This window comes from Cetorhinus maximus, chromosome 10 (assembly GCF_964194155.1).
Source record: "Cetorhinus maximus chromosome 10, sCetMax3.hap1.1, whole genome shotgun sequence".
In the NCBI taxonomy this organism is placed as follows: Eukaryota; Metazoa; Chordata; class Chondrichthyes; order Lamniformes; family Cetorhinidae; genus Cetorhinus; species Cetorhinus maximus.
The window spans coordinates 127,206,264-127,335,630 of record NC_135888.1 but is presented as its reverse complement, the minus strand read 5'-3'; the positions used below and the strand labels follow the sequence as shown (position 1 = coordinate 127,335,630).

The window sequence follows — 129,367 nt, the reverse complement described above, 5'->3', positions numbered from 1 at the left end:
TATTCACATAACAATTAGTTCCGAGCCCTTTAAGAATACTAGGCCGAATCTCCCCATGAAGTGGCAAGCAACGGTCGAATTACTACTCCCCTCCTATTTGTCTACCTTAGACTGGAGCTTCACATTTCTTGCCCAGATTTTCGACCCGAGCCTCCTGAAAGATGTGGAGCGTAGTTGTTCCTGGAATCCTTCAGTGTATTGTAGTGGCGTTGGAGGAAGCAAAGACACGGCCCCTTTTTATGGCACTAGCTGCTGCACTCCACCAAGTTTAAATGTTCCAGCCACTTTGACAAGCTATGGAGAGAAGGTAAGTGTGTAAGTTAAGTGGTTGAGGGGATAGGATGGGTCGGGGGCTAGGGTTAGTCAGGGGGTGGGGGCAATCAGGGGGCATGAGGGGCAGTCAGGGGGTTTAGGGGTAGTCAAGGAGTGGGGGTTTAGTTGGGGTGTTGGGGGTTCATTGGAGGGTGGGGGGCAGTTGGAGGGGGTGGGAGGTAGCTGTGTGGTCAAGGGGGGTTGGGGGGTAGCCAAGGGATGGGGATTGTCGTGTGGTGGGGGTTGGGGGGGGGGTGGGGGGCGTTGTCCAGGGGATTGGGAGGTTGTGGGGAAAGGAGTAGTTGGGGTGTGGGGGGTAGTCCAGGGTCCGGGGACCGGGTGGAGAGGTGATAGTCAGGGGTGGGGGATAGTCAGGGGATGGGGTTATATTTAGGGGGGTCCAGTGGGGGGTGTCGGGAGGGTCAGTGGTATAGTTACCCAAGAGTTAGAGCTCGTTTTAATCCTTCTAACTTTTCCTAGGTAACTATCCTGCGAAGTAAGTCGGAACCACCCGAAGCCTCCAATTTAAATCAAAGTTTCAGAGAGTTCCAGGCACAGGGCAATGGCCCGATTGAAGTTGGAACTTTCTGGGCTTTTCCCGTGCAGTCCTTGCATGGGGATGTCCAAGGGGCCCTCCAGCCTGGCTTGCAGGGTGCAGCACTCTGGGGAACGGAATATCTGGGCCAATGTAACAATATAACAGAGGGAATCACAAAAGCTCCATTGAGCTACATCATTCATGTTACTCGTGTCTAATAGTTGAAAGGGATGCTCACAATAAAGTAAACATCTTATTCTCTGCATGTTACATGTAATCACACTCTTTGGGATACTTCATAGATAATGTGAAAAGGCCCCATAAATTGAAATGGTGTTTAAAATGTTATTTATTTATAAGCATTCGCCTAATCATTTCACATCTGAAATGAATCAGCTTTAATCCCAGGTGCGATGGAAGATCAAAACCAGGGGGCTGAAGGATTGGTTCCGTCACTAAATAAGCATTGGTTACATTTGAATATTGCTCTTCCCACCCAGTCAACCACTTGGAGTTAGCATCTGTGTCCCTTGGAGGAATTGTCCAATTGGAATCATCCTTGAGCTGAAATGTGGTTATTGGAGTGGTCAGCTCTGATGAAAGGCCTTTGAGCTGAAATACCAACCCTGTTTCTCTCTCCCTTTCACATTGTCTCATAGGCTGAGTGTTTCCAGCATTTGCTGTTAAAAATAAGGAGAAGAACTGACTGTAGACAAGTGGGTTTCAGACGTCTGATGAAATCAATGCCGCCAGACCACCAAAACCACCGACGAGACAGAAAATGATGACCTCCAAAAGGAGAAGTTCCTGTGGCTTATGAGAATATTTATTTTAATATGGTGTGCAGCATTGATGGTCAGAAAGACTGGGGTGTGCTCTTGCAAGGAACATAGAAAGTTACCATCTGGGTGCAGCAAGCAATTAAGAAGGTAAATGGCACATCGGCCTTTAATGCAATGGGATTGGAGTACAGGAATAAAGAAGTCTTGCGGCAATTGTATAATGTTTTGGTGAGATCGTGCCTACTGTGTGCAGTTTTGGTCTCCATACTTAAGGAAGGACAAACTTGCATTTGAGGCAGTACAGTGAAGGTTCACTGGATTAGTCTCTGGGATGAGAGGGTTGTCCTATGATGAGAGGCTGAGTAAATTGGCCCCATATACTCTGGAGTTTAGAAGAATTAAAGGAAATCTCATTGAAACACATGGGATTCTGAAGGGGCTTGACAGGGTGGTCATTGAGGGGAGGTTGCTTCTACTGCCTGGCAGATCTAGAACAGGGTGACACAGTCTCAGGATAAGGGGACGGTTATTTAGGACTGAGATGAGGAGAAATTTCTTCATTCAAAGATTGTGAATCTTTGGGATTTTCGACCCCAGGCTTGTGGATGTTCCATTGTTGATTTATTTCAGGCTGGGGTAGACAGGGTTTTGGTCCCTCAGGGAATCGATGGATATGGGGAGGGGCAGAAAACTAGAGATGAAGCCCAAATTCAGCCATGGTCATGTTGAATGGCGGAGCAGGCTCAATGGGCCATATAAGGCAGCACGGCAGTCAGAAAGTAGGAAAATTATAGGCCAGTTAGCCTAACATCTGTCACAGGGAAATTGCTTGAATCCGTTATTATGGAGGTAATAGCTAATAGAAAGACATTTAGAAAATCACAATACAATCAGGCAGAGTCAACATGGTTTTGTGAAGGGTAAAGGGTGACTGATTTATTAAGAATTCTTTGAAATTGTAACATGCAGAGTGGATAATGGGGAACCTGTAGATATAATATATTGAGATTTCCCAAAGACATTTGTTGAGGTGCCACATAAAGGGGTTTTGAACCTGATAAGAGCTTATGGTTTTGGGGTAACATAGTAATATAAGATAGAGGATTTGTTAGCTAATAGGAAGCTGAGAGTCAGGATAAATGGATTGTTTTTGGGTTGACAAACTATATTTATTAGAGTGCCGCAGGGATCATTGCTGAGGCCTCAACTATCTACAATTTATATTAAAGATGCACTGCAGAAACTCACCCAAGGCTCCTTAGGCAGCACCTTCCAAACCCACAACCACTACCATCTAGAAGGACAAGGGCAGCAGATACATGGGAACACCACCACCTGAAAGTTCCCCTCCAAACCACTCACCATCCTGACTTGGAATTATATCGCCGTTCCTTCACTGTTGCTGGGTCAAAATCTTGAGTCAAAATGGTAGATGATATCTGATTCCCGATTCCATCAAACTACAAGCAGATTGAGGAAGCTGCCTTTAGCTGGAAGTGCTGAACAACTTTCTGAACATCAACTCTGTTAATCAATGCTGATGCATTTTAACAAGTTTCTCAAGCAGCAGATAAAGACATGGGCAAAGATTTTACCCCCACTGCGGGGGTGGGAGGTGCAAGAGCAGGCGCGCCTCTGATCGGCGCCCCCAATTGGGGGCGCGCCACCATTTTAAGTGGGCAGGCCAATTAAGGCCCTCCCAGTGTGACGTCCGCCAGGAAGCGCTGTGCACTCCCTGTGCGGGCCGGGGGGGATTCCCTCAGGCGAGAGTGCGCTCTCTCGCGCATGCGCATGAAAGAGCGCACGGATCTCCCTGAGGCTAAGTGCTGCCTCAGGGAGATCGGTCCAGACTTCAAACTTTTAATAAAAGCCATCCTAACAGTTCCTTTCCATGTCACCTCATGTGACAATGTGACATGAGTTGGGACATGACCATAACTTATTTTAAAACTCAATTTGCAGATTTTAAATCGCTCATGAAACTTCATCCCGCCCGTGGATGAGGTTTCACACTTTTTCCGATGCCCGCCAGGGCTCCCGGCCTGCCCGCCAGCCCTTAAGGTTGGACGGGCAGGTCCACTAATTACCTAAAATGGTTATTAATGGCCTCAACAGACCGTTGACAGGTTGGCGGGCGCACAGCTGACTCAGCTGCACCCTCGCCAACCTGAAAATGGAAATGAGGCGGGGTGACATCGGGAGTTCCACCGGACCTCATCCCGCGTCATTTTACCCGTCGGCGAGCCCCCCACCGCCCCCCCCGCCCCCGGGCCCCGCACCCCCCCACCCCCCCCCCCCCCCCCCACCCCCGCTCGCCAACCGGAAGATCCTCCCCATGATCTATTGGAGAATACTCTACAACAGTGCAAGATGTGTGACTGGGGAACTCATGTACAGAGAGTAAAGATATGGCATTTTGTTATTTCAGGCGACGCACTCTAAAGAAAGTGTCATATTCTTAAACTTAAATTTCAGGATGAATTCTAATTATGGGAGCTGCGTTTTCAAACCAGGTGCTACTACTTATTTATCTGTTGCTTTTATATTAATAATTATATCATTGAACTAGACTTGACATTGGTTAACGTGTAGCTGTACCCCTTAAAAACTAGTTAAAACCCTAGTGACTGAAAATCTTATTCTGATAACCATATCCTTCTCCTCATTTATCGCAGCATGTTCATCTTACCCTTCCTGGGGAAAATCCACGGGAAAATGTTTCTTTAACTTATAACTCGCATTCATGTCGCTTTTTTTAACCCTTCACATTTCAGATTTCTCTGATTGCTCTTGTGTTTTATTGGGTTATTCACTGAGCCAAGAAATGACTTGGACATTGTTTTGAAGCCTTAAGCCCCTTTAACATGGGGCCCAGGTCAGTGGGTCAGATCTGTTGTCTTTTGGTTTGTTGCTATTGATGTTGTCGATAATTACTGGTCACTGGAGCAGCCCACGTGCGGAGTGCGCCCTCCACTGGTAAACATTACTCACTGCACTGTTCACGTTAGCTGTATAAGAAACAATCAATATATTTTACGTAATTATTGGGCAGAATATTGAGCTCAGCAGGTGGACGCGTGCCTGACCTGGCCGAGTGTAAAATGACGTGCGATGGTGTCGGGCGAGCGTCCTGACGTCAACCCGTAACCCCACGATATTTTGGCTGCAGGGTGCACACCGGAGTCTGCAGCACACCCGCCGACAATTAAAAGGCCTAATAAGACCATTAAAAAGCGAATTAAATCCAAATTTATGCTACCCGTCCGACCTGGTGGTTGGCGGGCAGGCAAAAACGCCCAGTGGCCTTTGCACTTTTTAGGAAACCCCATCGACAGGCAGGATGAGGTTTCCTAAAGCATTTAAAAATAAAATTAAAATTTCACACTTTGGAATTAAAAACATGTCCCGACTCGAATGTTTTATGACGTTTTTAGTTTGTTCATGACGTTTCTTTAGACAGCCTCAGGGAGATCGAGGCGCTCTTTCGTGCGCATGCGCGATGTTCGAGCTTGACCCGCTTGCCCTCCTCCTCCTCCCCCCACCCGCACAGGCAGTGCTGAGCATTCCCCCTGGGCGGGCCTTAACTGGCCCACCCCGTAAAATCACGGTGCGGTACCGATCGTGGGTGGCAGTCGGCTTCCCGACTGCCCCCGCCCGCCCACCCCCTCCGAGCACCCCCGCCAAGGGCAAAATCCTGCCCATTAAGTATAATAACAATCCTGTTAAGTAACTGCAGTAAAAGTTCTGAAGTAGCTGTGGAGAACAGACTGGAGGAAATGATAGCAGCTGCCTTATACAAGGGTTCACTGACAAAAACCTTATATTTAGCCAATATTCAACTTGGTGGGTTACAGTTCAAAGAGAAAAAGACTTGCATTTGTATAGCCCCTTTCACAACGTCAGGACATCTCGAAGGCTTTTACCACCAAGGAAGGATTTTGGATATGTAGTCACTGTTGCAATGTCGGAAGTGTGGCAGGCAATTTGCACACAGCAAGTTCCCACCAACAGCAATTTCCATCTGCTTATCCTCAACCATTAATATGTTCAGCATCAATGGCTGCCTGGAGATTTTAAGGGTTTTTCAGTAAACTCTTACTGTATTCTCTTTTAGCATTTTTAATTTCCTCCTAACATTGCTGATTACTCTCTACTAGCTCTGTTTGAGATTGTGGGAGTACTACATGTTTGGGGGAGTTGGTTAAAGTTGGTAACGCCTGCAGGGAGTGCAGCTACTCCTGCAGAAGGCCATTTTTCAAGGCTCTTCCTGATCATTAACTCTTCTTGCACCAGTTCCAGCCCTTGCTGCAGCCAGAATGCATCTCATCGTCAAGACGTGCAAGCTGACTTTAAGAGGCGCAGTTTGGCTTTAGTGCAGGGTCGCTTTAAGTGGTTCACCCTGCTGAAGCATGCAGGCGCTATCATTTAAATTGGCACAAAGTGTGCCTGATGCCTACTTTGCTTTGATAGGATATTGGTTAAACATGCATCATGATACCTGGGCCCATTCTCCTGGGCTTTCAAATTTTTAGCCCACAGCACTTCAACATTTCTGGTTGATTAAATGTTGTACAAACCTCTAGATATATGGGGATAAAAATGTGCCCAACATCGGCCTCATCTTGTTGGCCACCTTTGTGTGCGGCTGCATCAAGCTGTGCGTAGACCCTTGTTACACAAACACCAAGTGTCACTACGTGCTGAGGTTCTACCTGTCCCCGGTGTTGTAGGGGATGGGTCTGGCCACGCTGTCGCGGAATGCTCCAAGTAGTTGGATCATGCTGTACCACCTGTCCCTCGTGCAAGAATTTATGCACAGAAACACTTTTGAGCACAAGTCCATCAGGCAGCGGTCTGCCCACAACATCCTAGAGGCCCTGCGGGAAAAGGAGAGGGTGGATCCTGTGGGATGGTTCCCTGAGCAGACTGTCAAAGTCATTTGACAGAATGCCTCATCGCCAGAACTTTCCAACAAGCACCAAGACATGGTTGGCTGGTGGTGAGAAAGGCCCTCCCCGTCAGATCCTTCCTACATTCCAGAAGTCTCATTTCCTCCGCACGTTGACCTCGAGGTAGTTGTGGTGGGGACGAGACTGTTGTTCATCTCCTTGTGGATTGCAAAGAAGGTCTGGAGAGAGATGCAGTGGTTTCTGTCGAGGTTCATCCCGAGCAGTTCTGTGACACAGGACTCTGTGCTCTACGGGCTGTTCCCAGGGACACACACCGAGACAAACATCAACTGCAGCTGGAGTATCATCAGCTCAGTGAAAGATGCCTTTTGGTCTGCCTGAAACTTGTTGGTCTTCCAGCGCAAAGAGTTGGCCCCAACCAAGTGTTGCAGACTGGCACATTCCAAGGTCCAGGACTACGTGCTGAGGGACACACTAAAGCTTGGGGCAGCCGCTGCAAAGGCCCAATGGGGAAAGGTCGCTGTCTAAGACCTTTCAGCCACAGTGCACCGAGGGGCTGGGAATTGTATAGACCCCTCGGGCTGTACAGCTCACAATGAATGTATACAGTAATTATTCCATGTACCACCATTGTATTGAAGCATCTCAGAGTGCAACATGATCTATGTAGAAAACTTGAATATTATTGCACTTTCTGTGATGGCCATTTTGAAATGTTTTGCAATGTTCTTTTAGATGTTTTATGAATAAAGAATATTTTTGCCAACAAAAAAAAATCCTGGATGACTAAGTGTGCCTCTTAATATTTGTCTTGGCTGCTTTCTGCCCACTGTTGGTGACCTTGTAATACAGAGTTTGGTCCAAAACCAGCCAGATTATTGACAGAATCTGAGCTCTTACGTGGTATAAAAGTTAATAAACCTCTGGAAGTGTCTCGCAAAACCACCCTGTCCCCCCGACCAGCTCAGCAGCTGGAAGCAAGAAAAGCCTGTCTGCTGGGTATGAGACGAGCAGAGCAACTGGGCCTCCTCCATCAGGAAATCTGTTGGAAAGCACGTCAAGGTGCACTTTGTGCTTAATCCCTGCAGAGGGAGCCAGTCACTTAAAAATGCACCATTTGAACAGCTTCCCGATCAGCCTCGTCCTGTGATTCAGTCACCTGCAGACCAGGGAAAAGCTGAATCTAATGCTCTAATGAATCAACTTACAGACCGACAGGACAGAAAGCTGTTTGCTGCTTTCCTTGCACTGCCAGCCTCACCCTGAAGAAAAACCTCAACAGCCCGTTAGCGCTGTTCCAAATTCACTTTAACCACAAACTGTATTCACAGCTATTTTTGCACTCAAATGCATTCTGATTAAATGATGAGGAAACTCTAACCCCCAAGGTTTTTTTCACTTCTGCATATGACATTTATAATATGAAACCCAGTTACGGTGGACGCGTACGCGGAGGGAAACAACACCCTTTCAATCATTGCTTATCCACCCAAAGACAGGTTCATAATTCAAGTTATGCTGAAACCTCCCCAGTCCGGAACGCTTGGGACCAAGGCATTTCTGGATTTCCGAGTTTTCTGGATTATAGAATGGGGTTAGCTTGCCTTAACACAAGTGTGTAAACCGGGTGTAAATACGTGTCTGAGACAGTGACAAACCGTTATAAAGCACTAATAAAAATTGTTATATTTATCCAGATACTGTATCTGTCACATTTCCAAAGAAACGTACTGAAATGATGCCAATGATATCGAGGGAAACGGTGATTGAAGGTGACCCAGAATTAGCTGCACCAATAGGCCTAGGCTGGGGAAAGGAGCATAATTAAATATTCAATATAAAACCTGAGAACAATTTCCTTCGGCAGATAGGTTGGCAATGTACTTCTGGGTATAGGGTAGCAACTATAATTTTACCTGAAGGTGGTCAAGCCAGGAGGGGTGGTGCGTATCCCTGTAATACCGCCTTCGTGTTTGTGAGTCGAGCATTGAGCCATTATGTGTTCCATGGCCTGTTCCAGGTGACCACACTCACCGACAGGAGAGTTTTTAAGTTTCAATTTCTGCATCAGGTATCCACATCTGCCATGGTTCGTATGGATGAGGTTTAGGGACGCGCACGAGCTTCGTGGGAGGTCAAAACCAGGAACCTTCCGTGTCGGGTCTTTCACAAGGTGTATGTTCATGACTCCTTGTGACAGCCATTCATTTTCCCAAGCGTTTTCAGGGTCAAAATCACCTTGCCTGAGGTTGTGTGCATGGGTCGGTAAGGGCCTATGTGACTTCAAGCAGAGCTGAGGGACTTTGGTGAGGGACAATGTACTAAAGGTTTGAAAGGCTTTGATTTTTAATTTTAATTCCTTTGTAATTAGCCAACTTTTCTTCCTCTGTCATGTCTTGTCTCCCTCTCCTGCTGTCTTCCCACTGAAACAGCCAAAGGCTGTTACTCATATCTTCAGTAGAATCAGGACCTTCAGAATAAGTAATGACCACCACATTCGCTATTTCACCCTGTGCTGCAGCATCGCGGTCTCGCTCAGAAAAAATTCCAGGCAACTGTTTTTTCTGGGTTTTGGATTTCCGGCCTGGAGAGGTGACAGTTTATTGACGATTGATTAGTCTGTAGATGGGTTAAAATGTGTTTCGTTATGTGAAGAAGATATTCGCTACTTGTTGTTCATCTGTTTTTAACTCAAGGTTCATTGAAACGCTACATAAAGTTCACTTGCATCACAGAAGCTGAACTTGTTCTTGAAGTAACTACTCAGCAGCCCAACTGTCTAAACACGGGTCATTTGATGCCATCTTGTTGTCAAATGGCAATGATCACTGTTGATGTTAAACTCTGCCTCAAAGCTTTAGCAGCATCTCAACATGGCTTCGTTTTGACAGAGGCTACCAGAAAGTTAACTAAGGCGTCACTTTATAATATAACTTATGCCGCTAAAAACTAGAACTTCGGGGTCAGTGGTCACCATTTAAAATTAAGGGGTCGCCCACTGAAGGCAGAGATGAGGAGAATTGTTTTCTCTCAGAGGGCGGTGAGTCTTTGGAACTCTCTTCCTCAAAAGGCAGAGGAGGCAGAGCCTTTGAATATTTTTAAAGCAAAGATTCTTGATAAACAAGGGGGTGAAAGGTTATCGGGGGTAGACGGGAATGTGGAGCGGAGGTTCCAATCAGATCAGCCAGGGTCTTATTGAATGTCAGAGCAGGTTCAAGGGGCCTAGATGGCCTACTCCTGTTCCTAATTCGCATGTTCGTATGTAAAATAAATACATACCCCAGACTTTTATACTGCCAAAAGACTGTAAACGTGAGGGCCTCTTGAGCACCTGTGTTGACAGGAGACCTTGGCATATATTGCTGATGGGTACAGAGAGATGCTAAGGATCCCTTATGAAAGGTCAGCCAGGTCACCTCTTGGAGAGAACTTGGTTGTTCGATGGCCCCTTGATCTTGCCCTCATGTCTGCTGATCAGAGAGTCCTGGATCCCCCTGCCCACAAGTATTACTGTGATTTGGCCCCATAACATCATCTTCATTGGCTGGTGCCTGTTGAGACACCTCATGGTCAGCCTCCCCTCTCTGTGCTGGCTCAGTGTCTTCCATTAGCTCCTGCCCTACTCCTCTCTGGAGTGCCAGGTTGTGTAATGTGCAACAGACAACAATGATGCGAGGTATCCTTGAGAATGTGTACTCCAGAACGTCCCCCAGATCTTTGGAGGCATCTAAACCTTATCTTCAGTGGCCTGCCTGACGGTGCCCTTGTGTTCTTATGGCAGCCGTTGTATGTGCCCTTTGCCTGTGTGTTGGGCTTATGAACAGGACTCAGAAGCCATGTCTTCAGTTGCTATCCCTTGTCCCCACTGTCCAACCACAGAAGTATTCAGGTGGCCTGAAGAGCTGAGGCACTTGGGACTGTAGGAGTCGTGGCAGCTTCCTAGAAACCCCGTATACACCCGTATGGCCTGCTTAGGGTGGTCACAGACAACATGAACATTGAGGGAGTGGAACCCCTTCCTGTTCACGAAAGCTGCACTGAGGGAGCTTTGATGAGCCCAGTCAATGACCCCCTGCAACTGATGGGATCCAGCTATGTCCCTGAAGCTGACTGCCTTCTTGGCTTGACCAGTGATTGGCTGTGAACTTAACACATCGGTCAGTACATGGCATCCATGAGCTCCTTTATGCAGACATGGGCCACTGACTTTGAGATGCCACATAGATCTGTAGACAATCCCTGGAATGAACTATAGACAAAAAATGTTTCCATTAATGCTCTAGGCACTGGCTGTCCACCAGTTCCCATTCTCATCAGCTCCTGCTGCAGCAGACCATGCAGCTACATCACCACCTCCCTGGAGAGGCACAGTCTTCATAGACAATGGTGTTTGGACACCTTGACGAAACTGCGCCTCTGGTATACCCTTTGAGCTGGGTAGCGCCGTTTGCGATATTGAGGCCATATTCTTGCCTCCATGCACTGTCCTTGTTCACACCTGCTGCACAGGTGCTCCACGTGGCTGCATTCCCATCTCTGTGCCCCTCACCTCCTCACTGGAGGGGTCAAAGATTGGAAGTATTGACTCCAAAGTTAAATGAAGCCTCAACTACAATAGGCCCCTCAAGAACTTTGTCCTGCCTCCTGAGATTGCTGGGGACCTGGAAACTCCCTTCCCCGAACAGCACTGAAGTTTGGACTCACCTTCTGCAGTGCCACCAAACTTGATAGCTCTCGCCTCTTCAACACACAGGCTGCCTTTCTCAGCAATGTCATGAAAATATAATAATTTTCATAATATTATTATGGTTTATTGTAAAGGTAGGATAATAGTGGGGTTTGGATTAGTTGCTCTGTGTGGGTGTGTGTGTGTGTGTGGCAGGGGGGATTTAATTGAATTCGAGGCAGCTGATCTGGGGCTTTTGAGTTATCAAAAGGGAAGTTAGGTTTGGATCGCTAAATATGTAAAGATAGCTGAAGCTTTAGAATGTGAGCTGTGAGGAACATTTGCATGTTCAGATAAATTAGGTTAGTTTGAATTTTAAAGAGATGGTAAGGTGTTACACCTAGCCAGAAGAGGCTAAGCCAAACAGTGTGTTTATTTTTCCCAAAGGTTACTGGTAATATGAGCACTATGAAAGATTTATGTTATGAGGAAAGTAAAGTTGCAAAGACATATTGGAACAATGGGATTTACATTAAAAAAGGGAGAAATATGTATAAAGGAGCTGAGGTTATCTGTAAGGGTGAAGGCATTCTAAGATCTAACACAAGGGTGAAAAGCCTCCAGACCTGTGCATCAAGTTGTTGCTTACAGGAACTGAAGTTAAGAAAAATAACTTTGAATATCCCTGTCCAAGGTGTGTACTTTGCCTGGGTCTGTTGAAATCTATTTTGTTTTACTGCTGCCTTAGCAGGAGTGTAACTGGGAGTCAGATTAATTAGGGGAGTTAGGAGTTATTATCGTAGTAATTTGTAGACCTATGTATGTGCTTAAAATCTTTTCTTGTATTAATAAATGTTTAATGTAGCTCTGTAAAAAACCTCTAAATCTCAGTGGACTTATTACTGCTGAGTTTAAAGCATGTATCTCATAATAAAATACAAATTGCAAAACTGTTGTGGCAGCTGTTTCGAGTTCCCCTCTGGGATTTGAGCAGCGCAACATTTACCACCCGCTGCGCCATGTGGCAGAAAACTGCAATCAATATTTGCCGATTCCCTTCACCACTTAGCAGCCACCCAAGCCTTGCCTTCTTTGAGAAACCCATAGGGGAGAATGCTCCCCACGTCAGGTGGGCCGAGTGGGAGCGGGCAGGGGGTGGACCTGATTGCCGCCCGCGATCGGGTCCGCACCGCCATTTTTACGCGGGCGGGCCGATTAAAGCCAGCCCAGCGTATTCCGCGATTCCCGAGGATGGCGGGAGTGGGCGGGCGGTGGCGGGCATGCAAAGACCACCGGGTCCAGTGGCGACCCGGCGGCCTGCTTAAATGAAGGCCTGGCAGCCTCCTGAAGGCTGCTCACAATGGCCGGGGGAAGAGCACAGCAGAGGGCCACTGTGCATCACGCAAGTCCGGTGGGGTAGGCCAGCGGGGCAGGCTAGGCCGGAGGGTAGGCCAGGCCGGGGGGTAGGCCAGCGGGGCAGGCCAGGCCGGAGGGTGAGCCAGCGGGGCAGGCCAGGCCAGGGGGTAGGGCAGTGGGACAGGCCAGGCTGGAGGGTGGGCCAGGCCAGGCCGGAGGGTAGGCCAGCAGGGCAGGCCAGGCCGGGGGGTAGGGCAGTGGGACAGGCCAGGCTGGAGGGTGGGCCAGCAGGGCAGGCCAGGCCGGAGGGTGGGCCAGCAGGGTAGGCCAGGCCGGGGGGTAGGGCAGTGGGACAGGCCAGGCTGGAGGGTGGGCCAGCGGGCCAGGCCAGGCCGGAGGGTGGGCCAGCGGGACAGGCCGCAGTGTGGGCCAGGCCAGGCCGGAGGGTGGGCCAGGCCAGGCCGGAGGGTGGGCCAGCGGGGCAGTGTGGTGCCCCTCGTTTCCCGGATGAGTGCCTAGCTGCCCTCCTGGAGGAGGTGGCAGCGTGGCTGGAGGCCTCTATTCCGAGGGACAGGAGGCAGACCATGCGTGTGTGGGAGGAGGAGGTTGAGAGTGTTAGCTCCCATGCAGTGCACACGGGTCCAGTGCCATAAAAGATTCAATGACCTCTTGCGCTCAGGAGGGGTGAGTACAATGTTGGCTGAGGTCACTTAATGCAGCTTTCACCCTTCCCCACCCCCCCACCCCATCCCACCACCCTGTAACTCTGAGCACAGTAACGGTACTGAATCCCTCACGGCATGTTTCCCTGGCTGGGTGTGCCAGAAGATATTGCCCATGCCTAGTTCACACTGAGAGGGTTGAGCTAGAATGGGTTCTGCACCCGCAGCATGTGTGACACTGACACCCAGAGTGTAGAATGGGGGTGAAACTCAAGGGTCTGCACCCAGGCAGAGTGCTGGGACTGGGAAGCATGTCAAAGTCGGGGTGCTAACATGCTGGGAGGGGAGCTTCCAGTTGACGGGGCATCAATCCATCTTCTGGTCTTTGTGCTCCACGTGCTTGTGCCTCTTTGCTTAACAAATTTACACCTTGTGGTGCCATATGTGAAAGAGGCAGCATTTGGGCAATGGGCGGGGGGTTGGGGGGTGGTTAGCCCTGGCTTGTTTGGGTGAGTGTGCGGCAGCTGCAGGATGACAAAGAACTGGAGCCCTGCAATATCCCACTCTGGCTGGGTTGGCAGGGATGTGATGGGAATCCAGGTACAGGCTGGGCCAATCAATGCCCTTCTCTCCTTTTCAGGAGAAGACTGCGCACAATGCCTCTGAACGAATGTGGACTGGCGGATGCCAGGCCCAGTTGGCGATCCTGACACCTTTCGAGCAGCAGGCCATGGATCTGGAGAGGTGCCATGCCCCCAGGTCCACCGGTGGCGGTGAGGCTGGGGTGCCACAGGGAGGTATGCTTGGCGAGCAGTCAGGTCACCATGTGTGTCACAGGAGCCATGGCACTGCTGAATGCTCAGTGATTGAAGTTAGCAACATGGGTTTACCCTTGGTTATGGAAGGATGAGTGCATAATGATCTGGGGAAGTGGCCTGCAAGTTGACATTGTCTGCACTATAACTAATCAAATGTCCTTGTTCTTCCTTTCAGCATCACTGGAGCAGGGCCGGGAGGAGGAGACAGAGGGCCCACCTCACACCCCTGAGGGCCCAGAGGAAATCCAGTGACCAGCATCACACCATCTCTGCCAGGCAGGCACCAGTGCAGATACTAGCACCTCGGTGGGAATTAAATCTTCAGCTAGTGTCCCGGGGCATGGCGGTGAGGGCATTTCACACTCACTTGGGTGCAGACAGAGACAGAGAGTGCCCAGGGTGCTGGCAGTCGGAGGGCTGCTGGGGACCAGGCACATGCTCGGTCGGTAGCTGATGATGTGCCTCTGGAGTCATCCGTGAGGCAGCGAACGCTGGAAGTGTAGCAGGGTATGCGGGAGGATCTGGCGGAGATATATAAGGCTATGCGTGGCATGGTGCCTGTGCTGGAGGAGTCAATGTGGAGCATCACTGATGCAATGAGAGTCATGGCTGAGCGCCATGCTTCCTCCATGGAGAGAGTGGCGACTCTCGTGGAGAGGGTCCTCCAGGGGAACAATCAGGGCCTCCTGGGGTTGCGCTCGGACCTGCAAGCCCTCACAGCGGCATTGGCCACAGCTGGTCAGTGCCAGTGTGGGAGATGGTTTGGGCACCAAGTTTCTCAGCTCGGTGCCCATCCATCTACGGTGAGCAAGGAGGTCCAAGCAATTTCATGTTGGCACAGCAGCCTGCCGTCTCTGCGGGCTCCTCTCAGGGTGCTCCAGATGAAAGCAGCAGCTCCTCCGCCCTCCCCCACTCCCAGTGACCATGGCATCCGATGAGGCTGCTGCAACTGGGGAGAAGCCAGCTGTGGAATTGGCTGGTCCCTCCCAGGCGGGGCCAGCACAGGCTCCATGGGCCAGAGGACAGCCGCCAAGGTCATCAAGACCAACTGGACAGCACAGTGAGCAGGCTGTTTTAGATGCCAGTGCCAGTGAGGGGACAGCACCTAGATGTAGCACCTGTAAGCATAAATTTAAAGCACCTTGGGCACACCACGGGTTTCTCATTGGTGCTTTTATGTTGGCCCATAGTAGTTTCTGGAAGACTTGGTGTGATGTGCAACACCTTTTTGTTTTGGTTTATGAAGTTACATTTGATATCTCAATAAATTTTGACATGTTGCCATGCCTCAGAGTGATTCCTTACTTCTGCAGGTGGATGGGATCCCATGGTGTTATGAGTGAGTTGTTTGACATTGAGCTTTATTGACAAGGGCCTTAGTTGATGTTACTATCCAGGCAGATTTAGCACTCAGGTATCGAGTATGGACCCTGCAGCCCTGCTGTGTGTTGAAGGTCCATCTGTGGTGGGCTAGCAGAAGGTGCTTTGGATTAAAGTCTCCCGGGTGTCCCTACCTCCCTGGCGTATGCCCGGGTCAGCATCTACCCCCTCAGTGTTCTCCTGTGCATGCTCATCCTCGGACTCACTGCTGGACTCATCATGTGCATCTGGAGCAACTGCGTCTACACCTCCCTCGTCCACTGCATCCCCCCTTTTCAGTACCAGATTGTGGAGAGTGCAGCATGCAACCACCATCACCGACACACGATCTGGGGGGTACTGGAGTGCGTCCCCTGAGCGGTCCAGGCATCAGAAGCGCATCTTGAGAAGACTGATGGTTCTCTCCACCACAGCCCTTGTGGAGGCGTGGCTCCTATTGTACCGCTGCTCAGCTTCTGTTCTTGGATGGCGGAGAGGCACCATGAGCCACCTTCTGAGGGGATAGCCCTTGTCACCCAGCAGCCATCCATCCAGCCGGGCTAGAGCACTGAAGAGCCCCGGCACCTGGGAGTGTCTGAGGATGTAGGCGTCGTGGGAGCTGCCTGGGTACCTTGCACAGATTTGTAGAATCAGCATCCTGTGGTCACACATTATCTGCACGTTCATGGAGTGGAAGCCCTTCCTGTTGACGAAGGCTCCAAGCTCACTTGCTGGCGCCTTGATGGCCACATGTGTACAGTCTATTGTACCCTGGACACGGGGGAAGCCAGCAATGGCCGCGAAACCTCTGGCTCGCAGTGTCTGGCTTGCCTGGTCCCAATGGGAGTGGGCGAAAGTCAATGCAAGCCTGAACAGAGCATCTGTCAGCTGCTCAACACAAGTGTGGACAGCTGACTGGGAGATTCCGCAGAGATCGCCCACCGACCCCTGGAAAGAGCCAGAGGCATAGATGTTGAGGGCAGCTGTGACCTTTAGAGCCACTGGCTTGGGCTGTCCACCCACACAGTTTGCGCAGATCTCAGGCCCTATCTTCTTACAGATGAAGGTGACTGTCTCACTTGAGAGACGGGTCCCCCTTTGGCATTGTGCCTCAGTCATGTTGAGGTAGCTGCATCGCTGCCTGTATATCCTGGCAGCAGTGTAGTGGTGTCTTCTGCGGCCCCTTCCTCCTTGGACTACCTGTTGGCCCTGCGCCCCTTGTGCCTGCGCCTCTCCTCCCCTGGAGGCTGAATGTGCACTCCTGGCCTCCTCCCCCTTTTGGCCCTCCCTTCCTCCTCAGAGGAGCTGCCTCCAGTGGAGAGCACAACTCCCATCCCCAGGCTAAGGGGAGGCTTCCTGAAAGCTGCAGGCCCCAAAAATATTCTTTACTGTTGAATCCTGACCAAGGCTTTTACTCCTGTCCAAGCAGCTGGTATGAGATTTGAAGTATTCCTGCTCACACAGACAAGTATCAGTAACTTGCACAATTAAATATCTGACAGATAACATTTGTGACCCCACTCACCCCTCTTATCCCACCCACGGATGAGGTTTGTATAAATGTCCCCTACCCGCCTGCCCATTGTGCCCTTGCGACATCCTGAAGATCGCACAGGCCCCGAAAAATTACAGTCAATTGCTGCCTCAAGGGCCTTAAGTACATGAATAATTAATGGCGCACCCGCCCACCTAAATATCGCAAAGGCGCGTGGCGATGTCGAGACGCTTGCCCGGCGTCACCACGTGTCATTTTACACGTCGACGTGCAGAGCCCCTCCCCCACGCCAAGGGGAAAATTCTGGCCGTACACCCTTCAGAAAATTGCAAAAACTCACAAAACTCCCGACAACTGGATGTTTAACAGCCTTAGTTACCACCCCTTCCACTGACCCTTTGCCCTGCTCACAGCTTAAAAATTGGCTGACAGCGGGATGACATCAGGAACCATCCCGACACTATCCCATACTATTTTACTGTCTCCCTCATCTCCATTCCCACCCTCATTAATCCGATAATATTCAGCCTTTAGGTACTAGAGCATCATTTTTTTGCATCTAAAATGGAGGAATTTAGGGAATCACATTGGGAAAACATCTTTGGCAGTATGAGCTGACACATTGAGAGATTGGTAAAATGCCCCTTCAATTCTCCCTGCCAGTCTGTGGAGCTGATATCTGTGAGATTTTTATCTGATTCTTTCATGGGATGTGGGCATCACTGGTAAGGCCAGCGTTTGTTGCCCATTCCTAACTGCCTTGAACTGAGTGGCTTGCTAGGTCTTTTCAGAGGGCAGGTAAGAGACAACCACTTTGCTGTGGGGTCTGGGGTCACATGTAGATCAGACCAGGTAATGATGGCTAGATTTCCTTCCCTAAAGGACAAAAGTGAACCAAATGAGTTGTTACAACAATTGATGATAGTTTCATGGTCACCATTACTGAGACTAACTATTTTTTTAAAAAACATTCCAGGATTATTCATTGAATTCAAATTCCACCAGCTGCCATTTGGTGGGATTTGAACCTGCGCCCCCACAGCGCTAGCCTGGGCCTCTGGACTAGACCAATGACATTACCACTACACCACCATTGCCCCACAACAAACATAATGGGCCGGGACAACACTGGCCCACACTAAGATTGGAAATCCTGACCCTTGCACTTCGATCAGGGTCTGAGCTACCAGGAATCTCAGGTCCTGTATATTTTAAAGCCCAAGCAACATCAGGAAAGGTCTTTACAACCAGCAGGAACTTCACACCACATTCATGGAATTATAATTTATGCATGTCTCATTGTCCCATTTTTACCTACAGTGGGTCTGGAGAGAATTGAGACAATGAGATTTAGATAAATCATGGGGCACTGTGCCGTTACCTCATATTAGATTGGAGTTTGCAACAATGCAGCTCCACTTGGGGAATAGTTTAATCATGGAGTTATAATCAACTCCAGTATAACATGAAGGGATAAAACAGTGACCCCACTGCACGCCATGTAATGTGCATCAATTTTATCAATCTTTACCAACCATAGATGTGAACCAGACCCCAGCAGACAATATTCTCCGTATTTTAAGTATGCGTGCTGGTCAGTTTATGCCATTTGTTTCTTCTGTAAAGGACATGTAGCATTATCAAATACATACACATAATTTATAGCACAGAGCATGGAAGAATTTAGCTTTGAGTATTTATTGGGGAGAGGATGAAAAACATCAGCATAAGACGGAACTTACTCTGATAACCATAGATAACAGGAACGGTAGGTGTATCATTGAGCAAATTAATTAAATGACCCAACAGAAGGCAGAAAAACTCAATCTTAAGTGATGCATTGCATAGTTGAACGATCATTGCTGCTTATTTTTAACATAGCGTCTGCAGAATCTGTGAAAGTATTGTTCAAACATTATTAAGAGAATCATTTATATTGCAAATTATCATTCATGATTTATGATCATCTTTGAAAAGAGTGATGCAATAATTATGTTAAATCAGAACAGATACATGAGAGGAAAACTCTTCATCTGTTCTCAGATAAAAATATCAATTTCCAAAAATGTTAAATTCCATGTATTCAGCTCCAAGTTCTTCCTGTCTTTCCCATGAAGCTCATCTTTATTTTGCTTGTGCTACTTGCGCATAGATAACAGATGATTTTTTTTTCTTCAGGCTCTGCAAGAGAGAAATTAATCATTTGTAAAGGCATAAGAAACAGGAACAGGAGTAGGCCATTCGGCCCATCAAGCCTGCTGCACCACTGAGTAAAACCATGGCTGGTCTGATTGTAGCCTTAACTCCACTTTCCAGATGCATAACGCTTGACTCTCCTATAGATGAAAAATCTGTTTTTTGCAGCCTGTAATATATTCAATGACCCAACTTCCACAGCTCTCTAGAATATTCCAAAGATTAATGAGCTTCTGAGAGAAGAAATTCCTCCTCAAGTCCATCAAGAATGCGTAATTCTTTATTCTGAAACAATGCCACCTAGTTCTAGAATATCTCTCGAGGGGAAACATCCTCTTAGCAGCTATCCTGATAACCCCCATCAGATTCCTATGTTTCAACAAGATCACTTGTCATTCTTCTAAATTTCAATGAATATAGTCCCAACCTACTCAACCTTTCCTCATAAGACAATCCTTTCTTCTGAGGGATCAACCTAATGAAACTTCTCTGATCTGCCTCCAATCCAATATATTCCTCCTTGAAAACAAAGATCAAAATTGTACACAGTGCTCTAGGTGTGCTCTCATCAATGCCTTATACAGTTGTAGCAAGACTTCCTACTTTTATCCTCCATCACTCTTACACTAGTTACAGATTGCCAAGCTGAAAATGACCCATTTATCCCAGCTCTCTCTTCCCCATTGGTTAAGCAAATTCACTGTCCATGCTAACATATTACCCCCAAAACCATGAGTTCTATCTTGCATAGTGACCTTTTATAATAATGTGACTTATTTACATCAGACAATTTTACAAATTTGTTGCAGATATTAATGTTGTAGGGCGCATGATTTAATCAATAGGAATCAATGTACTTACAGCAGCTGAAGAACGTTTACCGTGTTGCATACGTCTGCCCCCTGTGTTATAATTGCAAACATCACAATTAAAGGATAATATTGATAGGTTGGGCTGACATAAAGCTTAAAAATATGAATGTCCCCAAATTATTGCATTTCACTTGTATAGTCAATAGATCAGCAAGACATTGATTGGCAGTGAACCCATTTGTCCTCTGTGTGACTCTGGTTGATATTAAGCACTGCATTTACAGTGAGCCACAGGGAACATCATAAATAAACTAAGCTCTTTCTGTGATTGTTAGGAGATTGAATCAACCTTGCTAGGTCACTCAGGTGCTTTTGGAAATGGGTGCTCTTCATATTAAATGGCAGGCAAATGAAGCTGGAGGAAGCAGGAGCTGCTCAGAGGGTTGTGCGACTTTGGAACTCTCTGCCTCAGAAGGTGGTGGAGGCGGGGTCACTGAATGTTATTAAGGCAGCTGTTGCTAATAATGTCAAAATTTACTTCAAAAATAGCTATAATAAAGTGCTTAATTGTCTATCGTGTCATTTTTTTTCCAGAAAAATTCCATAGGAAAGACATTACCAACTTACATTAATAAAATTTGCAATGTTGCCATAGTTGCCATGCTTCATTAACTATGTAGGAGAATGCATCGGTCATAGGGGCGTTATGGCACCGTACAAAATTTTATGGGCATCGATTTTGGGTCGGCGGGTGGGCGTGCGCCTCACCCGCTCAATTGTGAAATGGTGCGCGTTGGCGTCGGCCGAGCGTGCCGCTGTCAACGTGTGGGCACACCAGCGTCGGCAGCGCGCCCACCAACAATTAAAAGGCCTGTAAAGACCATTAAACAATCAATGAACTTAAATGTTTTTCTGCTCATCCAACATTACGGTTGGTGGGCAGGCGCAAAGGCCAAGCGCCCTTTGCATTTTTTTGGAAACCTCGTCTACAGCCGGGATCAGATTCCCAAAAGCAAATAAAAATAAACTAAAAGTTTTAAAATTTAATTAATAACCTGTCCCTGCTCGTGTGACAAAATCACATGGGGGGACAAGTTTTATTAGATTTTTCAAATCTTTAATTCTTTTTTTTAAAAAAAACTCTTCATCTCCCTGAGGCAGCTCTGTGCTTCTGGGAGATTTTCAAGCGCTCATGCGTGTACATGCGTGAAGTTCGTGCTCACCCCGCTCGCACTCCTCACCCCCTCCCCCCACACAGGCATCGCTGAGCGCTGCCGCTCACGTTTCAATTGGCCTTAATTGGCCCGCCAGCGCGAAATTGCAGTCCGGCCCCCATCGGGGGCGGCGGTGGGTTTCCCGACTGACCCCACCCGCCCCCCACCGAGCCCACCCACCAAGGGCAAAATTCTGCCCTATATGTCTGTTCTGAGGGTGTGGCTAGTCCGAAGTGCTTTTGCTCATCTCTAGTTACCCTAAGAGGGCAGTAGACATTCTTTTCGTAGCGACTGTACACTTCAGAGAGCAGTTAACCATAAAGTGTAGATTCAAGTCCCCATTTAAAACATAAGGTGGGTGAATCTCTATGAAGGATATTAATAAACTCAACTCCCTCGTTCTCAGCTGCAAATTATGAAGCTTATTGGATTCCGCTTCACAAGATACCATTAGATTTGGATTCTTAACTTTCAGTTTCAACTCCCTAAGAGCAGTGTGGGTGTACCTAGACCACATGGCTGGGTGTACCTAGACCACATGGCTGGGTGTACCTAGACCACATGACTGCAGCTGTTCAAGGCGGCGGCCCACCGCCACCTTCTCACAGGTAATTAGGGATGGGCAATAAATGCTGACCTAGCCAGCAATCCCAATATCCCGTGCATGAATAAATAAAATAAATGCCCAGTATCATAGTCAGTGTCATACTATGTCTGGCTGTTGAAGTAACTTATTATTTGTTGTTTATAGTTCTGCAGTCTCAATGCAAGGATGGATCTACAGCACAAAATTTTCTTTAATTCAATATTAATTGACAATTTCACTCAGGGAATACACACGATGTATGTGCGCAATGAATAGAAAAATGGCACACTGGGGCATCAGTGTGTGCATTTCTGAGGTTGGTGTTGGGCACTTTGTTGGGGAAGATTATGAGGAACTTTAAGGGAGGAGTAGCTGATGATAACAGGAGGTGCCTAAATGTAGTGAGCGTCATTACCCAACACCAACATTCCTAGTCTTGAAGAACACAAAAATGAAGAAAAACACAAAAAAATTGCACTACCTGGTGCTTTTTTCTGAAAAACGACCGATCCATAGTGAATAGCTTCTCCTTCTGTGTCTGCAGAGAATAATATAGAAATAGAGCATTTGCATCCTTATATAGATGAGCATTTCCCAAAACAAGAAGTTAATTGCTTTTAAAATTACTTTGAATGAACACAACATTCAAGGTTCCAAAAGCAGTAAATTGAGAAAATAATTAATTAATCGCTCGTGTTTTTGTAAAATTCTTTCATAGGATGTGGGCGTCACTGGCAAGGTCTGCATTTGTTGCCCATCCTTAATTGCCTTTGAGAGCAGTTAACAGTCAACCACATTGCCAACCACAATTAGATTGGTGGGCAGCTCACTGAGAGGAGACCTCCTCCCGAGTGAGGGGCCGAAGTCTCGCCTCCAGCCAATTAATGCTCCATGGAGTGTTAAATAGCAGAGGGGCAGCCAGCATTGTCAGGGATGCATTCCTCACCGACACTTCAGCACTTCAGTTGGCAGGGCAGGAAACCCTGCCACCCATTAAATCCTGCCCAATGTATGAACCTGGATATTTAGCGTTGGGAAGCTGTGCAAACCATGTGGAGTCTCAAAGCCAAGTGTGATCCTGATACCAGTACTTGTTGCTACTTCTTCGCTTTGTTTTATTATTTTTTATTATATTTTATTTATTTCTAAACTGACATTTCCATTGCAAACTTGTGACATACAGTAAGATTAAAATGGCTGAATAAATAGGTTTCTACATTGGGCTTGAAGCCTAATGATAAATCAGCATCAGAAATGTCTATTTGAACAAACGGGTTAACTGGTATTTATCTAGGATATTTAAGGTAACAAAACTTCCCAAGGTACCTCACAGTGGCATAATAAAACAAAATCTTACATTGCGTCACTGCCATGAAAATATAATAATTTTCATAATATTATTGTGATTTATTGTAAAGGTAGGTTAATAGTGGGGCTTAGATTAATATCTCTGTGTGAGCATGTGTGTGTGTGGTGAGGGGGATTTAATTGAATTGGAGGCAGTTGGTCTGGGGCTTTTGAGTTATCAAAAGGGAAGTTAGGTTTGAAATGCTAAATATGTAAACATGGCTGAAGTTTTAGACTGTGAGCTGTGAGGAACATTTGCATTTTTAGATAAACCAGAGTAGTTCGAATTTCAAAGAGATGATGAGGTGTTACACCTAGCCATAAGAAGTTAAGCCAAACAGTGTGTTTATTTGTCCCAAAGGTTACTGATAATATAAGCACTATGAAATACTTATATAATGAGAAAAGTAAAGTTGCAAAGACATATTGGGACAATGGGATTTACATTAAAAAGGGAGAAACATGTATAAAGGAGATGAGGTTATGTATAAGGGGAAGGAATTCTAAGATCTAATGAATGTGAAAAGCCTCTAGATCTGTGCATCAAGTTGCTGTCTACAGGAACCGAAGCTAAGAAAACGCATTGTGAATATCACTGCCCAAGGTATTGTCGGCTTTGCCTTGGTCTGTTGAAATTTATTTGTTTTGCCTTAATGGAGGTGTAATTGGGAGCTAGATTAATTAGGAGATTTAGGAGTTATCATAGTAGTAATTTGTGGGCCTATGAACATGCTTAAAATTTTATCTTCCATTAATAAATGTTTAATTTGGTTTTGTAAAAAACCTCTGAGACTCAGTGGACTTATTACTACTGAATCCAAGGCACACACGTCGTAATGAAATACAAATTGCAAAACAGTTGTGGCAGCTGTTCCAAGTTTCCCTCTGGGATTTGAGCAGCTCAGAATTTACCATCCGCTGTGCCATAACAGTCATATAAGTAGATATTAGGCAGATGAACAGAAGCTTAGTTAAAGAGGTAGGTTTTCAGGAGTGTCTCGAAGATTAAAAGCATGACAGAAAAGTGGAGAGCATTAGGGAGAGAATTCCAGAGCTTAGAGCGATGGCAGCTGAAGGCACTGGAGGACTGAGTAATATCAAGGATGCTCAAGAGGCCAGAGTTAGAGAGTGCAGATAGCTCAGAGGGTTATGGGGTTGCAGGAGATTACGGAGATAGGGAGAGATTTGAAAACAAAGGTGAAAGTTTTAAAGTAATTAACTAGGACCGAATGTGTGTCAGCAAGCAAGGGCTGCTGGGTGAACAGGACTCAGAGCGAGGTAGGCAGAGAGTTTTGGATGAGCTTAAGTTTACAAAGAGTAAAATGTGGGAGACTAGTCAGGGGTGCATTGAAATAGTCAAGCTTAGATATAACAAAGGTATGGATGATGGTTTCAGCAGCAAATGAACTGAGGCAAGGAGGGAGTCAGACAATATTACAGAGATGTTAATAGATGATCTTTGTGATTGTGCAGATACATGGTTGGAAGCTTATTTCAGGGTCAGATATGACACCAAGGCTGCGAACAGTCAGGTTCAGCTTTAGATAGTTACCAGGGAGAGGGGTTGTGTTGGTGGCTAGGAAGCAGAGTTTGTGGCGGTGACCAAAGACAATGTTTTTGGCCCTCCAAATATTTAATTGGAGGATTTATGCTCATCTAGTACTGGATGTCTGACAATATAAAGGGATAAAGGAGGAATCCAGAGAGATAGTGATGAGGTTGATCTGATTGTGATCTGCGTATATGTAGAAACTGATGTTGTGATATATGTTAAGTAAAGATTGTTAAAATATCCCAAACTTATATCTTTGCATACCTGAAGAGTTTCCTAGCCAGAGAATTAAATTAGAAGCAAAATATTAATTCAATGAAATCTGATAGTTTCAGTGATAATAATACCTACACAGAAAGAGCCAAAGAATATGATTCACCTACTTACTGCCTTTTCTTTCCTTTATATTTGCATATTCAACACAGCCACTTGCCTCTGGCACTAGGGTCTCGTTATCCATTGGAAATAAATATTTACCTCATTGATTTAATTTGATTTTCAAGATGCTATGTCAGGTATTTCCACAAAAACTGCTCCATTGCAAATGCAAGATATTGCAGTGGTTTGGATCACAAGTAGGTTTAACAACACTAGACTACCGGTGATCTGCACTGGATCCATCTCAACGTTGGATTATATCTCAGAAAAATGTATGAATGCTTTTTGGGAGGGGGATTTTAATGGCTAAAAATGCAGTTATTATAAAACCGTTCATTGAGATGCATGGCAAACTATAGGTGAGATTTAAACTTTAGTTCTGACATAGGCTGTTATTGTGTGATGTGCTTTCTTAAGATTTATAGTTTGAACGTACTCCTGAAATGAAGATTAGAATATGTTACATTGCCAGACATATGAAAAATCCAAATGATGGAATCAAATCACAATGTAAAATAATATTAAACTACATTGTAGCAGCTTCCAGATCAATTCCCAGTCTGGAGTTCCAACTGCTGTCAATGAACGAACCTCAACAGGTCTTTGGTTGAGTAACTGTGACTAGTCTCACCAGCAATTGTTTTATTCTTGGATTTTTTTTTGGATTCATTCACAGGATGGGCTTCGCTGGCTGGGCCAGCATTTATTGCCCACCCCTAGTTGCCCTTGAGAAGGTGGTGGTGAGCTGCCTTCTTGATTATTTGAAGAGAGAGGTGATGATGGCAGTTTTGAAGGAGAGAGGAAGTTAGTTGAAGAAAGTGAAACGTTAACAGGATCAGCTAACATGGGGCCGGGGGGAGGTTGGGTGGTCAGCAGTTTCATAGGACTCGGGAGTGGATCGAGGGAGCAGGAAGTGGGTCTCGTGGGTAAAGTGACCTCAGACAGAGCATGAGGGCAGATTGGAGAGAAATGAGAGAAAGATACAAGTTCAGGGCTAGAGCGGGGAAAGATTTAGCGGAGGTTTTGCCTGTTGGGCTAGGGGGAGTGAAGGTAGGTACACCCACAGTGCTGTTAGGGATGGAGTTCCAGGATTTTGATCCAGCAACAGTGAAGGAACGGCAATATATTTCCAAGTTAGGATGATGAGTGACTTAGAGGGGAACTTCCAGGTGGTGGTGTTCCCAACTATCTGCTGACCTTATCCTTCTAGTGGTTATGGGTTTGGAAGGTGCTGTCTAAGGAGTCTTGTTGAATTCCTGCAGTGCATCTTGTAGATGGTACACACTGCTGCTACTGTGCATCGGTGGTGGAGGGAGTGCATGTTTGTGGATGTGGTGCCTATCAAGTGTGAAAGGTTCTCAAAATTCCCACATTTTTCATATCATCAACAAGGATATGACTTTTGGACTTTTATGGCAGAGGACCCAACTGCTGAGTTAAGTGCAGAACCCTGCAGACAGGAGGCTAGGCCCATGAAGGCCTGGGACTGGACATGCCCGGGCTTGTTGAATGCAGTATGGATTGTTGCGTGAAGCCAGAGAACGAGAGGAGACAGAATACACATTCTTCCCTTTAAAACAATCAACCCAGAGGAAGACTTCATCTTACACAAAACTAAAGCCCATCAAAATCTTGCATAAATAGTCGTCACTAACTACTAAGGCAGGAAGGCAGCAATCAAAGCAATTATGCGAACCTATCAATACTCCACATATACAATGGCTTTCAGTTCAAGACTAGTTATGGGGACATGAAGACAACAATAAACATCATGCGAGCCCATTAAAAACAACGAGACAACAATCACCTGAAGAAGCCCAAATCAGACAAAGAACTAACCTTGATTTGGTTTCAGATAAGAAATTTGAAAAAAACAGTATAACTGGGCCACCAGTTATGAAGGAGGGTGAGCAGTTTTGGAATGGTTGAAGCAGAGTTTAAGCAGGGAGAGGTAGCTGAGACAAGTGGAGGAAGGAGATCTGGAGGTTTGCAGGCCCGATGGCAACATCACGGCAAGGGGCACAGGGTGGCAGGCTCAACCAAAGACAACAAGGCCACAACTGCAGCCCTCCACGAAGATCGGCCACCCACAACCGCACCCTCCACCCAACTGAAGAATCTTTGCAGATTCCACAAACCAGGACCACGTGGGGACGGCAGGGACACAAAGAGCGTAGCCCAAAACTGCAACCGGCTTACCTGGCTGGATTTCGAACTGTCAAGGAACCCTGGTTGATGAGCATGATCCCCGACCTCTCCTACTTCAATTTAGTTAGGTTTTGGGGGTGGAACAAGGGTAAGGGGATTAGTAGCGTGATTTTCCCTCGTTACGCCGTGTGTTCCCCATTCTTAACTAAGTGTACTTTGTAGGTCTGTATAATCTCAGTGTAATCCTAATGTTATAAGTTCATTTGTGACTTCAATAAACCCAGTTTTTTTTTTCTTGCACCAAAACCAGTTGTCTGCTGCACGTTGTCACAATCCCCAAATAAGTCCAAGGTCTAGAACCCAGGGAGTGGGAGCGATTCGGACCGCTCAGAAGTCAGAGGTGAAGCTGACACACGCCACCACCCCCTACACGTGAGCTGCTTTGTCCTGGACGGTGTCAAGCTTCTTGAGTGTTGTGGGAGCTTCATTCATCCAGGCAAGTGGTGAGTATTCCATCACACTCCTGACTTGTGCTTTGTAGATGGAGGACAGGTTTGGGAGTCAGGAGGTTAGTTACTCATCGCAGGATTCCTAGTCTCTGACCTGCTCTTGTAACCACAGGATTTAAATGGCAAGTCCAGTTCACTTCCTGGTCAATAATATCCCCCAAGATGTTGATAGTGGGGGATTCAGTGATGGTAATTCCATTGAATGTCAAGGGACAATGGTTAGATTTTCTCTTGTTGGAGATGGTCAATGTCTGGCACTTGTGCAGTGTGAATGTTACTTGCCGCTTGTCAGCCCAAGCCTGGATATTGTCCAGGTCTTGCTGCATTTGGACATGGACTGCTTCAATATCTGAGGAGTTGTGAATGGTGCTGAACATTGTGCAATCATCAGCGAACATCCCCACTTCTGACCTTATGTTGGGAGGAAGGTCATTGATGAATCAACTGAAGGTGGTTGGGCCTAGGACACTACCCTCAGGAACTCCTGCAGTGATGTCCTGGAGCTGAGATAATTGACTCCAACAACCACAGCCATCTTCCTTTGCGCTAAGTGTAACTCCAACCAGCGGAGAGTTTTCCCCCGATTCCCATTGACCCCAGTTTTGCTAGGGCTCCTTTTTGCCACACTTAGTCAAATGTGGCCTTGATGTCAAGGGCAGTCAATCTCACCTCACCTCAGGAGTTCAGCTCTTTTGTCCATGTCTGAACCAAGGTTGTAATGAGATCAGGAGCTGAGTTGCCCTGGCAGAACCCAAACTGAGTGTCAGTGAGCAGGTTACTACTTAGCAAGTGCTGCTTGACAACACTGTTGGTGACCCCTTCCATTACTTTATTGATGATCAAAAGTAGACTGATGGGGTAGTAATTGGACAGGTTGGATTTGTACTGGTTTTCATTTACAGGGCATACCTGGGCAATTTTCCATATGGCCGGGTAGATGCCAGTTTTGGCTAGGGGCGTGGCAAGTTCTGGAGTACATGTCTTCAGTACTATTGCCAGAATATTGTCAGGGCCCATAGCCTTTGCAGTATCCAGTGCCTCCAGCTGTTTCTTGATATATTTGGAGTGAATTGAATTGGCTGAAGACTGGCATCTGTGATGCTGGGGACCTCCAGAGGAGGCCAAGATGGATCATCCACTCAGCACTTCCCACTGAAGATTGTAGCAAATGCTTCAGCCTTATATTTTGCACTGATGTGCTGTGCTCCCCCATCATTTTACTCCTGGATGGTGTTAGGAAAAGTGTGATTCCTAATTACAATTGTTGAGTAGTCCATAATCCACAGCATTCTAGGGTCTAAGCTTACGAAAGTGTAGTAATTGTGGGTATAGCCTCTCTTACTATCTGCCAGGGTCACGTGATCATTCTTGGAGACTCCTACCAATGAGCCCGAAGCGCGGGTGATCTGGTGGGCGGAGCTTTCTGGTTGAGGACTTGGTGCAAGCGTGTAGCATCCGAAATGCTCTCTGTAATAAGGGGAACTGTTCCTGCTTGAAACCTGTCCGATACGTCAAGTCATTACATTTGGCAACGCGGGTAAAATAGCTCCGATGCTGCTCCTCGCCTGATTAATGTGACTACATCAAACCTTAAGAAAAAAGGAAATACTGCTCAGCAGTCATGCCACTCTTCAGCAGAATTGATCCTTATGAGGCAAACATGGAGGACTGGAGCCAATACGTGGAGCGCCTTGGTTTTAATTTTGTGGCAAACAAAATCACCACAGAGGAAAAGCAGAAATGCTTCTGAGTGTATGTGGTAACAAGACATACAATCCCACTCACAGCCTGACGCCTGAGCATGCCCAATTCAAAGTCCTTTGATGAATTGGTTGACTTTGTTAAAATGCATTTCCAGCTGAAGCCATCCATAATAATGCAGAGGTTTAAGGTTAATTCCTGAATTAGGGCCCCGGGCGAGTCCATCACAACCTACATAACGAAGTTGAAGTTGACTGAGCACTGCAACCTCGGAGACACGCTCAATGATATGCTGTGGGACTGATCAGTTTGTGGAGTTCACGACAATGCCATTCGACATTGATTTGAAGCGCGCCCTGGAAACAGCGCCAGCTATGGAGAGTCCTGCGAGAGACTCGCAGGATTTACTACACGTACAACATGGCCTTGTTCTTCATGTGGGGCGGGAACCTACCACCGGGTGTAGTGTGAAAACCAGAGACACAGCAGCGAAGCGGGAGACAAGGTCACGTGGGGGTGACCACGTACTGGACAGCTGCTCATTCAAGAGGGCAGAATGCCACTACTGCCATAAGAAAGGCCATGTAGTGAGGCAATGCAGGGCGAAGTCGAAACAGCCCATGAAGCAGCAAACCAATATGATTGAACTGAAAAATACAACGGAATCTGAAGCTGCCAATACCAACATCTAGTCCCTGTACAATGTCACAGTGGTAAAAACCGAACCTATTACTGTCACAGTTCAGGTTAACAGGAAGCCACTTGTATTGGAGGTAGACACGGGAGCCTCAACTACAGTGGTGGGAGAGCACACATTCAAATACCTCAATGAAGGTACCCAGCCACTGAGTCTAGAGCGGGCAACTGCCAAATTGAAGACATACACTGGAGAGCCTATAGAAGTGAAGGGCATCGCCACAGTACCAGAGTATTTTAGGCAACAAACAGCCCAGCTTCCAGTGATAATAGTGACAGGTGAGGGATCTAGACTCCTGGGCCTAGACTGGTTGCAGAACATCGAGCTTGGCTGGTCTGAAATATCTCATTTGGGAATGGGAAGAGTTCCTGAACTGCTAAGGAAATACGACAGTGTGTTTTGGGATGAGTTAGGAGAATTGAAGGACCTTCACATGCTGCAAGGGTCCCACAGGTCAGAGCTGGTTCCTCTGGAAAATCAGGAAGAGAAACAAAATGAATTCAGTGCCGCTCTGAACAAACTGAAGAAACAGTTGGCAGAGAAGACTTAACAATGTTCAATGTTCCAGGAGAAAGCCAAGAGATGCAAGAAAGAGATTGAAGAGCTGAAGAATCAGCTGAATGAAGCAAGAGAGGCATTAGAAGGAAAAGCCCTAGAACTTTCCGAGATGTGAGTGCATAATTAAACCATGGGTAGCCCAACTACCGAACTGAACCAAGTTAAGATTTCATCAGAGAGAAATTTGGCTGGCTGTGAAATCAAAATGAAGGACAAGACAAAACTCTGCAGCAAACAAAAAAACAAAAAATAGATCAGAAAGGCCAATTGGCTATGTCTCCGGAACCCTATCCACAGCCGAGAGGGGTTATCCCCAGCTAGAAAAGGAAGGCTTACCAGTGGTATTCGGACTGAAGAAATTCCACCAGTACCTACATGGATGACATTTCATCATAGTGTCGGACACAAATTGAATCACGATATTCATAGAAAAGTTCGAAGATTTATTGTAGGAGACGCAACTTTGGTGAGGAATTTTGAAAGTGGACTTATTGAGCTCCTGGTACAATTGTCTCCGAAGCTGGCCCTTTGTCCTTCCGGGAGGAACTGGAAAACCGAATTGTTCAAAAACATGTGGACCATCCTAGGAATAGAGAGGCATTCCAACAACCAGCTATTCCGCCAGCGATTTATGCTGAACCATCAATCTCTGAGGAGACAGATGGACCTAGAATAGACATGTCCGGTGTCTCCGTAGAGTTGCCAAACCCTGAACTGCCACTTTCTAGAGGTATATCTGGTCCTGCAGTTCCTGATCATGTTGATCCAATGGAAGAACCTGAAGTGGTAGAGCTACACTGCTCTAACCCAATAAGGAAAACACCTCAGAGATTTAATTTTTAACCACCTGAGTTGTACATATGTACATGTGTTAGGTATTTAATGTTTGCCTACAAATAGAAAGTGTAAAAAAACTAAAGGGGGAAGAAATGTACTAATTGTGGATACAGCCTCTTCTACTGTCCATCAGGTATCACGTTATCATTCTTGGAGACTCCAACCAATCAGCCCGAAGAACGGGTAATCCAGGGGGCAGAGCTTTCCATCAAGGACTTGGTACAAGCATGTAGCATCTGAAATGCTGTCTGTAATAAAGTTATCAGTTTCTGCTTGAAACCTGTCCAGTACGTCAAGTCATTACAGAAAGTATCTAAATAACAGGAATCTGCAATGTAGACTTGGCGGTAAAAATGGGAAGTGATTGCGAAGGATAAGAAAATGCACTTGCATCCTACAGGATATTAAATGTGACAGAACAAAGACAAAACATTTCTGTGTTTAAGTACCTCTTTAAATGTGAGTGGAAAATGCAAAGGGGATACATAATTGCCCAAAACAAGTGGAGCATAGTATTAGCGTTTATCTGGCATTTGCTGCATCTCATTAACATTTGAATAAATCTGAAACGCACCTTCTATATTTTCCCCTGGTTGTGGACGTTTCTTCTGCCTTTGATTTTCCAAACCTGTTCATACAAAGATCACCTATTAAAATGCATTCAGTTTTCCTTATAAATTTCATATATTCTAAAAAATAAACTCAATAAATTTGTGCAGATGGCTGCAGGCTTGGCATTGTACTGCAGTTCAAATTATTTACTGGTTGAAGATGGTCAGGTTCAAGCTGTACTCTCGGATGTGAGTACATTATCCAGGCTGATACCTCAGTGCTACACTGTGGGAGTACTGCATTGTCAGAGGAGAATGGGATATTAAAATGAGACTCTGCCTGCCTGTCAGTTGGATATCAGAAAATAGATAGGGCAGAATTTTACCGTCGGCGAGCAGGGGGCGGGTCCCGCTCGCCGACACGGAATGACATTGGGCAGAACCCCCGTCGTCACCCCGCCCCATTTAAATTTTCAGGAAGGCGGGGGCACAGCGAAATCAGCTGCGGGCCCGCCGACCTGTCAATGGCCAATTGAGGCCATTGACAGGATCATTAAAACAATTTAAGGACCTGCCCGTCCAACCTTAAGGTTGGTGGGTCGGCCAGGAGCCTCGGCGGGCAATAGGAAAAACATGAAACCTCATCCAGCAGCGGGATGAGGTTTCATGCAGGGTTTCAAAAATGTTAATAAAGTTATTATGTAAATTATGAACATGTCCCATCTCATGTGACATTGTCACATGAGGGGGACATGTTAGGGATTTTTTTTTTACTTTTAATATTTTTCAATGTGGAAGTGATCTCCCTGAGGCAGCACTAAGCCTCAGGGAGATGTGCGCTCTTTCGTGCGCATGCGTGAAAGAGCGTACTCTCGCTTTTGGGGAATCCCCCTCCGCCTACACAGGAAGCGCATAGCGCTTCCCGCCGGACATCACGCTGGGCGGGCCTTAATTGGCCCACCCACGTAAAATGGCGGTGGGGCCCACTTCTCCAGCGGGGATCGGCTCCCCGCCTGTCGGAAATTGGGTCGGGCCCGCCTGCCCGACAGACTGAAAATTCTGCCCATAGAGTTCTTCCAGCAATCCTGGTGAAAATTTCTCTCTGAACCAACAGCAGCAAAGAACTGACTCAGTGATCATTCATCTTATTTAACATTGTGGAATCTTCATTATTCAATGTGCTGTGTTTGCCTTGGTAAGGCAGGAAGTACATTTCAAAAATAATTCACTGGCTGTGAAGTGTTATCGGACATCTTGAGAACCTGTTGGAATCTTCCTGGACTACACTTGGACTAGTAATCCATTAAACACAAGTTCATATCCCACCATGGCAACTTGAGAATTTGAATTCAGGCGAAAAAGACATACTGGAAAATGAAAATATTGTATTAATAAAAGTGACCATGAAGTTATCGGATTGTCACAAAAACCCAACTAAGAAGGAATCTGCCATCTTTACTTGGTCTGCCTATGTAACTCTAGAACCCACAAACTTGATTGGCTCTTCACTGCCCTCTGCAGTGTTTTAACACACCACTTATTTGTATTGTGGGTAAGTAGGAATAAATGCCAGCGATGCCTATATCCTGAAATTATTATTTTTGAATATGATGCTATATAAATGCAAGCTCTCTCCTTCCTTTATTTCATATGAGATAAGTTGTCTTATCACCGTTCCCTAATTTTAGTAATTTATTTACATGGGCAGTAACAGATTGTTGCTACCACTGAGGAAATGGCCGGTGTACATATTTAGATTACTCATCTGTGGACATCAGCACAACTGAGGCAAATTGTGTCTGAACAGGTATGACCATGGATACATATCCAACAATCAGAGGCACGTCTCTCCCTGGGGAGGGCAAGAATTGGGAGTAAATCATTCTGGTAATATACCCCCAGCTTTCCTTTCACATGATCCAGCAATTATGGAGTTCTGGACTAATCAGAGAATCAATTTCTATTCATTAGTCTCCCACTGACCCAGACAGAAAGCAAAGAAAACCCCAGTGGATGAGAACTTTGGGAACAATAGGCCCAAGATAACCTTTCTTCCCAAGCATGTTACACTTATCATATGTCATGTCTCAAATTACCCTTACACTATATCCAAAAATTATATTTTCTGAAAAAAACCTACATAATTTGCATTTGAATGAATCAACACTGCATTTCCATCAGTAAGTCTCACTAGGGAGGATGATCCCCTAAGCAATGCACCCTCTTCTTTGAATGTAGTGACTCAAGCTGATTGGGGTTTCTGAGCTCAATCCTCTACTGAAAAAATGTGTTCTGTTGAAGGGTCATGAGGACTCGAAACGTCAACTCTTTTCTTCTCCGCCGATGCTGCCAGACCTGCTGAGTTTTTCCAGGTAATTCTGTTTTTGTATTGGATATACATCTGTTGGGGTAGGGGCTGGTTAGTTCAGTTGGCTAGATGGCTAGCATGTGTTTCAGAATAATGCCAACAACGTGGATTTGATTCCTGTTTTGGCAGAGGTAGACTAGCAACCTGTCTCCTCGCCCTGCCCCTGAGAGTGGAAGGCAATGGCAATACCACCACTGACAAAAACTAACAAGAAGAAATAGCTCAGGATAAAACATGAGCAGACAATGAGTCAAGGGCCTGCCTTCGGACAGAGCACACATGAATCAATGAATAAATACAATGGTGCAAAACTCGAGGACATAAGGAACATTATTCAAGTCGACAAGGTAAATTTCCCGGGTAAAATTCCTTACAGTCAAAAAATGAATGAAGTTTTGTGGAATATTATAATATACTGGCTTAGCCTTGTGCCCTTCAAATCATCTTCTCTTTTCATTCTCAGGATGCGAGCATCATAGGCAAGGCCAGCATTTATTGCTTAGCCCTAATTGCCCTTGAGATGGTGCTGGTGAGCCAGCTACAACTGAATGGCTTGCGATCGGATCCGCGGCGCCAGTTTACGCAAGCTCGCCAATTAAGGCCCACCGAGTGTGAATCACAGTTCCCGGGGACAGAGGGAGTGGGCGGGCGGCGGTGGGACTGCAATGACCCCCCAGGTCCAATGGCGACCCGGGGGCCTGTTTTAAAAAGTTGCTGCAACCTTTCAAAGGCTGTGAATCATGGCCAGTGGAAGGGCTCCCCAGAGCGCTGCTGGTGAGCAGGCCAGGCAGGGGAGTAGGGCAGGGGGGGGCACTGTGCCCCTCGTTTTTCCGATGATTGCCTTGCTGCCCTCCTCGAGGGGCTGGCAGCGCAGCGGGAGGACCTCATACCCCAGGACAGGAGGAGGAGGCCCCCCCCCCACATGACGAAACGTGCCTGGGTGGAGGTGGCGGAGGTGGTGAGCTCCCGCAACGCGGTGCGGCGCACCTGGATCCAGTGTCGCAAGCGCTTCAATGACCTGTTGTGCTCAGGAAGGATGAGTACCATGTTGGCATTGGTCACTTACCCCAGCAGATAGGCTTTCCCCCCTAGCGTAGCACCCCCCACCCCACAAGTCTGAGTGCAGTGACTGCATCGAATCATTGACGGCATGTGTCCTTCGCTGGGTGGGCCAGCAGATATTGCCCATGCCGAGGTCACCCTGAGAGGGTGGTGAAGAGATGGGTTCTGCATCTGCAGTTTGTGGTGCACTGAGACCCACATGACTGTTTTGGGGGCAACCTGGAGGAGCTGCACCTCGGCGCAGAGCTGGAACTCCAGGACATGCTAAAGTCAGGGTGATGACATACTGGGAGGGGAGCTTCAATATGGCATGGCACCGATCGATCTGCTGTCCTCTGCGCTCCACGTGCTTGCGTCTCCTTGCTATGGAAGGCTAGACCGTGTGGTGCCTGATATGATGTAGCCAGTATTTGGCCAAAGGGCTGGTAGTGGGTGGGGGGGTGGGGTGGGGGGGGGGCAGACATAGCATCTTTATGTGAGTGTTCGGCAGCAGCAGGGTGAGGAGACACTAGAGCCCTGCAATGTCCCACTCTGGTTGGGGTGGGCCGTCCACGAAGAGAGCCCAGGTACAATCTGCACTAATCAACGCACTTCCCTCCTTTTTAGGAGAAGAATGCACATAATGCCGCCGAGCGGGTGAGGAATGGCAGTGACCCGACACAGTTAGCGATTCTCAGCCGCTTCGAGCAGGAGGGCCTAGATCTGGAGAGGTGCCATGCAGCCTGGTCCACTGGTGTCGGTGAGGCTGGGGTGCCACGGGCAGGTATGTTTGCCCAGCAGTGAGGTCACTATTGTCCTCCCAGCAGCCATAGCAATGCTGAATGTTCAGTGATTGAAGTTTGCGACATGGCTTGCCCATTGCTTATGGAAGGATGAGCGCATAATGATCTGGGGGACAGGGATACACATTAACATTGTCTCCACGTTAACTGATCTAATGTCCTTGTTCTTCCTTTCAGCATTAGCGGAGCAGGACCGGGAGGAGGAGCAGCAGAGGCCCCCCTCTCACACCTGAGGGCCCTGAAGTCTCACCAGCGTCACACCATCTCTGCCAGATAGGCACCATCACAGATACTAGCACCTCGGCGGGAGTTACAACATCGGCTAGTGTCCCGGGGCACAGGGGTGAGGGCACTTCACAGTCGCTGGAGCTGCTGGCAGAGACAGAGAGTGCCCATGGCGCCATGGAGGACTGCAGGGGACCAGGCACTGCTCAGTTGGTGCCTGATGATGAGCCTCTGGAGTTGTCCGCAATGCAACAAGCGCAGGAAATATGACCGGGTGTGCGGGAGCATCTGGGAGTGATACATGAGGCTATGCTTGGCTTGCTGTCCATGGCAGAGGCGTCTACGCAGACTGTTGCCGAAATGATGAGCCACATGTCTGAGCACCGTGCGTCCTACATGGAGAGAGGGGTGAATTTCGTGGAGAGGTTCCTCCAGGAGACCCATCAGGGCTTCCTGGGGATGCGCTCGGACCAGCAAACCCTCACATCGGCATTGACCTCAGCTGGTCAGTGCCAGTGTGGGAGATGATGTGGGCACCAAATTTCCCAGCTCGGTGCCCATCCATCCACGGTGAGCAGGGAGGTCCAAAGCGACCTCACGTCAGCGCAGCAGCTGCCTGTCGTCTCTGCGGGCTCCTCTCAGGGCGCTCCGGATGAGGGCGGCAGCTCCTCCGCCCCCTCTGCCAGTGACCGTTACATCTGGTGAGGCTGCAACGACTGGGGAGATGCCAGCTGTGGAACTGGCAGCTCCCTCCCAGGCGGGGCCAGCACAGGCTCCACGGGCCAGAGGACAACCACCGAGGTCATCGAGGCCAACAGGACGGCAGAGTCAGCAGGCTGTCTCAGATTCCACTCCCAGTGATGGGGCAGCACCAAGACGTAGCACCTGGAAATGTAAACATAAGGCACCTTAGGTACACCACGGGTTTATCACTGGTGCTTTTGTGTTGGCCCGCAATGAGGTCCTTATGAGTTGGTGTCTTTTTAACATCTTTTTTATTTTGTTTCATTAAGTTTCTTTGGTTGCAATATTAAACTCAGACATGTCACCATGGCTGAGGGTGCCTCTTTTGTTCTGCAGGTGGATGGTTTCCAATAATGTCACATGTGCTTTGTGGGACATTCAGATTTATTAACAAGGACCTTAGTTAATGTTCCTAACCGGGCAGATTTTGCACCTAGGTCTCGAATATGGAGCCTACAGCCCAGGCTTGTCCTGGAGGTCCATATGTGGTGTGCCAACTGGATTAAAGCATCGCGGGTGGCGCTGCCTCCCTGGAATATACCCGGGTCAGTGTTCACCCTCTCAGCATTTCCCTGTGCATGCTTATCCTCGGAATCACTGCTGGACCCATCATGTGCATCCGCAGCCAATGCGTCGACATCTTCATCATCCACAACATCCCTTCTTTCCAGCGCAAGATTGTGGAGAGCGCAGCATGCAACCACTATCAGCGACACACGATCTGGGGGGTACTGGAGTGTGGCCCCTGAGCGGTCCAGGCATCAGAAGCGCATCTTGAGAAGACCGCTGGTTCCCTCCACCAAAGCCCTTGTGAAGCCGTGGCTCTTATTGTACCGCTGCTCAGCCTCTGATATTGGATGGCGGAGAGGCATCATGAGCCACCTTCTGAGGGGATAGCCCTTGTCACCCAGCAGCCATCCATCCAGCCGAGCCTGAGCACTGAAGAACCCCGGCACCTGGGAGTGTCTGAGGATGTAGGCGTCATGGGAGCTGCCTGGGTACCTTGCACAGACTTGTAGAATCAGCATCCTGTGGTCACACACTATCTGCACGTTCATGGAGTGGAAGCCCTTCCTGTTGACGAAGGCACAGGGCTCACCTGCTGGCGCCTTGATGGCCACATGTGTACAGTCTATTGTACCCTGGACATGGGGGAAGCCAGCAATGGCCGCGAAGCCTCTGGCTTGCTGTGCCTGACTTGCCTGGTCCCAATGGAAGTGGATGAAGGTCAATGCACGGCTGCACAGAGCATCTATAACCTGCTTGACACAAGTGTGGACAGCTGATTGGGAGACACCGCAAAGATCACCCACCGACTCCTGGAAGGAGCCAGAGGCATAGAAGTGGAGGGCAGCTGTGACCTTTAGAGCCACTGGCATAGGGTGTCCACCCACACAGTTGGCAGAGATCTCAGGCCCAATCATCTGACTGGTATAATTGACTGTCTCCCTTGAGAGACAGAGCCTCCTTCGGCACTTCACCTCAGACACATTGAGGTAGCTGCTTCGCCTCCTGCAGACCCTCGCAGCAGGATAGTGATGTCTTCTGCGGCCCCTTCCGCCTTGGACTTCCTGTTGGCCCTGCGCCCCTTGTGCCTGTGCCTGACCTCCCAAAAGTGGCTCCCCTGGAGGCTGAATGTGCACATCTGGCCCCATCCCGCTTCTAGCTCTCCCTTCCTCCTCAGAGGAGGTGCCTCCAGTGGAGAGTTCAGCTCCCATTCCCAGGCTAAGGGAGGGCTTGCTGAAACATGCAGGCCCAAAAAAGATTCCTCACTGCTGACCTGAAGGTTGTGAGTCCAAACAGCTGGGATGTGTTTTGAAGTATTGCAGATCACACAGGCAAGTATCAGTAACTTTGAAACATCGATATTTGACAGTGCACACTCGCGACCCCACTGAGCCTCCTTATCCCGCCCGGGGATGAGGTTTATACAAATGTGTCCGATCTGCCTGCCCGTTGCGCCCGTGCGCCGACCCGAAGATTGCATGAGCGCCGAAAAATTCTGGTCGATTGACGCCTCAAGGGCCTTAAGTGGCCCATTAATTAATGGCAGGCGTGCATCGGAGATCATTGCGCACCCGCCCAACGAAATATCACGTCGCGATGCTCACCTGACGTCACCGCACGTCATTTTACGCGCGAGCATGTGAAGCCTGCCCCTGCACGCCAATGGGAAAATTCTGCCTGTAGTTTCATCATCACTATTACTGAGACAGGCTTTCTGTTCCAGGTTCATTAAACAAGTGAATGCAAATTTCCCCAGATGCCATGGTGGGGTTTGAACTCCTGTCTCTCGATCTTTAATCCAGGCCTTTGGATTATTTGTCTAATAACATTATCTCTATGATACTATCCCACAATTTCCAAATACAACCATCTGCAAAAGGGTATGGAACGTAAAGATCATTCAACCCATTAAATCTGTTCCTCTTGTAGATGGCTCTATTATGAAACCTTACTTACTGAGTGCCCCAGATTATACTTTGCTTGTTAAAATGTAAATATTCTCATCCTTATTTTCAAATCCCTCCCTGGCCTCACTTGTCCTTCAGCAACACAACTCAACACACCTCCAATTCTGGCCTCTTGCACATCCTTGAATTTGACTGCTCCATCATTGACAACTGCCTAGACCTTATTCTCTAGAATCAACTCCACAAACCTTCTCACCTCACTCCCTCTTTCTCCTTCTTTTAAAAGCTCCTTAACACCTATCACTATGAGCAAGCTTTTGGTCACTTCTCTTAACATCTCCTTGGGCAGATTTAAAGGTGGGGACACTCGTTAAAAACCAGCACGTGACCTTCCTGCTGCCTACCCACCCGGCCTTGGCCTGTTTGAAACTCCATAGGGAGCACTGGAGGATTTGTTGGCCTGCCAGACCTTGGGCCTGTGGTCATTAAGTGTCCAACCAATGGCCACTTGAGGGCCTCAACCCACCCCCCGCCACTATTTTACCCACGGCAGGGTGAGGCCCATGCCAAACAGTAGCTCGGTGACTTTCGTTGCACAGGCTGGTGTCGGCAAGTGGGGAGCTCCTTTGCAGGTCCCCTGTGTCCATCGGAGACACGCCACTAATATCGCACTTCCCCCTTTACCCAACACTCCCCACCCTCCGGCCTTCTACCTCACCCCATTTGCTGAGGCCTGCCAGCCTGACCCACTGTGAAATCTCCTATCTCCTCCACTTTCTTTGGTGTTCGGCTCCAGCAATGATCTCCATTGGAATCTGCCTGTAGTCCCGGCAGTGGCCACCGCTCCCCACATCCCACCTCCCACCTCCCCCCCCCCCCCCACCCTGCCGGGCGCTGCTGGGAGCACAGAGCTATCCGATTGGCCAGCAGCTCTCTGAGGTGCGACTCCCTGTCTCTGAGGGACATGGACCCTGCCTCTGGCCTATTGGCTGTTAAATACCAGCGGAGCAGTCCTCCTTTCCGTGAACGGGGTCCCCACCGACCTTTTAGCAGGATGAGAGGGGTGGGGGTCCACGGCGCCCAGTAAAATCCAGCCCCTTACATGACACAGTGTCAAATTTTGTTTGTTTGCTGACACTCCTGCAAAGCACCTTGCAAGGATTTACATCAATAAAGGCGCTAGACGAATGCCAGCTGTTGCTGTTGATATGCATCTGTGCGCAGTTACACCCTCTAGTGTACAGCTCCTGTTATTCTACCAGCTCAGGAACTATTGTCTTTGTAGAATATTTGACACATAGAAAAACCTGTTTATCTAATCAGAATGGATACGTTCTTTCATTTTAAACAGGGATATAATAGTCAGTCCTAATTTTGGGAATCATGAGTTACATTCACATTTCCTTAAAAGTATGAAAGCTGAAATTGGTTGCAGCAATTTCCATATCTTACCTGGAAATTTGAACTTTCTTAGATACAGCACCACTGCCAGGATAATGATGAGGAGAAGAGCCAGACTCACAAAAATAACTACATTGGTATGTTTAAAAATGTAATCATCTGTCAGGAGAACAAGCACAGATTCACATTTAGTATATAGATTAACTTTTTTTTTAAAGCGATCTGCCTAAGGGCGGCCGTGTCACAGAATCACAGAATCACAGTGCAGAAGAGGCCCTTCGGCCCATCGAGTCTGCACCGAGTCCTCTGCTCATTTCTTTCAGTTAAAGAAACAATGGGATTCTGGGCTTTATCAACGTATAGGCAGAGAGTATAAAAGACCAGAAGCTAGGCTAAAATCATCTAAGTCACTGGTTGGGCCTCAGCTGGACTGTGACGTCCAGTTCTAGGCACCCCACTTTAAGAAGGATTAAAGGAATCTGGAGAGTGCACAGGAGGCTTGTCAGAATTATGCCAGGGAAGAGGGACTTTCATATGTGGAGAGACTAGAGAAACTAGGATTGCCCTCCCAGGGGCAGAGAAGGTTAAATGATTTGAGACAGTAATTAAGGAGAAGCTGTTTCCACTGGCCAGGGAACAGATATTTAAGATAATTGGCAAACAACCTAGACAAAAGATGAGAAGAATGTTTCTTAAACTGTAAGTTGTTACAATCTAGATGCATTGCCTGAAAGAGCAGTGAAAGCAGATTTGATAGTGACTTTCAAAAGCGAAATGGATAAATACTTGAAAAGTAGGGAGATGCAGGGCTGTGGGGAAAAAACAGGGAAGTGAGGCTAAGGATCATTCTCTGCCATTTCCACCAACTCCAGCATGATGCCACCAACAAACACATCTTCCCTTCACCCCCTCCCCCCCCCCCCCCCCCACCCCACCCACCCCGGCGGCATTCCGTAGGGATCATTCCCTCCATGACACCCTGGTCCACTCCTCCATCACCCCCTACTCCTCAACCCCCACCTATGGCACCTCCCCATGCATATGCAAAATATGCAACACCTGCCCTTTCACTTCCTCTCTCCTCACCGTCCAAGGGCCCAAACACTCCTTTCAAGTGAAGCAGCATTTCACCTGCATTTCCTCCAACTTCGTCTACTGCATTCGTTGCTCCCAATGCGGTCTCCTCTACATTGGAGAGACCAAACGCAAACTGGGCGATCGCTTTGCAGAACACCTTCGGTCTGTCCGCAAGAATGACCCAGACCTCCCTGTCGCTTGCCATTTTAACACTCCACCCTGCTCTCTTGCCCACATGTCTGTCGTTGGCTTGCTGCATTGTTTCAGTAAAGCTCAACGCAAACTAGAGGAACAGCACCTCATCTTCCGACTAGGCACTTTACAGCCTTCCGGACTGAATATTGAGTTCAACAACTTTAGATCTTGAACTCCCTCCTCCATCCCCACCCCCTTTCCGTTTCTTCCCCCTCCCTTTTGTTTTTTCCAATAATTTATATAGATTTTTATTTTCCCACTTATTTCCATTATTTTTAAATCTATACCTTTTATGCCCTTTTAGTCTTATTTCACCTCACCCCCACTAGAGCTATCTGTACCTTGCGTGTCCTGCTATCCATTCTTAATTAGCACATTCTTTTAGATAATATCACCACCTTCAACACCTCTTTGTTGTTTTGTCTGTGACATCTTTTGATTATCTGCTCCTATCACTGCTTGCGTGTCCCTACAACCACCCCCCCCCCCCACCCCCCCACCACTTCTCCGCCCACCCCTCCTTCTCTGCCGATGCTGCCAGACCTGCTGAGTTTTTCCAGGTATTTCTGTTTTTGTTTTGGATTTCCAGCATCCGCAGTTTTTTGCTTTTATACCCAAGTCTTTCTGCTCCTGCATCCCCTTCAAAATTCCACCCCTTATTTAATATTGTCTGTCCATGCTCTTCCTACCAAAATGTATCACCTCACACTTCTCCGCATTGAACTTCATCTGTCACCTATCTGCCCACTCCACCAACTTGTCTATGCCCTCTTGAAGTTCCACACTGTCCCCCTCGCAGTTCACAACACTCCTAAGCTTCGTATCATCCGCAAACTTTGAAATTGTCCCCTGCACACCAAGATCCAGATCGTTAATATATATCAGGAAAAGCAAGGGTCCCAATACCGACCCCTGGGGAACTCCACCACAAGTCTTCCTCCAGCCCGAAAAATATCCATTGACCATCACTCTCAACTTCCTATTTTTCAGCCAATATTGATCCTGTCCATTCAGGAACAATGGGAATGTTGTAGACCCTCATGACTCAATTGTAATTCTGGTATTTAAAGGGCCACTTGAATCATGCTAGTTGAAGGAGTTTGGAGTTGGGATGAAAAAAAGCAGGTTCCAGAATGGATCCCATACAGGCAAAGACTGAGCCTTTTTCAGTGACGGCTCTCTGGACATACTGCTGGGGCCTGTGAGGGTCAGAGAGACATACTGTTCCCAGCAGTAGGAGAAAGAAGAGAGCAGCTGCCAACACGATGATATGAATGGAAACATGGAGGAGATCAGCAACAGGGGTGTGGTGTCACGATGCTGGATTCAGCACAGAAATCAGTTTCATGATCAAAGCAGGTCAGGAAACGTGAGTACAGTGACATAATCACCTACATCCTGCTGTATGTTTAGTCCCACTACCTTATTTTGTCTTTTTCAAGCCTGGCATATCATTCCTCACATCCAATGTTGGTGCCCACATTCCTCTCTTTCCATACACTTCCTCAATATCCCAGCTGTCTATTGTGTTGGTTGCTTCTCTATTCTTCCCAACTCCAAATACCAAACTCCTTCAGCTTGCCTGTTTGGAGAGTCCCTTTGAACACTGGGCTTCAGATTGGGTCAAGCGAGATCCACGTCACACCCACTGCCACCAATTGGACAGGGAGCCCAGAATTAAAATGATAATGAGGTGGTCGAGTTAAAAAAAACACTGGCAGAATTTCACAGCTTCTCCATGCACTGTCGGACACCCACCACTCCCAATGCATTCTGTATTAAAGTGGGCCTGATATGTCACAATTCCCATCATAGCAACACTGGATAGAAGGCATTCAGACATGTTACACTGGGTAGGAGGGCATTTAAAACTAAAAAGACTCCTTACAGGAGCAGAAAGGACACCAAATGTTTTGTTTTCAAAAATTGACTCCATTTTAGCCTGCCTCAATTGCTTTGAGCTATATAGTTTGACTTTTGATATTTAACTGATTATATGTGAAAATCTATGATTGTACAGTGGAGCAGAATTTAATGATGGAAACGGGGGTCTCACCCGTTAGCTGGATAACCAACAGGAGCCCCCTGCCGTCCGATTTGGGGAAGGCCCACCAGAATTAAGTAGCCACCCGGCACTGAAAGCATCAGGCCTTCGCCGGGATTTAGGACGCCGGCGATGCCAACCCTGTCCTCCGAGGGCTGCTGGCCAATCAGAGGCCAGCAGGTCTTCACTGTCCATCAGCAACATCGGGAGTGCTGGCTGCTGCCGGGAATGCACCTACCAGAGACCTAAGATCGATGAAGGACCCAAGCCACAGGTGAGTGAGGCCAGGATGAAGAATAAGGGGAGGGGATCTTTGGCTAACCAGGAGGAAGAGGTTGGAAGAAAGGACAGGGATTGGCTCTCAGCACTACCACCCACTGTTGTAATATGGGTTCTTTAGATGTCTCAATGATGAAATCTTGAGACTTGCATGTTTAAATATGAACCCTTTATTGTTTACAGATCCCAGGTTACTGTAATGCATGGTATGCATCAGACACTGCGACACATCAGGGAGGGGAAGAGTTACCTGGATGCTGTGTTTTTGAAGACAGCCACACCCCTTAGATTAACTTCCTTAAATTCGGGCAGTGGTCAGGCACTGGAGGGTGTGACTATGAGTGAGGCAGGTAGAGAGATCCAGGAAGTAGCACTGCAGGAGCCTCAGCCCTTGCCCTTATCCAACAGGTTCGAGATTCTTGCTCCCTGTGTGGACGAGAGCGGGGACTGTAGGGAGGATGAGCAAACTGACCATAGAACCGTGGTACAGGGAGCCATTCAAGGGGGGGAGAAAAGAGAAATGTAGTTGTAATCGGGGATAGTATAGTTAAGGGAATAGATACTGTTCTCTGTAGCTAGGATCGAGAGTCCTACCTGGTGCCAGGGTTAAGGATATCTCATCTAGGCTGCAGAGGAACTTGGAGTGGGAGGGGAAAGATCCAGTTGTCATGGTCCACGTAGGTACCAACGATATAGGTAGAACAAGGAAAGAGGTTTTACTGAGGGAATACGAGCAGCTAGGGGCTAAATTAAAAAGCAGAACCAAAAAGGTAATAATTTCCAGATTACTACCTGAGCCAGTAGCTAATTGGCACAGGGTCAATAAGATTAAGGAGGTAAATGTGTGGCTCAGAGATTGGTGTGGGAGAAGTGGGTTTGAATTCATGGGACATAGACATCAGTGCTGGGGAAAGAGGGAGCTATTCCGTTCGGACGGACTCCACTTGAATCATGCTGGGACCAGTGTCCTGGAAAATCGCATAACTAGGGTTGTAGATAGGGCTTTAAACTAAATAGTTTGGGGGGGAGGGTTCAGTTGCATGGAAATATAAAAAAATCAAAGTTTAAAGAGAGGGTAAGAGTGCAGGTTAGTGACGAGGCTGATTGCTATCAAAAAGTGAAAGGAAGGGACAGAGTGCGTGAACTGCATATTGCACCAAAGAATCATATAAGAGTAGGGAAAATTGACAATAGGGCAAATTTAAAGGTTTTGTATCTGAATGCGCGTAGCATTCGGAATAAAACTAACACAAATGGAGATAAAGAGGTATGATTTGATGGCGATTACTGAGATGTGGTTGCAGGGAGAACAGGTTTGGGAGTTGAATATCCAAGGGTACTCAGTGTTTTGGAAGGATAGGCAGGAAGGAAAAGGAGGTGGTGTAGCTTTGTTAGTAAAGGAAGAGATCAGTGCTATAGTGAGGAATGATATAGGTACTGGAGAGCAAGATGTAGAGTCAGTCTGGGTAGAAATAAGAAATAGCAAGGGAAAGAAGTCCCTGGTGGGAGTAATCTATAGGTCCCCAAACAGTAGTTATGCAGTAGGGCATAGTATAAACCAGGAAATACTGGGATCAGGTAAGAAAGGCATGGCAATAATCATGGGTGATTTTAATATGCACATAGACTGGACTAATCAAATTGGCAAGGGTAGCCTCAAGGGAGAGTTCATAGAGTGTATTAGAGATTGTTTCTTGGAGCAATATGTTGTGGAACCAATCAGGGAGCAGGCTATTCTGGATTTGGTTTTGTGTATTGAGATGGGATTAATTAATGATCTGAAAATAAAGGATCCTCTAGGGAAGAGTGATCAAAGCATGCTAGAATTTCAAATTCAGTTTGAGAGCGAGAAACTTGAGTCCCACACTAGTGTTCTGGAGTTAAACAAAGGTAACTACAAAGGTATGTGCGCAGATTTGGCCCTAGTGCACTGGGCAGGAAGATTACAAGGTAGGACAGTTGATGAACACTGGAAGATATTTAAGGAGATATTCAATTCCTCCCAAGTAAAATATATTCCAAAGAGGAAGAAAGATGGTAAGAGGGGGAAAAAGCATCCATGGCTAAGCAAGGAAGTTAAAGATAACATAAAGGCAAAAACTAAGGCATACCAAACTGCAAAGGTCAATGGCAGGCTGGAAGATTGGGAAACTTTTAAAGATCAACAAAGGGTTACTAAAAAAATAATAAAAAGAGCAAAGGTAAATTATGAAAGAAAACTAGCGCAAAATGTAAAACTGATAGCAAAAGCTACATATATATAAAAGGAAAGAGAGTAGCTAAAGTGAGTTTAGAAGGATGAGAGGAGATCTATTTGAGGTATATAAGATGCTAAAGGGGATAGATAAAATAGACGTGGAGTGGATGTTTCTCCTTGTGGGGCAATCTAGAATGAGAGGCCATAGTTTTAGGCTAAGGGGTGGTAGATTTAAATCAGAGATAAGGAGGAATTACTTTTCTCAAAGGGTGGTGAATCTGTGGAATTTACTACCTCAGAGTGCAGTGGATGCCGGGACGCTGAATAAATTTAAGGAGGATATAGACAATTTTTAAATTAGTAACAGATTGAAAGGTTATGGGGAGAGGGCAGGAAATTGGAGTTGAGGCCGAAATGAGATCAGTCATGATCGTATTGAATGGCAGGGCAGGCTTGAGGGGTTGAATCGCCTACTCCTGATCCTAGTTCTTATGTTCTTATGTTCTTATTATGTTTCCTCTGGCTGGGGGTTCCAGAACAACGGGTCACAATCTCAGGATACGGGGTAGACCATTTAGGATTGAGATGAGGAGAAACTTCTTCACTCAGAAGGTGGTGAACCTGTGGAATTCTCAGAGGGTTGTGGAGGCCAAGTCACTGAATATAGTTAAGAAGAAAATAGTTAGATTTCTAAACTCTAAAGGCATCAAGGGGTATGGGGAGAGAGCAGAAGTACGGCGTTAAGATAGAGGATCAGCATGAGGCCGAATGACCTACACCTGCTTCTATTTTTCTATGTTTCTATGGTGCTGTTACATCCATGCAGGCTGCTTTCAGAGTGTTCTCTCTAGACTGTTCTCTCAGTCTATTACCATGTGACTCTATGCATCATACCGTGGGCGGTGTTATTCTCCAGTCCCACATTAACCCTTGCTCTGCTGAGCACCTTTACATTAGAATGGCATGCAGGCACATCATACAACACCACCCCAACCCCACCCCGTCCTGATTCCAGGCCTGTTGGTCAGGCATTGAGTGCCTTTGAATGAGGGACCACCCTCCCTGCTCCCGGGAAGCCCACAAGGTTTGCTTTTTGGACTCCCTGCCTAGTGACTCCCACCCGCTGCTGGTTGGGTGAGGTGCAGTGGTGAATGAAGTGGCGGGGTGAGATCCTTTAGTGGAGTCTTCCTGCCCCCATACCTAATCAGGCGGAGGTGAGAAGATAGTGGGGTTCCCATTCTTCACACCCCCACCCAATTAAATGCCCCTGCCACCTCCAAATTTGTCTCTCAGGAGGCATTAAATTCCACCCATGGAGTGCAATAGAATATGAAATGTAAGAGGTCACCATAATAGAAGAGCAGTGAGTGACAAGAACTTTCAATGGAGGTTATAGAAAGAGTAAAACCTGAGACACTTACCATTAACCTTCAGATAATATGGAATTAAAATCTTGGGAATGTTTTGATGAAACAAAACACATGTCCAGTTCCTTCTGTCTCGGTCGGCATTCTGAATAATCAGCTGTAACAAACCCTGTTCCTGTTTCTCTTCCTTCAATGTTTTCTCTACAACAGTTTTGCCATCACTATTGATCCAAACAAGTCTCATTGATTCAGTGACATCAGAGACAGAGCAGGTCAGGGTAACGGTGTCTCCCTCAGTCACTGCATCAGATGGTTCAGCTGTCACTGTGTAAACAAGAAAATCATTCAGATTTTAAACATTGGCTTGATCATTGAAAACAGCAGCAACGTTCTGTCTCCTACCTTTAACTGTGATTAGTTTAATGGTCACCGTTTTATATTTCCCCGAAATACATGTGTAAACTCCAGCATCATCAAACAGAATAGGGACAATCCTCACACTGAAATTCTTGCCGTTTAAATTTGTCTCTGTGAGGACCAGACGATTCCCAAAGTAGGTCCTGTTTACATCGATGGGCTGAGATTTGTAAGCAGAAGCTATTTCTTTCTCTTGATACTGAAAATAACGTGATGACCAGGTCCATTTAGTTTTAGTGGACTCAGAATGAGCTTCACAAATCAGGATGAGTTCACTGTGATCTGTGCTTGGCCGATAAAGTGTGTATTTCTTATTGTGTAAATCTGTAACAGAGAGACAGGAGGCAAGGTGTTGGATTTTTATAGCTGCTGAGATACGGATCTTCTGAATTTCCACAGGAACAAACATCACCCTCCTGGCGTAAGTCAGCTGGGAGTGCAACACTGGGACAGGGAAATTGGCCAGAAACTGGATACACTGGCTACTGACCCAGGCTGACTATTGTTTAAACACTGGGTTGTGGCACAAAGTCCATCTGCCCCAAACATGGACCTTACCAAAGTGATGTTTCCCTGTTGACTTCCGAGTATTACCATTTTTTTAAACAGTCTCAGCAACTGATCATCAATAAATACTTCAAGCCCAATGGGAGTAATTTTAACACCCAAAAATAGGTGGGTTTGTGTCGAGAGGATGATGGGCAGGTGACCAATCCGTGCTCTGAAAATGATTAGCAGTCTATGTGCTTTCCTTTCAACAGCCTTTCCATTTCTAACCTTTGCTAGCCAGGTTTCCCAGGCTTCGGGAATAGAGCATATAAAATAAAAGATGGGCTGGATCCATTAGACAATTGACTTTACAGAATTGATCGTGGGACAGGAGGAGCAGGAGTGTTTCTTGGTTGTCCAAAAAGCTACTCGGTAAACAACAACAACAACTTGCATTTATATAGCACTTTTAGCTAAATAAAAAATCACAAGGTGCTTTACAGGAGAAATTATCCAAATGGAAAAACAAATGTCTAGCCATCTGTGTCTGTTGATACAGTTCACAGATGGCCTCATTATGAATGCTAGGCTAATCTCCAAGACATAATCATAGATTAGCTGAGCAGGAGGCTGTTTAGATAGGTGGAAGGGAAGTATTTACTTTGATTGATTGACATCTTTTTGAGGTTATGATAGATTAATCTATCTTTGATCTGCTTTATCAATGTCTTTATGTTTATTCGAGCAAGATTAAAATGTGTGAAACGAGTTCAAACTTCTGTTATTAATAATATACTAGCTCTGTCTGATTGACACTTTTATAGGGTTGCAAAAACAGGGGTTTTTTCAAAGCATGTTTCTGAATGGGCGATTTTTAAAATTAACTTTTCAAAAATTGCCACTGATATGATATAGTTCATTGGTTCTTTACATAATGCAGACTGGGTGAGTAGGCATGAAGGTGACATGGGCATGGAAGGCATGAAAAGGACATGGAGGGTTTGAAAAGGCCATGGAGGACATGGAGGTGACATGGGGATATTTGGGGAGTGGGTGGGGAATGAGGGGATGTGAAGAGTCAGTGCTAGAGGGCCTGACAACCTTTAATACAACTGGGATAAAGTCCCAGGGTGCCGAGGCGGGCCTTCTAATTCTCCCACTTCCATGGCTGCAACATGGGGTCAGCGGGCCTGACTTGATCCTGCCCCCACCTCTCTGGAGTGAAAATTGTTCCCGCAGCGGCCATTTCTTGGAGATGGGCCTGCGGAGTCAGAAAATTTCAGGAAACAATCGGGCTTGAAACGGAAAGCTGCAAGGGTAAGCTTAAGCCAGACTCTGAAGTCTAGTATGTTGGAGGTTCAGTAGAAGTTAACTTGTTTCAAGTGGTTGACCCACATGTATGGGAAAGTGTAGGATGTTCATTATTTTGAACATACACATCCATACAGGTTATACTAATTGAACTAAGTGAACCTGATCACAACTGTTATTCGGTATATATACTCACTCTGAACTATAGCAGTTTAAGAATTCATTACTGGCCTTATTGTCTCACCAAGGATTCTTTGATTCTTTTTCAAAAAGACTGAAGAAGTACACAAATAATAGACACAAATACCCAGTACAGATCACAAGGGGGCCTTATCCTTACACCTCTAGGCTCTGTGATCATTTATTCAAATATTGGACAATATGTAAATACCCTTAAATGTACGACACTCAGGGCATATTTGTGAGTTACACTGAGAGAATGTCTCAGGAAAAACCCTAATCCTGTAAATTATTAGGATTTATTAGGATATTGGGGGTGTCTTTAGTTTGTTTTTATTTCTATTTTCGACTATTAACTGGAATGGCATTTGCTTTATTTAATTATGGATTTTATTATTTTTCATTCATGGGTGTGAATTGAAATGAATTCAGTGAACCCATCTGGTTGGCTACATCACTTCTCCAGGTCCTCGTTTTCTATTTACACCCATGTTCCAGAGCAAAAACAAGGAGCACATTCTGCAGTCGAAGACCACAGTGGTGTCTGTGATCACTGTACTTTGTGTGTAATAGTTTTATATCAGTAAGAATTTAATATCTACTGCAAGGTAGCTCTGGACTTACCCCAATCCACATCAACATTTGTGTTTCCAGTGAGAACAATGGAGTTATTTTCCTGCACTTCCCATGTATAGAGATTCTGATTTCCTGCTCCAACATGTCTGACTATCAGATAGACAGTGTTATTCAGATGGATCTCATCAGTGTTCTTCCTCCCGTTCTGCTGAGATGAACCTCTCTGTTTCCAGTGAAGACTGACTGTATCTGAGAGCCTGGAGACGGTACAACTGAGGGTGATGTCACTGCCCATGACAGGCCTCTGGGAATCGGTCTCAACTGTAAAAAAAGATAAAGTTCTCTATAAATGTAAAGGCCCCAATATTGGCTGGGGTGGATTTTCGAGCGGGGGGAGGAGCAATAGTTGGAAAAAACCCCACCTCCCCGGAGTGAAAACTATTCACGTGACGATCACCTCTTGGAGACATGCCTGCCGAGTCAGAAAATTTCAGGAACCAATCAGTCTTGAAACAGAAAGATGCAAGGGTAAGCTTAGGTCAACCTCTGAAGTTCAGTATGTTGGAGGGTCACTGGAAGATAACTTGTTTCAGTCAAGTAGTTGACTCAGATCTATGGGAAAGTGTAGGATGTTCATTATATTGAACTTGTACATACAGGTAGGTTATACTGACTCAACCAAGTTAATTAGTCTCTTTGAAGGCAGTTCAGACAGCCCTGGGTGATACAATAAGGCCAGTAATGAATTGTTGAACGGCGATAGTTCAAAGTGGGTGAACATACCGGACAACAGTTGTGATTGGGCTTTCCTGCATGCTGTGGAGTTTATTGAGAGTCTTTTTCTGTCAACAAGGTCCTAACCTCGAAGTCAGCCTGACTGACAGGTTTAGGTCCCAGTTAAGCAGGGAGTACTCCACAGCATGTTACAGTCACAGGTAGAGAGTCTGCAGCTGTTGGCAGGACCATGGGGGAGGTTGGTGATGTCCAAACACAGTGGGCAGAGGAGGTCTGATCCCAGTGGCGGGATCTGATTATGGTTCCATAGTGAGAGCTGTTCACTGATGGTGAGGATGAGGAGCATTGGGCGATCAACTGACAAGAAATGGACTGCCTAGAAGAACAAGGGCAGCAGAAGCATGGGAATGCCATCACCTGTAAGTTCCTCTCCAAGTCATACACCATCCGACTTGGAAAGATATCACTGTTCCTTCATTGTCACTGGGTCAGCAAGATGGTACTCCTTTGCTAACAGCACTGTGGGTATACCTACCCAACATGGGCTGCAGCGGTTCATGAAGGCAGCTCACCACCAGCTTCTCAAGGGTAATTAAGGATGTTTAATAAATGCTGACCGAGCCAGTGACACCCAAATCCCAGCAAGACATTTTTTAAAAAGGAAGCAAGAAGCAGGGCTGTAAAGGGATTGACCCTTTTCGAAAAGGGTAAATAGGGAGAAAAATAGTGAGGAACTGTTCCCACTCAAGGGAGCATCAAGAGCTAGAGGGCACAAATTCAACATATTTGGCAAAAGGAGTGAAAGTGAAGTGAGGAAATTTTTTTTCACCCGAAGGGTGTTTGGAGTCTGGAATGAACTTCCTGAGAGGGTGGTGGAGGCAGGCTTAATTGAGGCTTTCGAAAGTGAATTGGATTGCTATCTGGAAAGAAAGAATGTGCAAGGTTACGGGGATAAGGCAGGGCATTAAGTAGAATGTTCGTTCAGAGAGCCAGTGCAGACTCGATGGGCTCAATGGCCTTCTTCTGCACTGTAAAGATTCTGTGATTCTGTGAAAAGTTGTCCTCGCCTCCCTTGACCTGCCAGATTTCCCAACATTCTGTTTGAAACATTTGTGCAATTACTCACACAAATTCATATTATTAAACCCGCCCACTCTAGCCCTTGTGCATCTTACCTTTGATCCCAAATACTTCATACTGCTTGAGGATTTTCTTCCTGGGCTGTGTCTGGCTCCAGGTGAACATTCCCGCAAGTTCGAAGGGGAGGTTTCTGATTCTCAGATTAAGGGTGCCCCAGTCCTTATGGATCCTCTGAGAAACGTCTGGTATATTATTGTACTCATCGCTCCATTGTACAGCCCACCGCTGACCTTCTCTGTGAAAAGTTCCTAATTGTTTTGTAGTTTGTTGCCCTGAGTGTGGCCTCCATTCCCAGACAATGGAGCCATTTCCAGGATTGTCTGGTCCTTTCAAAACAAAGTTCCCCTCCTGATGGAGGAAATACATATCATTCCGGCTTCCTGCAAGGAAAGAAGAACAAATATTTTAAGGTAACAATTTCCTCAATTGTCGTGTAGAGAATTTGTTTTCAGTAAGCTTTTGAGGAAAAATCTGTTTTAAACATCCCTACCAACAAGATCTTTAATATTGATCAAACTACATTATATCAAAGATGAGAAGCAAGAATCCGGAGAAAAATTAACAGATTTTATCTTTTAACCAAAAACAGCTGGTAACCAAGAGCAAATCACAAGTGGCTACAGAATCACAGGGACTGACTGGTGCAGTCTTGAGATAAGAAACCAGTGATCAGCAGAAAGTGACATTCAGTAATCCCATTAAATTTTGAACCAACCGTGAACAACAAGGGGTTTAGGCTGGCCTGAAGGAACCAATCATCGAGATGTGCATGTAAAGATCACGGAGGAAGTGTGGGCACAATTAATCGAGAAACTTAATATTCTTCTGTACTTCAGTTGATTGGAACAGATGGACTCTAGTCTAATGTAAGGAAGACGGCTAAAGATTCAACGGACTGGGAGCGATCAGCAAATCTAGACAACCAGGGCACTTGAGGGCTTGAGGACTTCAGGGCAGATCTTTTGTGTTGTCTGATTTAACCCATGTATTGGTGGTTAAATAAAGATAACCTCTGGGCGCAATAGTGTATCTGTGTGTTTCTGTCAAGGTGGATTCAGGTTCACAAACCCAGCACAAAGACCCACGGCCGAATTGGGGAGAGGATAATTCTGACATTAGTTCTGATTCATTTCATTGCAATAACACAGCACTTACACAATCCAGTAAAAAGCCGTACAGATGAGGTCACTTTCCGATGAATATACTAATTTAATGGATATTGTTTCTCAAATATTCTTTTCGCCCCAGAGGCTTTGACACATATAAAGTTCTAAGGGGACTTGACAGAGGAGATGCTGAGAGGATGGGCTGAATTATACAAGGTGGCAGATTCCACGCATTCCCCCAGCTACAAAGTCAAGGAGGGGAACAGCAGCTGCCCCGCAGAAAGGGCCAATAATAGATTTGAGGAAGGGTTTCCGCCCTTCAAGAACAGGAAGTCCTGCCTCAGAGGGCTGCCTGCCAGTCAGGTACCAGCGGCTCTCCTGCACTTTGGGACAGAGGTGTACGGCGTGGGATCACTATTTGGGTCACTGTTTGGGGTGCCTCGCCGAGTGCCGAGCTGGCAGGCCCCGGTGAGGGGTCTGGGGAGTCTAGGGTTTGAGAGGCCATGGGAGGAGGGCAACCTGGCAAGGGAAACACCTTGGGGAGGCCTTCCAATAGGCCCAGGGTGGCCATAACGGAGGGACACACCTCATCTACTACCAGATAGAACAGGGAATCCCGCCAGACCGGTCACTTGGCGTAGGGCTCTCTTGGTGTTGCTTAAATACTGGCAAAGAAAGAATGAAACCTTCAACTGGGCAGTAATTGCCTTAATTTGCCCACCGGTGGGCAGGATGCCCAGTGGCACCCTCCTCGTTTGTATAATTGTGCTGGGGGCGGGGGTGCATGGGTAGGCAGTTGGCAGGTTATGCGCTTGATTTAACCAAACCCTCTTCTTTTCAAGTCCATCGGCGGAATAGCATATAATCCAGTCCAATGTTTCTCCTTGTGGAAGAATCTAGAACTAAGGGACATCATATCAAAATGAGGGGTCACCCATTTAAGATGGAGATGAGCAATTTCTTCTCTCAGAGGGTCTTTGATCGTTTGAATTCTCTTCCCGTGAGGGCAGTGGAGGCTGGGTCATTGAATATGTTCAAGGCTGAGTTAGACAGATTTTTGATCTACAGGGAGTCAAGGGTTATGGAGGGGTAGACAGGAAGTAGAGTTCAGATCAGCCATGATTGAAAAAGGAACAGGCTTGAAGGGCTGAATAGCCTACTCCTGCTTCTATTTTTTATGTTCTTATGCTTAACAAAAGCAAAAACTTATATTTATTTAGCACTTCTATTCGAGAAAATTTGGACATTTTGTCCAAAATCAATTCAGCCTTTCCTCCTCTGCTCCCTCCTCTCCACATCTTACCCATGGCTTTGTGATCTACGAATTGATGAATACGGTATTTGTTGATCTCCCAAGGGTTGCTGAGGTAAATGTGCTCAGAAACTTTGCCTTCATTTACAGTCTTGCCTTCCAATGTGGGCTATTAGACTTCACTGTAAACCTGACAGAGCATCAAGGTGGAAAAATGCACAGCTCCCTGGCAGTTGTTCATCCGCTTTCTCAACATACAGAAACATTGTAAAATCTAACATATTGCCAGCATTTGGACTGAATCTTTGGGCCCCACTTGGGATGGGGCTTGGTTTTGAGATGCATTTGCCGGCGCCAGCAATGTTCGTCAGGGTGTGGGGAGGGCGGGACTGTCATTCCATCCACCTTCTGATTACAGCCAATTAGAGTTATTAAAGAGTACATGAGGAGCTCGTACAAAGGCGAGGTTGCACGCGCCATCTGGGGCTGATCAGCTGAGGGAGGTGAGCACAGAGCGTGAAGCCAGACATGGCCATTCCAGCCTCATTAGACAGTCATTGGCGCAGATGGGGATTCGGCCTTTGGGAAAGCGGTGCCCTTGGCTCTGTGCAGTTGGTGGGGACATTGGGCATTCAACATTCAGGCAGTGAACATGGTCTTTATCTTCCAGGCATCGCTGGGCCAGAAGAGCAGGGAGCATGTCTGCCAACCACAATATGATGGCCATCTCTCTATAAGGAAAACTGCAGCTGACAACAGTGCACAATTCTCAGACTTTGGACCCAGTGGTGATGAGGAGTGGGAAAGGTAGAACATCTATTAGCGTTCTGTTCTCTTGACACAACTACCCCACCCCTGGCAAGGGTAAATCACTCTTCAGAACTTATTGTTAGATTAAAACCCCGACTAAGAGAAATTCTAAAATATCATAAGAGCTTAATCACCAAGCTAAGTAACAATTAAGTCTTAAAATAATTAGTCTTCCTCCCAGGATTTCTTAAACTAAACAAAATTATCTCAGGAAGAAACATACGCTGTATATCTGTAACAGACTTAAGTTCTGATAGAGGGATGCTTCAAGAAATTCGAGTCTTATAATTAAGTTTCTAGAATATGTTAAGGGTCCGTGAGGTTTAAAGAATAAGACTACAACCTGTTTAATGACTACCATGATTCTTTATTTATTTTAAGCATATATAGCTGGGATTACACTGAAATATTGTTTTGAATACTACAAATACAAGCTATACTAAATTATCTATGAATACTAATTTCAATTTGCAAATCCAGTTAAAAAATAAAAATGATTAAGATTTCCAAACGAGTAATAAAACAGCCTATACTTACAATCCAAAGTGTAAACATAACTTATTCCTGCTGCCTTTATCTCAGTTTTATGGGAGGTTGGGTTTGGGCCTCAAACCTGTAAGATCTGAGTCCCTTGCAGACTTCTTCCCATCTGTACCCTTTGTTTAATAATTTTGCTAATTATTAAAAAAACGTGTTGGTTTAAGAATAAGTTACCGTTGTTTATTTTATTTCTAAAGTTCCTCGTCTGAGTTTCTTGAGAATCAAGATGCTTTCATAACACAGCTGGACGTGTTATTAGATAAAGCAAGGCTCCCTGTCTGGAGAAGCCTAATTCAAGGCCCCAGTCTGTTTTTCTGTGTCTGTTTCTCACCAAGCCTTTTTGCTGAATTTTAGTCCAGGTAATTTTTCAACCATTTCATTGACTGAGCTAATTCCTTAACACCCTAAGCAGCAAGGATGTACGAGAGAGGAAGGAGAGTCAGGAAGGCAACAAAGGGAGCACAGGTGATTCCCTCAGGCAGAGGAGCCAAGGGTGCCGAGGATGATGAGATAGGCCCATAGGGATTTCCACCATCAACCTCCCATGTGACATCTTAGGCCTTGCTGGGCACCCCAGATGCTGAAGGAGGACACCAGGTGGGTACAGCTGGCATCCCCTTCATAGGCCCCTGTGCCACCAGAATCATTGACTGGTCCATGCACAACAGAACATGGAAACAGATTTGTACCTGAGAGGACCTCCCAACCAGTGTTCGTGGGCTGAAACAGCAACAAATTTGCAATCTCAGAATAATTGTTTTTGGTAGAGGAGTGGGGAAGAAGAATTTTCCTTCGACTTTTCTGTCCTAAAGTTAATCACTATGAATTCCTTTGAATGACCTTGACCTTTCCCGCCAAAAGAATGAAACCAGACGGACCACCTGGCATCAACCTAGGCATTAGAAACAACAATGACAAACTCAGCCCTGTTGACCCTACAAAGTCCTCCTTATGAACATCTGGAGGCTTGTGCCAAAATTGGGAGAATTGTCTCACAGACTAGTCAAGCAACAGCCTGACATAGTCATCCTCACGGAATCATACCTTACAGATAATGTCACAGACACCACCATCACCATCCCTGGGTATATCCTGTCCCACTGGCAGGACAGACCCAACAGAGGTGGCGGCACAGTAGCATACAGCCAGGAAGGAGTTGCCCTGGGAGTCCTCAACATCGACTCTGGACCACATGAAGTCTCATGGTACCAGGTGGAACATGGACAAGGAAACCTTCTGCTGATTACCACGTGCCACCCACCCTCAGCTGCTGAATCAATGCTCCTCCATGTTGAACACTACTTGGAGGAAGCATTGAAGGTGGCAAGGGCGCAGAATGTACTCTGGGTGGGGGACTTCAATGTCCATCACCAAGAGTGGCTCGGCAGCACCATTACTGACCAAGCTGGCAGTGTCTTAAAGGACATAGCTGCTGGACTGGGTCTGCAGCAGGTGGTGAGGGAACCGACAAGAGGGGAAAACATACTTGAACTCATCCTCACTGACCTGCCTGCTGCAGATGCATCTGTCCATGAGAGTATCGGTAGAAGTAACATCCACACAGTCCTTGTGGAGGCGAAATCCCACCTTCACATTGAGGATACCCTCCATTGTGTTGTTTGGCACTACGGTCTGGTGAAGCTACATCACAGGACCACCTGCGTGCCAAACAGCATAAGCAGCAAGTGATAGACAGAACTAGGCAATTCCACAACCAATGGATCAAATCTAAGCTCTGCAGACCTGCCACATCTAGTTGTGAATGGTGATGGGTGATTAAAAAACTCACTGGAGGAGAAGGCTCCACAAATATCCCCATCCTCAATGATGCTACAATCTTCAGCCAGAAGTGCCGAGTGGATGACCCACCTTGGCCTCCTCCGCAGGTTCCCAACATCACAGATGCCAGTCTTCAGCCAATTTGATTTACTCCACATGATATCAAGAAATGGCCGAAGGCACTGGATACTGCAAACGCTATGGGCCCTGACAATATTCTGGCAATAGTACTGAAGACTTATGCTCTAGAGATTGCCATGCCACTTCCCAAGCTGCTGCAATACAGCTACAATAGTGGCATCTACCTGGCAATATGGAAAATTGCCCAGGTATGTCCTGTACACAAAAAGCAGGACAAATCCAACCTGGCCAATTCCGCCTGTTAAGAATAGAGATAGTTTAAGTATGCTATATTTGTATTGTGGGTGTTAGGAATGAGTTTCAGTTTTAAAGGCTGCTTGCATTTCTAATGAGGAGTTTACGACTGCTATAAGGTAAAGGTAAACACACAAGAGTAGAAAAACAGTGCTGTTGCCTAACAACACGGCGCCAGACAGGCAGGTCCCTCCCACAGACATACACACAGAACTAAAGAAACAGCAGTTTTAATTTCAGTTGAAGCCAGGACCCCAGAGAGACTGGACAATGGGAGAGGGAACTGCAGATTTCCCAAAAGAACAAAAAGGTCCCAAGTGAAAAAAATCCCCAAAAATCCAGGCGAGTGGAAGTGGGGAAAGTCCAAATGAGCCCTTGTTGTCAAAGGAAGGACAGGAGCCTGGGAAAAGGTCCTGCTAAGTGAAATTAAGAGTGAGGGGCAGAGAAATAAGCTCCAAGCTTCAGATTTAAGGTGAGAAGAGCTTGCAAGAAGCAAGAAGGTTCAAAAGGACATCTGAAGGTCTGTTATTCTTTGCTATGGGCATGTAAAGCAGTGGTGTACTGTTAAGGCTGAGTTGGTGAGAGAGAGTGCATGGAAGACAGCTTGAATGTATGTGGTGACCCAGGGAAGAGGAACATCAGAAGGACAGTTTGAAACCTTGGAGGTGAATCCTTGTGGAAGGTGTCTGAGAGAAAACGTCAGTTTGGGAGAAGATTGCAAAGCAAGGTCTTGGAGAGTGGAGATTGGAAACCCTCGTGTGAAAGACGGAGTTCAGTGAGACGGGTTGGCTCACAGTGTGACAAGCTTCTGGACGGGGTGGGGAGGGGGGAGTTGAGGAGAGATCCATAGCATCTGGTTGAGGTGACATCTGTCACTTGAGATAAGAGTGTGGTGTGTGTGACCACAGGGTGCTCCAGGTGTACATTGACTGGGTACTTACTGTGTACATTAGAGTATAAGACAGCTTCTGTGACTTGAGTTATCCTTACAAATCTGTATATATCTGTAAAGGTTTAGCTGTGGGTGAAGGAGCATTGTTATATAGTTCATCTTTTCTTGTATGTTTTATTGTTTTGTAAAAAGTTCATCAGCTAAGTCATGTGATTCTGTTCAGTAGCTACTCTCCACATATTTAAACAAACAAATATAAGTTATGATCTATCTGGCGGGGTTCCACCCGGGGATCAGGCTTGTCCAGGAGTAATCACAGCTGGGATCATTACATCGCCCCATCAGTCTACTCTTCATCATCAATAAGTGATGGAAGGGGTCATCAACAGTGCCATCAAGCAGCTCCTGCTTAGCAATAACCTGCTCACTGATGCTCAGTTTGGGTTCTGCCAGGGCCACTCAGCTCCTGACCTCATTACAGCCTTGGTACAAGCATGGACTAAAGAGCTGAACTCCCGAGGTGAGGTGAGGGTGACTGTCCTTGACATCAAGGCAGCATTTGACCAAGTGTGTCATCAAGGAGGCCTAGCAAAACTGGAGTCAATGGGAGTCAGGGAAAACTCTCTGCTGGTTGGATTCATACCTGGCACAAAGGAGGATGGTTGTGGTTGTTGGAGGTTAATCATCTCAGCTCCAGGACATCACTGCAGGACTTCCTCAGGGCAGTATCCTAGTCCCAACCATCTTCAGCTGCTTCATCAATGACCTTCCTTCCATTATAAGGTCAGACTTGGGGATGTTCACTGATTTGCACAATGTTCAGCACCATTTGTGACTCCTCAGGTACTGAAGCAGTCCATGTCCAAATTCAGCAAGACCTGGACAATATCCAGGCTTGGGCTGACAAGTGGTAAGTAACACTCATGCCACAGAAATGCCAGGCAATGACCGTCTTCAACAAGAGCGAATCTAAACATTCCCCCCTCGATATTCAATGGCATTACCATCACTGAATCCCCCGCTATCAAAATCCTAGGGGTCACCATTGACCAGAAACTGAACTGGAATAACCATATAAATACTGTGGCTACAAGAGTAGGTCAAAGGCTAGGGATCCTGTGCCGAGTAACTCACCGCATGACTCCCCAAAGCTTGTCCACCATCTACAAGGCACAAGTCAGGAGTGTGATGGAATACTCTCCACTTGCCTGGATGAGTGCAGCTCTGACAACATTCAAGAAGCTTGACACCATCCAGGACAAAGCAGTCCGCTTGATTGGCACTACATCCACAAACATTCATTCCTTCCACCACCAACGCACAGTGGCAGCAGTGAGTAACATCTACAATATGCAATGCAGGAACACATGGAGGCTCCTTTCCGACCAATGACCGCTACCACTCAGAAGCACAATGGCAGCAGACACATGGGAACACCACTACCTAGAAGTTCCCCTCCAAGCCACTCAGCACCCTGACTTGGAAATAGATCGCCGTTCCTTCACTGCCACTGGGTCAAAATTCTGGAACTCCCTTCCTAACAGCACTGTGGGTGTACCTACACCACATGGACTCCAGTGGTTCAAGAAGGCAGCTCACCACTGCCTTCTCATGGGCAACAAATGCTGATTTAGCCAGTGATGCCCACATCTCAAATGAATAAAAAAAATTCCAAAACAACTAATTTTCATATATTATAAAGAGGCCAGTGACTCTGTAGCCTTGGGTTTCCTGTTTTTGTATTCACTGCACACTAACCCTAAGTTGGAATGAGAGTGATGAGGTTCAGATGTTTCCAGGATCAGCCGAGGCAGAGAGAGAAGAAGAGATTCTCTGAGTCTGAAGAGTGCGGAGTTTCAATTGCAATGTTTGCTGATGTGATCAGTTTGGGAATTCTGGCTAAAATTCTGAATGATATTGGGTCAGAAAACCAATGGAAATGGCTGCACTTTATAACAAACATAAATATTTGCCATGTCTCAGTGAGTTTACCAAGAGTGCAGTAGCCCAGTGGTGACACACAGACCAGGAAATTTTAACACTTGATCCTAGGCTGTGCTTAGTTACTTCAGAGTAAATTCTCTGAGACTGCACCACTGATACTGCTGATACAATGAACATTTCTATTGAGATTCTAAGTATAATTTCAAACCCTGAGTCACTTACCGCTGGGTTCCAGATAGTACGGGACAGAAACCTGGGACTTGTTTTGATGAAGCAAAACACAAATCCACTTCCCTCTGCCTCTCTCAGCTTTCAGAATAATCAGGTTCAATGATTTCTCTTCCCTATTCCATCCATTCAATGTTTTCTCTACAACAGTTTTGCCATCACTATCGATCCAAACCAGTCTCATTGATTCAGTGACATCAGAGACAGAGCAGGTCAGGGTAACGGTGTCTCCCTCAGTCACTGCATCAGATGGTTCAGCTGTCACTGTGTAAACAAGAAAATCATTTACATTTTAAACATTGACTTGATCATTGAAAACAGCAGTAACATTCTGTCTCCTACCTTTAACTGTGAGTAGTTTAACGGTCATGATTTTACGTGATCCCCGAGAACATGTGTAAACTCCAGCATCTTCAAACAGAACAGGGACAATCCTCACACTGAAGTTCACACCATTAAAATTTGTCTCTGTGGGGACCAGTCGATTCCCAAAGTGGTTCCTGTTTACATTGATGGGCTGAGATTTGGATGCAGATGCTATTTCTTTCTCCTGATTGTGAAGATGTTGTGGCCTCCAACTCCATGCAGCAGTGTTGTGAGACTGAGGAGAATTGCCATAATAATCATAGCAAATCAGATAGAGTTCACTGTGATCTGTGCCTGATCGATAAAGGGTGTAACTCTTCTCAAATAAATCTGTAATAGAGAGACAGAGAACAATGTGATAGGATTTTACAATTACTGAGAGGAATTTGGTATTTAGTATTTTTATCATCAAAGCTAATTTCATTATGTTTTTGCCAAAACTTTTTAAAAGTTGTACAACTGGGAATTGATTCAAGATTCATAAGACAATTTTTCTGTGTGAAATCATTCAATTTTTAATAATGATGAGCTTTTGTGCTATGGATCACACCATGACATCACAACCCCAATATTCTGAGACTCAGCCAGCAACCTGGGATCCTGCCAGTGGTGGCTGCAGATTGGGTAGAAATAAAATTTGCATGGAGAAAATATTGCAATGTTCTAAACGTGTTTTCTTTTATTCATTTATGGGATGTGGACATCACTGGCTAGGCCAGCATATATTGCCTATCCCTAATTGCCCTTGAGAAGGTGATGGTGAACTGCCTTCTTGAACCACTGCAGTCCATGTTTCCTTCGGTCAAATGTATCTCTCATTTATATGGGATAATTAATAATTAATCAAAGAAGCATGCAGAATTTCATGACTGTTGTCAAATTTCTGTTTCCAGTACTCACCACCCCCGTATCAAACAGTACATGTGTACTCCATGGGTCTAGCTCATTTCATTCTAATCCTTAAAGCACGCCCACTGTTGTTTGGCTTGGTGGGAACTGGGGGTTTCTCAGAGTGAACATTTTGCACACATCTTATCTATCCTTCCCTCCCTCTTTCCTTCATTTCCTTTCTTCTCTTTATTTTTCTCTATTTCTGGTAAAGTCTCCGGTTTTCTCAGCCAGTCTAACCTAGACTCGTTTTAATTGCTTCCACAATACTACTTGACAGCTGACACATGAGAAAAGTTGTGAATCATTTTCCTTATTGTCCTGGGCACAAACATGATGCTTTCTTATGGAAACATGAGGGCAACTTGACTTTGTGTGATAGAGTAACAATAAATGGGTAGTGCCTTTTACACCTATTACATGCCTTCCAGATGTTGAACTGCCTTTCTGACTTGGAAAATTCTAGTCTTTGTAGGGTGAAAGAAGCAAAAAAAACAAATATTGGCTGCAGAGCTATTCCTCTCTCCTTTGTCTCTCCACAGCTCGTGAAATCGTTCCCTATTCAGTGACCTTTACAGACCCAGGGCACATTAATACCATCCAGCCTCCCTCCAATTCTAATTTGTTCATATCAGATGCTGACAATCACAGAATACCATAACTAATTGTACTATTCTTGCACTACTGATGATTTTCAACCATTGTATCCTGTATGTCTGCATTAGAAGAGCACAGAGCAGATATTCAACACTAGACTTGTCTCCTTGTTGTGAGGGAAATGGACCATGTTTAGAAAATAATTCTCTCTGTGTTTTGGTCGCTGTTGAGCTGTGTCAAAATGTTGCTGTCCAGCGTCAATTATTTTACTAATGATTGTCAGATCCATCAAGACCTGATTGTTGATATTTGTTCACGGTGTCACTATTTGTTTTTTTTCATTCACTCACAGGACGTGGGCATCGTTGGCATGACCAGCATTTATTGCCCATCCCTAAATGCCCTTTACTGAGTGGCTTTCTAGATCATTTCAGAGGGCATTTTAAGAGTCAACCACACTGCTGTGGATCCGGAATCACATGTAGGCCAGATCAGGTAAGGACAGCAGTTTTCCTTCCCTGAAGGACATCAATGAACCAGATGTTTTTTTATGACAATCAACAACGGTTTCATGGTCATTAGACTTTTAATTCCAGACTTTTTATTGAATTCAAGTTTGACCATCTGCCGTGGTGGAATTCGAAACCATGTTCCCAGAGCATTACCCTGGGCCTCTGGATTACTAGGCAGGTGAAAATGCCACTGCCTCCACTATATTTCACACGCATCTTCCAAAGCAAAGGAGATCTTGTGGTGCAGTGGGGAGCGTCTCTGCCTCTGAGCCAGAAGCTCTGGGTCCAGATCTTACTCCAGCACTTGATAGCCAAGGAAGGTGCATTCACAACATGGCTGAACAGATTGAGTATCAACCTGTAAATCCTCCCATCATTATGCTAATGAAAGGTTGTAAGAGCAGGAGAAATTCCTAATCAACCATGTAATGGGAAGAGATTGATTGCTCCAGGCTACAACATGCGTGTAAAAGCACATGTTGTCACAGCAGTTCAGCGGGGGGCCAGTTGGCTGGGCAGCCAGTGTGGATACAATTGACGCCAACATCACAGGGTTTTGTTTCCCCATTCTGGCTGGGGTGGATTCGAGCCCTGCCTATGGTGGAGATCATGGTGCCCTGGGTCGGACTTGACTTTGAGCAGAGAACTAAAGAAGTTCCAAAGAGAAAAGAAGGATGCAGTCTGTTGCAAAAGCATATGTTGCCTGTGTGCTCCCAGTACTGTATGTGTAACCGTGTTACTTTAGTAACTATTTAATATCTTTTGTCTGTTCGATTTGGACTCACCATGATTCCCCCATCAATAGTTTTGATGCTATTTTAAGAATAATATCTTGTTTCCACACTTCAGGCAAATGCAAATTCTTATCTTCTACACCAAAGAGCCATACTCAGCTTTTTCCTTCCTCCCCACAGACCCCAACTCCCAGCCACTGCTTCCTCCCATTTGCTGTTTCATTATAAACCAACTTCCCTCTGTCCACCATCTCTCCTCTACATCCCATCATTTCCATCCTTCCCTTCTCCCTCCTGTTTAAGGCCATTGATTCCCTGCCCTTTCCTCTTCCCTTAGTCCTGCTCCCACCTCAATCCCTCGATGAAGCCTAGAGAGCACAGCAGTTGGAATCACTTCAAATAGCAGCAGAACTCAGTTGGAAGTGGCATTGAGGGGAGAGATGTCAGTTTTTTCTTCAATATTGATATGCGCACTAGTAAACCTCATGTTACCTGGAAGCATGAAGTGCATTGACATGTTTGACTCCACTTTTACATGTAACAGTTTTCTATGAGTAACACTTCAATATCCACCACAAGGAAATTGCACTTACTTTTGTCCACAGGAAAATCTGCATTTCCTGTGATAACAATGGATCCATTTTCCTTCACTTCACACTCATACAACTTCCCATCCTCTACTGTAACCTGTTTGACTATCAGATAGGCTGTGTTATTTAGTTGGATCTGATCAGTTTTCCTCCCGTTCTGCTGAGATGAGTCTCTCTGTTTCCAGTGAAGACTGACTGTATCTGAGAGTCTGGAGATGGTACAACTGAGAGTGATGTCAGTGCCCACCAGAGGCCGCTGTGGACTTGCTTCAACTGTGAAAAACAGATCAATAGGATTAACTCCTGGGGCAGGATTTTCCCGTTGGCGTGAGGGCGGGCCCCACACACACGCGCGCATGAAATGACGCACGGTGACGTTGGGCGAGCATCCCGAAGTCACCACGCGCCATCGCGATATTTCGTTGGGCAGGCGCGCGATGCTCTCTGATGCGCGCCCGCCATTAATTAATGGGCCACTTAAGGCCCTTGAGGCGCCAATTGATTGCAATTTTTTGGTGCCCGTGCAACCTTCAGGTCGGCGCATAGGCGCAACGGGCAGACGGGTAGGACACATTTGTATAAACCTCATCCACGGGCAGGATACGAAGGCTCAGTGGGGTTGTGAATGTGCTCTGTCAAATATTAATGTTGTAAAGTTACTGATACTTGCCTGTGTGATCTGCAATACTTCAAAACACATACCAGCTGCTTGGTCTGGACTCGCAACCTTCAGGTCAGCACTCTGCAGTGAGGAATCTTTTCTGGGCCTGTATGTCTCAGGAAGCCTTCCCTTAGCCTGGGAATGGGAGCTGAACTGTCCACTGGAGGCACCTCCTCTGAAGAGGAAGGGAGGGCTAGAAGGGGGAGGAGGTCAGGAGTGCACATTCAGCCTCCAGGGGAGCCATCTTTGAGAGGTCAGGCGCAGGCCCAAGGGGCGCAGGGCCAAGGGATAGTCCAAGGCGGAAGGGGCCGCAGAGGACGCCACTATCCTGCTGCCAGGGTTTACAGGCAGCAAAGCAGCTACCTCAATATGTCTGAGGTGCAGTCCTGAAGGAGGCTCCGTCTCTCAAGGGAGACAGTCAACTATGCCTGTTAGATGATTGGACCTGAGATCTCTGCTAACTGTGTGGATGGACACCCCATGCCAGTGGCTCTAAAGTCACAGATGCCCTCCACCTCTGTGTCTCTGGCTCCATCCAGGGGCCGGTGGGTGACCTTTGCGGTGTCTCCCAATCAGCTGTCCACACTTGTGTCAAGCAGGTTACAGAGGCTCTGTTCAGGTGTGCATTGACCTTCATCCACTTCCGTTGGGACCAGGCAAGCCAGACACAGCGAGCCAGAGGCTTTGTGGCCATTGCTGGCTTCCCCCGTGTCCAGGGTGCTATAGACTGTACATATGTGGCCATCAAGGCGCCAGCAGGTGAGCCCGGTGCCTTCGTCAACAGGAAGGGCTTCCACTCCATGAACGTGCAGATAGTGTGTGATCACAGGATGCTGATTCTACAAGTCTGTGCAAGGTACCCAGGCAGCTCCCACGACGCCTGCATCCTCAGACACGCCCAGGTGCCGGGGCTCTTCAGTGCTCCAGCCCGGCTGGATGGTTGGCTGCTGGGCGACAAGGGCTATCCCCTCAGAAGGTGGCTCATGACGCCTCTCCGCCATCCAAGAACAGAAGCTGAGCAGCGGTACAATAAGAGCCACGGCTCCACAAGGGCTGTGGTGGAGAGAGCCATTAGTCTTCTCAAGATGCGCTTCCGATGCCTGGACCGCTCAGGGGGCGCACTCCAGTACCCCCCAGATTGTGTGTCACTGATAGTGGTTGCATGCTGCACTCTCCACACTCTTGCGCTGGAAAGTGGGGATGCTGTGGATGATGAAGACATAAACGCATTGGCTACGGCTGCACACAATGAGTCCAGCAGGTAGTACGAGGATGAGCATGCACAGGGAAATGCTGAAGGGATAGGCGCTGACCCGGGTATACTCCAAGGAGGCAGGGACACATAGGAGGCTTTAATCCAATGAGCCTTCAGCTAGCACACCACATATGGACCTCCAGGACAAGCCTGGGCTGTAGGCTGCGTATTCGAAACCTAAGTGCAAAATCTGCCTGGTTAGGAACATTAACTAAGGTCCTTGTTAATAAAGCTGAATGTCCCGCAAAGCACTAAATACACTATTGGAAACCATCTACCTGCAGAACAAAAAAGGCAACCTCAGCAATGGTGACATGTCTGAGTTTAATATTGCAACCAAAGAAACTTAATGAAACAAAATGAAAAGGTGTTAAAAATCACACCAACTCATAAAGACCTCATTGCAGGCCAACACAAAAGCACCAGTGATAAACCCGTGGTGTACCTAAGGTACCGTATGTTTATGTTTTCGGGTGCTACGTCTTGATGCTGACCCCTTGCTGGGAGTAGCATCTGAGACAGCCTGCTGACTCTGCTGTCCTGTTGGCCTCGATGACCTCGGCGGTCGTCCTCTGGCCCGTGGAGCCTGTGCTGGCCCCGCCTGGGAGGGAGCTGCCAGTTCCACAGCTGGCATCTCCCCAGTCACCGCAGCCTCACTGGATGATACGGTCACTGGGAGATGGGCGGCTAAGCTGCCGCCTTCATCTGGAGCACCCTGGGAGGAGCCCGCAGAGACGACAGGCAGCTGCTGCGCCGACATGAGGTCACTTCAGACCTCCCTGCTCACCGTGGATGAATGGGCACCGAGCTGGGAAACTTGGTGCCCAGACCATCTCCCACACTGGCACTGACCAGCTGGGGTCAATGCCGATGTGAGGGCTTGCTGGTCCGGCCGCATATCCCAGGAAGCCCTAATGGGTCTCCTGGAGGAGCCTCTCCACGAGAATCGCCATTCTCTACATGGAGGACATCTGGCTCTCGGACATGAGGCTCATTACTTCGGCGATGGTCCGTGTAGACCCCTCCACCACGGACACCAAGCCAAGCATAGCCTCATATATCTCCCCCATATGCTCCTGCACACCCAGCCGCATTTCCTGCACTTGCTGCATCGCGGCCGACTCCAGAGGCACATCATCAGGCACCAACTGAGCATGTGCCTGGTCCCCTGCAGCCCTCCGACTGCTGGCGCCATGGGCACTCTCTGTCTCTGCCAGCAACTCCAGCGACTGTGAAGTGCTCTCACCGCTGTGCCCCGGGACACTATGATGCTCTAATTCCCACCAAGGTGCTAATATCTGCGTTGGTGCCTGCCTGGCAAAGTTGGTGTGACGCTGGTGAGACTTCAGGGCCCTCAGGTGTGAGAGGGGCCTCTGCTGCTCCTCCTCCCGGCCCTGCTCTGCTGACACTGAAAGGAAGAACAAGGACATTGGATCAGTTAACGTGGAGACAATGTCAATGTGTATCCCTGTCCCCCGGATCATTATGCACTCATCCTTCCATAAGCAATGGGCAAGCCATGTTGCAAACTTCAATCACTGAACATTCAGCATTGCTATGGCTGCTGGGAGAACAATAGTGACCTCACTGCTGGGCAAATATACCTGCCCGTGGCACCCCAGCCTCACCGACACCGGTGGACCTGGGCGAATGGCACTTCTCCAAATCTAGGGCCTCCTGCTCAAAATGGCTGAAAATCACTAACTGTGCTGGCCCACTGCCAGTCTTCACCCACTCGGCTCCATTATGTGTATTCTTCTCCTAAAAAGGGGAGAAGAGCATTGATTAGTGCAAATTGTACCTGGACTCTCTTCGTGGATGGCCCACCCCAACCAGAGTGGAACATATCAGGGCTCCAGTGCCTACGTCACATTAGGCACCACACGGCCTAGCCTTCCATAGCAAGGAGGCACAATCACGTGGTGCGCAGAGGACAGCAGATCGATCGGTGCCACGCCACATTGATAATCCCCTCCCAGTATGTCATCACCCTGACTTTAACATATCCTGGAGTTCCAGCTCTGCGCCGAGGTGCAGCTCCTCCAGGTTCACCCAAAAACAGTCATGTGAGTCTCAGTGCACCACTTGCTGCGGGGGCAGAACCCATCTCTTCACCACCCTCTCAGGGTGACCTCAGCATGGGCAATATCTGCTGGCCCACCCAGCGAAGGACACATGTCGCCAATGATTCAATGCAGTCACTGCACTCAGACTTGGTGGGGGGGGTGGGGGGGGGTGGGGGGGGTGGGGGGGGGGGCACCTCAGGGGAAAGCCTACCTGCTGGGTTAAGTGACCAATGCCAACCTGGGTGCTCACCCTTCCTGAGCACAACAGTTCATTGAAGCGTTTGCGACACTGGATCCAGGTGTGCCGCACCACGTCGCGGGAGCTCACCACCCCGGCCACCTCCTCCCAGGCAGGATTCGTCATGTGGGGGGGCCTCCTCCTCCGTCCTGAAGTACCAGGACCTCCCGCCGTGCTACAACCTCCTCAAGGAGGGCAGCAAGGCAATCATCGGAAAAACGAGGGGCACAGTGTCCCCCTGCCCTACCCTCCTGCCTGGCCTGCTCACCAGCAGCGCTCTGGGGGGCCCTTCCACTGGCCGTGATTCACAGCCTTTCAAAGGCTGCAGCAGCTTTTTAAAACAGGCCCCTGGGTCACCATTGGACCCGGCCGACCCGCTGCTGCCCGCCCACTCCCGCTGTCCTCGGGAGCCGCCATGCACGCCGGGCGGGCCTTAATTGGCCCGACCATGTAAAACGGCGGCACGGACCCGATCGCGGGCAGCAATCGGGTCCGCACCCACCCGCGCCCGCTCCCACACTGCCCAACAGCCAGAAAATTCAGCCCCCGATGACAGGTCATCAACCTGAAACACTGGGCAGAACTTTCACTCCCAGAAGGTCTCACTCCTGCCTCCTGATGAAATTGGGAAGCCGGAAATGGCAGAGGTGGGACCTGAGGGAGATTTTGGAGGAGTTAGCCAATTAAGATGGGGGGAAATTAAATGTGGCACTGTTGGCCCTCTGGCTTGTCGCTGAGTGGCCGCCTCCATCCATCCAATGGGCTTTGGCCTCAACAAGGGCTCCATATTGCAGTTTACAAAATTCGAGTTAGATTGTGGTATGGGGGAGCTGGTGCGTAGCTCCCCTGCCTCTGAGCCAGAAAGCCTAGGTTCAAGGCCCTTTTAAGGACTTGTTGGCTACAAAAGAACCCAGCCACAGGTGCAAATAAGCCAGTGTGTATTGGTGCAGGTCTCCACCCCAGATAACTGGGGAGGGTCGACAGTAAGAAGGGCCCCTGGCTGGAAAGCTACCTGTCAAATCCAAAAAGAAATGAAGTTTGGCATGAAGGTGATCAAATAGATTTTACAGTCAGTTTAACTCTGGAGACGGGAAAGCATCGTGAAACAATAATTAGAGACATAATTAATAGTCACGTGGACAAATGCAGGTTAATTAATGGAAGCCAACGTACATTTGCTCAGGGAAAATCGTGTTTAACTAACTTGCTGAAGCTTTTTGAAGAGGTAACAGAGAGGGTTGGTGAGGATAATGTTGATGTGGTGTACATGGACTTCCAAAAGGCAGTTGATACAGTGCCACACAACAGGCTTGTGACCAAAGTTATAGCTCATGGAATAAAAGGAAAAGTAGCAACATCGATACATAGATACTGAGTGACAGGGTACAGAGAGTAGTGGTTAATGGATATTTTTTGGACTGGAAAAAGGTTTATAGTAGAGTTCCCCAGGGGTCAGTGTTGAGACTCTTGCTCTCCCTGATGTTTATTAGTTATCTAGACCTTGGTGTACAGGGCACAATTTCAGAACTTGAGGATGATATGAAACTTGAAAGCATTATGAACTGTGAGAGGGATAGTGCGGAACTTTAAAAGGACATAGACAAGTTGGTGGAGTGGGCAGACAAGTGACAGATGAAGTTCAATCCAGAGAAATGTAAAGTGATTCATTTTGGTAGGAAGAAAATGGAGAGATAATATAAAATAAAGGGTACAACTCTAAAGGGGGTGCAGGAGCAGAGGGGCCTGGGTGTATATGTGCATAAATCATTGGAGATGACAGGACAGGTTGAGAGAGTGGTTAATAAAGCATGCAGTATCTTAGGCTTTATTATTATGAACATAGAGTACAAGGGCAAGGAAGTTATGTTCAAATTGTATAAGACACTAGTTCGGCCTCAGCTGAGAGCATATCATTCAGTCCTGGGCACCGCACTTTAGGAAGGATGTGAAAGCATTGAAGTGAGTGCAGAAAACATTCACAAGAATGGTTCCAGGAATGAGGAACTTCAGTTTTGAAGATAGATTGGAGAAGTTGGTACTGCTGAGAGGGGATTTGATGGAGATATTCAATATCATGAGGGGTCTGGACAAAATAGATAGGGAGAAACTGTTCCCATTCATGAAAGAATCGAGAATGAGAGAGCATAGATTTAAATTAATTGGCAAAGAAGCAAAAGCAGATTTATTTGCACTAAAGGTTTCAAATAAGATTAAGTTCACAGGATAGGTCTCTGACATTTCTCCCTGCTTATCTGATGACATTATCAAACCCCACAGGCACTTGACATCCTCTGGCACCTCAACCAAATGACACATCAAACAGATTCACTGGACATCAATCAGGAGCAGTGGAATGATCAATCTTATATTCGTCCCATAGTGCCAAAGTTTATTACTATTAGTGTGCTAGAATTCAGGACATCCCACAGAGAGTGTGTCAGTGTACACAACACAATACTCCCTGTGGGGTAGATTCCTCGATTTGCTATTACTGTTGAAATTGTTAAAATGTTTTAACTGATGTTGACCATTTCAGGGGAAATAATGAATAAAATCTCACACACACACACCCCCGTCCCCCCTACCCTCACCACCCCCTCTGGTTGTTTTTCTGGGAGATGCACTCTGCACTGGCTGAGATAAACTTCACGTGATCCTGGCAATCTCTCAACATTCCGTATGAAATTATGGGGAATCATTTTAATGAGAGCCTTTTCAAGACTTGCTGCCGCTCACCTTTGATCCCAAATACTTCATAACTTTTCAGGATTTTATATCCTGGCTGTGTTTGAGTCAAGATGAACAATCCCGAAAATTTAAATGCCGGGTTTCTAATTCTCAGATTAATGCTACCACGTTCCTGCTCTATCTTCTGGTACAAGTCATTGTCTCTAAATTGTTTGCTCCATTCTGCATCCCACCAGCCCGACCGCATTTTGCGAAAAGCAACCAGCTGTTGGATGTCTTGCCCTGAGTGTGGTTTCCATTTCCAGGCAACAGGACCATCTCCAGGATTGTCTGGTCCGTATAATGAAATATCATCTCCCTCATCCAAAAAATAAACATGATTTGAGTTTCCTGTTAGAAAGAGGAACAGTGTAAACATTTTAATATTTAAATCACAGTTCCCTTAATCCTATATTTTAAATAATTCATTCATTTTAAATAATTAATTAATTAAGGGGTGGCAGTGGCATAGTGGTTGTCACTGGACTAGTAATCCAGAGACTCAGGGTAATGCCCCTGGGGACCTGGGTTCAAATCCCACCACAGCAGATGGTGAAATTTGAATTCAATAAAAGTCTGGAATTAAAAGTCTGATGATCACCACAAAACCGTTGCCGATTGTCATAAAAACCCATCTGGGTTCATTCATGTCCTTTAGAGAAGGAAATCTGCAGTCCTTACCTAGTCTGACCTACACGTGACTCCAGACCCACAACAATGTGGTTGACTCTTAAAAAGAAAATGCCCTTTGAACAAGGGCAATTAAGGATGGGCAATAAACGCAGGGCTAGCCAGCGGCGCCCACGTCCCATGAATTTTTAAAAAAATTAGTTACAGTCATAGTTTTTATATTCACAGGATTCAGCAACAACACATACATGCCCTGGGGAGATCTGTCTGTGTGGGATAATCTGGACTTACCTCATGCATTGGCAGTGCCCAATTTCACCATCATATTTGAAATTTAAACCCCCTCCCACAAGCCATTAGAACCAGGGGCATGCTGCTGGCATTTGTGTTCCAGCATTGCTGTGGCAGTAATGAGTGAGCATGTATCATCCTGAAATATTTGGTCACTTCACACACTTTGAATAAATCTGTCCATACTTGTGTCCATATATTCAGTAAAATGACGACAATCTGCAGGGAACAGACCACGTGATCTCCATCCCCAATTTCTACCAACTACAATCTATCCAAAATTGAACAAGAAGAGAAAGCAAATCCTCTCCAATGCAATCCAAAAGGCTGGAAGGCCCCTTCATTGAGGAGTTCAGTCCAGAGATGGTTACAAATTCACATTAATGCATGAGGAGAAAGCATGGTATTGTGTTGCATTCAATGCAAGCATTGATACAGGGAAAACAGAACACTTCCTGTAAGTATTCACTGTATCTATTAGAACAATCTGAATGTAGTTAAATACATGAAAGCGATATTTTGGTGCTGTAAAATTCCATGTAATTCTACAAACAAACTACAAAAATAATCAAAATGAAAAGGATATGGTTAATTCCATGCAACTGAAAATAAAGGTTCCAAATCTCTTGGTGACTTTTTGGTCTACTGGGGACATTCGATAGGAGCTCGCGGGAAAGGAATTGGGTGGGATACGGTGATGTCAGGTCTCTACCCTATCTTTCAACAGGGCTACCCAAGGTAGACGGAGATCAGGAAGATCCTGTATCCACTTGCCCCGTGTCTGAAATGTGACAGAGATAATCCAGCTCCTGGAATCTGACTTCCAGTCTCTTTCTTTGCTTCTCTGTCATGGTGGAAAATGCATTTAAAGTTAATGCATTCAGGTGGCCTCGTTGGTCACGTTATTCAGTCAGAAGTTCAGTGTTACCATTCCCTGGTCTACACTACTACTTTCCAATCAACATCTGCTTTTAGCTCAAACAATAAAGCAATAAAACCCCCATTCTAAACATTATTTTAACTTCCTTTTCACATGACACGCTTTCTGAAGCAGTAAATCCATGGTCAGGATTGTACCACAGGATGCAGGACCCCAACGCGGAACTGCATGGAGTTCCCTTGCGCACAGCAGTGGAACCAGCCTGGCAACTTCATGGAGACAGCCTCCTAATTGGCTGCGCCCAGGGTCACCATCCAATTAAGGGTGTGCCACCCATTTGCTCACTCAGCCTTCTCAACCCTACTCCAGCATGGCACTCCTCACATCCACTGGCCTTATTGGTGCACCCATCCATGTCTTCTTCTACACTTCTTCAGAACCCCATTCTGCTTCTTGTTTCCCTTTTCTTCCCAACTCCAAATTTTAAACTCTTCCAGCTTCCCTGTTTGAAGTGCACCTTTATATGTCGGAAATGAAATTGGATCATGTGGGGTCCTCATCACGCCCACTGTCACTGATTGGACGGGAAGCCTGGGCATTAAATTCTAATGAGGTGGCTGACTTAAAAAGCTACTGACAGAATTTCATCGGTTTTCCGTGCAGTACCGGACACTCACTGCTCCCAGTGCATTTCATATTTAAACTGAACTTGATATGTCACAATTCCCATCACAGCAACACTGGATGCAAGAACAAACAGTATGGCCAGAATTTTACCTTAGGCGTGCGGGCACGCACCCAACACGCTGGAACATAATATGACGCACGATGACGTCGGGCATGCATTGGAGTCAACCTAACGGTTGGCGGGCAGGCAAAAAGGCCAAGCGGCCTTTACATTTTTTAGGAAACCTCATCCACGTGCGGGATGAGGTTTCCTAAAGCTAATAAACATTAAATAAAAACATTATTTTGAAATTAAAAACATGTGACACAGTCACATGAGGGGACCTGTTTCATTAAATTTTCATGGTCTTTATTAATTTTTTTTACAAAGCGCTTCAATCTCCCCGAGGCAGCTCCGTGTCTCCGAGAGATTGAAGGGCTCTTTTGTGCGCATGCGTGAACTGCGCACCAGGCCCGCTCTCCCTCCTCCCCCCCCTGCACAGGTAGTGCTCAGTGCTGCCGTTCGCGATCCACGCAGGGTGGGCCTTAATTGGCCCGGCCCGCGTGAAATCAGGGAGCGGAGCTGATCACAGGCAGCGGTCAGGGAGCCAAACGTCCCCACCTGCTCCCGCCAAGCCCACCCGTCAAGGGAAAAATTCAGGCCTACGTTGCTGCCGTCTGGGCTTATTACAGTGGGAAGGAGGGGATTTAAAATTAGAAAGGCTCCTTACAGGAATGGAATGGACCCAATATATATATATTTTTTAAATTGACTCCACACCAGCCTGTTCTGCTTTGAACTGTATAGTTTGACTTTTGATGTTGAACTGTTTACGTATGAACACCTATGATTGGGAACTCTCAGTAATGTAGAATGCAATAGAATATGATCGTTACAAAGTTATAAGAAAAGTTCAGTAAGTGGCAAGAAGTTTCGATGGAGTAAAGAGTAAAACCTGAGACACTTACTGTTAACTTTCAGATAATGTGGAATTAAAACTTTGGCTGTGTTTTGATGAAACAAAACACACGTCCAGTTCCTTCTGTCTCGGTCGGCATTCTGAATAATCAGCTGTAACAAACCCTGTTCCTGTTTCTCTTCCTTCAATGTTTTCTCTACAGCAGTTTTGCCATCACTATTGATCCAAACAAGTCTCATTGATTCAGTGACATCAGAGACAGAGCAGGTCAGGGTAACGGTGTCTCCCTCAGTCACTGCATCAGATGGTTCAGCTGTCACTGTGTAAACAAGAAAATCATTCAGATTTTAAACAACATTTGATCATGGAAAAAAATGTGAAGATTTTGGCTGGAATTATTCTGAAGCTGTCACCCTCAACTTGGCGATGGGACCTGGGACCTGATTTTACCAGCTGCAGCTAAAGGAAGTGGCTGCTGTCTGGGCTGCCATTCAGCCCATCCCTAGAGTTGCTTGCCCTATCAGATGGCCGGCAGCTCAGCAGCACCACAACTAGCGATGGCATTTACTAAGGCTGCAGCTGCAGGATGAGGGTGACTCAATGGCTGTAAGTCCTTGTAGGGGTGTAAGTGAGGTGGGGTCACCTGGGTTCTGGCAAGCAAGCCCCTGTGATTGGGTGTGGGGTCTCGCTGTGGGCTGGTGGTGGCATTGCCCCCATAGCGGTCATTGCCACTTGGGTGGAGGAGCCTGTAAAGGAGGGCCCCCTCCCGGAGTCAGCAGGGTCTCTCCATTTGGTAGCATGCCCAGTGTGGGAAAAATTCTTCTGGAGGTGGAAAGTCACATTTAATTGGCCACTTAGTGGCTCAATTAGAGTCCCAGTGAGCAGTTGTTCTGCCAAAATTCTTGCTGCTGGAAAAAGGACGTGATAACCAAACGATGCTGGGCTAAACCCCCCGCCACCCCGATGCCTTCTCCCACCCTCGTGCCAGCCATTCCACCAACCCTCCCCTCACCCCGACCTCCCAGCCCACCCTCATAAGCCTAACAAAATTCAGACCTCTGCCTCCTACCTTTAACCGTGATTAGTGTAATGGTCACATATTTATACGTCCCCATCATACATGTGTAAACCCCAGCATCTTCAAACAGTACAGGGGCAATCCTCATATTGAAGTCCACACCGTTAAAAGTTGTGACTGTGGGGACCAGCCGATTCTCAAAGTGGTTCCCGTCTACTTTGATGAGCTGAGGTTTCCATGCATATGCTATTTCTTCCTCCAGATTTTGAAGAAGATGTGACTTCCAGAACCATCCAGCAAATTCATAGGAGTGAGCAACACTGTGATCATAATAACAAATCAGGCGGAGTTCACTGTGAACTGTGTCTGATCGATAAAGTGTGTAACTCTTCCATAATAAATCTGCAACAGTGAAAGACGGAAAACAGTGTGTCAGAGTTTTACAATTACTGAGATACCGAGAAACGCCAGGATAATTAATAGTCACAATTCTATCAAATCATTTAGCATTTTGATCATCATAGCTTTATTTCATCAGGTTTTTGTCAAATCTATGACATGTTTAAAAATTGCACAACCACAGTGAATTCCACAGCCACAAGGCAGCAATTTTTATCATATGAAATCTTTTGATTTTTAATACCTTGAGCTTTTAGTACGATGGAGAGCTACATGAGTGCACAAGCCCAATGTCCTGAGACTCAGCCAGCAACGTGGAGTCCCGCAGTGGAGGGTGCAAACTGTGCGGAAATAAAATTTGCATGAGGAAATGTTTTTGCCGTGTTCTCGGCAAAGTTTCTTTCAGGCAAATTCATCCCTTATTTATAAGGAGTAACATTCAAAGAAGAGCCCATGCATAATTTCATATGTCAAATTTCTGCTTCTAGTGTTCACCCACCTCCCCTCCCCACCCTGTATCAAATGAGCACCAGTCTACTCCGTGGGCCTGATCCATTTTTATCATAATCCTTAAAGAAAGCTCACTGTTGTCTGTGTTGGTGGAAACCTGAAGATTTTTCAGTAAATATTTTGCACGCACTTTATACCCGTGCATTCATTTCATCCATTTCTTTCCCTCTCTCCCTTCTTTTCTTCCATCCTCCCACTTTTTTTCTTTCTTGGTTCCTTTTTTCTCCCCTCCTTTCTCTCTTTCTTCCTTTATTCCTTCCTCTTTTTCATCCTTTTTTCTTCCTTCCCTTCTTCCTTCCTTTCTTTCTCTCTTTCTCCCTTTCTCTCGTCCTTCCTTTCTATCTTTCTCTGTTTTTCTTCCTTCCTTTCTCCCTTCCCTCTTTCTTCCTTTCTCTCGTCCTTCATTTCTTCTCTTCCTTTTTCTCTATTTCAACTAAAGCCTTCAGTCTTCTCTGTCAGACTAACCCGCAATCGGTCTAATTGCTGCTGTGATACAGCGGACAAAATTAGAAGGTTGGGAATGTTCTTCTTCATTATCCTGGGAGCAATCGTGCAACCTTACGTAAACATGCGGGTAATTTAGTTCTGTGGATAGCAAGTTTTATATTTCACAAGGACGACTTACAATTGCTCAAAGTCAAAATTATCAGTCCGCGTTCTATTCCGCACTAAGGGCAGGATTTTCCCATCGCCACTCTAAGCGTGGTGGCAGGTTGAAAAGCTGGCGTTTTCCCTGCTGAGCACAATGGTGGGTTTTCGCGCCACATTCTCTGCCGCCTGCCTCATTACTGATGCAAAAACCGGAAGCAGGCAGGCGGGCAGCCTCTGATTCGCCCACCCCGTGTGACCTCAGCGGTCTTTTCCTCCGAGTGCCATATTTAATGTACAGCCACAATCAGCCTCCTCAATGTCTCCGGGCCAGGGTAGCCCCAAAGAAGAAATGGCCCCGAAAGGCAAGATGAGTGTGGCCCCCAAGTTCAGCAACGCTTTGCTGGGTCACCTACTGGACACTGTTGAGGCCCACCGGGATGTCCTCTACTCTAGTGATGGCCAGAGGAGGTCCACCAATGCCACCACTCGGCTTGGGAGGCGTTGACTTTAGTGTAGATCCTCTAAATCAGCGCAAATACGACGCAGAACATGTCTCCAATCCAGTGCAGGAAGAGGATGAATGATCTCATCCATTCAGGCAGGGTAAGTCAACCACCTCATCACCCTCAACTCACACATTCACAAACCCATCAGATCCCAGCAGGGTGACACTCCACAGGGATCTCATACACTGCCAACTGAAGGCACATCACCACTCACTCACTCTTTCACACACACCTTCACCTCTCCAGCTAGCCTCATGTCCTGTGTACATCGCATCCTCATCCCGTCCACTGCCACACTCACCACACACACACGAGGCAGGCATCCTTTTCATCTGAACCCTCGAAGGTGTCAGGGATCTGTGATCTGCCCAAGGTGTATGAGGCGTGGCAGCTTGCTGGGTACCTTGCACACACCTGCATTATTTGCTTCTTCTGGTTGCAGACCGGCTGAACGTTGAGCGAGTGGAATCCTGTCCTGTTTATGTATTGCAGTGCCTGTTGCCAGGGAGCTTCAATAGCCACATGAGGGTAGTCAATAGCAGCCTGCACCGGTGGAAAACCGACAATCTCAGCAAAGCCCAGTGCTCTGAGCTGCTGGCTTTCTTGATTTCTGGCGAAGGGTAAATTGGGGTGAGGCTGCGGAGTGATTTGTTGATGATGGTGATGAGGATTTTAGATTTGATGTGTTGATAGACAGGGATATGTCACTGAGGATGGGCGAAAAGGATTTAGGCTGAGATTTTCTGCTCCCGCCCACAGCGGGTATCAAGGCAGGCGGGAGCGGAACATATACTGAGAGCCTCAAAGTCTGTTTTACAGGCGGGAAAGTAGGGTCCTCTTGTCTGCTCCGGCCTTCAATGGCACAACACACATCCCCATGCGCAATGACCATTTAAATACATTTAAATATCTTGAATAATCATTATAAAGCCTGCTTGCTGCTTTGATTCCACCCTCCCCAGGCAGTGAGGAAAGTGCATCACGTTTAGGAAAGAGTTCTCTCTTTGTTTTGGTCACTGATGAGCTGTGTGAGAATGTAGCTGTCCAGCATCAACTCTTTTATGAATGATTGCCAGATCCATCAAGCTCTGGCTGTTGATATTTATCACAATGTTATATTTCCACCCATGTTCCAAAGGAAATATAAGGACTCGAGCTATGGTCGAAGCATATGCTATCTCTGTCCTCGCAGTATTTTATGTGTAACAGTGTTTTTTCAGGAACTATTTAATACCTTCTGTGAGTTAGATTTGGACTCATCCTGATCTACATCAATATTGATCAATCGCGTCTTTTTTTGACACTTCTTGCAAATGCAAATTCTTATCTTTGCCACCAAAGAGCCACATTCAGCTTTTCCCTCTTCCTTCCCATAGACCCCGACTCCCAGTCGCTGCTTCCTCCCATTCACTCTGTCGACCATCTCTCCTCCGCATCACCACCATTTCCATCCTTCTCTCTCCCATTCGTGGCCATTGATTCCCTGCCCTTTCCTCTTCCCTTAGTCCTGCTCCCAGCTCAATGCTTATATGAAGCCTCGAGAGTGCAGCAGCTAGAAGCATTTCTAAAAGCAGCAGAGCTCTGTTGGAAGCGGTATTGAGGGGAAAGAGGCCAGTTTTTTGTTCAATGTTGACACGTACATCAGGCCCCATGCGTACTGACTGTAAACAGGAAGTGCTGATGATTGACATGCTTAAATTCACTTTATATGTAATGGTTTGATATTAGTAACTCCGAATATCCACTATGAGGAAATTGCACTTACATTGGGACACAGGGATATCTGCATTTCCTGTGATAACATTGGATCCATTTTCCTTCACTTCACACTCAAAGAACTTCCCATCCTCTACTGTAACATGTTTGACTATCAGATAGGCTGTATTATTTAGTCGGATCTGATCAGTTTTCCTCCTGTTCTGCTGAGACGAGTCTCTCTGTGTCCAGTGAAGACTGACTGTATCTGAGAGTCTGGAGATGGTGCAGCTGAGAGTGATGTCACTGCCCACCAGAGGCTGCTGTGGACTTGCTTCAACTGTGAAAAACAGGTCAACAGGATTAACTTGAAGTGGGGTAACCGATTAGGATGGACATGCATTATCAGCTTTAGAATAGACAAATGTAGCTATGAGGGCTCTTTCTAAGCATGATGGGAAGGAAGTATAGCCCACACATAGGCATGATGGGTGTGGCACTGTGGGAACCCAACTAACAATCACAAGTCATTTCCCAGCCTCCCAGTGAGATAACAGAGATATCTTCAGCCTGAATAATTCTGCTCATTAGGTATGTAACTGGAGTTTGTACTAGGCAGTATAGTGAACTGTGATAACTAACAGGTATAAATATGCTACTCAGACTTTTGTATCGAGGAGACACCCTGTAAGACCAGGCGGTGTCCTCTCAGCATATGCTTGTAAATAAAAGTCTTAGGTTACTCGCAGCTTACAGACTCGAGCTGTTGTTTTTACCACAACGTCCTGATGAAAGGTATGTCAATAAAAGCAAAATACTGTGGGTGCTGGAGATCTGAAACAAAAACAGAGAATGCTGGAAAAACTCTGCAGGTCTGACAGCATCTGTGGAGAGAAAAACAAAGTTAACGTTTTGAGTCCATATGACCTTTCTTCAGAGCTGAAGAGGAGTGCAAACGTGATGAAATTTATATTGCTTAAGGTGGGGGGTGGGGCAGGTGGACCTGGATAGAAGGCCAGCGATAGGTGGGGACAAAGGAGAGATTGACAAAGATGTCATGAGCTAAAGGACAAAGGGTGTGTTGATGATAGTGGTTAACGCTAAAACAAAAGGTGCTAATAGTGGCATAAAGGCAAGAAAGCAGAATGTGATTATAGCAGAACAGAGATAGCATTGTGGGAAAGAACAACATGGAACAAGTGACTGATGTCCCTGTAGGGAATGGGGTGTGGGGAGGGGGTGGTGGTGGTGGGGAAAAAAGGATAGAAAATGGGATAAAAAAAGGGGATAAAACTACGGTTAAATGAATAAAAATAAAAGTGAAACAAGTGGATAAAAAATAAAAATGAATGTAGAAGAAAGGAAATAAAAAAAAGGGAGTGATGATGGAGGAGAGAGTTCATGGTCTGGAGTTGTTGAACTCAATGTTAAGTCCAGAAGCCTGTAAGGTGCCTAATCGGAAGATGAGGTGGTGTTCCTCCAGTTTGCATTGGGCTTCACTGGAACATTGCAGCAGGCCAAGGACAGACATGTGGACATGAGAGCAGGGTGGTATGTTGAAATGGCAAGTGACAGGGAGCTCTGGGTCATGCTTGCATGTGAAGACTGCCCTCAAAAGGCACTTTAATCAGCCAAGGTGTTCACCTGCCACTGACAGGAAGGTAACCATCAGCAACGTTCTCCCCCGCCCAAAGATAATGCCTTCCTCAAAATAGATCAGAGGTGAGGTCATGCCAGTGGACAGGCACAGCGCCTGGTAGCACAAAATTTCCAGCACCACTGCATCGAGCCTGCCTCCACTGCACAGTGAAAACCCTGCCCATTAACTCTAGTTTCTTTCTCCACAGATGCTGCCTGACCTGTTCAGTCTTTCCAGCATTTTCTGCTTTTAAACAGGGTGTGCAGCTGATTAGTGACATCCTTAGTTATCAAAATTTAAAGATTTGGATTCATTTACACTAAAGGTTTTAAATAAGATTGAGTTCACAGGATGTGTCTGTACCATTTCTTTGTGCTGATCTGACGGCATTAACAAATTCTACAGACACTTGACATCCATTGGCACCTCAATCAAATGACACATTAAACAGATTCCCAGGGCATCAATCAGGAGCAGTGAAATGATCAATCTTATATCCATCCCATAGAGCTGAGGTTTATTACTACAAGGGAGCTTTTAGTTTGGTAACAGGATTCAATAATCTCACAGAAAGTGTGTCAGTGTACAGACCATAATATTCTCTGTGGAGTGGATTCCTCAGTTATCTATTATTGTTGAAATTGTTAAAATGTCTTAACTTATGTTGACCATTTCAGGAGAAATAATGAACAAAATCATTCCCCTGATTGTTTCTCTGGGAGATGCACTCTGCACTGGCTGATATAAACTTCACATGATTCTGGCAATCTCTCAACATTCCACGTGAAATTATTTACACAGAATCATTTTATCAAATCTTTTCAAGACTTGATGCCACTTACCTTTGATCCCAAACACTTCATACCATTTCAGAAAGATTTTATGTGTTGGCTGTGTTTGAGTCAAGATGAACGATCCTGAAAAATTAAATGTGGGATTTCTAATTCTCAGATTAATGCCACCATGATTCTGCTCTATCTTCTGGTACAATTCGCTGTTTATAAAGTGTTCATTCCATTCTGCGTCCCACTGGCTCCCTTTGTGAAAAGTAACCAGCTGCTGGGCTTCTTGCCCTGAGTGTGGTTTCCATTCCCAGACAACAGGACCATCTCCAGGATCGTCTGGTCCTTTCAATGAAACATCGTCTCCCTCAACCAAAAAATAAATCTGAATTGGATTACCTGTTAGGAAGAAGGAAAGCGTAAATATTTTAAGATTTAAACCACAACTCCCTCAATCCCATTTGAAATAATTAATATTACACTTCATTTAGCTACAGTCATAGTTTTTATATTGTCACAAAGATGTATCATGTGCAATGAGAAATATTAATTGTTAGTTTCATCAGCTGGTGTAGTGCCTTGGATTGTTTTTGTAATGGTAGGAAACAGCCAGAACTGCAAATAGATTGTGTTTTAAATGGGCTGCGGAAGTCACCTATCCTACAAGTTGACCAAGTTTCTAGAAACCACTGAAAGTCGATTTGCCAGGTGATATGTCTGGGCAGTTCCCTGGATGGACTTCACACTTGCCAGTGTCTGACCTCTGTACAAAATATAAGGATAATAGGCTACTAGATTTTCTGACCACAGAAACCACCAGGAACAAAGAAGGACTAATAAAGCTCATTATGCAAGGAGGGTGCTAAGGACACCCATCTGTTTCACTGACATCTTGATCAGCTGAGGCATTAATATTCAACCACTTTGGACTGTCCCAGTTGGCTAAATAAGATGAAGTAGATTAATCATCTGTCCTGTGAGAGATACCCCTTGATATTTGGAACTTAATCACTGCCTGATGGGTAAACCCTTTTCCCTTTGCATCATGACTTAGCAGTGAAGGCCAGTCACATGACACAGCAACCATCTTGCCTGCTACTGGAGATATAGAAAATACAGGAGCTTGCAGAAACCATGAACCCTAGGGACTTTTCTGAGGCCCTAATTATTGTGGTTACAAGCAGGATTTGTGTTTCAATCCAAGAAATTCAGCTGGGAGAGGGAGAGAGGGAGGTGGTTGCTACAAGTCCCGAGCTGAGGCAGCGGTGAGGCAGTCAGAAGAGGGGAATCTCTGGATCCACGACAAATTTGGTGGGTGATTGATCACCTCAGAGACCATTGTCTGGCTTCAGATGGATGTTTAAAATTTAAATCCCACTGCTCAAGCCATTAGAATAAAAGATGTCATGAACCTGTGCTGGCCTTTGTGTTTCAGGATCGCTAATGTAGTAATGAGGAAGGCTGATGCCTTACCTGATAACATTTGACTATTTCACATGTCTGTCCATATTTGTGTCTGTATAATCAATGAAATGATGACAATCTGCAGGGAGACGCCCACCGGATCCCCACCTCCCCCAACTTTTTTTACCAAATATAATTTATCCAAAATTGGACAAGAAGGGAGAGAACAATCCTTTCCAAATACAATAAAGAGGCTAGAAAGGCTGCTACATTAAGGAGTTCAATCCAGAGAGAGTTGTAATGAAACATGAACACATGGGGCAGAATTTTGCCCTTGTAGGGCGGGCTCGGGAGGGGGCGGTGGGCAGGGGGCGCTCGGGAGGGGGGGGTGGGGGGGTGGGGGTGGCGGTGGGCAGAGGGCCCGCCCAGCGTGAAACATGAACAGCATCGCTCAGCGCTGCCCGTGTTGGGGGGACTCGGTGGGGGGGATGGGGGGGGTTGGCGGGAGGAGGGCGAACACAAACTTCGCGATTGCGCGCACATGGCGCGCTTGAAAATCTCCTTGAGGCCAGCTCTGCGCTCTGAAGGGTTTTAAAAATGAGAAATAACGGTTTTAAAAATGTTATAAAACATGTGCCCTCTGACACATGAGGAGGGACATGTCATAAATGAAATTTTATAATTTTATTTTATTTTTATTTGCTGTTGGAAACCGTATCCTGCCCGTGGATGTGGTTTCCTAAAATATGCGAAGGCCGCTTGGCCATTTCGCCAGCACCCCCCCTACCGTATGGTTGGACGGGCAGTGAAAAATTTGTTAATGACCTTAACGATTGACAGTGGGCGCGCTGCCAACTCTGGCACCCGCTCAGCTAAAAATTCTCCCCATTAAGTGAAAGCACTATATAATGTCGCATTCACTGCAGGCACTGATACAGGGGAAAAAATTAACGTTTGGTGACATTGATCAGAGGTTCATCACTACTGGATTGTATTTCTACTTTCAAGTTGTCTCCGGCCTTCATTTCAAGGATAACAACATAATCTCATGCCGCTGGACAGCGTGCCAGTTTGCTGGCGTCGTCCCACCCTGAGCCGTATTCATGGAGGCCCTATTGGGGGTGGATGGTTACTCATAGTGAGAAGATCGTTCATCTTTTTAAGAGGACAATTACCGAACCGAAAGGAAATATAAGTCAGCCTGTGCCCCACCCACCCCCCTCACCCCTCCACCCACCAGCCCTGCACCCACCCTACCGCCAAGACAGACCGCGGCGAGGTGGTAAGGCAGCGCTCCAAGAAGTCTTTGAGGCCCCTGTCCTGCCTACTAGGCCATATCTGTGGGCACACACCACCCTGTGGATCAGTTCCCCTTCCACAACGGTAGCTCTGTGCCTGTGGCCATTTTTTATTTCAATTTTATCAAAGTTGCCGAGAGGGTGCCTCACGATGGAGGTGCCCTCTCTCTCCCCCACAGCGAGCATGGCCTCTTGCCACTAAATTGGCCGATCCAAGCAAAATTCATGTCAGACTCCCAACACGGTATGTGTTCAGGACAGGCATTTGACCTCAACGTCGGGGTCTCAGCCTGCAATGCAAAATCCTGCCCCATATGGCTGGGAGCCTTGGTTAAATAACAACTCACAAGACAATTACCAAAAAAGCCACAAGTGTCTCTGTGCAAACTATCCTCGCAGTAAGGTTTCAACGCAAGATCAAAGTGTGATCCAATGTGAGAAACAGCAAAAAAACGGTTCAAAGCTTTTTAAATGATGTTTTCTCCAACCATAACTTCTGTAAGCTGCACAGGTTCAAACACATGGGACTGAATTCTACCCTCAGGGTGCGCCTGAAGTCAGTGCGACCAGGAGCTGATGTAAAACTCACTCCCGGCCAAGTTCGCGCTGTGAACGCGGTCTTACGCAGAGTGGCCAATTAAGGCCCGCCCAGCGTGAAACATGACTGCCAGGGCGCTGGGTCCAATGGGAACTCAGCGGGGCGTTCAAGAAATGGAACAGGCAGCTCCCTGAAAGCTGCTGGGGTCCTGGGGGAGGCTGAGGGAGCTGTTTGGAAGCAATCCAAGAAGTGTCCTGGCGCGCAGTCATGGCCTCAGCACCTGATGCTCATGGAAGACGGGAGGGCAAGTCGGGCGGGCACTCTGCCCCCCGGTTCTCAGATGAGTGTGGGGAAGTGCTGTTCGAGCAGGTCAGTGCCAGGCGGCATATCTTAATGCCCAGGGCTGGCAAGAGAAGGCCACCCCACCTGACCAAGAAGGCCTGGACAGGGGTCACCACCCAGATCAGTGGGCACGACGTGGTGCACCACATGTGGATTCAGTGCCACAAAAGGCTCAATGATCTACTGCGGTCAGCAAGGCTGAGTGCAGAAATGGCATCAACCTGTGCGGAGAACTTTAGTCAGGTGCCCATTGCTCAGAACATCCAGCTGTCTAAGAGTGTGTCCGCCAACAGGCACTGAAGCCTACCCTGCCAAGGCTGGGATGTCAGCATGACTGACCTCAGTGCATTGCAGAGTGAAAGGTGCCACAGTGACACTGCCCGCCTAATGCCCGGGTGGGAGGGCGGGTGGGAACCAGGAAAGGACCTTCGGGGAGATGGAGCAATAAGGATGTTATTGTTCCCTGTCAGGAGAAGAGGAGTCATAACGCCATGGATCGCCGCAGAATGGGTGAAGCTGTGCCGAATCTATACTTCCTCATGAAGCACAAGAGTGATGCACTGGAGCTGGAATGAGACCGGCCAGCTCACTACCCCGGTCACAGTGAGGCGGGGTCTCGGATGAGGGTAAGAGTATAGGTGAGGGATGCATGTGCGGTGGGTACTGGAAACATAACGGCCTCCCCTCATCAGAAACTGAACTGTCGTAGCCAGAGAGCCCATTGAAACTCCAATGCAGATGGCACCATGCAGCAGGTCTCCACTATTGCTTCTGCCCGCCTAGCATGTATAGTGACTATGATGATTGAATGTATTGATCTTTTGCTTTCCTCCTGCAGATGCGCCACCCACAGGAGCTGCCGACACCCTGAGGACCTCCCCCACCTCCCATTGAGCTCTGGGGAAAACAGCACACCCGCATCAGCCTCAAACCACCTCTCTGAACCTGGCACCAGTACAGATACTCACACGTCGGTGGTCATTAGGTATTCGGCTCCGTGGGTAACGTACAGTGGTGAGGGAACATCACACTCACATGAGGAGCTGGCAGAGGCAGAGAGGCCCCAGGGAGCTGAAAGTGGGAGCACAGCTGGAGACCAGGATCATGGTGTGTCCAAGCGGATGACAAGCCTCTGGAGTCATCCATTGGGCGGCAGATGCTGGATGTCTAGCAGGATGCACGGGGAGAACTGGTGGGGAATCCATAAGGGTCTGCGTGCCATGGTCTCCATGAGTTCTACGTTGACCCTTAACACCGAGCACACAGCCACCTCAATTGAGAGGGTGGTGGCCCTCATGGAGAGGCAGCTTCAGGAGCAGACTCAGTGGTTCCTGGGGTTGCACTGGGACCTGCAAACCCTCACACAGGCAGTGATCTCCAGTGTGAGAGATGGATGAGGCAGCTAGTCTCTCCGCTGGGTGCCCGTCCATCAATGGTGAGCAGGGAGGTGCACACGCGCCTCACGTTGGCTGATGAGGTGCCTGTCGTTTCTGTGCGCTCCTCTCGGGGCGCTGTGGTTGAGGGCACTAGCTCCTCCACCCCTCTGCCTGTGGCCGCTGCACCTAATGATGCTGCGATGACTGAGGAGTGCCAAGCTATGGGGCTGGACGCACCCTCCCAGGCGGAGCCTGCTTAGGCTCCTGTGGCCAACTGCCAAGGTCACCAGGACAGCAGAGTCAGCAGGCTGTCTCCAACACCACTGCCAGCGAGGCGGGGGCACCAAGATGCAGCACCCACAGATGTAAATTGAAGTCATCTTGAGTGCAGCAGGGGCATGTCATTGGTGACATTTTTTGCATTAATTATTTTGACTCTTGTGTTAGGGGTGGACACTTTGTCCTTTGTTTGTTCATGTGAAGTAACATAAACATTTATTTGACTTAAATGGGCTGAGTTGGCTGGATGGTTTGAATAGGGGCTAGATGCAGCACTGGGTTGTAAAAGTATGGCATTGTGTGGTGCAGGCATGCTGGGTTGGGTTCTCATTTATTGATTATTAGCAAAGGAGACAGTGCCATTGGCTTGACCAGGCATCGATGCTTTGGATACCTGGCAGAAGGTTCGCTGCATCAAAGCATCCCTTGTGTCCCTGCCTCCATGAAGGTTCCTGTCCTCTGCCTTAAGGTCCTCACCTTGTGCTTTCCCAGGCTCTTCCTCTGAGCCATCACTTGAGTCATCCTCGCTTTTCTCAACCTCCATTGGGTCCCCCCTTGTCAGAGCCAGGTTGTGCACGACTATGAGGGAGGGTACTGTATCGTTCCCCCTGACCGGCCCGGGCATCTGAAGCGCACCTTCAGCAGTCTGATGGTCCTCTCCACCATCGCCCTCGTGGAGGCATGACTCATGTTCTATCTCTCCTTGGCCTCAGTTCTTGGGTTACGTAGTGGGGTCATCAGCCACCTCTTCATGGGATAGCCCTTGTCACCCATCTACTCGTGCAGGAGCCACAAACAGCCTTGGTGCCTGGGAGTGCTGCAAAACGTAAGTATCATGTGAGCTCCCAGGGTAACGGGCACAAGCTTGGAGAATCTGTGTCCTGTGGTCACAGACGATATGAACATTCATTGAGTGGAACCTCTTTCTGTTGACGAACACTCCAGGTTCACCTGCTCGCACCTTGATGGCTACATGAGCGCAATTTATTACACCTTGGACAAGGCGGAATCCAGCAATCGTAGCGAAACCTTGTGCTCTTTCTGCGCGGCTCACCTCGTCTGTTCAGAAGTTGATCAACGTGCAGACATGACACAAACTGTGCGCAGCTGATTGAGAAATGGCACAGAGATCCCCTACTGAGCCCTGAAAAGAGCTGGAGGCACAGAAGCCGAGGGCCACTGTGACCTTCAAACCCATTGTTCCATTGTAGAAATCTGAAAAGCAAACTAACACATCCTGTTTAAATGAGCAGGAATATGATAATAAGGATAATATCTTATTTCTGAATACTGTATGTGTAAATTCATTAAACACCATGATAAAGTAAAACAATGGGAGTCTGGTTAGTGGAAATTACCACTTACTTTGTGTGAAAACAGGCGGAAGTAGAAACACAAAGAAACTGAACATCGAACCAGCTGGCAATTTGCTGCAGAAAAATCGTAGACTCATTTCACAGATACGGTCTCTTTTCCTGTGAGAAATATATATTTAGATAATGATATACAGATATATATAGGTATGTGGCACAAAAAAAACTCCTGACATGTAACTGAGGCAGATTTCTTCAATATGAATTATTCAGACTGAAGGAAAAGAAATGAGACAAAACAACTTGCAAAATTATGTCCTCATTCGAACTTGGAACTGTCAAATATACAATAAATGTCTTCAATAATGCTCAGTAGTGAAAGTTATTCATCCCAATGACCATATGTAATCTACCTTTAATCCATCAGCCACGTGGACTTTTGAACTGAAAATTAGGTAATTGAAGTTGAAATCAAAAGAGAAATGTAATTATCTATTGTAGAAGAATGGGCAAAATGTAAACCTGCAAAAAAAAGATTTCTCCAGCATAGTTTTCATGGTTAAATAAAACTGATCAGTAAACTCCACAATTTTTTTTAAAAAGCATACAACTCCGCAAAGATTAGTGGCAGGACAGATGACTGGGCAGAATATAAAGAACGGCAGAGAATGACTAAAAGGTTAATCAGGAGAAAGAAGTTAGAGTATGAGAGGAAGTTAGCTCGAAATGTAAAAACAGATAGCAAGAGTTTCTACAGGTATTTAATAAGGAAAAGAGTAAGTAAAGTGGGTGTTGGCCCTCTAGAGAGCGGCAGTGGGAGGTTACTAGTAGATAATAAGGAAATGGCGGAAGAAATGAACAAATATTTTGCTTCTGTGTTCACTATAGAGGATACAAAAAACATTCCAGTAATAGCTGCAAATCAGGAGGTGAACGGGAGAAAGGAACTTGGTGAAATTGAAATCACTAGGGAAATGGTATTGAGCAAATTGATGGAGCTGAGGGCTGGCAAGTCTCCGGGTCCCAATGGACTACACTCTAGGGTCTTAAAAGAGGTGGCCAATGAGGTAGTCGATGCGCTGGTGTTATTTTTCCAAAATTCGCTAAATTCTGGAAAGGTTCCATCAGATTGTAAAGTAGCAAATATAACCCCTCTATTCAAGAAGGGAGGGAGGCAGAAAACAGGAAACTGTAGGCCAGTTAGCCTGATTTCTGTTGTGGGGAAGTTATTAGAATAAATCGTTAAGGAGGTTATAGCTGGGCACTTAGAAGAGCCCAAGGCAATCAGAAAGAGTCAGCATGGTTTTGTGAAAGGAAAGTCATGTTTAACCAACGTATTGGAGGTTTTTGAAGGAGTAACATGCACTGTGGATAAAGGGGAGCCTGTAGACATACTATACTTGGATTTCCAGAAGGCATTTGATAAAGCCACATCAAAGATTATTACGGAAAATAAAAGCGCATGGTATAGCAGGTAACATAATAACATGGACAGGAGACTGGCTGGCTGTCAGAAAGCAGAGAGTATGCATAAATGGGACTTTTTTCTGATTGGCAGGATGTAACCAGTGGAGTCCCACAGGGGGCTCAACTTTTTACGATTTACATCAAGACTTAGATGAGGGGAGCAAATAATTAAGAAGGCTAATGGAACACTATCCTTTATTACGAGAGGGATTGAATATAAAAGTAAGTATGTTATGCTTCAGTTATACAGGGCATTGATGAGACGCACCTCGAATATTGTATGCAATTTTGGTCTCCTTATTTAAGGAAGGATGTAAATGCATTGGAGGAGGTTCAAAGGATGTTTACCAGATTGATACCTGGAATGAGTCTTATGAGGAAAGGTTGGACAGGCTGGGCTTGTTTCCACTGGAGTTTCGAAGAGTGAGGGGTGATTTGATTGAAATATACAAGATCCTGAACGGCCTTGACAAGGTGGATGTCAAAAGGATGTTTCATCTTGTGGGTGAGTCCAGAACTAGGGGGCACTGTTTTAAAATTAGGGGTCACCCTTTTAGGACAGAGATGAGGAGAATTTTTTTTCTCTCAGAGGGTTGTGTGACTTTGGAACTCTGTGCCTCAGAAAGTGGTGGAGGCGGAGTCATTGAATATTTTTAAGGCAGAGGTAGATAGATTCTTGTTAGGCAAGGAAATCAAAGGTTATTGGGGTTAGATGGGAATGTGGAAATCAAAACACAAGAAGATCAGCCATGATCTTATTGAATTGTGGTGCAGGCTTGAGGAGCCGAATGGCCTACTCCTGTTCCTCTTTGTTATGTTCTTATGTTCTAAATAACTGATGTTATGAAGTAACAACAATTTACATTTTCTTATTCACTGTTGCCCCATTGATTGCATGTGTTTCGTGTAATAATGTGATTTTGATGACGTCCCAACTGGGGGATTTCTTTGACCTGAAACTCAGCCGAATCGGCCATATAAATGCAGTGGCTTCTAGAGCAGGTCAGAGGCTGGGCAATTCCGTGGCAAGTGGCTGACCTCCTGATTCCCAAAGCTTCTCAACCAAATCATAGATACAAGTCAGGAATGGGATATTCTCCACTTGCAACTGCAAAAACGCTCAAGGAATTCAACAAAATCCAGGAAAAAGTGACTGGCTTAATTGTCAATCCATTTTCACACTGTATACTCATTCCCCCACTGGAACACTGTATGTGCAGTGTGTCCTATCAGACTGGTTGGCAGGTCTCTCAGACTGGGCTTGCTCCCAAATATGAGACAGAATTCCCATTTCCAGCCAAATAACACTCCTCAGAGCTTTAAATGGCTGTGGAGCAGGAAATCCCACCATCTGAAAAATCCTGTCCATTGTGTGGGAAGACTTTCAAGGGTGTATTTTTAAAGTGAAAAAGCCTTCGACTTGAAGCATAGATATTAGAATATTTTCCAAATCATACTGAACACGCTCAAGTCCTTGCCATTTTGAATCTGATGACCCCAGACCCCTGTGCTGTTAGTCAGGTTCTATTCAATGGCTGATTGCAATGCTAGAATCCATTGCAACTTCATTGTTGTTGGGTCGAAATCCTAGAACTTCCCTCTAGCCTAAGTTCAAAAGCGGGATGTTCGCTGATGATTGCACATGTGCAGTTCCATTTGCAACTCCTTAGTTAATGAAACCGTCCGTGCCTGCATGCAGAAAACCTGGAAAATACTCTGGCTTGGACCAACTTGGCAGTGACGTACATGTCACACAAATGCCAGACAATGACCATCTCCACCCTTGGCATTCAACAGCCTTAACATCACTGAAGCCAACAACATCAACATTCTGGAGTTAGCATTGACCAGAAACTGAACTGGACCAGCCATATAAATATTGTGTGACTACAACAGCCAATCAGAGGCTTGGAATTCTGGGGTGAGTAACTCACCTCCTGACACCCCAAATGTTGTCCACCAACTACAAGGTGCAAATCAAGAGTGTGATGGAATAACTCCCATTTGCCTGGATCAATTGAGCTCCAACAACACTCAAGATGACGGACACCATCCAGGCCAAAGCAGTCTGCTTGACTGACACTCTATCCACCGCCTTCAACATTCACTTCCTCCATCCACCAGCGACCTGAGATTGCAGTGTGTACAATCTACAAGATGCATTGCAGCAAGTCACCAAGGCTCTTTCAACAGAACCATCCAAACCCCGAATCCCTACCACCTAGAAGGACAAGGGCAGCAGATGCACTGTTGCTAGGTCAAAAACCTGGAATTCCCTGCCTGTGGATGTACCCACCCAAAGAAACTGCAGGGATTCAAAAGTCAGCTCACCACCACCTTCGCAAGGGGAATTAGAAAAGATGAATAAACCTGGCCTTGCCAAAGTTTCCCACATCCCATGAACGAATGAAATAAAACCTAACAGCATTATGAGAGTACATTTACTGCAGCGGTTCAAGGAATAGACCCACCACTGTCTTCTCAAGGGAAAATGGAGATGGGCAAAAAATATCAGCCTTGCCAGCAAGGCTCACATTCTGAGGATGGACTGTTTTTTTTAAAAAAAGACAATTTGTGTGCCTTTTTGAAAGACCTTTACCATGCTGATCACATCCCAGTGAAAAGTTATTAGAGGATATCACCTCACAATACTATGGGCTGGCTTTGATGCAGCCCATCGTCATGAGAACTGGAATTCCCAGCTGCTGGTGAAGGGATCTCAGTTAGGTTCAGTATTGAGTCAACCAGCACCCATTATCTCTGTGCACTTGGGTCACTAACATTTACCTGAGCAGGCAGCAAATGCATCAGTTTAAAGCCTCAACAATGCAGCACTCCCTCAATACTGCACTGAAGTATCAGCCCACATCATGTGCTCAGCTTCCTGAACACCAACATTTTTCTGACTTCAAAGCAGTTCTAGTACTGAGCAATGTCTGACAATTCATATTTAGAGCACTTTGCCTAAAAGTTTTGTCTAAATTTTTGTATTTGGATTTCAGATAAAACATATCACATGATCTCTGAAATAAACATATTTTTTAGATGGCTCTTTAAAATGTCAGGCAATAATGAAATTGTCACAGGCTTATTCAATGTCTAACTGGTCCTGACTTTGGTCATGTGAGTAACACGCAGCAGTAGATAGTCATCTTAATCACACTTTTAGACTAACCACGTGTAGATCCATCAGTCATTGGTTCAAAACCCAAGTATGACTCATCTCAAAATGTGACATTAAGTTAATTATCTACTGCTTCGGGTCAGTCATGTGATCAAAATCAGGACCAATCAGACAAGTCGATGACAATTCCATTATTGTCTGACATTTGAAAGATCCAAATAATGCAAATAGGCAGTAACCCATCTGATTATAAATTTCCAGAAAGAATTCTTTAAGGATGATGTATCTGATTTGGTGCTGCTCACAGTAGGTCAGAGGCTGGTTTATCAGGGCTGTAGCATTGTACCATCTCACAAACACTGTGGGCAGAATCTTCTGTTGGGCGAGCGGGGGTGGGGCCCACTCACCGATGTGTAAAATGACGCGGGGTGACATCATCCGTGCATCCCGATGTCACCCCGCGTCATTTAGATTCTCAGGTCGGCGGGCATGCAGCTGAGTCGGCTGCGCACCCACCAACCTGTCAACGGCCTATTAAGGCCATTAAAAAACTAATTGAAACCATTAATGGACCTGCCCGTCCAACCTTAAGGTTGGCGGGCAGGCCGGGAGCCCTGGCGGGCTTCTGAAAAAGCATGAAACCTCATCCACGGGCGGGATGAGGTTTCGTGAGTGATTAAAAAATCTCGGAATATTTCAAAATAAAAGTTATGGACATGTCCCAGCTCATGTGACAGTGTCTCATGAGGGGGCATGGCAGTGAAATATTTTTCTCATGTTTATTTGGAGTTTCAAATCTGAGCAGCACTTTGCCTCAGGGAGATCTGTGCACTCTTTTGCGTGCATACGCGGGGGAGAGCGCACTCCCAGCTTAGGGAATACCCTCCCACCCGCACGGGGAGCGCACAGCGCTTCCTGGCGGACGTCACGCTGGGCGGGCCTTAATTGGCCCACCCACGTAAAATGGCTGCGTACCCCCAACTGCGGGCACTGTTCGGGAACCAGCCCGTCCGCGGCCGCTGTGCTAGTATAAATGTTGCCATGCTTTCAGCTCAATTAGAAGGTGAATTAGAGTTTCTGCTTTTTCCTGTATTGTATTCACTGGAGGAGTTGAACAAAAATTAGGGACAGTCATCAAGCTCATGCAAAGGGCTACAAATCAATTTCATTGATAATGCTACCTCTCTTCTCTTACAGTCTATCCTTTGACTCTTTTATTTCCTATTTATGTGGGAGATATTTTCAACTAAATTGGGTACCATTGATCAAAGAACTGAATAGCCAGCAGAAGCTTGAAGGAGAAAGAAAGCCTCAAACAGAACCAGAACATCAGTTGGGAAACCAGAAAAACAAATTGGGTTAAAGACAAAAATCAACCAGGCAACAAGCAGGAAAGCTTGGAATGTGGAAAATAGCAGGTGGCACTTACCAAGTTATAAGAAGCCTCCTTCTTGGAGTTTCCTGAAAAAGGGTATAAGACCAAATCATTAAATCCCTGCTGCCCTTGTTTAGTCTAAAGAGGAACAGGAGGCAATAGTAGGTCTGCTTTCATAGAGCCAGAGGATCATGGAAACATTAGAAACTTACAGCACAGAAGAAGGCCGTTCAACCCATCATATCTGTACTGGCTGTTTGAAGAAGATAGGCCAGCCCTCATCCTCACTTATTCTCCGTAACCCTGCAAATACCTCATTCTCAAGTATCTATCTAGCTCACTTTTAAAATTATTTGTAGAACCAGCTTCCACCTCCTCTTCAGCTAGAGAGTAACAGATGCCGACAACTGTCTGAGTGAAAAAAATTCTCCTCGTCTCCAATGGTTTTGAACCTCTGGCCTTTATTTATTGAACAACTCACCTGAGGGAATATTTGTTCCCTATTTCCTCTATCAAAACCTTTCATCATCTTGGAAACCTACATGAGGTCACCTCTTAACCATCTCTGTTCAAAGGAGAGCAGGCCTAACTTTCCCAACCTCTCCTCATAACTGAAACCCCTAATCCCTGGTAACATCCTCGTCAACCTCCTCTTTACCCTTTCTAATGCCTTTATTTCTTTGAAAGAATGATAGGTCAAAAAGGAACAAGATCTTTGAACAATGACAAAAACAGAATTACCTGGAAAAATTCAGCAGGTCTGGCAGCATCGGCGGAGAAGAAAAGAGTTGACGTTTCGAGTCCTCATGACCCTTCAACAGAACTGAGTAATATTTCACCCTTCTCCTAATATTACTCAGTTCTGTTGAAGGGTCATGAGGACTCGAAACGTCAACTCTTTTCTTCTCCACAGATGCTGCCAGACCTGCTGAGTTTTTCCAGGTAATTCTGTATTTGTTTTGGATTTCCAGCATCCGCAGTAGTTTTTTGTTTTTATCTCTTTGAACAATGCGCTGTTTTACAAATCACATTTAAATTAATCCTTAGAAACAGAAATGTTTACAATAAGACCTCATACCTTGTGGGAAGAGTGAAGAGATCCAGAGACTGAGCTGCAAAACCCCTGACAGAGAGATGCACAACAAAGTGAGGCTCTCTGTCACTACTGCACAGAAAGTTATTGCTGTTGTCTCTTGTAAACTTACAGGGCTGCTGAGCTTCCTCTTCCGTTACAGCTCAGGGTATCGGCATCATTGGCGTTATTCTATTCTTATCTATTGAATCATAGTCAGACAATCACCTGCAATCACCCACTCTTCTCTCTCCCTGGTACTTCTGGAGAGTTCCAAGGATGTATCAGTGATCCCCTTCTATCTACATGCTGCCACTTGGCAAAGTCACCCAAAAACATAACATTACATTCCACATTCCTATCTATCTCACCATCTGCTCCCTTCAACACATCATCACCAACCCCCCACCCCGTCTTTGAATTGCCTCCCAGCTTGTCTGGCCTTCAAATTTCCTCTGACTGAATATTGGGAAGACTGCAGGCATTGGCCTGGATTTTCACACCAAAGTCAGGCAGTGGCTGTGGGGAAATCATCCGTCTTGTTCTGCCAGCCCCAGGAGAAGCTAACCCAAATAGTAGGGGAGGGGATGGAGGGCATGAGGGACCTTTGGGGTGGATGGGGATGCATAGGTTGGCATGGGGTCTTTGCTCCTGGTTGTTGCGGGGGTGGGTGGTGTTACAGGATGGAGTCAGGCCCACCACCCCAATAATGTAGACCAGAGATAGTCAGAGGAGTTTCTGAGTACTGAGGCAGGGTGTTTAAAAGGCCCACCAACCTGGCACTTCATTCCAGTTGTTTTGTTAAATATTAGGTCCTATAGCCTTCACTTCTCATACCCCCTCATTCTCCAACTTCCCCCCCCACTACCCCAAATATTCCCCATGCCCCATCCATGACAACACCCACCCCCAATTCTCCCTCAAACCCTCCATGCAAACACATGCCTCCCACCCACTCCAATGACCCCTTATAGCCCTCATGCCAACTCAATGCCAACTCTTTCCAAGGCACTACTCTTTCCCCTTATACCCTTCAAACCACCTTACTAAGTATCCACCATGGGCAGACCTCAGGAGCCAAGTTGAGATGAAATAAAATAAAGGTCTAATGATCTATTTCAGCCTTTACTATAAAAAAAACTCCAATTCATGAAAACACATTCTAAACATTTAAATCACCTCAAGTATTTAATCCCTTATAAAAACAAATAGTCATATTCAGAATTCCACATCAAAGGCAGCTTATTCTTCAATAACCCCTTGGGCTGTCAATCAAACTGTGAAATTAGGGCCCCCAACTGAGATAATGATAGTTTGTGGAAAGCAGTCAAGTGTTAATAATGACACAATGCTAACCCTTGTGGTAATGTCAAATAAATAGCTATTGTAACTGCTAGGTCAGATTTTTTCAACTCTGGCTTACACAGACAGTATATTTTTAATTTTTGAAGGACTGGGAATTTAAATAACATCACACTTTAACAGTTCTACAGACCTTATCTGTCCTTCGAGAGCATATATGATGGCTCTAAAATTTCACAGCTCCCACAATAAGGATAAGGCCCTGGCTACTCAGCACTGAGTTCAGATTCTGAGTTTGGCTTTCCCTCATGTGTGAAACACGCCCTGCTCGCTTTCCCTTACTGGCAAGAATGGGATCTGTTGAAAATGGGAGCAAGACTTATGAATCTGAGTCCCGCCCACCATTTTTAAATGTCCATGGAGTCTCCACACCTCCACAAACATCCAGACCATTGTCTTTGATCCCCGCCTCAAACTCTGGTCCCTTTCTATTGCTTCCATCCCTCTTCCTGGAAACTGTCTGAAGCTAAGAAAAACCATTCACAACCTTGGCGTTGTGTTTGATCTCGAGATAAACTGCCAAACACACTCCATCACCAAGACAACATACTTCCACCTCCATAATATAATCTGACTCCTATCCAGTCTTATCTGCCGAATCCGCCATCTTTGCCTTTATTACCTCTAGACTCAGCTTCTAATGGTCTTGTGAGCGGTGTCTCAAACTTATGCTCATCAAAATCTCTGTTGCCCGTATCTTAACTCGCATTAAGTCCTGTTCACCCATCCCCACTTCTGACCTTATGATGGGAGGAAGGTCATTAATGAAGCAGCTGAAGATGATTGGGCCAAGGACACTACCCTGAGGAACTCCTGCAGTGATGTCCTGGAGCTGAGATGATTGACCTTCAACAACCACAACCATCTTCCTTTGTGATTGGAGTCATACCTAGCTCAAAGGAAGATGGTTGTGGTTGTTGGAGGTCAGTCATCTCAGCTCCAGGACATCATTGCAGGAGTTCCTCAAGGTAGTGTCCTAGGACCAACCACCTTCAGCTGCTTCATCAATGACCTTCCTTCCATCATAAGGTCAGAAGTGGGGATGTTCGCTGATGATTGCACAATGTTCAGCACCATTCGTGATTCCTCAGATATTGAAGCAGTCCATATCCAAATGCAGAAAGACCTGGACAATATCCAGGCTTGGGCTGACAAATGGCAAGTAACATTTCGGCCACACAAGTGTTAGGCAATGACCATCTCCAACAAGAGAGAATCCAACCATCGTCCCATGATGTTGAATGGCATTACCATCACTGAATCCCCCACTATCAACACCCTGGGGGTTACCATTGACCAGAACCTGAACTGGACTAGCCATATAAATACTGTGGCTACAAGAGCAGGTCAGAGGCTAGGACTCGTGTGATGAGTAACTCATTTCCTAACTCTCAAGGCCTGTCCACTATCTACAAAGCACAAGTCAAGAGTGTGATGGAATACTCTCCACTTACCTGGATGAGTGCAGCTCCCACAACACTTAAGAAGCTGGACACCGTCCAGGACAAAGTAGGCCGCTTGATTGGCACCACATCCACAAACATTTACTCCCTCCACCATCGACGCACAGTAGCAGCAATGTGTACCATCTACAAGATGCGTTGCAGGAATTCACCAAGACCCCTTAGACAATACCTTCCAAACACATGACCACTGCCACCTAGAAGGACAAGGACAGCAGATAGATGGGAACACCGCCACCTGGAGGTTCCCCTCCAAAACAGTCACCACCCTGACTTGGAAATTTAAGGATGTTCCTTCACTGTCGCTAGGTCAAAATCCTGGAACTCCCTCCCTAACAGCACTGTGGGTGTACCTACACCCCATGGACTGCAGTAGCCCAAGATGGCAGCTCATCGCCACCTTCTGAAGGGCAGCTAGGTATGGCCAATAAATGCTGGCCCAGCCAGTGAAGCCCAGATCCCGTGAATGAATAAGAAAAAAACCCATTAACACTCTGCTTGCTAGCCTACATTGGCTTCCAGTCCAGCAATTTTGAAATTCTCATCCATGTTTTCAAATTCCTTCATGGCCTCATCTCTATCTCTCTAAACTCCTCCAGTCCTAGAAACCTTCAAGATTTCTGTGCTACTCCAATTCTGGCATCATGCAGATGCCCAACATTAATCATTCACCATTTACAATCATGCTTTTAGCTGCCTTTGCCCTACATTTAGGGATTCCCTTTCTAAAGCCCCCTGCCTTTCTCTCCTCCTTTAAGATGCTCCTTAAAACCTATCCATTGTTGAAGTTTTTGGTTAACTGTCCTGAAATCTCTCTCTGAGCTTCACTGTCAAATTTTGATTCATAGTATTTTTATAAAGGGCCTTGTGGTGTTTTGGTTGCCCTTTTCCTTCTTGAAGCTAGCTCCACGAGCATTCAGGTAAAACTCCTAAAAAAATACTTTGATGGCCTGGAGACTGTGTATCAATAGAAAGAGTTCTGTTTTCTCAACTTTCAAATGGCCAGCATCCTGGGGAAGACAAAGAAAATGCTTCAAAGAAACTCTGAAGCTCTTCCCTGATGTGCCGCAGCATTGAAATTAATAACTGGGAGGAGCTTGTTACCAATACCTCATGGACAACATGCCCATTGTGCTCAAAGATTTGTGGGCCGAGGATCAGCCTGTTCAGGCACATGAAGACCCATGGGAGAAAGTCACAGACCTGAGTCGACGTCATCCTCAAATGAAGGCAGAGCCAACAATGACTAAGATGATTTTTAAAATTCATCCATGGGATTTGGGCGTCGCTGGCTGGGCCAGCTTTATCCCCCATCCCTAACTGCCCTTGAGATGGTGGTGGTGAGCTGCCTTCTTGAACCGCTGCTGTCCATGTGGTGTAGGTACACCCACAGTGCTGTTAGGGAGGGAGTTCCAGGATATTGACCCAGCGACAGTGAAGCAACGGCGATATATTTCCAAGTCAGGATGGTGAGTGGCTTGGTGGGGAACTTCCCAGTGGTGGTGTTCCCATGTGTCTGCTGCCCTTATCCTTCTAGGTGGTGGTAGTCATGAGTCTAACAGCATCTGTGGAGAGAAAAACAGAGTTAATGTTTCAAATCCGTATGACTCTTCTTCAGAGCAGAATACCCTCCCTTCCAGAATACCCTCAACTTGCCTAGAAAAGTGCATCTCCTTCTGCTTGCGCCATCCAGGACAAAACAGTCCACTTCAGAGACTTCCTTTGAGTCATACAGACTTTAAACGTTAACTCTGTTTTACTCCCCACAGGTGCTGTTAGACCTGCTGAGTTTTTCCAGCATTTTCTGCTTTGGTTTCAGATTTCCAACATCCGCAGTATTTTGCTTTTATTTTAGTCATTTCACGATGACTGTTTCACAAGTTGGGAAATTGGGGAAAACAGACCCACTTTCCACTTTTCTCTCCATCACAGTGACACCAATGTGTGCCATCGACTAGATGCATTTCTATTTATGGCATCACTGTGTTGTCAACCACATATCATATTCTCTGAAATGCAGAACGGAGCTCTTGATCTACTGAAGAGGCGTCATTTGCTAAATTTATTTTCAAACAAGCAAACACTATTTTACAAACAGGTTAGTAGTTATTTAACTGATTGTTGTTTGTAGGCACTCACTGTTGGCTAATCAGCAGCCATATGTGCCAACGGATGGCAATAAGTGACCATGCTTCAGAAATAAATCATTGTTCGTTAAGTGCTTTGTGACAGCCAAAGAAGTAACAGGCACTACATAAATAAAAGGAGGGTAATGCACATTTCATCAAGTAACATTCACACCACACAAGTGCCAGCAATGACCATTTCCAACAAGAGAGAATCTAACCATTGCCCCTTGACAGTCAATGTCATTACCATCACTGAATCCCCCACTATCAACATCCTGGGGGTTACCATTGAACAGAAATTGAACTGGACGAGCCATATAAATACTGTGGCTACAAGAGCAGGTCAGAGGCTAGGAATTCTGCTGACAGTAACTCATCTCTTCACTCCCCAAAGCTTATCCACAAGGCTAACAACAGGAGTATGATGGAACACTCTCCACTTGCCTGAAAGAGTGCATCTCCTTCTGCTTGCACCATCCAGGTCAAAGCAGTCCACCTGATTGGCACCCCGTCCACCAGCTCCAACATTCAATCCTTCCACCACCAATGCACAGTGGCAGCAGTGTGTACCATCATATGATACACTGGAACAACGCACAACGGCTCCTTCGACATCACTTTCCAAACCCATGACCTTTACCACCCAGAAGGACAAGGGCAGCAGGTGCAGGGGAGCACCACCGCCTGCAAGTTCCCCTCCAGGTCAAGCACCATCCTGACTTGGAACTATATCACCGTTCCTTTAATATTGCTGGGTCAAAATCCTAGAACTCCATCCCTAACAGCGCTGTGGGTGTGCCTACACCACGTGGGCTGCAGCGGTTCAAGAAGGTGGCTCGCCACCACCTTCTCAAAGGCAATTAGAGACGGGCAACAAATGTTGGTCTAGCCAGTGATGCTCACGCCCCTTAAAAGAATGAGAAAAGCTCATGGGCTGCTCTCACTGGCCTGGGTAGGTCATATGGTCAGTTTGTATTGAGAGGCTATTGTCTTATTTTCTTGTTCAGGGTTAAAATAGCTGCTGCATCCTCTGCAATCTGTCCAATGTCCACAACGGACAGAGCAAGACTGTATGCATTTCAGAACCACATGGGATAGGAACAGGAGAAGGCCATTCAGTCACTCAAGCCTATTCTAACATGAAATGAGACCCTGGCCGACTTGTATCCTAATTCCGTCCAACCACCTTATCTCCATAATCCCATTAATACACTTGGCTAGCAAAAACAGTAATTTGAGCAAGCATATTTGTGGTTATCACTTTCTGTGAGGGGAAGGGGAACAGACAGTAACTGCAGTACATGTTGGAAAGGATTGAGATTCTTCAAGCAAGGTTTCAGGATTTAGGAACAAGATTCAAGAATAGAACCTCAAATGTGGTAAATGTGTACAGAAAAAGGGAGCAAGTGAATATGTGACTAAAGAAGTGATGTAGGAAGGAAAGCCTCAGATTTTGGGGCATCGGGGCCTGCTCTGGGCCAGTAGAGACCTGTAAAGCCAGATGGCTGCAATTGAACAGGGCTCAGACCAATGTCCTCCTGGGGAGGTTAACTCATTCTGTAGGGGAAAGCTTAAAGTAATTTGACATGGGGAGGGAAACCAGGACATAGCTGTCGAGAGGAGAAATAAGTTGTATAAAAAAATGCAGGGGCAAATGACAACAGAATAAAGCATAGTGCCAAAACAGTGCAGGAACTAGGTGGAGGAAACAGGTTAAGTGGACTAGCATTGTGTCGGAATGTATGTGTTTCAATGTGAAGTGTGGTTCAAATAAGCTGATGGGCTACCGGCAGCAGTTGCAACATGGGGTTATGATATAGTGGTTATAATGGGGATCTGGCTTAAACAAGGGCAGGGATGAAAACTAAACATTTCCGGTTATAAAGTGTTCAGGAAGGATGGGGAAAGAGTAAATAAAGGAGGGGTTTGACAGCACTGATCCAGCACAATATTAAAGTGTTACATCTTCAGCTGCTTCATCAATGACCTTTTCTCCATCGTAAGGTCAGAAGTGGGGATGTTCACGGGTGATTGCATAATGTACAGCAACATTCTCAACTCCTCAGATACTGAAGCAGTCCGTGCCCATATGCAGCAAGACTGGGACAACATTAAGGCTTGGGCTGATAACTGGCAAGTAACCTTTGTGCCACACAAGTGCCAGGCAATTACTATTTCTAACAAGAGTTTAACCATCTCCCCTTGACTTTAAATCGCATTACCATCACTGAATTCCCCCACTATCAATATCCTGGGGGTTACCATGGACCAGAAACTGAACTGGGCCAACCATATAAAGACTGTAGCTACATGAGCAGGTCAGAGGCTGGGAATTCTGCGGAGACTAACTCATGTCTTGACTCCCCAAAGCCTATCCACCATCTACAAAGTTCAATCAGGGGTGTGATGGAATACTCTCAACTTGCCTGGAAAAGTGCACCTCCAACAACACTCAAGAAGCTTGATACAACTGCCTGCTTGATTGGCACCCCATTCACAAACATTCACTCTCTCCACCACTGACATACCAGTGGCAGCAGTGTGTACCATCTACAAGATGCACTGCAGAAACTCACCTAGGCTCCTTTAAAAGACTTCTGCCAGCTAGAACTACAAGGGTAGCGTATGCATCGGGACACCACCACCTACATGTTCCCCTCCAAGCCACGCAACATCCTGACTTGGAACTATATCTCTGTAGCTTCACTGCCGCTGGGTCAAAATCCTGGAATGCCCTCCCCAACAGCACTGAGGGTGTATGTACACCACATTTGTTTTTTATTCATTCACATGATGTGGGCTTTGCTGGCCGGGCTGTATTTATTGCCCATCCCTAGTTGCCCTTGAGAAGGTGGTGGTGAGCTGCCTTCTTGAACCGCTACAGTCCATGTGGTATAGGTGGTACACCTGCAGTGCTGTTAGGATGGGGGTTCCAGGATTTTGACCCAGCGACAGTAAAGGAATGGTGATATATTTCCAAGTCAGCATGGTAAGTGACTTGGGGTGGCAACTTCCAGGTGGTGGTGTTCCCATGTGTTTGCTGCCCTTGCCCTTCTAGATGGTAGGGGTTGTGGGCTTGGAAGATGCTGTCTAAGCAGCCTTGGTGAATTCATGCAGTGCATCTTGTAGACGGTACACACTGCATGTACTACAGCAGTTCAAGAAGGTGGCTCAGGACCACCTTCTGAAGCACAATTAGGGTTGGGAAATTGCTGCCCTAGTCAACAATACCCAAATCCCATGAAAGAATAAGTTTTAAAAACAAACTCCCAGGACTACACCCTTATAAGTGTATACCCCTGTACTGTCACATCTGGAGGGTCTGTTCTGTTGGCAGGAGAGGACATATCCAGAGATGGTAATGGAAACATCTGGAATGCTTAATTCTATTCATAAAATAGAAGCACATTGGTTGAAAAGGACAATTGTAACCTGAGTATGTAATTGGCTAAGGTATAGGAGGCAGAGGGAGAAGGATGTTTTTTGACCCGAGGAAATTATTCATTGTGGTTTCTCAGGCGTTAGTGTTAGGACCATTAAATTTAAAGAGCCAGCACAGGCAGGATGAGCTGAATGGCCTCCTTCCCTGCCATTGGATTCTCTGCTCCTATGATTCTATGGAAGAACTTTGGAAAATCATGGTTAAACCGTCTGTAATTTCCTCAGCTACTAATCGGTTTCTCACATACTGAACTGTGGCTGTGATGGGTTCAAAGGGGTTTATCATGTCAGCCATTTAGGGCTAAGTTGAGGTAAAATCTCTTCACTCAGCGGGTTTTGAATTTTTCAATTCTCTACCACAGGGGGCTGTAGAGGGTCAGTCATCAAGTAGATTCAGGACTGAGATTGTTAGATTTTTGAGCACAGAGTTAAGTAGTAGGGAGATCAGGTGAGAAAGTGGAGTTGATGCAGATGATTAGCCGTGATTTACTGAATGGCAGAGCAAGATCCTGCCCATGTTTCTTACGTTTTTATGTTCTTGTTTTTTTTTGCTGAGAAGCATTTTTGTTGATTTCCTGCAGAGGAAGCTAGTCACTCAATAAATGCAAATATTTGAACAGCTTCTTGGAGGAGTTTTCCTGCAATTCAGTCACCTAGGAAGAAGGAAAAGGTTTGAGACTCCGCAGAGCAATGTGAATGAGTTAATTTGGAGGAGGTGATGGTTTAGTGGCATTGTCGCTGAACTAGTAATCCAGAGACACAGGGTAATCTCCTGAATCCTGTGTTTGAATCCTGACGTAGCAGATGGAATTTGAATTCAATAAAAGTCTGGCTGGCAGCCATGAAACCATTGTCAATTGCTGTAAAAACCCATCTGGTTTACCAATATGCTGTCTTTTTCCCCTGGTCTGACCTATATCAATGACCCTCAGTGGTTCTTAAAGGGCCTAGAAAGCCACTCAGATGCATGCCTCAAAAAAGGAACGAAACTGGATGGATAACCCGGCATTGACCTATGTACTGGAAATGATGGCAAACTCAGCCAAGTCGACCCTGCAAAGCCCTGGGGGCTAGTGCTGAAATTGGGAGAACTGTCTCACTGATTAGTCAAGCAAGGGATTGTACCTTGCAGATCATACCCCAGACACCACCATCCTTTGGGTATGTCCTGTCCACCAGCAGGTGACAACTGCCCCAGGGAGCTGGAGGCCTGAAAAAAGTGCCCATGCATCATAATCAATCATCTGAAAATATAGCTGATAAAATTGCAAAGGTTGCCTGGCCAATTCGCCCGTCCGCCAACCGTAAGGTTGGACGGGCAACGAAAAATCAGGGCCAATTGCGCTGTTAATGGGCTTAGTTGCCCGCTTAATTGTTGGCGGGTGTGCTTCCAACTTTTATGCGCACCCGCCGAGTGAAATATTGCGCGAGTGCGCGATGACACCGGGCGTTGACCCAATGTCTTCACCCACGATTTTACGCCCGATCAGGTCGGGTACACGCCTCACCCGTGGGGCGTAAAATCTTGTTGTTTTTCTTCAACAACCCTCAATTCCAGCTTCTTGACCCAATTGCCCCTGTTCCAAATAATGTTTCACCACAAACTATTTACGGTTATATTTGCTTTTGAGTATAAAAGTAAAATTTGGGAATTGAATCCAGGAGAGACAGCCAGAGGTATAATGTCTTCCTACCATTCACTAACAAAAGTAGTTGTCTAAGACCCATATCCTGTGGCTTGTGGAGCTAGCCCCTATAAGAAACTGTAATATTTTTGACTGACTTAACCTTACTTTTAATTGGAATTTGTGGCTAGGAGTTGTGGAAGCTATTTCACCAGGAGGGAACGTCAATAACTTAAATGAATGTTACAATCCCAGCTGATGTTAATACTGGACAAGTCAGATCCCAGGGTGAAACCTGGCTTGATAGCTCTTAACTTCTATTTTTTTTGTTTAGAAACATGGAGAGTGGCTACTGAACAGAGTCACAGAGTCTTCTGGTGTATTTTTAACAAAAGAATAAAAATTTATTAGCAAGAAAAGATTAACTATATTACACTACTCCTTCACTCACAATCATACCTTTATAGAGAATAACACAAGTTACAAAGTGTACTGTATACTAGCATGTTCACAGTAAGTATGCAGCCTATGTAAGCCAATAGGCAACCTGTGGTCAGACACATCACGCTCCAAGATCAAGTGACAGCTGCCACCCAAGTAGATGCTATGGATCTCTCATCAACTCCCTCAGGCGCTTGGCACACTGAGCCATCCAGTCTCACTGAACTCCATCTTTTTCCCCGAAAGTTTCCAACCTCAACGCTTGAAGTACTCGCCTTGGAGTCTTCTCCCAAACAATGCTTTCACATAGTCATCTTCCACAAAGATACACCTCCAGGGTTTCAATTTGACTTCTGAAGTTCCTTTCCCCTGGATAGCCAGGTGCATTCAAGCTTCACCTTCCGTGCACACTCAGATGCTCAGCCATGCCAACAGAGCACCACTGCTTCACAGGCCTGTATAAAGGAGTCACAAACCTTTAGCTGTGTCCTCAGATCTTCTGGCTTTTCACAAGCCCACTTTGACTTGATTCTGCCCCCCCCCCGCAGCTTTCTCTCTTTAATTTGGAGCCTTTTCCCCCCACTCACTTTCACTTCACTAAGTAGGATCTTGTTTCAGATTCCTGTCTTTGTCCTTTGACTTAACTTAAAGGTCTTCTTGGGACCTTTCTCCTTTTCCTTTAGGACCTACTCCCTGCAGTTCCCTCTCCCAGTAGACTGCTGACAACTTGGTTTCCCCCTTGAGATCCAGAACTCATTCAACAGTCGCTCTTGCTTTAAATTTAAAGCAACTCATCTAAGATTCTTAGGCTTATTTGCCTCAGGAATCTGCTAGTACGTCTAGCTAGAGAGACTTAAACTGGTCCCTTCACCTAAAACATAATCACCAACAGAACTCAAACTGTTTTGTGGTTCTCTGTCTCTGTGGTCCCCTGTTGCTAGGCAACAGCACAGTTTTCTCTACTTTGTTTTAACTTCCCTAAACCTCGTCAAGGGTCATAAAGCCTCATTAAAATGTAGGTATATAAACAAACCCACAGACATGTACGCGACATTCTAAAGTGACCAAAGCCCAGGTTTACCCTTTCGAAACACAAACATGAAAAATATAAATTAAACTTAAATTAAACCTATAGCATATTCCTAACGCACATAAATACACATAACTTACTAAATGCTATCTCTAGTTCCTAACATGTTACGCTGACTGCTGTTGGCTGTATGCAAGTGTACAGGAAACTGATCAAGTCTGACAAGTATACATTGTGAATGTCAAAATAGCTTTTCAAACGAAAGTAACCTGTTAACAGCTGCAGTTTGTTATTGTAGACAACAAAAAGTCACCAGTAAAAACATTTTAAGGCTATGGAAATTTTAGCAAAAAGCACAAAAGGCATAAAATGGATCGAAACCAATAAACAGACTTACTTCAAGTGACAATGCTTCAAAGCTATGTTTTACTTTGATGCCAATTCAGAACTTTGAAGGAGCGTGAAGATAAGAGCTTGACATGATTAAATATGTTTTTAAAAACACTAATTCAGTTGGCCTAAGTGGCCCAAAATGCTTTGAAAACTGGGAGAGAGTGACATTGATTGATAATGCCTGAGTTTGCTTTCTTTTGAAATACAGAACACCCAACACCCCAAAATACACATTTTGCCTTCAATTTTATTTTATTTATTCATTGATGGGATGTGGGGATTGTTGGCTAAGCCAGCATTTTTGTCCATCTTTAATTGCCCTATAATTCTCAAAGCAACAATTTGTAAGAAGTCAGTAATTTAAGACTGGAAAGGAAGCTGCTGTTGTAATTACTGATTAAGGTCCTGATGATATTTGTAGCATTCACAAGGAATGGAATTACTGGAGGAAGTTTAAACAGATGTATACCATCAAGACTGTCTTTAGTAACATAGTTTGAACAAAGAAAAATTAGATGCCTTGTTGTACAATTGTAGCTTAAGGTGGGTTTTGATAGGAGAGAAAAATCTTGTCAGGGAAATATCCTGCCCACCTGAGGAAAAAAGGGATAAAAAAATCATTGCAAAGAATAATCTGGTGCTTAAGTTAGGCAGCTTGATCAACTGCTGAAGGCTATGACCAAAAGGGAGGTGACCACTCACTGGGTCATCATACATATTCATGATCAACAGTTGTATCATCAATGGGTATATTGTTAACGGATGTGTTGTAATGGGTGTATTGTTCCCTACAAAACTAATAAAAACATTAGTGTTTAATTTGAGATTTAGGTTTTGTCTCATTATTTCTCATAATTCTCATGCCTGAACAGTAGATTAACCTGTCAGGAGTAGAAGGTTTTGTCTTACACCCCTGCATAACCATGTTATTATGTATGACTACATCAACCCTGTCTTTGGGATTGGTGATGTCCTCATGCAATAAACTGAAATTGATTAATCTGTGCAAATATATGAAACTGTCTACATTACATCCCCAAACAGAATGGAGTCACTCTCAAAAAGCTTCATTGGTGAAGTGGACCTAATGTCCTCCTGACCTCCAATCTCTGCTCTCCTTGAGTGACTTTCTAATGCACAAGGAGTGGAGACTCACAAATTCTAATATTATTTGAAAAATTCACGAAGGCCTAAAGTCCCCATTGAGACAGTTGCTGAAAATGGAGAGTCCACTAATTTCCTTACATATTGAAGCACCGTGAATGATGCAGGTCGAAGAACATTGTGAGGTCAGGAGCATATTCCTGCCGTGATTTTGGAACAGAGGAACAAGAAAAGGCCATTCAGCCCCTTGAGCCTGTTACTCATTCTTACCCTTTTGTAAACGAGTGCTTCCTGACATCACTCCTGAATGACCTCACTATAATTTTAAGATTATTATCTCTTGTTCTGGAACCCCACCCAAGAGGAAATCGCTTTTCTCCACCTACCTGAGCAAACCCTTTAATCAACTTAAACACTTGAATTAAAACATCCTTGAATCTTCCATGTTCAAGGCAACACAAGTCTGATCCAAAAAAAAAATAACAAACAGAATCCCTCTTCAGATTTAGCAGGAGGTTCTGAAGAGAAGCTGCTTGTTGTTCTTGGCCCTTAAAATGAGCAGTTTTGTAAGAATTTCATCAGTTTACACATCCTTTGTGGGTTTTGGCTTTCCTGTGCAACACTTGTTCATTTTCTGTTGTGTCGAAGTTTCAGGATTAAAGATTGGTTCTTTATTGCTACAAAGCTCTGCTATTTTGCTAACTCGTGGCTGTCCATTGAGAATAAGGACATTGATTGATCATTTAGTAGAATTATTTCTGCTAATTAGTATGTGCTTCCTTTTTTGTTTTTTTAAATTGTGTTACCAATAAACAAAATGGCACCAACTTTAGAGCCGCTCTCTACTTTTTATTTGTTCTCAGGATGTGGACAATCTTAACAAGGTCACATTTAATACCTAGTTACCACAAAAAACCGTTGTTAAATAAAACTGAACAGCTTGGTATGCAATTTAAATGGCCACTAACATGTGTTTCCTTGCCATACTCCCTTTACTTAGCAGGCTACTTGCATTTTTTAAAATTTATTCTTTCATGGGATGTGGGAATCACTGGCAAGGCCAGCATTTGTTGCCCATCCTTAAGATGGGTCTAGTAATGGTAGAAAATTTAAATCAATTTACCTTACCTCCGAACAAATGGCTTCATTTAGTTGGTGGTTGGTGATAGTCAATGAAAACTTAGCGGGGACTCACTAACTTAGCACAAGCCAGGGACCACTCTCAACAACCTTCTGGTCTGTATGGTTCAGTTACCCACTGGTTAATTACCTTATCTGCCAAACTATCAAGAACCATTGATAGAATCCTAAACACTAAGTGGGGGGGTGCTCTCTATTAGATAATTTTAGCAAAGCTTTCAGCATGGGTAAAAATAGGATAATTAGCTTTTGCCCTTTGGCGAACTTTACCACTAATACTACTGAAAAGAAGAAAAAAGACCCCTAACCATGAAATGTTCATGAACTATATCATGTCGGTATTTATTATCATTTCACCTGTCCAGCATTGTGTTTGTAATTTCATAGTTCTAGGTCCAAATCTTCCAATCAGCTTTGAAACGGTTGTGTCTGACGCTGATCAGTCAGAATGCTGAGCACTTACCTGGGTACGTTTAAAAGGCTCCGACTTTTGATGCAGCAGCCAGAAGAACTCACTCAGTGCAGGAATCCATGCAGAGACCTGCGAAGAGGATCAGCGCAGAAGATGCTTCCCCTTTTTATGGTACTATTTTCAGTATGGTATGCTTAAATGTCCAGTTTGAATGTTAGTGAATGGATGAGTGGATCAATGGATAAATGGGTGCGTGAGGTAGGTAAGTGGGTGAGGTGGGTAGGGTGATTAAGGTGGGTATGTGGGTAGGGGGTAAGATGGGTGAGTGGGTGAAGTGGTAAATGGGTGAGGTGGGTAGGGTGGGTAAGTGGGTGAGTTGTGAGGTGGGTAAGTGGATGAGGTGGGTAAGTGGGTGATGTGGTAGGGTGGGGAAGTGGGTGAGTTATGTGTGGTGTATAAGTGGCTGAGGTGGGTAAGTGGGTGAGGTGGGTAAGTGGGTGAAGTGAGTATGTAGGGTAGAATGTGAGGTTGAAGGGGTATAGGTGGATGAGGTGAGTGAGGTGGGTAAGTTGGTGAGGAGGGTAATTGGGTGAGGTGTGTAAGTGGGTGAAGTGGGTAAGTGGGTGAGGTGGGTAAGGTGGGTACGTGGGTGAGGTGAGTAGGTGAGGTAGGGTGTGAGGTTGTAGGAGTGTAGGTGGGTGAGGTGGGTAAGTGGGTGAGATGGGTAATTGGGTGAGGTGTGTGAGATGGGTAAGTGGGTAGGGGGTTAGTGGTTAGGGAGTAAAGGGGTAGGTGAGTTGTCGGGTCAGGGGTTAATCATGTCGGGTCATGGGTGATGGTGATTTGCATGTTGCTTGTGTAGTTACTCAAATGTCAGACTAGATTTTAATCTGTCTAACATTTCCTGGGTAACTATCCAGGTAAGTACCGCAGAGCTGTCTCAAGTCTCTAATGCTAACTAGAGTTGGAGACATTCATGGACAGCCCCGGGGAGCGGGGGAATTGCCCATTGAAAGTTGAAAATTCCCGGGCAATTGCCATGTAGGTCTGCGCCTCAGGATCCCGACATGCATCTCAATCACATGTCCAGTCTCTGACTATCCGGAGACAGAAGATTTGTCCACCAAAATGTCAGGGGTTCTCTGATTGACTGCTGTAACCTGCGGAGAAGCTCAACAGAATCTCCAGAGAGAATGGAGAAGCTGATAAAAATGTTCATTTTTGTCAATTCTTCAGGCAGTGCATCAAAGTTATGGAATTAAATTAGGAGGACCCCATGTTAAGTGTCTGGATACCAATTATTACCTGAAAACCCCTTTGACATGCCACTTACACATCGCAGTATTTTATTTACCAAATCTTGGACTGAATAACACTCAAACTCATGGAACAAGAGCCACCTGATTGCATGGCTGCAGATTTTGTATATTCAACAACATCTACAGCTTACACTTATATAGTGCCTTTGTAGTAATTATGGTTTTGTTTAGTGCGTCATGTACCTTTAAGAATAATACTTGTTAGGGAAGATCACATGATCTGTAGTAATCTACACATGACTCCAAATACACAGCAATGCGGTTGACTCTTAAATGCCCTCTGAACAAGGGCAGTTAGGGGTGGGCATTAAATGCTGGCCTAGCTAGTGATGCCCACATCCCATGGATAAATTAAGAAAAAAAAGGAGAGTATTGTGGGCTACTTCCGCAATCAGTGAAGGTATAGAGTTGGAGTTGAAAGCACATGTGTAGTTGCTGCTGAGTATATCGTAAATAAGCTTAATGTTCCCACTCAAGAAGTGTCTGCAGTTCAACTCTATTATAAATAGGCAACTCGGCCACCCCATAACAAACTGGTGACGAGGATAAAACAGGATTGAACAGAAAAAATCAAGTTGAAAAGAAATCAGCACTGTACCTCACCCAGTGATTGTAAGTATTAAGCTCCATTAGAATTGAAGAAGCTATTCTCTCTCAAAATGCCACAATGTGGGAGAATTGATCCTTTTTAACTAGCCACAGACAATTGGGCTCAATACATAGAATGCCTCACCTTTTTTCAAGTCAACTAGATTACGGGGGAAGAGAAGAGGCGAGTGATCCTCTTGAGTACTTGTAGGAGCAAAACCTATGGTTTGATTCGAAGTTTGACGGCACCCAATGCCCCAGATTCAAAGAATTTTGATGAATTGGTGGACCTCTTTCAGCCCAGGCCCTCAGTCGTGATGCAGAGGTTTAGGTTTAATTCATGGAATAGGGACCTGGGTGAGACAATTGCATTGTATGTGGCAAATTTGAAGCAGCCAATGGAATGTTGTGGGTTCAGTATGGCTCTGAATATCATGCTCAGAGATCGTTCAGTGTGTGATATGAAAGAGGACACTATTCAGAAAAGATTATTGTCTGAAGTGAATCTGGATTTCATGAAGGTGCTAGACATAGTGCTGGCCATGGAAAGCTCTGTAAGAGTTTCACAAGCAATACAGGTTGCACAAAATGGCGCTGCCCTCCACATCGGGTGGGAAACCTCAGCCGAAAGTGGCGCGAAAAAGCAAGACTCTGCCGAGAAGCGGGAAACAGCCCCAGCTAGCCAAAGAATAAAGAAAAATAACTTAGCAGCAAAATCAAAAAATAATTTTAATAGATTTGGAAATAATCAGTCTTTTAGTGACTCCAGTTTAAAAAAATTGAATGCCACTATTGTCACAGAAATGGACATATGATGAGGCAGTGCAAGGAAAGGTTCAAACAGGCTTGTAAACAAAAGAAGAAGCCCAATGAAATCGATAATGTATAACAGCCTGAAACAAAAAATTCAAACATTTACTCATTGTTTTATCTGAAAGTTGAAATGTCAGAACCAATATTTCTCACAGTGAAAGTAAATGGCAAAGTTGTTAAAATGGAAGTAGACACAGGAGCTTCCACTACAGTAATCGGGGACCATATTTTCAGATTTTTGAATTATGGTGAACATCGGTTAAGTTTGGAACAAACAGATGCCAAGCTAAAAACTTACACAGGTGAAGACATTTAAGTAAAAGGAATAAGAAGAGTAACTGTCCATTATGGAAGACAAGCGGGAAAGCTACCAGTGTTGGTATTGAATGGCAGAGGACCAAGCCTTATAGGGCAAAATTGGCTAAGGGAAATTAACCTTGATTGGTCACTGAGATTCCAAAATGAAGCTGGAAGTGTTCCTGTTTTGGAAAAGGAGTGTGTAAGGACTCAACAACCTGAAGAAATGCAGGCTGTCTAAAACCAAAACCTGGAAGAACAGCAGTAGGAACTTGAAGGGACCCTGTTTGATGATAGAGTTCAAAGCGAGGTGAGCAATCATCACAGGGAAAAAGAAAACCTGCTGAAAGACCTTCACAAATTACAAGATTCCCTCAGGTCAAAGTTTGTTTCTCTGGAACAATACTAAGAGAATCAGAAAGAATTCAGCACCCCTCTGAATGAACTGCAGAATCAATTGGCAGAAGGACACAACAATGTTCAATTTTCCAGGAGGCAGCAAACTCATTTAAAAAAGAAACGGAAGAGTTGAAGAATCAGCTAGATGAAGCCAAAAAGGCTTTGGAAGCAAAAGTTGCAAAATTTTCCAAGAAGCAGCCAGATAATAAAATTTTGGGAGACTCAGCCAGTGAGCTCAGACAAGTTGGACTTGCATCTGAGAGAAGTCTGGCCAATAGTGACGTCATAAAGAATGCCGAGATTAAAGTCTGCACTAGAAAGAAGATACAGAAATACCAATAGGACTTTAATCCTGGCAGCGTACGAATACATTTTCGTACATAGGCCTAGCAATCAAATCGCAAACGCCGATGCCCTTAGTCTTTTGCCTTTACAAGAAAATGATGAGCACATCCCAGTTCCACAGGAACTTGTCTTACTGTTAAATTTCTTAGATTCCTCGCTGGTATGTGCTCGACAGGTCAGAGACTAGACAAGTCAGGGCCCAGTCCTATCTCAGGTACGAGAACAAGTGCTGCATGGTTGGTCCCAGGAGCCCATATCTGGCGAAATAAAACCGTACTTCAACAGAAGACATGAAATAACCAGCCAGGATGGCATCCTATTATGGGATGCACGAGTTCCTCCAAAGGGAAGGGAGCCACTTTTAGTTGAACTACACAGTGCCCACCCAGGAATTTCCCGAATGAAGACCATAGCATCTACGGTGGCCAGGAATGGATGACGAAGTAGAGAGTTTGTTAAAGCATTGTGTGCAATGTCAGCAGCTGCAAAAATTGCCAGTGACAGCTCCATTGTACCCATCCTTTGTCAAAGCCAAAGTGGAGAAGGGGAAGTCATGTAACATGACCATCCACAACCTCCCCCACCCACCCCCCCCTCTGCCACCCCGCCTCCCCCAGCTGGGAGAACCACCCTACCCTATCTTGCTGTACTACCACTCAGTCTGCCGTTTTCCATCTAGCAAGCAGCAACTCAGAAAAAGGGCTCAATCCAGGTTTGAATACCTGTGCCCACCCTCTCACCACCACTTCCTTCACCATCTATACTGTTTCTCGTGGGATTTCTGAACTTCTATACCATTGCATCCAAGACTAACTCACCTCTGCATGCCTACCTCATTGTGGAAGCTGTCTCTGCTGGAAAAGTGAATTATCCAGCATCAGTCTTCAACCTGTCGACCTCTGTGAAGGAATTCATCTTTGTACTTTTGATTCTGGACTCTGGACTCTCGTGACAAAATAAATCTTTGGTCTGTGGCCTTTGCCCCGTAAATCTTTCTTTCTCTATCCCTCTTTTATTGTATGAATGCACCAGGGGCGACGTAGTGACACCCATCTCTGTGTTTTGAGTGTGTGCAAATAAACTAACCCTCTAAGTTTACCCTATCTCAAGTTTGCTGCGGGGCTATTAATAAAAAATGGATCACACCAAAATTGAGTGGCTGGGAAATACACCACTGCTTATAAAGAGGGGAATCAAAATCAATATGCCTTTCTGTTCATAGATGGGTGGTGAGAAGAGAAATCAGGGCTGTTTAAATTAAATCCCCCCCTGTCCATAGCACAAATATTAGATATTGTATGTTTTTGTTGTCGTCCATGTAGCAGTGAATGATACAGCTGTGAAATTCTTCGCAGCAGTTGAAAATGCTTCATTCTTCCAGGCCTTTCCCCAGAGTGCAACCAGGGAGCAGAAGATTCCAGAGAGGATTTTCTTTTACTCATTTATGGGATGTGCATGTCACTGGCTAGGCCAGCGTTTATTACCCATTCCTAATTGCCCTTCAGAAGGTGGTGGTGAGCTGCCTTCTTGAACCGCTGCAGTCCATGTGGTGTAGGTACACGCACAGTGCTGTTAGGGAGGGAGTTCCAGGATTTTGACGCAGTGACAGTGAAGGAACGGCGATATATTTCCAAGTCAGGATGGTAAGTGACTTGGAGGGGAACCTCCAGGTGGTGGTGTTCCCATGTATCTGCTGCTCTTGTCCTTCTAGATGGTAGTGGTCGTGGGTTTGGAAGGTGCTGTGTAAGGAGGCTTGGTGAGTTTCTTCAGTGCATCTTGTAGATGGCACACACACTGCTGCCACTGTGTGTCAGTGGGGAGGGAGTGAATGTTTGTGGATGGGCTGCCAATATAGTGGGCTGATTTGTCCTCAATGGTGTCAAGCTTCTTGAGTGTTGTTGGAGCTGCACTCATCCAGGCAAGTGGGGAGTATTCCACTACACGCCTAACTTGTGCCTTGTAGATGGTGGACTGGCTTTGGGAAGTAAGGAGGTGAGTTACTCGCCACAGGATTCCTAGCCTCTGGCCTGCTCTTGTAGCCACAGTATTTATATAGCTAGTTCAGTTCAGTTCCTAGTCAATGGTAACCCCCAGTTTGTTAACAGTGGGGCATTCAGCAATGGTAATGCTATTGAATGTCAAGGGGCAATGGTTAGATTCTCTCTTGTTGGAAATGGTCATTGCCTGCCATTTGTGTGGCGCGAATGTTAATTGCCACTTGGCAGCCCAAGCCTGGATATTGCTCAGGTCTTGCTGCATTTAGGCATGGACTACTTCAGTATCTGAGGAGTCACAAATGATGCTGAACATTGTACAATCATCAGCGAACATCCCTACTTCTGACCTCATGATGGAAGGAAAGTCATCGATGAAGCAACTGAAGATGGTTGGGCCTCGGGCACCACCTTGAGAATCTCCTGCAGTGATGCCCTGGAACTGAGATGACTGACTCCAACAACCACAGCCATCTTCCTTTGTGCTAGGTGTAACTCCCACCAGCGGAGACTTTTCCCCCTGATTCCCATTGACTCCAGTTTTGCTAGGGCTCCTTGATGTCACATTTGGTCAAATGCTGCCTTGATGTCAAAGGCAGTCATTCTCACCTCACCTCAGAAGTTCAACTCTTCTGTCCATGTTTGAACCAAGGCTGTAATGAGGTCAGGTGCTGAGTGATCCTGGGTGACCCTAGTTTGTCCCCTTCCTATTCAAAAGAATGTAATTGTCCATGTCCTGAAGTCTTCTCTCTTGAATCAGTCTTTCCTTAAATCGGTTTCATGACCCTTACAGTTCAGTCATCATAGGGATCCCAGCCCAGACACCAGCAGTCATGGAACGCTGCTATCCCATGCTGCCAATGAGCTTGTCTTCCGGAAAAAGACTAGTGACTGCATGTGTCCACAATGTCCTCCAAGAGAGCCAAGAACACTGTTGGAGATTAAAGCCCTTTGTCAGGGTGACTTGGCAGGGGGAAGTGGAGGAGTTGGATAGAAACTGTAAACAGTATGGGAGGTTTACAGATGTTGGAAAATGTAATGTAAATAGTTTGACAAAAGAATGTAACAGTTTGAGTTTACACTTGGCGGGTGGATGTAGGGTGATAGGTTGATGAATATGTTAATGAGACCATGATGCTATTAATAATGTAACTGTGACATCAGTAGTCAGATGACAAAGAGTCTCCAATTAAGACAGCGAGGAGCAGAATAGTCTGTCTCCTGATTGTAATGTGCTTACTCTGTGGTCTTTGTAAATAGCTCTTAATAAAAGGTTTGAAGTTAAACCATACTGACTATCTCAAGTCTGTCAAAGTGAAGCAAAGACTTATCAAAGTTAGAAAAACCAAGAAAACATGGTATTAATGAAATCTCACTAATGCTCAACAACAATGTCAAAGGACAACGAAATACTCATGACTATCTCATTTGACCTCTCCACTGAGTCTAATGTATCAGCTCTGCTTGTCCAACATCCAGCATTGGATAAGCCGAAGTTTCCTCCAATTAAATATTGGGGTGAACGAAGTCATTGGGCGGAATCGACTGCCCACCTCCATGGTAAGTTTGGGTGCAGGGAGGGCATTTAATCATGTGGGAGGATGGTGGGTGGGAACCCTGCCACCTGTCTCCACTGCGCCTTGATTAAGTTCAGTTTGGAAGGCGTGTGGTCGGCCATCCCACACCACTGTCAATTGAGGCCCTTACGTGGACAATTCATGTTCACTTCAAGGACCCCATCCCACCTCCACTAGTATTAACCCAGTGACGGGCATGGAGAGCACCATACGGTGAGGCAGGTTTGCTTGTGGGCTTGTGGGCTGATGGGTTGGCCCCTCATTCAAAGGCACTCAGAGCCTGAAAGAGAGACTTGGCATCGAGAAGGGGGTCCCACTGAGACCCACCCTCCTGTCCTTTTCCTGCTGAACCCCTGCCTGCCTGCCTGCCCTAATGGAATTTTCATCCCGCCCTTGGATGAGGTTTCATCAAAAATGTAAAGGCCGCCTGGCTGATTGGTCCGCCCAGCAACCGTGAGGCAAAAAAATCACTTACAATTGGGCCGTAAATGAGCTTAATTGCCCGCTTAATTGTCAGCAGGTGCTCTTCCAACTTTTGCCCAGTGCGCGATGACGTCGGGATGCTCGCCCGACATGACCTCGCACGATTTTATGCCCGCTCGGGTTGGGCGCGCGCCCACCCGTGGGATGTAAAATTTTGGCCCTTGTTTTTTTTTTGATAATTTTGGACAGTGAGTGATGAAATAAAATGGTAACAGAGTTATATCCAGTGTAATGGAAAATATTTCTTATCGGACACTGGGGACTCAATGGATATGCCCTGTTCTTCAAATCTGCAAGATTTGGCACCTTTCTGATGCCACTGCCCCATTCTTGTTCTTTAAATAATGAGTCAGATTTACCCTTTCCAGTCTTTTAGTCATTCACATTCTTTGCACAATTCTCTAAATCCCTTTTTGTTGAGGAGATTTAGTTACCATATTTAAGCATATTCCCCTCCAAGTCGCACACCATCCTCACTAGGAAATATATCGCTGTCCCTTCACTATGACTTGGTCAAAATCCTGGAACTCCCTCCCTAGCAGCACTGAGGGTGTACATAGACCAGAGGGACTGTAGTGGTCAAGAAAACAGATCACCTTCTCAAAGGAAATTAGGGATGGGCAACAAATGTTGGCCTTGCCAGTGATGTTCACATCCCATGGATGAATAAAGAAAAAGCAGTGGGGGATGATTTTAATCTGATTCCAATGCTCACTTGATTTGAATAAATGTACCTGTCAATAAGTCATTGACTGCTATAAGCAATATAAAGTATTTAATTGAAACATGAAACTTATGCTTTTTTAGTGTAGTTCGTTAAGCCCTTTTTATTGACGATTGTCATTAGAACATAAATCACAATCTTGAACAAAGTTCAAGAGATAGCTTTACAAATGTTAGCTGCTTAAGTTGAATTATTGCATTTTATTTTCCATTGGACAGGTCAGCCTAGTGATAATAATGCAATATGATATTATAATGGATGTGGTAAACATTCATAGTAGTTGGGCAGATACTAGTCATCTTACCTTAATGACCACAAATAAAACAATTCAACCAATCATTCATGGAAGATGTTAGACATTTAGCTGCTTTGTTGTTTTCTGAACATTTAGGAACCTACAAACGCACAAATTATTTGCGCCAGTGTCAAAGTGGCTTCAAATTATTGGAACAAAAGCAAAAGATGGTGGCAATCTGAAATAAAAAACAGGAAATGGTGGAAGTACTCTGCATGTCAGGTGGAATCTATGGATTGAGAAACAGTTAACATTTCAGATCGATGACTGTTCATCTAAACATGAACAAGTTAGAGATTAGCAAGTTTTAATCAAGTACAGAGGCAGGGAAATGGGGGGAGAGGAGGAAAAGGAGAGGAGGAGAGGAAAACGTCTCTGTTAGGATGAAAGGCAGGAGTGATTAAATGGCAAAAGGGATGATGGTGCAAGGTAAAATGGGTGGTAAATGGGCAAGAGAAACTGGGTCTATTGCAAATGGAAAATAACAAAATCAACACTAACAGCTACTATCCAAATAAAAAGCAAAAAAAAAATGAGAGTAGAAATTATGATCTGTTTTGATATTGGAATATGTGCTTAACACACAATTTGCATTTTACACCAATATCAGACAACTAAATGTTTGATATTGTCTATTCGACTGATTTGAAAATTTCAAACAATTCCTGAACCATTTGTGTTAGCTGTATTTAGTTACGTTGAATGTGCGTGCTCTCCACTACATCCTGATTTCATCTTCTCAGCTGGATTCAAAAAGCAAGATGCTGGTTGACCTCCTTCTCCTCCTCTTTTGGATGAGTTGAAGCTGACAAAGGATGGACAATAAGATGCCAGCTAAGAGAGCATTGAAATAGGCTAGGCTGGAAGTGACAAAAGAATGAATGAAATGTACAGTGGCAGATGGACTGAGGTAAGGGCAGGTGATGTTACAGAGGTGGAAATAGGCAGTTTTTGAGATGGAGAACATGTGAGGTGAGATGCTCAGCTCAGGATCGAATGGGATGACAAGATTAGAAGCAATTTGTTTCAGTGCTTGACATCATAGCTTTTTTATTTACTCATCAGCCACTATTTCTTCTATAGACTAGGACATGCACCTACTTAGTGCTTCTATCGATGAATACATTTCTGGCTATTGCTCCTTATTCTTGAGAGCTGAAGGAGTTAGTTTGGGTTGTAGTCCAGTTTCAAAACTTTCCAGTAATAAAAGGTTATTTTTTAACTTCATTTTTCAGTATATTTTTATGTCATTTCGTTCTTAGTAATAAGGGTGGGTATATTGACATATCTTAGGAATAAGGATGGGGGGGTAGTGACATAGTGGCCATTGAACTAGTGATCCAAAGGCCCTGGCTAATGCCCTGGGGACATGGGTTCGAATCCCACTGTGGTAGCTGTTAGAATTTAAATTCGATTAATAAATCTGGAATTGGAAGCTAGTCTCAGTAATGGTGACCATATCAACTATCATCGATTGTTGTAAAAATCCAAATGGTTCACTCATGCCCTTTAGGGAAGGAAATCTGCAACCCTTACCTGGCCTGGTCTCCATGTGACTCCAGACCCACAGCAATGTGGTTGACTCTGAAATGGCCTAGCAAGCCACTCAGTTCGAGGGCAACTAGGGATGGGCAACAAATACTGGCCTTGCCAGTGACACGCACATCCCGTGAGAGAATTTTAAAAATTGGATTCGCTAATGTAAATGATGTTGGTGTCAGATTCAAACATTAATGGGTCATTTCTAGTACATCCAGGTTAGAGTTAAAGGCCAGATTAGAGTTAAACAAAGTGCAATAATCACAACCCTAGAACATCTTCCTTAACTGCACCAAATTGATTTTCTTTCCCTCTGCATTGGCCATCTGTTAGTTTGTTGGAATTAGTTGTTAATTTATGAGCAATTTGGGCTCCAACTGTTTGATGAGCACAAGAGTTTTTGCCTTTGCTGAGTATAAAATCCACATAAAAAATGGTCAGCATATGTTAACATGATGTTATCACCTTCTGAGAGAGCTTTTAAAGAGATCCATTATCTGGAACTGCCAAGGAACATACTGTCTGTAAGTCCCAGCTGTTGCACTGCCACATTGAAAGTCACAGCACAATTCAAGTGCAGCCAAGGCTAGATCTGCAAAAAAGTTATTAATGTGCTGATTTTGGCATCATGTCTTCCTCTCCTTTTCAATAAACAATCCGGAAATACTCTTGTGGAGTGAAATTGTATTCAGCAATATCTCATATGACATTCTTTGAGATATTTTGCCACATTCATTAAGCCATTTAAAGAAAGAGATTCATTTAGAGTGCACAGGGAAAAAAACCTACAAGTGTTTATTACAAATATTGATGAAAGCAAATTTGCCCCCTTGACCTCCTAACCAAGCACCTTTGAGGTGCTTTATACCCTTTAAAAATCCGAAGAGACATAAGAAAGAAAAATAGTTTATTTTTGTCCTATGTTCATTAATATTTTGGCTCTCGCACCAGATAAGACAGTGGACAAGCAAACTTGTCTTTCTGTTAATCATAATCTTTATCTGGCTGTTATGTGGAATGGGAACGGCTGAAGTAAAGATTTCCCACCTGATATTTTATGATTGATATGTCAAAAGTCTTTACTGTCATGCAGCTTTCCCTTATAATTGAGGACACTAGTCTATGTCCTAACATTCTTTGTCAGAGCTCATTAAGGCAGCCATGCTGCACTGTCTTTGTATCCCAGGCTCAGATGCTTAAGGCAGGCTGGGAAGGTGCCAGGTTCAATCCATGACCCTTACTTCACTGTTCTTAGTTGGTGAAGCTGGAGGAATAAGAAATGGCTTAAGCTCCTTTGATCTAAGGAACAGAAATTCAGTCAGGGTTCTGGCCACTAATCACTTATCAGATGTCCTCAGGGCTGATTGCTGTCCAGACTCACTGGGCAATGTAATAGAAGGTGAGTGTAAGCTGGGAAACCCTCAGTAATGGGAGGAGGGTCTGTGTGTTTGTGTGTGTGTGTGTGTGTGTGCGTGAGTAAGATTTGGAGCATTTTTATTATTTATTTAAATCGGGTGTTAAGTGCAATAAATGCTGTTATCTTTTCTTTTAAAACTTACTAGAAAACCAGCCAATGTGTGTCTTTTACAGTCACAGATCTTAAATAGTTCAACACTCACTGAATTGGCAAACAAATTCTTTAATAAAAACCTTTTGCAGTCAACTGAGAGGTAGAGAGGGGAGCCATTCTGTCACTGCTCACCTGCTCGTATGACTCTCCTCCCACTAGTGAGGTTTCCCAGCTTACAGTCACCCTCCACTACATTTCCCAGGTGAGTCTAGACAGCAATCAAACCTGAGGACATCTGATAAGTGATTAGAACTTTGACTGAATTTCTGTTCACTAACTCAAAGGAGCAGAGGCCATTTCTTATTCCCCCAGATTCACCAACAAAGAGCAGTGAAGTAAGGGTCATGGATTAAACCTGGCACCTTCTCAGCCTGCCTTAAGCATCTGAGCCTGGGATAGAAACACACACACACACAGAAGTAAGTCATAAAGTGGGATGGTAGGTTAAATTGTTTATGAGTCCAAAGAATGTTAATTGTATATCGAGCCTATAGACTGATGACTTGGAAGGTTTCAGATTGAGCCTGATGGTCTTTCCAGATTCTTCACTGAGACAGTTTAAAGACGTTGATAGATGATGTATGTCTTTTCTTCTGGAGTCATCAGCTGCTGTGTTGATATTTAAGATGCTGCCTGCGGCATACGGCTGGTCAAAAAACAGACAGGGCACAAGATTGCAGGATGGCCGGAGAGAGAGAGACGGTGCCAACTTAGGGTCTTCTGGGTCTCACACTGCGGGTCTCACACTGCCTCTGGAATCAGTTTCTTAAAACACACAAAGGATCAGCTTGCTCATCACATGACTGCCTCTCAGAAACTGGCCAGTTAACCAAACATGGCCATAGCAAGCTGATTCCAGGTCCATTGTTTAAAAAAAATGATCAGATTATGGCTGGTGGAATTCCCTTTTCAGCCAGGGTCCATTGCCCAATGTGATTTGAGTCTAATGGCTTGTTCCACACCCAGCTGAACTTGCAGGTTATGTCTGGGTATTTTGTGAATGGATCAGGAGATGGGTCATGTACACTCCCCTAAATTGATTGTCTCTGGTGGGCTACTTCAAGACAGCCCAGCAACTTACTGATGGTTTTGTAATTTGTAGGGTACAGCTATGTAAATATTTGGCCACCTTAGGAGCTGCGATTTGAAATGCTGTTGTTCAGTATTTTTAAACTTATCCGGTGATTTCAGACCAATCAATAAATATATTCATTTTCAACATAGCAAGGGGGAGAAAACAAACATGTTAAAGTTAATAAAGGAAAATTGTTAAAGCTGGAAAATGGAAATAGAAATTAGAAAGACAGAACAGATTGAATGTTACGTAAAAGAGAAAGAAAAGTTTACATTTAGACTGGAACACTTTAATTGCACTCAAAGGTCTAATGAGGGGCCCAGACAAAAGTTAAACTATTTTTTCTACTTCAGATGCATGGGCTTCTGCTGTGCTGTGTCATTTTAGCACTTTCTGTTTTATGCATATATAGTTCTGAAAAGAGAGACATGTTGCTAAAGCTTTTTCTCTTACACACATCAGGACAAACGCAAGAATGCCAAATTTCAAACAATCACTACAATTTATACTACAGGAGACAGGGATGCTGATTGGTTGAAAAGTCAACCCTGATTAGCTGAGGCATTGCCATGGAGAAGGCAATGAGGAACTATAGGCTCCCCAAGCCCCAAGCAATTCAAAAAAGGCTTGAACATATTCCTTTTGTTTGCAGAGAACAGGTCCCTGTGTAAGAATGTATGTTGCTTCTAGCAAGTGTAAATGAACTACATTATGAGCTCATCTACTTATCTTAAATTGGCTGTTAGTGTAGCTATTAGCACACTCAGGATTTTTCAGCAAGTGCTGCCCAATTGCAGGATCACATCTATCAGTAGATATTTTGTTCTGGGTTTTGCAAGTGCTGGCTGGTTGAATAGGGTCTGTACTCTGCCTATTGCGAGCAACTGAAGGAACAAGCTTTTTGGTGCAATCAGCCAATCATTGGGATCTATGGCCTACAAACCTGGCATCAGTGCTGGTGTGATGCCAGGTACAAAGACCATGCATTCCAACAAGTGGCTGATGGAATCATACAGCATGTCCCTTTGTTCACAATAGGCAGACTACGGACTGTACTCAACCAGCTCACAATTACAAAACCCAATGTAATTTCTCATCTGGGCAGCACTTTCTGAACAATCCTGAGTGCGCTAACAGCTACACTAACAACTGTTAGGGGGAAATTAAATATATATATATTAAAAAAGGAGAACACAGTAAGAATCTGCTGAACATACTTAAAATCTCCAGGCAGCCATTGATGCTAAACATATTAACAGTTGAGGATAAGCAGATGAACATTGCACACAAAGAGGCTTTGAGTTTTTGTGTGATTTACACAGAAGCCAAGAGATCAGCTAATGTCCAGTAACAGGGAGGACAATTCAAGGATGCGGTGAAGCCTTGAGATCTAGACTGGAGATAAAACATGACATAAAGTAAGATTAAGTGTACTCCTCTCTTAGATAGGGAAGGGGCAGATGGTTTTAGCTTAGATATGGGAGGACATACAATAGACAAAGAGGAGGCTTTGATGAAACACAGTCTTGAGTTGTGAGAACCAAGGTCTTTGCGTATGTGTTTTAATTCTGATTGTATAATATAATTATGTATACCACCTTCAGAATAATTGGTTAGCAAAATCACATGTTTATGTACTCAATAGGATAGTGTTAACATGGGACCCGTGTGTTGGTTACCGATTGGATGTCTTCAAATGTGCTCAAATGTATTATGATAAGAAAAAGTACAAAAGTAATGAAATGTAATCAATCTGGGAGCTGGGACTTCATTCTCAGGAATGATTGTGGTTCCCTGGCATATGCTTGAATAAAACCGGTTAAAGGAAGCCTGTGTCTCTGTGGTCGTTGTGTGATCGGGGATTGTAGCTTCTCCTCTTCAACTGGCCTAGGTGGTAGTTGCAGGATTGGAGGGGGTACCCTCTTCAGTGGCGTAGTTGGCAGGATTCACCTGGACCTCTGTGAAGGCGGAACAATGATCTGGTGAGTATTTTCTTTTTGTAAGATACTCTCCGGTTGTTCGCGTCAGACTAGAACGGAGGTCTAATAGGGCGAACCCGAACGTCTGGGCCAGGGTGACTCAGGTGGACAGGTGGGGGAACTTTGTGTTCCTGTTTTATTGTGGAGTGATTGAGTCCTGTTTGTTGTGGGGTGGTTGAGTCCTGTTTTATTGTGGAGTGATTGAGTCCTGTTTATTGTGGGGTGGTTGACTCCTGTTTATTGTGAGGTGGTTGAGTCCTGTTTATTGTGGGGTGGTTGAGTCCTGTTTGTTGTGTGGTGGTTGAGTCCTGTTTTATTGTGGAGTGATTGAGTCCTGTTTTATTGTGGGGTGGTTGAGTCCTGTTTGTTGTGTGGTGGTTGAGTCCTGTTTTATTGTGGAGTGATTGAGTCCTGTTTTATTGTGGGGTGGTTGAGTCCTGTTTATTGTGAGGTGGTTGAGTCCTGTTTATTGTGAGGTGGTTGAGTCCTGTTTATTGTGGGGTGGTTGAGTCCTGTTTGTTGTGAGGTGGTTGAGTCCTGTTTATTGTGGGGTGGTTGAGTCCTGTTTGTTGTGAGGTGGTTGAGTCCTGTTTATTGTGGGGTGGTTGAGTCCTGTTTGTTGTGAGGTGGTTGAGTCCTGTTTATTGTGAGGTGGTTGAGTCCTGTTTGTTGTGAGGTGGTTGAGTCCTGTTTATTGTGAGGTGGTTGAGTCCTGTTTATTGTGGGGTGGTTGAGTCCCAGGAGATCGGGGGAACTGTGGGTCCCTGTTTTAGTGTGTGTGGGTGACCATTTAGCGTGGGTGTGTGCGGGTGACCATTTAGTGTGGGTGACTATTTAGTGTGAGTGTGTATGAGTGACTATTTAGTGTGGGTGTGTGTGTGTGTGACCATTTAGTGTGTGTGACCATTTAGTGTGTGTGTGACCATTTAGTGTGTGTGTGTGTGGGTGACCATTTAGCGTGGGTGTGTGCGGGTGACCATTTAGTGTGGGTGTGTGTGGGTGACTATTTAGTGTGTGTGTGTGGGTCACTATTTAGTGTGGGTGTGTGTGTGTGACCATTTAGTGTGTGTGTGTGTGGGTGACCATTTAGCGTGGGTGTGTGGGTGACCATTTAGTGTGTGTGTGTGTGGGTGACCATTTAGCGTGGGTGTGTGTGGGTGACCATTTAGCGTGGGTGTGTGTGGGTGGACATGGCTGAGGAGACTGAACTCAAGTTTGTTGCGGAATGGGGAGGTGAAGGAACCACGTCCCTTCACCTCGCCAGGAAGCATAGAAAGGTGATCAGCAAAATGAAACAACAAGGGTGGCAGCCAAGCGACCCACTGTTACGACCCAAGGAGTGGTGGAGAGCCCAGACTAACGATAAATCTGATAAAGCTACAGTACTCATTCTGAGTCTGTATCTGCAGCAAACTAAATACAGAAATATCTCGGTCGAGTTGCACCGGTCGTCGCAGCAGGGGACCTGAAAGGGGGTACCCCTAGGGGGGTTAGTGAGCAGTGACAGGCAGCAGCAGAGACAATGTGAGCTTCAGTCAGTTTGATAGTTTGATTGTCCCTATAGGTGGAGCCTCCAAGATCCCTTTATTTCCCCCACTGCTACTTGAAGCTTCGTTTAGAGTTAAGTTCAATATTATAGGAATATAAATACATACCTTTATATATGTGTTTGTTTGTGTGCAGAGAAGCATTTGTATGTGAGCTTTAATGTGTTTTCGTCCCTAAATTGTCATTTGTGTGTGTAGTTCAGCACTTTAGAGTCAAAATCCCCATATTAGATTAAAGGAAAAGTATACTCAAACATTCCAAAGTTTTGAGTATAAGGTTTGAGTTGAGATTTCTGGAAAAAAATCGCAATTTGAAGGTATTGTAAAGATAAAACAGGGCTTGCCTTTGTTTGAGATGAACCAACCCTTGTATCACCCCCTTGCAGACTAGCAGGAAATAACCCTCATCACCAGCTTCCAAGCTGATTGGGATTGATACATACAAGTTGGTATTCTAAAATTCTGAGGGAAAATGAAGATTACCTGAAATTCGAAAGAATTCTAGGAAAACCAAAAGATAAAAACACACGGTCTAGGTGGTTCCAATGGATAAAAAGAGGTTTCTTTTGAAGAGATGAGTTAAATATTAAAGGAAATCTGCATTCCAACAGCACTGTAATTTGAATTTGGGACAATCTTGCGATGAAAAGTGCAGTGTAATTTAACAGGTTACTTTTGAATAATGAGGATGCTATCCAAAGATAAAGAATGTGTCGATAAACATATGGGACTTCTAATCTGGATATAAATCATTACACATGAAAAAGAGGTTGTTTTAATTTTGATAGTGAAAATTACAGTTCTTAGAAAGTTTCAAATTTTGAGGTTTGGTTCTTGATGAAGTTCTCAAAAGGGAATTTTTATTTGAAAATGTTTTTGACAACAATTGACACTAATTCAAATGCTGCAAGCTTTTGTATTTGTAAGTCTGTTCCCAAAATGTGAAGTTATGCTCAAGACAAAGTTTGGCAGACATCCAATTTCTGGCTGAGTTAATGAATCTGGGATAATGCTAAACAAAAAGGTCAGACATAATTTAATGGGTTGCTTTTGAGACGATAAGATGTTACTTGAGAAGAAGATAAAGAAGCAAAACATGTCGATGCTTGAGTTCTGTTTTAAAACTGTTATGATTATGAGAATACTTTTTTGGACTGTAAAATGTCTCCAGATAACCTGAACAAGATAAGATGGTAGCTATTGCATGTGTAAAATGGTATGAGGAAAAGATTAAGGGTTGAAGAAAGAGATAGGGAAAGAGGACACCATAATGTACAACAATAACAAAAACACCTGGAAAAACTCAGCAGGTTTGACAGCATCTGCGGAGAGGGATACAGTTGATGTTTCGAGTCCGTATGACCTTTCATCAGAACTAAGACATATAGAAATGAGATGAAATATAAGCTGATAGAAGGAGGTGGGACAGGAGAGCTCGATAGGGAGCCAGTAATAGGTGGAGGCCAAGAAGAGACTGCCAAAGATGTCATAGACAAAAGGACAAAGGGGCGTTGACGGTGGTGATATTATCTAAAGGATGTGCTAATGGGGACATTAAGGGAAGCAAGCTAGTGGCAGATGGCCCTAGTGTGGGTGGGGCGGGGGGAAGGGATCGAAATGG

At 45.6% G+C, this 129,367-nt stretch overlaps 1 protein-coding gene across 1 annotated transcript; it reads right to left on the bottom strand.

Moving 5' to 3' along the window:
• Positions 1 to 18,577: 18,577 nt before the first annotated feature.
• Positions 18,578 to 88,855, bottom strand: LOC144686106 (uncharacterized). Its single transcript, XM_078551253.1, has 18 exons — positions 88,789 to 88,855; positions 83,135 to 83,209; positions 80,724 to 80,993; positions 77,004 to 77,354; positions 75,984 to 76,253; positions 72,557 to 72,898; positions 65,604 to 65,873; positions 62,256 to 62,609; positions 61,908 to 62,177; positions 53,023 to 53,367; positions 51,161 to 51,433; positions 48,542 to 48,880; positions 48,194 to 48,463; positions 41,032 to 41,139; positions 32,008 to 32,061; positions 22,188 to 22,244; positions 19,956 to 19,996; positions 18,578 to 19,079 (listed from the first exon to the last, which is right to left on the bottom strand). The coding sequence occupies exons 1-18, from the start codon at positions 88,853 to 88,855 to the stop codon at positions 19,023 to 19,025; spliced, it is 3,813 nt and encodes a 1,270-aa protein (XP_078407379.1). The 3' UTR covers positions 18,578 to 19,022.
• Between the last annotated feature and the right edge of the window lie 40,512 nt (positions 88,856 to 129,367).

Bases quoted from the DNA above. Each gene is read 5' to 3' on its own strand.
- LOC144686106 (XM_078551253.1), bottom strand. From the start codon at position 88,855: ATGGAGGTTGAGAAAAGCGAGGATGACTCAAGTGATGGCTCAGAGGAA. The intron at 19,997-22,187 runs GTAGTGCAATTT...ATTATAACACAG, and splicing joins TTTTCAGAAAAAAGCACCAG to GGGGCAGACGTATGCAACAC. The intron at 19,080-19,955 runs GTAAGTACATTG...TCTCTCTTGCAG, and splicing joins GTAAACGTTCTTCAGCTGCT to AGCCTGAAGAAAAAAAAATC.